This window comes from Gopherus evgoodei, chromosome 6 (genome assembly GCF_007399415.2).
Source record: "Gopherus evgoodei ecotype Sinaloan lineage chromosome 6, rGopEvg1_v1.p, whole genome shotgun sequence".
Classification (NCBI taxonomy): domain Eukaryota; kingdom Metazoa; phylum Chordata; order Testudines; family Testudinidae; genus Gopherus; species Gopherus evgoodei.
Window position 1 is genome coordinate 44,168,170 of NC_044327.1, and position 111,456 is coordinate 44,279,625.

The 111,456-nt window shown below is 42.0% G+C and overlaps 3 protein-coding genes across 5 annotated transcripts; 1 reads left to right on the top strand and 2 right to left on the bottom strand.

Moving 5' to 3' along the window:
- Positions 1–1,102: 1,102 nt before the first annotated feature.
- SPATA6L (spermatogenesis associated 6 like) lies at positions 1,103–38,002 on the bottom strand. 3 transcript variants are annotated; one of them, XM_030567490.1, is made up of 13 exons: positions 37,813–38,002; positions 35,686–35,823; positions 32,966–33,014; positions 32,756–32,797; positions 28,405–28,475; positions 22,389–22,466; positions 20,803–21,078; positions 17,913–18,024; positions 14,983–15,026; positions 11,167–11,360; positions 6,380–6,473; positions 6,111–6,227; positions 1,103–1,632 (listed from the first exon to the last, which is right to left on the bottom strand). In XM_030567490.1, the coding sequence occupies exons 1-12, from the start codon at positions 37,849–37,851 to the stop codon at positions 6,129–6,131; spliced, it is 1,236 nt and encodes a 411-aa protein (XP_030423350.1). In that variant the 5' UTR covers positions 37,852–38,002; the 3' UTR covers positions 1,103–1,632; positions 6,111–6,128. The 3 variants fall into 3 exon arrangements, with proteins under 3 accessions (XP_030423350.1, XP_030423349.1, XP_030423348.1); XM_030567489.1 differs by having other exon boundaries at positions 20,803–21,075; positions 28,405–28,529; XM_030567488.1 differs by having other exon boundaries at positions 28,405–28,529.
- A 7,862-nt stretch (positions 38,003–45,864) lies between these two features.
- On the top strand, positions 45,865–61,132 carry CDC37L1 (cell division cycle 37 like 1). The gene is made up of 7 exons (XM_030566028.1): positions 45,865–45,995; positions 47,680–47,961; positions 48,860–48,953; positions 52,939–53,054; positions 53,411–53,533; positions 55,475–55,639; positions 57,589–61,132. Exons 1-7 carry the CDS (start codon positions 45,903–45,905, stop codon positions 57,688–57,690), a joined length of 975 nt encoding a protein of 324 aa, XP_030421888.1. The 5' UTR covers positions 45,865–45,902; the 3' UTR covers positions 57,691–61,132.
- AK3 (adenylate kinase 3) lies at positions 60,235–81,600 on the bottom strand. The gene is made up of 5 exons (XM_030566029.1): positions 81,479–81,600; positions 68,758–68,877; positions 65,807–65,997; positions 64,521–64,639; positions 60,235–62,912 (listed from the first exon to the last, which is right to left on the bottom strand). Exons 2-5 carry the CDS (start codon positions 68,816–68,818, stop codon positions 62,789–62,791), a joined length of 495 nt encoding a protein of 164 aa, XP_030421889.1. The 5' UTR covers positions 68,819–68,877; positions 81,479–81,600; the 3' UTR covers positions 60,235–62,788.
- Positions 81,601–111,456: the final 29,856 nt, after the last annotated feature.

Sequence of the window (111,456 nt, forward strand, 5' to 3'; positions counted from 1 at the left end):
ACAGAGGTTCTTCAAAGGGCAAATTTACCAAAATGTGACAGCCCTGCTCAAGCAAAGATGACTGCGCTGGCTGGGCTATCTGAGTAGGTTGGAATACGGACGTGTATCCAAGGACATGCTATACGGGGAGCTATCAGAGGGAACAAGAACAACAGGACGTCCCAAGCTTTGCTATAAAGACACATGCAAGTGAGATATGAAGGAATTTGGAATTGATCCTGACCAATGGGAAATCTTGGCAAGCGATCGTAACAAGTCGTGCCATCGTCTCCATCAGGGTATCAAAGTCCATGACAGGAGCTGGCTCCTACAGCTTGAAGAGAAAAGAGCCTGTAGGAAGCAAGGCGCTCCCAACAAAGATACATACATTTGCAATAACTGCCAAAGATCATGCAAATCTTGGATTAGACTATTCAGTCACATGAGACATTGCAAACCATCTACATCATAGGCTGCAATTCCCACCGTCTCTTACAGATGAAAGGATGCCAACAACCAACCACCTGCATGAGTAAGATTGGTTCATTTAAGGGTTAGCTGGAGGTCAGACTAGATGATCATGATGGTCCCTTCCCTTAAAGTCTATAAGTCTATGAGGACAGTTGGACTCACAGTCTTTAGTTAGACTCTCATCCTGCAAAGACAGAGCATGTGCTTAGCTTTACACACTGTGAGCAGTCCCATTCACCGCAAAAAGCTAACCATATGCATAGATCTTGGTAGGATCAAGGCACTGGAAGGGATGATGCCACTGTTTTCATTCTGACTCTCTCCAATGCATTTTAGTGGGGCTACAGCAGAACCTCTAGTTTCCCTCCAAAGATCTCTTATAATTCCTTTCTAATGTTTGCATCTATGACTTTCTCTTATTTCTCTGTACCCTGTGTGGTTTGTTTGTACTTGGTAAGCCTTTGACAATAATTCTCTTGTATTATTATGAATAATAACTTAGCATAACACCATAAATGATGCTTCACCAGACAAGCCTACAGTTAAACGTGCAGAAAAAGGTTCTAGATGCTATCTTAATAATTTTATTACAAATTCCTTTTAAATAAAATTATTTTATTTAATGCAATTATTTGAAATATTTTATTAAAAGAAATGTTTCAAGAAAGGATACACATTTAACATAAGTTCATTTTAACTGGTTGTCTGAAAAAATATATGTCAAACTGTAATTCAGTATTCAAAGGGTCTTGTTTCCTCTCTCTGTGCAAGTGCACCAACGAGAATGATGTGCATATATTGAGAAGAGACCTGACTTCTGAAAAAAGCAACTCATTCTAGACAGTCAGTTCTAATGCTGGAATAGTCGCAGGTAAGGTAATTCCAAATGTGATACTTGCAGAAAATTCTGCCAACAACCAAAGCCCAAAGATCTGCAGCACCATTATTATTATTTTTAGTCCTTAATGAGCTAATATACGTACACTCTTATGAAAATGATATCTGAGCCACACACTGAAATCATTTAATCAGCCGTGCTTATCCAGCACAGTACAGAGTCTCACTTTAAGAAAGAGATTAGACATAACGCCACACAGAAAATGAACCCCTGATCAACTCTGAGATGGAAATGTCCGTCTCAACTCTTCAAATTGGAGTCCAGCAGTCATTGAGTTGTCCCTGCTAAAGGAGTTAGAGTGTATATTACAAAATAGCTCCAAGAATTTTTGTTTAAAAAATTATTTCTGAAGTCTGTTTTCCAGGCAAGTAGTTTTTTAGGTAATTGTAAATTGTAATCTCAGAGAAATATGCTTTTGAAAAACTATTTGAAGTTACAGGACACAAAATTAAGTCCTCTTAATGAACTTATTAATTCACCTCCAGTTAACAATGTTTCCCATACCCAAAGGATAAGCAAAGAGAGCCTAATCTTGCACTCCTAATTTGGGTGAAAATCCCGCCCAATCTAATGTGACTTTTGCCTGAGTCAGGTCTGCAGGATTTGGACCAGGATTATTATCCTTTTGTGCAGATCTTACCTTGCTTCCAAAGAAGGGGATTCAGTCACTCTGTGGCACCACCCCAATTCTCTGTTTCTTTAGTAAGCCACATATGGAGAGGGGCAGATGGGACAGTGTGCTATGCACATTATCCCCTTCAAAACTGTACAGAGTCAATTGAAAAGATGAGAGCCTAAGGCTTTATTACTTTTTCTGTAGCTTGTTTTTGTGCCATTGACCTCAAAATCCCTGGAAGGGATGTTCAAGAGGGAGTGGCCTGGGAGAGCCTCCATTACAGCTGTACTGCCTGCTAAGGAGCTTGCTAGGGCACCCAGGGCCCTGGAGTCAATGTAGGGGAATAGACCATCTTGGTTTCCTATGGATCAACTCTTAGGAGTTTTGGGGCTGAACCCTCTGCACACACTGTGCCCTTCCTATCTCCCCCAAAATGATCTGGGAAAAATCTGAGGGAAACCTCCCGTTTCTCTGGCTCCCACTAATCTTCCATGGAAATGGTCGATCTGGTCTATAGTAATTACCACCAGTCCTGTCATGAGGATTTTCTGTTGTAAAATGTAATCACTACGCAATTAAGGAAATGAAATTTACCAACTAAGTACTCACTATATAACCCTTCGATTTTAAGTCTGAACTTGTAATTCTACCAGCCAAAATAAGTCTTTAGTGCAACTTTACATTTCTCAAGCAGAAACTGTTACTTGCACTATCAGTGTTCTGTGAAACTTCTCACTGAGAGAAGCACCTCTGGTCACATACAGCCTCAGAGATGGATTCCTGTTAAAAATGAGATGGATTTAAATAAGCTATAGGAGAATTTGGTTAGGGTGGAGACTGAAGTAGTTCGTTAATCCATCAACCTGATACAGAATAATCAGTAGCAGTGCAAGTGTCACCACAAAGCTCCCCCATATGACTCCAATTTGATCTAGAGGGAACACTTGCAGATTGTGAGAGAGCTGTTCAGTTTCCATGCCCATTCAGCCTTTAGCCTCTCAGGGCTTGTCTACATCACAAAGTTGCAGCGCTGGTGAGGGGGTTACAGCGCTGCAACTTAGGAGGTGTACACATCTGCAGGGCATCACCAGCGCTGCAACTCCCTGTTTGCAGCGCTGGCTGTACTCCCGTTTTGTCTCGGGTGTAGAGGATCCAGCTGGTAATCAAGTGTAGACACTTACCAGCGCTTTTCCTGACCTCCGTGGAATAAGCAGGTATCCCAGCATACCTGAGGAAGCCTCTGGTAATCAAGCAGGTCTCCTTCCCCGGTTTGCTCTCGCGTTCCCCGAACCCCCGAGCAAGCAGGTCTCCTTCCCTGCGGTTTGCAGGGGGGTTCGGGGAACGCGAGAGCAAACCGCGGCGAAGCTGGTCTCCTTCCCCGGTTTGCTCTCGCGTTCCCCGAACCCCCGTGCAAGCAGGTCTCCTTCCCTGCAGTTTGCTCTCGCGTTCCCCGAATCCCCGAGCAAGCAGGTCTCCTTCCCTGCGGTTTGCTCTCGCGTTCCCCGAATCCCCGAGCAAGCAGGTCTCCTTCCCTGCGGTTTGCAGGAGGGTTCGGGGAACACGAGAGCAAACCGCGGCGAAGCTGGTCTCCTTCCCCGGTTTGCTCTCGCGTTCCCCGAACCCCCGTGCAAGCAGGTCTCCTTCCCTGCGGTTTGCTCTCGCGTTCCCCGAATCCCCAAGCAAGCAGGTCTCCTTCCCTGCGGTTCGCAGGGGGGTTCGGGGAACGCTAGAGCAAACCGCGGCGAAGCTGGTCTCCTTCCCCGGTTTGCTCTCGCGTTCCCCGAACCCCCCTTGAAGCCGCCCAACAGCACTGCAGTGTGGCCACATCTAACACCACTTGCAGCGCTGGTTGCTGTAAGTGTGGCCACTCTGCAGCGCTGGCCCTATACAGCTGTACTAATGCAGCTGTAACAACCAGCGCTGCAAAATTGTAGATGTAGACATACCCTCAGTTCAGGCAATAAGAAAACCAGTTACTGTCATCTGTGAAAATTACATTTTAAATTATACTTGGCATTTCAGAGACAGTTATAAGCAGCATCCAGTTCAAGAGTGTCATCACTTGTGACAGCAGCCATACAGAACAGGATCTACATAACTTTTCTTAAAGTCACTGAAGAGAACGTAGTGCTAAGCTGAGGAGCAGCTGCATGACTAGAACCCATGTTCCTCTATAAATAATCACATAGGCTAACTCAGTGCAAATTAAGCAAGTAGGGAATTTCCACCTTTCCTGTCACCCTTTATGTTCACCTTAGTCTTGCCAGCACTGGTGGCTGCTCACGCGAATGCCAGTATAGCAAAGGAGAAAGAACTACAGTGGCCGCTGTCTGCAATTTTACCATGTTAGGAGGTGATCTTGTCAGATGTTAGAAGCTAAGAGTGAGACCTTCTCAATATTTGGATAGGAAACTCCCAGCAATGCCCTTATTGCAGCAGGAAGTATTGCCGGTGAAAAGTGGTGCACTTCTTTTTGAGGCCTTACTAAACATATGTCCTTGTATAGTGTTGGGGACACTGTGCTATGGGAGAGGACAGCTTTCAAATGAGACATGAAAGATAGGTCCTGGCTGCAGGGTGGTAATCAAAGATACTCTGGCTCCTTTTGCAAGAATGTGATTGTTGTTAATCCTGGTGTCCCAATCAAATTCCCATTTGAATTACAATAAAACCCTGATTATCCAAAACCTAGTTAAGTAAAACAAGGAGGGTGAGGTAATATCTTTTATTGGACCAATTCCATTATCCAAGGGTTGGAACTATCCGTTTTGTTGTATTGCATCCTCAGCTGCAGAGAAAGGTAGAGAAAGGTGCTCCCTAAGGGCTTGTCTAAATGAATACTTCCTGAAACAGCTTTTTTGCAGTAGCTGCTCCAGGCTTGTCCTCCTTGTAGGTAAGCCCTCAATAATACGTGTGCCACTCAACTAAAGTTAACAGGGTTGAATTTGTGCATGATTAACTGACAGAAGAATTTTGCCCAGTTTTCCATTAATAAAAAATGTTAATATCCCATCCAAATGAGTGACATTTAGATAAAAAAATAAAAAAAAAAGGAAGCGTGTGACGGAGAAGAAAATATTTAACATACTCTTCGGGGATATGGTGACAGGTGTGTTTACTCACAGGATTTGTCCTTTAAAATCCAAATGAACTAAATCACTGTGGGCCAAATTCTGAAGTCCTTAATTGGGCAAAGTTCCCCTGGACTTAAATGGGATTTCACTCAATGTAAGCATGATAGAATCTGGCCCTTCATTTGCTGGCTGAGAAATGAAATCACAGACTGTTGTTTCACTCAGAGTCAATGGATGAAAAATTAGATCTCCAGTGAAGAAAAATGTTTGAGAAATAGAAACATATTAAAGTGTAGTTATGGTCAGAAAAGAGGCTGTGTAAAAATGCCATCTTCTTACTCACCAAATCTGCTCCCTGTATGTATCCTAGCCATGTCACCATACACTAGAGACCTCAGTAATTTTTCCTAATTTTAATAATTGACCAGTTTTTTACTCCTGCTAATAATGTAGGGGTAACAAATCTAGGAAGAATGAGCTGGATTCCTGTTCTCGCTTATAACAGTGGCTGAGATTTGCACAAGAGCCTGAGATTGTTAGCCACCCAAATCCCACTGAAATTCAATGGAAGTTGGGCACCTTAACTTGCCTAGACTCCTTTGAAAAACCTAACAAGAACTGTTAAACAAAGTTCCAGCTACAGAATCTTTGCTGTCAGTGCTGATGTACTAACCAGAAAGAACCCAGCATGACTTTCAGATCCCACTATGATGTTTGCAGCGTTGGCAATTGGTAAACAAAAAGAAAGAGAGAAAGAGAAAGAAATGTTTTTCATGTAAACTAATGAAATGGTATCCTACAGAGACGACAAACAAGGAAATCCATGATGCCACTTTTAGAGTCACTTTTTTTAGTATAATGGCTCTTAAAGTGACTGAGAGTTTAAGAACACAAAAATATAGCTTATTTTGGCAATTATAAGTAAATTGCAGTTGTATAGTCAGGAAATAGGGCTGCTTAACATACTTTTACAACAGATTTTCCTGCAGGAATACTAGAAATTTATAAACTTCCTGGATCTGACATAATTCCAGTAAATCTAAAAGTGAAAAGAAGCATTTAAGCAGCTTACCTTTCTGATGACAACTACTTAGTAATATCTTTGCTCCAGCGAGTCATCCTGAGGGGAACTCCTCAAAGAGATGGACCTTCTTTCAAGGACATCATCAATTTCAGAATCAGTGGCTCCCTGAAAAAGCCTATCTGATTAATTTCATTGTTCATCTTCATAAGCACTGTTAATGTACTTAGCCAAAAGCAAACCTATCATCTGTTTCCAGGGGAGTTAAAACATTGTCATATTGGCACCAGCTGCTCTCAAGTTGTAATATTAATACTCACAAAGGAAAGTCTCTGCTTTGCCTGGTTTGAGGTTAGGAGATTCTGCACTCTCTTGTGGATCTTTTCCCAACTGAAATGAGGATTGGAGTATAACCTGCAAAAATGTATCAAAACAGTCACATCCCAAATTCTCCTCTGTCATAAAGACTTTTTTTTTTTGCCCAGTACCTTATTCATAATGTCCTTTTTCACACACTGGCCCATTAAATCTGGAGATGGCAGGTATAGCCAGTTCAAGAAAAAGCAAGAAAATTTCAAGAAGTGTTTGGCCCTCTTGAAACACAAAATAGGTCATGTCATTGAGAATATGACCCACTATTTAAAGGACCTACTTAAGATGGGACTCATCAATCTTTTGGCTGTGTTCTTCTTACATGGATGTGTTAGTACTGTACAAATGAAGAGGAGAGGAGAAACTAACATATTCTAATAATGTATCTTAACAGATATTAGTAGCCAAAGCCATGGTTCAGTAGGCATGTGATTTCCATTGATTTCAACTCACATATTTAAAGTTACATATTTAAGTCTCTCGCTGATCTAAAGCGCAATAGGTATTTTCTTCCTTCTTCTCCTTCTTTCCCTTTTCTGATCTTTCACCCCATCTTTGCCCTTCTGTATCTTTATGAACCTTTTCCTCTCACATTTTCATTTTTGTCTCCCTCACACTCATTATTCTCAAACGTGCAATAGTTTTACCAGCAGCTGGTTTCTCACTGAACACCCACCTACCCCTTCACGCTATTTTTCTTTTATTCTGCCATTTCCTTCAGCTTTTTATTATCTCCATTCATCTCTTGCTCACTCACCTTCTATCCCTGCTCACATTTGGTGATACTTACTGCTCATTCCCATTCCTTCACTTGAATTAAGTTTCATTTTCCTTTTGCTGACATTTTCTCCTTTCTCCCCCACACCAGGTTCCCCAGCTCATTCTTCCCCTCATGCTCTCCCCATTTTTCCTAACCTTTCCCCCTGTCTCCTCAAATATTTTCCTTTTCCCCACCATTCTCTTTCTCTCCCCTTTGATGCTGTCTTCTGCTCTCTTGCACCATCCCTCCTCCCCCCGCTGCATACAGCAAAATAATCCAAAAAAGTCTTCCCCTCCCCTGCTGGCAGCATTCCCTCCCCTGCACAGAATGCCATCAATCAACTATAACACCTTTAAAAGGCTGCATTAAAGATGGTTCTGCCATGTAACTAAATGCACAAATTAACCTTATCACTGAAGCCTCCAGGCAATTTGGACATTCGGTTTAAGTCGTGCCTAGTATGTTCTGCAGTGCAGGATTTGTATTCTCTAGAGCAGGACCAGTGCATTGATAACAAGTAGGAAATGAATAAGCAAAATAAAATATGCAGGCAATGCCACCTGCTGGTTAGAACAAAAGGCCAAACCTCTGGGTTCTAGCCTGCTCTCCCACTCCCTTACTTTAAGGTGAAGACATTACCCACTGTATGCCTCAGGTAACCACTTGGTAAAATGGCCTAATGCTGTTTTCCTAACTTACAGAAGAGGTGTGAGGATTAATCAATGTGCATTAACAATAATATTATTGAGAAGTAGTGCAGCTACACCTGCTTTGATTGTTATAAGCAAAGGCAAGACTGCTCCTTTATTCCTTGAAAGATAAAGTCCAGGATAGAGATGATTTTTTCTTTTGTCCAAAAGCTCACATTAAAGTAAAGGAACATGAAAAAGCACCAGAATGATTCTTCTTATAGTCAATAAACATCAACCACCAAGGAACAACACATATTCGTCAACAAAGTGCAGCGCTCAGCACCATACTTCCATTATGCGCAGCAATTCAGCGAGTAACTATGCTTTGCAACTCCAGTAAAAGAAAACAGTGTTTTACAGAGCTGATCCGCAAAGTGCAGAGCCAACATATTGTTCGCACATAATGATAATGAACAGAAAGAATCCAGTTCTTTAAGTGCAGTCCTGGTGATCTCCAGCATTACTCTGATATTATCTCAGTTTAGCCCTGCAGTATATTGCACCACAAAACTATCTCCACAAGCTGCCATTTCATAAATTGCTAGAAAATCACAACTTTCCAACAACAACAAAAAACACCCTTAGGTTTAATGAGTTAAACTGCTCAAAATCCTACTCTGCAAAAGCCGCCTATTTGTTTGCTCACAGAGATAACCAATCTTGATAAAACTCTGACACAAACCAAATGTGTACCAATAACGTTCACACTGCTGTGTATAATGGGACAAGTTTTCAAAACACAGCCTCTACACACACAATTTTTTTTTTGCACATTAGTATTTGTAAGTGATCTCCTAATGGAAGCTCTGTCTCCATGTGCAAAATGGGCATAAAATACACTTAAATTGGATTTGAACATATAAATGATATCACTTGACACAGCCAAGAGATCTTGCACACAAAAATCACAGGGGCAGGCAACTGTGTGCACAAAAAGAGGCTACTTTGAAAATTTGGCCCCACAAGTTCATCCTACCCTTGTGGCCATAATCAAGAGTTTCATGCGAGATTTGGAGATTTGGACTTTGCTGAATTGGTGAAGATGGCCTCTTCCACAGAACAATCATGCTACTATATCTGTGAAATAAGAGACTGCCATTTTTCCAAGTTCCATCCCAACCCGGCTGCCCTGAAGGTATCAATGATTTCAGCCATTTAGTCTACCCAGAAAGAGAGGTTAGGATAGGAGGCTTGAGCAGAGATCTGGTCGTGCCAGAAAACCACTGGAGCAGCATAAAGGAAGGAAAGCTCTTTATTAAAGAATAGCATGTAAAAGGATGCTTTATTAATCAGAAAACACCACAGCTACTTCCGTACCTGTTGGGTCGTATAAGTAAAGGAACTGGATACTTAACTTTTTGAACTTTAGGCATCTGAATATGAAAGTTTAGTCCTAATCACCCATTTATATTATAGTTAAAATTGTTTGAGCACCTAATCACAACGCTTTGCAATACAATTTGTCCCATCTACACAGACAAACATATTAGAAGAATCCTCTTACAACCCTGTATTTTTTCTGTTCTTGATGATCTCTTGAAGATAAAGAGTCACCAGTGCTTTATTTTCACATGGCACGCAATGGAGGGGAATTTAGCCAAATTAAGTCATCTTTTTTCACACAGAAGCACCTATTTTCCCATCCAGTACACAGACCTATAAACAGAAAGTAAATGGAACATTATCTTTCTGGACTCTTCAGCCTACATATTACATAGAACCTAGCAGTTAGCGAATCAGTGCAAACCGGACAAGGAATAATCAGCAACAAGCCATTCCTAACAAAGACCCTGATCCAGAAAATCACTTAAGCATGTGCTTAACTATAAGCATATGAGTATTCCCAGTGACTTTATTGTAGCAAAACTGGGACTACTCACATAGTTACGTTAACTACATGCTTAAGTGCTTTGCTGGATCGATGCCTAATGGGAAAATGATTTAAAAGTTATTTTGACTGATATCCAAAATACTCTGTGTATGGAGGGCTGTGGAAGGATGGGAGAAAGGTGGGATTAATGATTATTCTGAAAGACCCAAGCAGAGACACAACTGTTCCTTAGATTTTCAGAATTTGGGGCAGGGACTGTTTTTTGTTCTATGTTTGTACAGCACCTAGCACAACAGGGTTTTGGTTCAATACAAATAAACAAACAATAATATATGTTCTTGACCATTTTTCTCAGAAAAAAACCATTTTTTCTGCCCTATTAAGTTTCCCATGTGCTCTCTAAAGTGTAGAGCTTTTTCCATTTCTACTGCAAAACATACTGAACTAGCTGCAGCCTCCCCCCCCCCCATTGCAACACGTAGCTGCCAAAAAACTGTTCTAATCTCTGACCTGCATGTTCTGCAATGCAGGACCAATGGACACCAGATAAATTATTCTTCTTGTACTTTTGGCAACAAATTTCCCCATTCAGCCGAGTCAATCAACAGCCCTTAACATATTTCAGGGTGATAGGCGGACTGAACTCAGCAATGATATCAGCCTTAACTTCTGGTTAAAGTAAGACTCTGGCCATATTTATAGATAGATACATTAAAGGAAGATTGAAAAGATTGGGACTGTTCAGTTTTAGAAGTCAAATATCTTGGGACATGATATGGATAAAGACTAATGAATGGTGCAGAGAAGACAAATTCTAGCTATTCTTTCTCACAATATAAGAGCAGGGTGGGCAGTCAGTGAAGCTTAAAGGCAACAGATTTAAAGCTGATGAAAGAAATACATTTGTTGTCGTTTTTCACACAATGGATCAGTTGTGTGTGGAACTAATTGTTACTAGATATTATTTAGGCCAAGAGCACATTTTTATGGCTAGTAAGAACATCCAGTTAGATAAAGTATGATTTAAAAGATCTTTACAGTACATAAACCTCACATATCAGAACAGAAGCCATTAACCATTAATTGACTGGGGTTAGGAAGAAACTTCTTCTATGAATGTATTTTTCCTCAATTGTTCACAATGGGGTTCTTGTACCTTCCTCTCAAGCATCTGGTATTAGTCACTGTCTGAGACAGGATATACTAGACTAGAAGAACCACTGGTTTGTTGCTGTATTGCTATTCCTATGTTCCCATTTATGTTCTCACAGATCTATATCTTTCAATAATAACTCTCTGAGTACTGTTAAAATGATCCACAGAAATATATCTGAGAGTCACAAACCCAACACCCTTAGAAAGTAGCTTGAATGTTTTTGGTCATTCAACATCACTGCTCCTACTTACAGCATCATGTCACTCAATTACAGATTTTTATACAGGATCAATAACCTTTGTTGCAGAGGAGAGTGACTCCGAACAGGACTAGGCGATCTGTAATGTGGGGAGGTTGCAAATGATGCTGTGCGGTGAAATGTCAAATCTCCTTGAGTAGGAGAACTGCCCGGGTAATTTACAAGTTTATCCGTTTCAAGAGATGATGAATCATGTTCAGATGTGGCCTGTTCATCCCGTTCCCTGATAACCTGAGGAACAAAGAAACATTTTTCTTTAGTTAGAAAGGATACAGGGGGAAGGGAATGGGGAGGGGGAGGGAGAGAGACTGACAGAGGGGAAGGGAGGAAATAGGGTCAGTCTGCAGTATTTTGTTGCAATGAAGGGGAGGTGGGAATATCAGGCTGAAGTTGAAAACTCATAATGCCATATCTATAAATGGACTGTTTTAAGTATCAGCAAACCCCAGATCTGGGCAGGTAAATGGGAGCACTTCAAAAATCTGGACCAAGCGGAAGCTCTTAGTTGTGAGCCACATTTTCTAATAATAAACAGAATCTATCACACTGCTGGACAGCTAACCATTAATCACTCACAAAAGCTAATAAAAGTCAACATTTCAGCCAGTCAGAAACAAGTTTATTTGTGAAAATGCAGTGTAGCGTAGGAACAGATAAGCAAGCAATTTCTACCGTAATGCTCTAAACCTTAATTGTGCTGTAATAGAATGAAGCTCCTTCCCACACAGTCAGTCATCTTGACTTTTGATGTTGCAAGGGATTAAGTAGAAAAACAACACAAAGAAGGGCAGTGAAAAAGGCCTATAAAAAAGCCCGCACCTGCCAGTTGGGAGTTTGCCAACTGGGAGTTTTTTGGAATATTGACTTCAAGGTGCTTGTGATAGGAAAACAAAGAGGTCTGTCTACAGAGCTTATAATTAAATATAGAGCCAGAGCTTGTGCAACAATGTCACTCCAAGCAAATAAGTCCATTCTCTCAGTCCCTTAAGCAATCCAACTTTGGATACTGCTCTTCAGTTCTCTGGCTAAAACCCAAGAGCAACCTTGTAGAATCCAAACCTGTTGCAAAGCTGTGTGTCAAATTCTGTCCCAGTTACACCTATCTTATCCACCTCACTGGAGTTAATGACACTGCTGGGTAAAAAGGAGAGCAGAATTTGGCACACTTTCTTTAGAAGAGCCACTTGGGGCAAAAGTACCTCATTCCATTGTTTGCCACAAAAATATACCTGTAAGACACTTTCCCATTTACCATTCAAATCAGTCAGTGAGGAAGCAGTGTAACACAGTTCAACAAGAGACAGGGTGACTTCCAAATAATCTCACTCATCAGATATTCTGCTATGGAGAAAGACTCAAGGGCACTGTAAAAGGACGAGACTTTTACTTCACTCATAATGCAGCACAAGCACAATGGAATTTGGTCCAAACTCACCCCATTCCTGGTATTTGCATTTATTCTTAACTAATGCAAGGGCTGAGGCAAATCTTAGCCCGAGCTCCTTCCTGAGCAACCTATGCCTCAGGATCCTCCCTGTAATAGCTCTGGTCAACCCATGTGACTCTGTCTTGGCTCAGAGAACTCCTCTTTAGACTTTTACATTCCTGGGGTCAAGCTAATGAGCTCCTCCTAGCCTAGCTACCAGGGCGAGTCAGCTCAGTCGCTTTGCTCCCCTGCACATGGTCCTGTGTGCTGACACCTGGTCATAGATGCTGATGGATAAGCCAGTCTCTGATCACAGTCTTTTTTATTCTATGTATGGACTGTAGTGCCAGGAACGAACACTGATAGTGCTATCTTGATTAAGCCAGGTAAGTGTGGTGCAACTTTCCACAATACACCTCAATCCTGATCCAAAATACCCATATCTATTTCAATCCCGTACATCTCTTTTGAGCCAAGACTTCTGACTGTGGAAGACAGCCTTGTTTTATGGGCAGATGGGAACCAGTGTGAGAACAACAAACTCCTTTCCACTAGTAATCTAAAGCAGGATTTAAAGCTCTCTCTTCAGAGATGAAGGACACATACAACTAATCCCCTGGACACCTCTCCCTCCCCCCCTTTAGTACAACAGGCAAATTCTCTAAGCTAGCCAGAACACAGCTAGAGTGCAGCACACTAGTACAACTATCTGTGGCAGAACTATCCAATAGCTAAAATAATTACATTTATACCAGTCACTTGGGACAATAGAAATAAAATCACTATAACAGAACAATGTCATAGGATCAGCATCTCCTTTTCTGGAAATAAATGATTTGTCCATGCCTCAACATTCATCTAATAGCACCAGATGGTTATCCTTTCACTATGTTCTATTCCATTCATATTCTCTATCGATGGTTCTATAAGAACAGGAATGGCTCTGGGTTAGGGATTTTGCAGAATCTTAACCTTCAGCTGCATCATATTTTATCTATACAAAGTCATTTTGGATCAATGGAGAGCAAGGGAGTGAGGAAGGGTTCTTTGGTCTAATATCTGTTATACATCATTAATTATGAGGTTGATATTTAGGTAGAAAAACAACCAGCATTTATTAACAGTAGTAGGACAGGATTTGAAAATTTGCTGCAATTTCTTTGAGACACCTCCACAGATATTTTCCCAAATCCACACTTTATTCATGTCATATATCATTTTTCAAGAGCCATTTTATTTAGAGAAAAGTGTAAAAAGTGAACATTGGAGGGCACTTTTTGACTCCTAGCCTAGGCCTGGTAATACGATATGGAACTTTCCACCTCTAGGTCAATCTGGCTAGCTTGGTGATGACTGACAGTTGTCACTGTCTGATGGCTCTTTGATGGTCTGTGTGACATGATTTGGTCTGATCTTTTGTAAACTAGTGTCAAAATCAGAAAAAACAATATAATCACAATTGGCGCTAACACATCTACTACAGTGGCCAATGATTGAATGGGAATGGAGAATGGGCAACCTTTTTCCTCCAATGTGGTCTTAGATTTTTGCACATTGATAGGATTTAAATATTTCAAAGTGAATTTAGTACTGGTGAAAGATGGTACATTGAAAGCACCGGAGATGGAGATGTGTACTGCAGAACAGTAATGCAAACCCTCTGATGCTATCCTATCGATGTGCCTGAACCCAGATGTGTACAGACCGTGTAGAAGTGAGATCGTTCACATTTATTTCTTGGCCTTTCTGCTAAAGTTGCTGAGAAGGATATCAATCAGAGTGGCAGCGGATTTTTTTATGTGAATACCAGTCCAAACTGAGACTATTAACTAATTTCACAGAGACATACAGTATCTTACCAAACAGTTGTCAGATAGTAATGACTTCCTGTTAATACTGCTCTGAGACTGAATTGAAGTGATGACTTCAAGGCAAATGGCGCCATATTCCATTAAAACTGTATGTTTGTCTAGGCCATGATTTCTATTATAACAGATTTCCATGTAGGTTTGTCACAGCCTTAATATCTAAAGTCCTGGGTCTTCATCACCCTGGCCAGATCTCTAGTGAGCTAGATTCTTCTAAGGAGTTTTACAAATTTGGCTCTGTAGCTGTCCAGTGTAATGAAGTATGGATAACTGGCCTGATTTTTAAATGGTTTCAACCTATTTTTATGGCAAAATAAAGAATTTTTGCTGAAAACAATATGACCTGCAACTTTTTGACATTGCGTTCTACATATTTGTGAGGTTTTTTCCCCCCATAACCAGAGCAGGACTTTTCTCATAATTTCCCATTACAGATAACCAGACTTAGCCATTACTATCCCCTGAGCCATCAAATCCCCTCATTTAATTCTCTTTTTAAAATACGTAGATTAAACTACTAACAGAAGAGATGGAATTTTACAGTTATTTTTTAAATTACCTTAACTGAGGAATTTGATGCATCACAGCTATCAAAAGATAAAACTAAAAGAAAAAAGACATTTCAATGGCTGATTATTAGCATTTACTCTTACATTACTATTTTCACTGTTCATCAATATATCAGCATTGAACTCAAAACATAATCACAAAATGACTAAAAATGTTCCTTGTAGAGTATAGGAATATAAGAGCTGCCATATGGGGTCAGACCATCTTGCCTGGTACCCTATCTTTGACAGTGGCCAGTACCAGAGCTTCAGGGAGAGCGCAGAGGGGCATGGATCAGCGTTCATGTCGCACTCCCCGTCAGTACCCAGCCAGGGCCAGGGAAACCAATGATCCAAACAGCAGACCAAATTTGGTGGATGAATCCTGGTCACATGCCACTTAAAAAATAATAGGAGATATACCTACCTCCTAGAACTAGAAGGGACCTTGAAAGATCATTGAGTCCAGCCCCCTGCTTTCACTAGCAGGACCAAGTACTGATTTTTGCACCAGATCCCTAAGTAGCCCCCTCAAGGATTGAGGTTACAACCCTGGGTTTAGCAGGCTAATGCTCAAACCACTGAGCTATCCCTCCCCCTGTTTGAAGCATGTTGTACATACACTAAGAAGAAGGAGGAGTGTATACAACAGAGCAATTATGGAGTCATGCACACCCTACTTCCGGTAGTCAGAGGTTTGGGTCATGCCAAGCATGGTGTTACATCCCGGACCACCTTGATTCAATAGCCACAGAAGGATCTATCCTCCATGAACTTATCCAGTTATTTTCTGAATCCAATTATTCTTCTGGTCATCACAACATCCCAACGCAACAAATTCCACAGTTTAGCTGTGTGTCATGTGAAAAAGTACTTCATTTTGTTTGCATTAAACCTGCTGCCTATTCATTTCATTGGGTGACCCCTGATTCTTGTATTGTGGTAAAGGAGAAACAACACTTCTCTGTTCACTTTTTTCATACCAGTCATAATTTTATAGACCTCTATCATATCCCCCCTTTGCCGTCTTTTCTAAGATGAGTAGCCCTAATTTTTTTTGTCTCTCCTTAGAGGGAAGCCATTCCATACCCTTGATCATCTTTGTGACCCTTCTCTGAACCTTTTCCAGTTTCACTATATCCTTTCTGAGATGGGTCAGTCAGAACCGGACACAGTATTCAAGGTGGCATTATGGTATTTTCTGGCTTATTTTCTATCTCTTCCTTAATAGCTCCTAACACACTGTCAGCCTTTTTGACTATCGCTGCGCACTGAGTGGAAGTTTTCAGAGAACCACCCATGGGTGACTCCAAGATCTCTTTTGTGGGTGGGAATAGCTCATTTAGAATCCATCATTGTATTTGTATAATTGGGATTATTTCTTTCCAATATGCATTATTTTGTACTTATCAATGTTGAATTTCATCTGCCATTTTGTTGTCCAGCCACCCACCCTGTAACTCACTGCCACTTACAATTTCTACAGCCTGATGTAACAGTCATAATTTAAAACCTCCTGTTGGTCAAAGGAGTTGCAACAGATGATCTAGTCTCTTTAGATCGCCAACTGCAGAAGTAATACATAGTGCAGTGGTTCTCAACCAGGGATCCAGGGATCCCTGGGAGGCTGTGAGCAGGTTTCAGGGGGTCTGCCAAAACAAAGCAGAGAGCAGGGCCAGCGTTAGATTAGCTAGATACCAGAGCAGAAAGCTGAAGCCTGAGTCCTGTCGCCTGGTGCTGAAGCCAAAGCTCAAGCAACTTAGCTTCATGGGACCCCCTGTGGCATGCGGCCCTAGGAAATTGCCCTGCTTGCTACTCACTAACACCAGCTCTGGCTTTTTATCTACTGGATATGAAGAAAAACAGATGGGTGGTGGAGTTTTTATAGCATGTTGGAGGGGCCTCAAAAAGAAAAAGATTGAGAACACCTGACAGTGGATGTGTTGAGGTTAATTCAAATGACGAAGAAACTGAAATATTATGGTCCAGATTCTCTCCTTTGCCAACATCCACTTGGCATAGAGAGGGGGAGCTGTAAGGATCAGAGAGGGGGATCTGAATGTTAGACTTTGTCGTCTCCATCATGTGAATTATTACTAATGAGAAAGGCTCTAGAGGCACTGAAGTTTTGCCAGGTGAAATGCACTGGAGGATCATGTCCTCAGTCCTGCCAGTGATGGCTCTGCAGGGTTAACAGGAGCAAAGAGAACTACAAACATAGCATTGTTAAGAAATGCAACAGATATAAATCTAACTACCCTAAAGGAAATATCTGAGTAAGAAGGTGGCATTTTTACAGTCACTTTTCCGAGTAGAAGTGACCATTTGAAGAACTTCCTCCTTGAGTATATGGCTTTATTTCTTTTCCCAATGTGCTGATTACTTGATGAATATTCAGCTTGTGACAAGGATCAGAACAAAGAATACAAAAAATTATATATCTTCATGACCTCAGGGGGCCTGATCCAAAGCACGTTGAAGGTAATGGGAGTATTTCTACTGACTTCAATGGCCTTTGGATAAGTCCCTTAGAGAAAAGACTTCTTGACTGAGGTAGCACATAACAATGGAGAAGAGGAGGTAATGTTGGTCTGTGGGCAACAACTCTTTCCTTCAAAGGAGCATACTACTAAACAAGAGAGGAATCAGCTCTCATGCTAAACTGTCATATTGTACTGATGTGTACTGTAAAACAGCAGTCATGTTCCTCTATCCCAGCAATGGCTGCAATTCAGCGGTGAGCATATTTTTGCATTTCAGGCCAGATTCTGCCACCCTTACTCACTCCAAGTAATGCTTCAATCCTCAAACAGCCTCTTTGAAACGGGAGTTGAAGAATACAAGCCATAGTTTTCAAACACCTTTAGAATTAGGACAAATGGTGCTATTACTTCTATAATTAGCATTGTTTTATTTTTTATTAAAAACAGATTAAAAGTACCTCGTTTCAACTGAAATTCAAGTGAATTCTTTGCTGAGCTCACATTTTGTTTTGGATTTCGATAAGGTAACTGTGACGAAGTTTTTTCACCAAATGGGTTAGAACTGTCTACCTGAAATGAAAGAGATATGGTATGAGGTAATATCTTCTATTGGACTAACCTCTGCTGGTGGAAGGGACAAGCTTTCGAGCTTCACAGAGTTCTTCTTCAGGTCTGGAGAAGGTTTCCAGAGGTTCAAGCTAAATACAAGGTGGGACTGATTGCTAGGTTCACACATGTTGTAGGAGACCACTTAACATGAAGTGGGCAATTAAAACTTCTGCAGAAGTAGGCCAATGGGGGTTATTAGGCAGCAGGATATGTCAAAAACAGTTGTCATGGGCCATAAAACCAGTGTCTCTACTCATATATTCAGCATGTGACAACAATCAGAAACATCGAAAACAACTTCTAAAATGAAGGAATAATATGAAGCCACATTTTTATTCTGTGAAAACTAGGTCTAGACATGAACATGTTTGCAACTGCTTACAGCTTACAAAGAAAAGAATTAAAAAAATTGTTTCTTCCCTTTCCTCTATTTCTTTCTTTCACAGCTATGAGAGTATACAAAAGAGAACAATATACACAGCACAGTGCAGAGATTTCAGCAAAACCACCTAGTTTAAAAAACACTGGGATTCTGACATTACTGATGTTTTTAGAATAAGGAAATGACAAGTATATAGATACCATCTTGTTATAAAAGAGGTAGCGGATGTTGTGACGGGTTGGATCACAGAAACCCCCTTGGGAGCTGCCACCCGATGTGCCAAGACTACTTCTATCCCTGCCTTCCCTGCCAGCTTGGGGCCTCAGCACCCTGTCCTGCTGAGCCAGACACTTCCATCTACTCCAACAAAGACCCAGGGTCTGAATTACTTGCCCCAAAGCTGCAGGTTTACCTGAAAGGAGCTAACAGAAGTGTTCTTGTCTTTAACACTCAGATGCCCAACCCTCAATGGGGTCTAAACGCAAATAAATAAAGCTTTATACAGGGTAAACTCATAAACTGTTCGCCCTCTATAACACTGACAGAGAGATATGCACAGTTGTTTGCTCCCCCAGGTATTAATACATACTCTGAGTTAATTAATAAGTAAAAGGTGATTTTATTAAATACAGAAAGTAGAATCTAAGTCATTCCAAATAGTAACAGACAGAACAAAGTCTGTCACCAAGCAAAATAAAATAAAATGTGCAAATCTATGTCTAATCAAACTGAATACAGATAAGATCCTCACCAGTTCCAGAATGCTCCCTTTTACAGACTAATCTCCTTTTAGCCTGGGTCCAGCAATTACTCACACCCCTTGCAGTCACTGTCCTTTGTTCCAATTTCTTTCAGGTATCCTAGGGAGGTGGAGAGCCTCCCTCTTTAGCCAGCTGAAGACAAAATGGAGGGGTCTCCCAGGAGTTTAAATAGACCTTCTCTTGTGGGTGGAGACCCCTCCTCACTCCTATGCAAAGTCCAGCTCCAACATGGAGTTTAGACGTCACCTGGGCAATTCACATGTCCATGCATGACTCACAATTTGTACAGGCAGCATCCACTGTTTACATGCTACCTTGAACATCCTCAAGTAGACTTCTTATGTGGATTGGAGCATTCCAAGATCCACTGTCCTTTAAGTGTTTCTTGATTAGGTACTTAATCTCAACATTCCTTTCTCCAGGAACTGATCAAATGCTCTACTAAGGTTATTTAGAAATCAAGCCAGTACACAGCCAAAATTCATAACATTCAAAACTTTGAATACAAAAATGATACATGCATACAAATAGGATTAATACATTCAGTAGATCATAACCTTTGAGATATGTTACATGGCATATGTAGTATAAAACACATTCTAAGCATATTTCCATAAAGCCTTATGGGAGGTACAGTCACAGATGTGGCACTAGAACTTTGAGTTTTCTTTTAAATTTGTGGTTAGGACAGTTTTGAAAAATGCATTCATCTTCACAAAGACTCAAAATATCTTTCATCTTCATGGAACAGCGGACTCAAAAAATGTATGCCCCTCACAGATTGCCACAGGGTATCTATGGAATTTTAAAACATTATAAATGACCATTTAAAATCAAGTAAAACTACAAACTGGGGGAAACGATACATAGATAATTTAGTGGGTTGGCTGGGGTGTTTAGATAGATAAGTAACTAGATATATACACACACACACACCTCACATGGGCACTGTGATACTTAATTAGCTAGTGTTTGTAAATTACTTTGAGATCTTCAGATAAAAGGCCCCATCAGTTCAAAGCCCACTAAAATCAATGGAAGTCTTCCCACTGACTTGAATGTTCTCTAGATTCGCCATTTAAGAAATCCAATGTAGAAAAAAAAATGGGGTTTGTTATATCTTGCTACACTAATGGTCCATCTAGTCCTATGTCCTGTCTCTGAGAGTGACCAGCACTGGATGCTTCAGAGGAAGGCGGAAGAAACCTTATGATGAAACATTAAGGAAAAACCTGTCCCATGAAGACAGCTTCTTCCTAACCCCAGACAGCTAATGGTTTGTTTATGGCCTAAAGAATGAGGGTTCAAGTCTCTTATAATTTTTATCCCATCTAAACGTAACTTTGGATGTCCTTATTAATCATACAAATGTCTAATCTTCTCCTGAATCTGCTAACTAGCTGACCTCAATACTATTTAGTGGCAGTGAGTTCCACAGATCAATTAAGCATTTCTTTTTACATTTACAAATGTGATGCTGGTTAATTTCTCTGGGTCTCATCTTGCTCTTGTTCAGGAAGGATAACCGATGCACCCAATTTACTCTAATATCACAATAACAAAAAAAGAACTTAGTACAGCAATTTTAAGACTTACATGTCTAACAACAAATGGTGGCCTGGTTTCAGCATCCAGTTTGTACCGAAGAGATCCCAGGCTTAGCCTTGATTGCTGCTGTTGGTTTTCTTTGCAGAACTGACATAGGTGCTTTGTAGCATTTGGAGATGGAGAGCGGGATCTTAATAATCTTGTAAGACTCTTACAGATCTTATTATCCTTTTTCTTTATTGTCTTACATCGTGCTGGTGAAATGCTCCTTCGCCTGGGTGATACAGAGGCAGATCTTTGTATCCTCATCGTGTTTCTGCCCTGCTAGATAAATTGTCTCAAAGTAATTATCCAAGCAGAAACATGTACAAGCTATTTGCAAACCTCTGTGTAAAAGACAGTCAGCTAAGCAGTGTTTAAAGTCAATGGGAGGCTCCTACACAACTAAGAGCAGAATATGGCTCTATGTGGCTACAAATTAAAACTGGGGAATCTGTGCCGAGAAGCGACAGAAAGTCAATAACAGAAAGAAGAGCCTCAGGCCTATCTTTTTTATCCATTTTACCTTTGTTTGACAACTTCTTATCCAGGGCTTGATCCTGTGAGATGCTGATTGCCCCCTGTGTGGTGCTAGTAGAGGTCTGTCTCATCTTACGCTGAGGTTATGTTCCACAGTCAGCGCATAAAGTGAAAATCACGTATAGTCAACATTATATTGAGTATAATGGGGGGCGCAATCGCCTGCACTACAGAACCAGTATTTTTTTCTTTGTTGTTGTTTTTTTCTTGTTTTTGCTGAACGCGTAAAGCTGAAATCGCGCATGTTAGATGAGTCTAAGATGCGACGGACCTATAGTACCAACATCTATTGAATTAAACTGGAGTTAAGAGAATCTCTAAAGAAGCATTCAGCAGCTCAAAGGATTGAGACCTAAACTCAAAATCCTGAGTTTATTACTTCAGTGAGAGCTTGCTTGAGTAAGGATCTAAGCATTTGACTCCGAAGCAGCAGTAATTCTGAAGGAGCCAAATTCTGTAACCTTTAATTGAAAAAAACTCCCTTGACCTCAGGGAGAACTTTGTTCCAGAAAGGACTGCAAAATTTGGACCATAAAGAATAATTATCTGGTAATGTACCTAACCTGCTGGTGCAGAGGAACAAATGACACTGGAGATTGTGTCTTGGTTAGTTGGTTATAGCTCAATCCAGAGAAAACTGAAGCTATGTTGGGGGGTTGGGGGAACCAAGCAGAAGAAACAGCAACCAATAGCTTGCAAAAATGAAACACTCACAGCCACAAGCAAACCATTCTCATAAGGGCCCATGGGTCAGGGAAATTCTTCCCACTAGAAATCACAATCAGCCCAAGTCTAGCCTCTTTTAGGAGACAATGCAAGCCCCATTCTTTTGTGTTGGCTTTTCCCAGAATAATCAGCAACATCCTCCTGACAACCACCACCAAATAACAACCCCTCGTCATAGCAGGTGAACTGAGGGAAGAGATTTTGCCTTTCAGTGCAGAATCAGTGTGATTCTTATTGCTGTATGAGGCACTTAAATGCAATAGTGACAGGTCAGATCAAACATTGATGTTTCTGTCCATGTGTGTGTGTCCTTTATTTAAAATACTTACATAAAACTGCTTTCTATATTGAAGTGGAAGCTCAGTGATGGTTGTTCTTGTAGAAAACTCTATTTTTGGTGCAATTCCCTTAAAAATAATAAAGAGGTGAAATCACTAAAAATAATGTCATAGTGCAGGTGTTACAATTTTACAGAGATGAGCAACCGCACCTCTAATTCAGTGACATTTCCTCAAGCTCCTTAATTGTTATTTCAGAATCAGAAGTGACTAGAGGAAGCCAAAACCAAAAAGGGGTAATAACAGATAGCAAAATGAGAATGAACTTGCAATGCAAAATGGCAGCAAAAAGAAGCAAAGTGCTCTTGGGTTGCATATTCAGGTAACACGATATTGAGCAGGGAAGCAATGGACCCTCTTTATGGACCTAATCCTTGTAAAGTGGGGAAAGATGATGGTTGAGGCCAACTATGTAGAAAAATATGTAAGATACTAGCACAATCTCAGAGAAATATTCCATTCCTCAAAGAGTAAGAGCTGGGATGAAATGGGAGAATAATTCTTTTTATAGATTTGAGGGGGCAAACAGCTCTTTCCTGTTTGTGTAACAGCTGTATTTACTAAACACCAGTCTTCCTAATGGGCCCTTCACGCTCCAAACGACATCCTCCAAACAGCTGTGAAAACTGAATCAATATTTCAGTTTTCCTGTCAAGGTAGGTGAAACGGTGACAAATATTGCAGAAAGACAATTATAATCTGTAATTAACAAACACAATCTGTTAACTTGCAATCAGCTTTGCAATTTGTATTTAATGTAGTTCCGATTTCTTTAAAAGCAGTAACTATGAAGTCACCGTAACTGTATGAACATTAAAGGACCAAGTTATACCTGCCTCTACATTTGTGCACTGAGATGGCGAGAGACGGAGCAAGAAGCCATAAACTTTCTGCAGTGTAAAGGGTAGTGCCAGCTAGCAGTGCCTGCGAGGCTCAGAGCCCTAGAGAAAGTGTATCTGCACAGGGAAAAGGCAGGTCAGGGTCCTATCCTGTACACAGGCAGCAACTGTAAGCAAGGGACCTCTGTGGGAAGCACTGGCTATACTTTTATGAGGACTTCTACACACTGTCACTTACATTGGTATAACTAATGTCACTCAGGGGTGTACATAAGCCACTCCCCCTAAGTGACATATGTTACATCGACCTAACCGGTGTGGACAGCGCTACTGCTGCTGATAGGGGCTGAAGTAATTAAGTCGACAGGAGAGCTCTCTCCCATGGGCTTAGAGCATCTGCACTAGCAGCACTGCAGAACAGCTGTAAGCTTTGTAGTGTAGCCAGAGCCAAAATGTAAAGCAGCAAGTCCTGCTGCTCACCACACTTCTCCAAAAGTTTTCCCCCTCTCTCACATCACTCTACCTTCTAAGAGGCACAATTTAGCCCTAAAGGGAGACGTTCAATTTCCAATCTAGTCTGTTTCAAAATTGAGTTATGTTATGTCTTTCCAAATCCATTCAGCCCATCATGACTTTTAGCTTAACTATAATGACTTCAGCTGGATCAGAACAATAAAATTAACAACCAAATGATCAAGTTAGCACAGTGAGAGGCTTCCTTGATTACAAGATACATTCAGGCACATTTTATTCTTAGGTTCAATCTCCAGTCAACGACACTTACTATTAATGGCCAACTGAAAACTGTTTTGAACTCCTTAAGGGTAACAAATTTGAAGGGGCAAGAACTTCTGGGACTGTGTTGCCAATACTGCAGAAAAATCAAATTTATCTGCTTGAAGCTGCTATGGAACATTTGGGTCCCAGCCGCCTCACCAGGCTATAGAAATCAGCATTCCTACAGTTTCAGTGCTTTTATTCCACATAGTGGCTTAGTGACTAAAGAAGAATCAACCCATTATGACAATGTACAAACTGACAATCTGCTAGGCCACTTTACCCAGGTACTGAGTGAGGAGGGAAAGGAGAGGAATGTCAGTTGTCTCTAAAATTACATTTAAATACTATGAAATTTGCAACAAATGACAGAGTGCAGGAACATTTAACAAAGTTTTTAACCAGCAGGCCACCTGCTTTCAGGACATATTGACCTTGATGGAAATTCCGTTTTCATTGTTCAATTGCATTACAGTGAAAGAACATGGGTCTTCGTATGAATTTAACTGAGGAACCAAACAAGTCCAGGCACATAGAGGCAGCAAAGCACATGCCAGGACTTGATGCAGAAACATGTGAATGACTCAGAGTAGAAGACCTTCCAGCCCCATCAGACTATTCTTTTCTGGCTTGACAGGGAACATTTACAGATTCACTCACAGTTACAAAAGGCAGCACCAATGGAGCACTTCACTTGTCCTACTCCATATGAGCCTGAGGTCAAGGTGTCTTTCCATTTATTTCAGTGGGCTTTGGATCAGGCCCTACGGCAGACCTAGATTTCTAGAAGTCCACTTGGACACTTCACATAATATTATTGAGTATTAGAATTTTCTTCTGAGTTTCTAAATGAATTGTTACATATTCTCAGTTCTGACTTATTGTCTCAGACTGGTGGAGGCAGTGGCATTTAAATTTATATTAAAAGAGGGATAAAATAAAACACATAACAGCAAGTGAGAGTCAGACACAGTAAAAATAAGAGAATAAAAATGAGACACTTGGTCACAGCAGCATAAAACTGAACAAGCAGAATGCAGAGAAATGCAATAGACAACCACAGCAGCAACAATATTTAACTTTAATTTACTTAAGAGAAAGAGACAGTCCCACAACTGGATCAACCACTTTTTAGTTGAAAAGCCAGAGCTGAATTTTTAGGTATCAGTGGACAAGCGACTAGAATTTTTGCCCGAGGGGAGGACACTGAAGATGTAATTAATTTCAAGACAATAAACTGGAATCCTACAAAACTAGTGTTTTACAGAGTCACTTTCCACAGTAGAACAGTATTTAAGGTTGAATGTTTGGACTTAAGTTTTGCACTTCCGGATTTGAGGGTTTAACTGTGCAACCTTAGTGCTGCACTAACACAGCTTTACTGCATTTAATCTCTAAATATTACAAATGCTTTATGTTGACTGTAAAACACTGCAAAACAGGTAGTTTTCTTTATTACACAGTCTCACAATCTAGGAGTATCAAACTGTAATATGGTGGCAAGGTTCTTCTGTTGATCCACCCTGTTGGCAGATGATGGACCCCTCAGGGAGATGCTTCTTGATTCCTGCTAAGTCATTGTGGCAGATGTGGCTCATCAACTCTACCCTATATGTAAAGGAGGTGACAGAGGGTTTGCGCATAGGGAGCCTGGGCCTAGGACAGAGAGATCTCTGTAGGGAAACCCTAGGAACAGCTATGCTTAGGAAGATGCTTACATTTACTTGTTGATATTTCAGATGTCAGTAAAGCCACACCTCACAAAGGGGTGGACATGATTCTGCTCCCATTTACAATGCTATAAATCAGAAGTAAATGTGGTGAACTCAATGGATTTACAGCAATGTAACAACAGCCTGACATAAAAATCCCAGTGTCCAAAGATTCTGTTCAGAGAAAGTCCAGGAAAGGACACATTCAGGGCCCAATCCTGCCAGCCTTGCTTGTATTAGTGGCTGCAGTTATTTCAATGTAACTGCTCATATGAGTGAAGTGTTCACATGAATCAACCTGCAGGTTGAGCCCTTAGGTAACCTACAGTATCAATAGAAAATTCAAATGATGTACAAAAATACACTCAAATTATGAACTAAGACTCTCAGTCAGTCAGGATCATAATATGGGATTTAGCAATGTGACTGAAAATTTGGATGGCCCAGCGCATTTAACTTTTGCTTTGCTAGGACACAGAGGGTTTACTCATCCAGTTTTGTAAGTCACCAAACCATCCTGTTAAAAACATAAATGGGAGTGAGAGAAGACCACTGTGTTAGTAGTAAATCATCAGTATAATAGTGAAAATCTAGACTATTGCAGTAAATAAAGTCACAATTAAAGTATGAATGCAATGTACTCCGCAGAGAATTATGAACAGCACAAGACTGGACCTGGAAAATTAAGATAGATAAACTGAAAAAATGTATACGTTGTTAACAGAAACAATCAGACACAGCACATAAGAGTAGTTAGATAAACCTAGAACATCACATGGACTAGAATACTGAAAAAATTAAGGATGACAACAAAAGAGATGAATGTGGTATCAAGAATACAGTAATGTATTATAATAATTAACAGAATTAGTCTTAATAAGACAACATTAATCAAAACCTAGCTATTAGCTGCTATAATCCTAACAGTATTAGTGGAGCCCCATTTTAGATAATTAAATCTAATGCTGCCTTCTATTTTTTGCCCACATTGAAATCTCAGCATGAAGAAATGCAATGGGCTATTTTTACACATTCAATCCTTGCAGTCCAAATACTTCTTTATAAATGAAGTTCCAGCACTGGTCCTACAAGGCAGTTGGGAAGATTTGAAGGGGAGCCGTACGACACCAGTACCAGTACTGAGACAATGATGACATCTAGAAAAAGAGAATCTGCTGCAATAGTGGGCATTGTTAATATTCTAAGTGATGAGTTAGGTAAGTTACCAGGATTTTAGAGTGGATCATAGTTTGACCTTTTCTCCCCTGTGAAAAATATCAGAATGTGCATGGGCAGGTTGGTTAGTAGAAAATAAGTGAGCAGAATTAGCCTTGTTTTGCTGAATTGCATGATTGACGTAGATGTCACTTTTGTCTCTCTCAGACAATTAGAATGAGAAAAAGAACAGAAATAAGCGTGTACAGGAATTTTAACTCTCAATCAAGGCAATGGTAATTTATTTTTTTTAATCTTAATTACAGGGAATATCAGGAAGCTGAGGTTAATAAAGCCATTCAAAGGCTTGTTACCTGAAACACTGACTGACTTAACATTGAGAAATTATTCTTCTCTCATTACTGTGGCAACCAATAAAATATTCAGATTTCCAACACCACATCAAAATACTCAACATGATCATCCCCAGATAATCTGCCCTTGACCTACCTAACACACTAGATAAAATGCTACACATGTGGCTGATATTAATTATATTGTTTTATAATATTCCATCCTCATAAAAGAAAACTGGATTAAATGTACACCAGTAATGAAGGTGTTATAAGTTTATATGGGGCCATTAAAGTATCTCTGTATTAGGCAGAACTTGCCAATGGCGAGTAGAAAAATGTTCCTGGTACGTGTGAAACTAAACCAGCAATTTATGCAGAATTTAAATTTTTATTTAAAACTAATTACATTCCTAGCCCTTACAGTATTGAAAATATTTTTCTAAATGTGAACCAATGCGGCTTTGAGACTCCAGCAGAGTATTGCTGCTTATAGCTTTCCCAAGCAGTAACGGAATGAAATGAACAAAACCTTGGTCAATTTCATTGCTTCTATTGCATAATCCAATCAGTTTCAGTGAAACTGATGAGAATCTTGTCAGTTTTTTTCTTCTGTTTCTGCTTCAGAAAACTAAGAGCATCAGGAAAGACAGACACTGGACACATTTACAAGGACAGAAGACCCCCCCAAAAAAAGACGATTTGGAGAAGAGTAGGGTAAACTAAGAAAGAGAGAGAGAGAGTGTGTGTGTGTGTTAGCATGTATGTATGTGCATGTTTGTGTGTACATGTGTGTAAATGGCTAGGAAAGACTGTGCCCCCTAGCACAGTCAATGAACAGCGCCCTGGAAATTTACCCAGCACCCTGCCCTTTCACAGCAGCTGAGGATGGGAACTTTGAGGCCAGGCCCTCTCACCCATCTTTTACATTGGCCTCTGGCTAGTCGGTTTACTCTTCAGTCAGGTAATGCCTGTTACATTTTTCAGGACAGTACAGAGCCATACAAGGTACTTGAACATGTCTCTCTGCTCAAGAGCAGTCCAAATTCATGTCTCAAACTGAGATCCTCACAAAGTAGCCCACCCTGTTACACTAGCCTGCTGGGCCAGACCTCTCCCACTTTCTTCTTTTCAGGTACCCATGTCAAACACCCATTTGGAGACAACTTACTGGGAAACTAGGAGACGTTTTCATTAGTAACTCTCTCTCCACACCAGGATACACAGGAGTCAGCTTGGGCTCTGGGAAGAGAAAATCTCGAGTATTCTCTTCATAAAAAGCAAGACTGTCCCCCACTGAAAGAGTGAAAAAATGAAAAACTGTTTCCAAGATGGTTAATATTTTTTTAAAAGTCACACGTTCTATAGCAAACCCTTGGCAGAGTGTGCAAGCTCCCCTTGGCTCACTAGGAGACCTGCCTCTCTTTCCACATTAGGAATAACTTAGTCAGAAGTGCATGAGAGCTTTGGGATAGGTGTGCACCAGCAGGAGTGTCACAGGGAATCGCAAAGGGAGGTATCCCCTATGGATCTGCTCTGAGATTGTATGAGGAGGTGCACAAGTCCTTTGGGCCTTGATGTAGGAAGCTTTCAGGACAGCGGCACTTTGCTTCTCTTTGGTATATTGCCCTGCTCCAAATGGTAAATGGGGGACCCTCAGTTTGAGCCCTGAGCAATTAGTGTAATGAAAACAACAGAAACACTGATAATCAGTGAATACTCTGTTCTGTTGTGTGCTCATTTTTAATTTGTGAGAAAGGCTCCAGTAAGGTCATACTTCTAGTCTTAGGGACTGAGAAAATAACTGCTTTTAAATCAAATGACTTGTTAGTCTCATTTCCATTGCTCTGACTACTCTGCTCCTGATTAATGTCTCTATTTTGAAAGTGAAATGAAGGAGGCAGAAGGGAGAGAGTCAATTTACTACTCCATCTGTAATGAAAGATTAGGCTTAGCACAGCAACACTGCAGCCTGATGCCATCTTTAACACTCAGTTTGTCACCAGTGCCCCAAACTATTTTGGGATCGGAATGACTGCATAACCTCAGAGACAAACGATCCACATGTATAGTGGGGAATTTCCAAAGCAGTGAAACTTTGGAGAGCACACCAAATTCAAATCTGTCCTTCGCTTTTATTAGGGCCCAAGCTTAGGAGAGCTGAGCACCATCAATCTCACTGATGTGATTAGGAGAAGAAAGCATTCAAGATTCTGCCTTTACAGAGCATGGCTCTTCCAGAATATGCAGAGTATCTGTCTATCCATACAGGGCCAAATCCTGACCCCATGATGTACACTGGGAGTTTTCTTAATATCCTCATGGCACTAGGATTTAGCTTATTAGCATTTAGAAAGAGCTTTACTTTTTGAAGCACTGGTCGAACTACTAATTAACCTAATTAATTGTCTATTTAAATAAAATCAAACAGGAATGTTTGCAATGGGCTTATAAAAATCATATTTACACTCTTATGTTTGTTCAGTATAGCTATCATCATAAAGTGATTTGCAGTGCTGTTGTGGCCGTTTTGGTCCCAGGATATGAGAAAGAGAAGGTGGGTGAGGCAATATCTTTTACTGGACCAACTTCTGTTGGTGGAAAGGACAAGCTTTCGAGCCATACCAAACTCCTGTAGTCTGGAGCAGGTAACCAGAGCATCTGAGTTTAACACAAGGTGGGGCAGACTGTTAAGCGTAAGTGGGCAATAAAAGGTTAGATTGTTCAGAATAAGGGGTTCACACATGCTGTGGTCCCTTTATCTTAACAATCTAATCCTTTATGACCCGCTTCATTTTAAGGGGTCTCCTATAGCATGTGTGTACCTCTCATGCTTAACAACCTGTCCCATCTTGTGTTTATCTCAGACATTAGGTTCTCTGCTTCAGATCTAAAGAAGAGTGATGTGTAGCTTGAAAGCTTGACCCTTTCACCAGCAGAAGTTGATCCAATAAAAGATATTACTTTATCACAAGTGATGACAGGAAAAATAATAGGGGTTACTTACCAAGGTAACTTTTGTTCTTTGAATGTACTCTCTCCATACAGCAGGAGTCACATACCCAGCCATCCAACCATGGAACCCTTTTGTGTACTGCTGAGTCCAGCATTCAGCTGACTTAGAGTATAAATATCCTCACCTTTCTAACCATCCTGTTGTTGTTCTCTATTTCTAGAAGCCCATGACATTGAGTTCTGAAGCAGAGGGGAGGAGCAGGGTCAGGGGAGGAATAGCTCAGTGGTTTGAGTATTAGCCTACCAAACCCAGGATCATAAGCTCAATCCTTGAGGGGGCCATTTGGGGATTTAGTTGGGGATTGGTCCTGCTTTGAGCAGGGGGTTGGACTAGATGATTTTCTGAGGTCCCTTCCAACCCTGATAAGCTATATATTTAGAGACAAAGACCACTTTGGTAAGCAACTCATTTTTCTCCTTCATCACATTGCTTCCCCAGGATAGGAGACTAACAAGGAGGTGGACCGTAACACACCATTTGCTAAACTGTGACTGAAGCACAGCCTTCCTGAAACCAGCATCTAAACTTGCTGCAGTGTCAAGCAAGCACCAGTTCATGAACCCCAAGTAGCAGCCCTGCAAATTTCTGATAAGAACATGTTCTGAATACCTGCCAGAAAAGTTGCTACTCCCCTGCTTGAATGGGTTCTGTGACATTCAGATACAAGGACCCTGGCTCGCTCATAATGAGACTAAAGGCAAAGCCTTATCTACCTAGAATATATGTCTATACTGCAGTTAGACACCTGCGACTGGCCCTTGCCAGTTGATTTGGGCTCACCAGGCTCAGACTCAGGGGCTGTTGGACATTCAGACTTAGTCTAAGGCCCTCCCACCTTGCAGTGGCCCTAGAGTCTGAATCCCAGCCGGATCCCAAACATCTACATTGCAATTAAGCAGCCCCTTAGCCTGAGCTCTGCGAGCTCAAGTCAACGGGCATGGACCAGCCTCAGGTTTTTAATTGCAGTGGAGACATACCCTTAGACAACCTTTGAACTAAAAAATCCTAAACTTCAGACTTTTCTCCAAAAGCAATGTATGGCCTATTGGTTTTCATAGAAGGCTTTGGGCCAGATTTTCAAAGACCTTAACTCCTAAGTAGGCACATAAATGAAATAGTAACATTTTCAAAGTGTTCAACTTTTTGAATGACCACACTGAGAGGTACTGCGTGCTGTGCAAGTTTTGAAAATCTGGCCTTTACTTCTGTCTAATGAGCAGCTGCCAGTTCTCACCCTCTAGAGTGTGCAATCAGGTTTCTGATGGAAGGTGGTGAAGCTTTGGGAAAAACACAGAGAGATGTATTGCATCAAAAGAAAATCAACTATTTTTGTTCAAAATTTAGGTTGACGGCTACGCTGTAGTTTGTCCTTATGAAAGATGCTGCATATTGTAGCGATGGCATATTAGAGCCTGCAGCTCTGACGCTAGCACAACTAAGAGTAAAAAAGATAGAAAACTACAGTAAAAGGTAATAAAGAGAGCCAGATTCTTAATCCTTCTCAGCTTGATCCTTTATAGCTGGGTCATTTTTAAGGGCTCTCTAGAACTCCCTCTTGGGCCATGTTTACACTAGAAAATAGAAACATGGCAGCAACCAGTTTCACTGCACTGGTGCTGACACTGGTACAAGACAAACTGGAGTCCGTGCTGGTTTCACTATCAAGCATTACATTTGGATTTTTTAAAAGTTGAGCAAAATCCCTTCATCCACTTTTTGAGTGAAAAAAGAGTGAAAAAAATACTAACTTCCCATTGTAAAAAAAAAAAAAAAAAACTACATATTTTTGCAGGGCTACAACAAAAAACGGAGCTCTACGTTATTATTCGTGTTATATTTACATATCATGGATGAACCATAATGGTAACAGAGATGAGAAAATCTGGAAAAAGAAATTAAAGTAATTTGAATACTCCTAACAAAGCAACCGATAATATAAAAATGCATTAAATATATTATATTAGTGGTAGAGCACTACCTATTTTTCAGTAATGAAAACTGCCAATGATTTTACCACACATACAATTGTTCCATATTTGATTACCTTAAAGAGTAGGGTTATTCTGCCACCCTGTGTCCACTTGATTTTTCTAACTCATAAAAACCACAAAAAAAAGTTGTTATAGAGCCAATGCTAATATCTGCTAAATGGAACTCTAAATTATTATTTGTGTTATATTTAAATATCATTGGTGAACAATAATAGTGACAGAGATGAGAAAGAAGTTAGATCAATGACAGGGGAAAGAAATTAGATTAATTTGAATAATTCTAACAAAACAACAAGTAAGTCACTAGTCAGAAAATGTAACTTATTTTCGCTGGTAGATGATCAAAGTGTATGCAGAGTTGGGGTTGGGGACAGCAGATAGTTGAAGCCCCCTAGAAGAGGAGATGGGAAAGAGGAAGAAAGTGGGGAGGCAAGACTCAAAGTTAACATCCACTGGGATGCTCCTTTCAATGTCTATTAAACTGCTATTTTGTAAAATATTTACTAGCCCAATACCTGAAGATATTAGTTGAATTAATCCAAACGTTGTTACATTGCCTAGAAAAACACAAAAAAAATGTCAAGGTGGCTGAGAAATTATAATATGCTACAGGAGTATTTTGAATATAACAATAAAAAATAAGGATGGATAGAAAGATAGATTTGGAGCAACTACACTGTCTTCAGTTATACATGCATTCAGAATGTTCTTTAAATTATACTTACTTTCAAGCATCTCTGTTACAGCAGCCGGGTCTACAGCACTTTCAAATACCTACAGGAAAGTAATACCAAGTATATTCATCCTTTATATTACAAAAAGCATTTTTATAATCTAGCAGTTACATGAACATTTTTATATATTCAACAAATATTTCCCTACACCATGCTGTATTGTCATTAAGCAAAAACAAACAAACCTGGGAAATACTATATATTTTACTGTGTGTTACATGTTTATTAATGTCAGCTGTAAAATACTGTAACAATTTGTTTAAAAAGTTACATAGAATCTTTAAAATCTTAGTTGTTTAAACCTGAAATTTCACACACTGCAGCCTCTGAGTCAGACTTAGAAGTGAGTCTAAAGAGTTTTTCAGGAAATCTCCTACTGTTGCACTAATATTAGTATAGTTCTACTAGTAGAAGCAATGGTGGAAGAGCTAGTGTAGAGGGGACACCTGTTTTTTGTTTTTTTGAGAATACAGGGTTCTTGATCAAACCATGGGCCTCAACCCACAGTGCTGGCTGCCATCAGTGCCCTGAAGGCCTGAAGCACAGGACAAGCCCTATATAGAGTTCAGGCGTCTAAGGCAGTGGTTTCTAAACTTGTTTCACCGCTTGTGCAGGGAAAGCCGCTGGTGGGCCAAGCCAGTTTGTATACCTGCTGCGTCCACGGGTTCAGCCAACTGCGGCTCCCAGTGGCCACGGTTTGCTGCTCCAGGCCAATAGGAGCTGCTGGAAGCGGCACGGGTCGAGGAACATACTGGCCACTGCTTCCAGCAGCTCCCATTGGCCTGGAGCCATGATTGGCCGGACCTGCAGACGCGGCAGGTACACAAACCAGTCCAGCCCGCCAGGGGCTTTCCCTACACAAGCGACGGAACAAGTTTGGGAACCACTGGTCTAAGGTGACAATCCTATTTGTTATTATGTAATTTGCAAAGACTGTACATAAAATCAGAACATTTTATGAATATGAAATAAAAATAAATACATTTTACTTTGCTTAATTTCATCCCATTACTCCTAGCCACAATTTGCTCGTCCACCCTAAAAGAGATTCCTCTGCCTTGGGGTGAAAACATGACATCTTTGAAGTCAATGTGAGTTTGCCATTGACTATAATAGGGCCAGGATTTAACCCTTAGTATTTTGCCTCTTTCAAGCTGCTGTGGTCAGCTATATCTCCACTGAATAATGTTTTAACCCAGCCCTTAAGCATTTTTGTTGCTTTACACAGAACCATAGAAATGTAGGGCTGGAAGGGACCTCAAGAGATTATTTAGCCCATCCCTCTGTGCTGAGATAGGATTAAGGATTTTTTTTGTTTTCCACCCAATTTGTCAACATCTTTCAACCTCTGATAATACTGAAGCTTTCAGGACAGTACTTCAGTGATAGGCTTTTTGGAGGAAGGAAACTCAAAGAGTGCATCTTTGCTAGGAAAAAAGGTATGGTCTTATGTTATGTAAGCTAACACCTGGTAACAAAAATGAGGTACTCTCTTAGTGAAAACATGGCAGTTTGTAGTTTTCAGACACGTTAGCAGGTCACAGTAAAGACTATGTGGGAGCCTAGGATTTATCTTGACCTGCTAACACTTGTTCAAACTATAACTCCCTTGTCTTCACAGGATTTTACTTCATGTTAGTTATTGAGGATTAGCTAACATAAGGTAAGAACACATCTTTTTTCCTAGTGAAGACAAAGCTAATTTCACTCTCAAGTCATCTTCAACTGTCACTGCAGGCCTAGGAAGTGAAAGGCATTTAAACATATTCCTTAGAAAGTGGAATCTTATGAGAGATGTGGTAAAATTTGTGAAAACTGTCACACAGAAAGCTGTATGCAAAAAGCAGAGATTCTCCTAACAGAGCAGAGCAAGAACCATTAGGGAAAGAATAAGGGTAACAGATGTGCTCTGTACTCTTCAAACATTTCTACATGTGTATTAAAACGATGTTACCAGTAGCAGCTTCAACATAGTTTTCTTGTCACTATGGGCAACGCCAAACTGTGCTAAAATCATTTTTAAAAACCATCATCAAGCATAAATCATCATTCATCAACATGATAGCAAATGAGCAGAGAGAGTATTTTTTTTTAAATCTTTTATAAACATTTTAGAGTTAGCCAAACCATTTACTCCCAAGGAAATTCAGGCTGAAGGCTTGTGTTCTTGGTTATTTCAGATTTTAAAATGGTATGTAAAATGTTGGTTAAAATGTTCATCTGTCATTTATTTGAGTCAATATATTTAATTCTATGCCTGCCAGTATCATGAAAATCAGATGATAGTCATCCCATAGTGGAGATGTTATTTTGTTTCCACAGAAATGGGATCACAACCAAATAAATACCAAGCAAGAGAACTAATACACTAATGTCCTTTCTGGGATTATATAGGATTGTTTGCCTGGGAGCAAACTCCAGTTTAACCAGTGAGCCACAACCTTGGGTGTTATTGCCATGAATAAAAATTCAGATAGCAAAATGTTAAATTTTAGAACCTGTTCCCAGTTACAGTCCCTCAAAGATATAAAAGATTTGATTCTTTGCTACCTTGCATGGGAACCAAGTGTAAAATGATACTAAATCAGAATCTTCTACTAACTGTACACTGGTGGTAGCATTTTACACCCATTTTGCACAGGTGTAAATTACTATCAATAGCGGGAGGCAGTAGAGAATCAATCCCAAAGCATGTAATAAGTGAGAATCACCTTTTCAAACCACATCTTCTCATGAAACAAGAGAGGGAAAATTGGAGGAAGGCATTCTGTCTCCTTGTATTGGCCCATGATGCAGACACTGAGGTAAATGTCATGCTTCTCTGGCAGGAACACACCAGGGCAAGTGACCTTATGAAAGAGAGAAAACAATCATGGTGATGAGAATTCTTTTAGGGCAGCCCTCCCCACTTTGTCCCATCAATGTGCCTTATGCACAGTCTGCAGGGACTACCATTATGGTCAAGTAGGTAGTACAATATCCGTGCTCTGGACTTCTCTGTTGACAAGGGTGACAGTTAGGGTCCAGTTCTATCTTCAGTTAGATCAGAGGTGGGCAAACTATGGCCCATGGGCCACATCCGGCCTGCAGGACCCTCCTGCCCAGCCCTTGAGCTCCTATTCTGAAGGCTAGCCCCCGGCCCCTACCCTGCTGTTCCCCCTCCTTCGCAGCCTCAGTTCACTGCATCGCTGGCACAATGCTCTTGGCGGCAGGGCTGCGAGCTCCTGGGGCAGAGCAGCTGCAGAGCCATGGCCTAACCTGGTGCTCTGTGCTGTGCAGTGGCGCGGCTGGCTCCAGCTGGGTGGCACAGCTGCCTGTCCTGGTGCTCTGGGCAGTGCAGCTATAGCGCTGCCAGCCACCAGTACTCCAGGCAGCACAGTAAGGGGCAGAGAGCATGGGGGGTTGGATAGAGGGTAGGGGAGCTCGTGGGGGTGGTCGGGAGTAAGGCTGTGGATAGGGATCGAGGTGGTCAGAGGACAGAGAACAGGGGGGTTGAATGGGTGCAAAGGTCCTGGGGGGGCAGTTAGGAATGAGAGGAGGGGTTGGATGGGGCAGCGGGGGGCAGTCAGGGGACTGGGATCAGGGGTGGAGTAGATGGGGTAGAGGTCATGGGGGTGCCATCAGGGAATGGAGGAGGGGTGGATGGGCCAGGAGTCCCAGGGGGGCCATCAGGGGGCAAGAATCAGGGGTGGTCAGACAGGGGACGGGCCACACTTGGCTGTTTGGGAAGGTACAGCCTCCCCTAACCACCCCTCCATACAATTTCAGAAACCTGATGTGGCCCTCAGGCCAAAAAAAAAGTTTGCCCACCTCCGAGTTACACCAATGGAATTTACAGCTGTATAACTAATGGCAGAATTGAGTTTTTGGAATGAAATTTTCAAAAGTGGCTAAAAGTGTACATTTACACTGCAGAAAAACACCTGTGGCTGGCCTGTGTGAGCTGGCCCAAAATGTTTTCTTTAGTTTTGCTCCTTTTATTTAAAAAAGTGTTAGTGTGTTGTGCATTTGCTGGTTTTATGCTTCCTATATTTGGGACATTCTTTTTTCAATAACTGTATTCATGGTGATGAAATGTCATGGATTTTAACATTTTTCTGAACAGAAACTAAAATATTTTAATCTGATGCCAGAAGAGGAAATTCAAAGGCTAAGAGATGAGAGAAATGTTTAAAAATAACTATTTGCATATCTGATGAAAAGCACTATACAAAAGATAGATTATTATTATCTGCTCTTGCTAGACTCTGAATTGACACAATAATCCCTAAAAAGACTATTAAACAATTAATATTGCACAGTGTTGTAGAGTCCTGACATTTACCTAACCTTTACCATTAAGCCCCTTTCCCCTTGATTTAAATCACACCCTTCTGTGTACTTCCCATTGTTTCCACAGTATAGGCAGCGTACATCGTATATGAAATCAGGGCTGCCATCCATCACGTCCTAGGGCTGAAGGGCGCAGGCCGTGTAAAAGCAATTAGGTCATTTCGGTCTGTTTCACGGAGTGTTTGTTATTTATTTACAAGTTCCCGCATAAAATCCTTTAAACACGCAGTTTCCTTTAAGTGCCCCTGAGAAGGGAGAAGACAGCGCTAACGCCGCTGTGATACACGAAGCACTCCACGCACAGCTCTGGGGACAGGGGCAGCGACATGGTAGCTGTTCAGGGTAGCGGAGTGGTGATGCAGGTCAGGGTCCTGTGCTGTCACGTGTACTTACCAGGGAAGGTTGTATGTGCTGCTCCCGCCCCTTGGAGCCCTGTCCCCTTTCTGCCCTGTCCCTCCCTCCCTCGCTCGCTGCCCTGGCTAGTTCTGGCCCTGCACCCGCCTCACCGCGTGGATCTGCAGCTCCACCACCACCTTCAGCGGCATCCTGGGGCGGGGGGGTTCTCCCCACGTCCGCTCTCAGGCTGGCCGCACCTCCGGGCCCCGCTGTCCCAATCTCCCCGCGGCCGCTGCTGTCCGGAAGGGGAAGCGTCTCGTTGCCGTGGAGACTCAAACGTTCCAACTTTTGTCTTCGGAACGCGGAGGCAGCCGGCGCGCGCCCCCTGGAGCCCGGGGAAGCCAGGCGCACGTCAGGCTGTAGCTAAGACTCCCTGCGAACCGCGAGAAGGGGCGGGTTGGGGGAATGTTCCCCAAGCGACGCTTGAGGGCGGAATGCAGGTGTGCCATGGAGCCTGCCCAGAGCTATGCATGTAACGACTGTGTACAGTCTGGGCTGGGCTATGTGTATAATACATGTCTATAAGATTTGCAACACATGCCTATCTTGTGCGAGTTCTGTAGATGTGGCACGTGTGATGTATGTGACATGCATGCATAAACACAAGGCTGTGTGCATATAATCATAGAAATGTAAGGCTGGAACGGACCTCATAAACCCATAGGATTCCACAACCTCCTTTGATAACCTGTTCCAGCCCTTAACTATCATTATAGTTAACTATCATTACAGTTTGACATTGTAATTCGAATATGTATAGTTGAGTGAGTACATGATGCAATGGGTTTTAGGTAAAAGGTTGTGTGTATAAAGTAATGTGTCTATGCAATGTTTGGTGTAGGACTGTGCATATTAACATCTATGTACAATCATGTGACAGTTTCTCTTATAAAAAGCCCAAATTTTACATACCTCCTACCCCCAACTTTCTGGAAATAGTCTCCCTTCCACTTGACCTTTTACTTGTGCAGCCTCCAGCCAAAGCAGATTATTTTCTGTAAAGGGTAAAGCTAATCAAACAGGTAATTTGTAACATATTGGACTTTGGAAAAACAAACACAAGTTTTTAATCTTTTTAAAAGTCTAAACTTTTGTCCACATACATTACAAAACTACTTTGGTCTAAAAAGAAGTTACCAAATTGGTCAATGGACCGTTGGTGATCCAAGCTGTAATCACTAATGGTCTGGGCAGAACTGGTTGGTCACATGGGGATGTTTTTTCTCCTAAACCCCAATCCCGCAAGCATGTACATATGTGCAGTTTTGCTCAGATGAGTAGACATCACTGGTACTATGCATACAAGTAAAGTTACACATGTGCCTGTTTGTGCAACCCACATACCTCCTGTGGTGCTCTGTTCCATCTAGTGGCACTGAGATGACTTAGAGAAAGATTGAGTCTCTTCTATGGCCTTAGCTAAGAGGCAGATGGCTTTTAATTCATGTGGTAGAGACTCATGCATTTAGTTCCAAAGGTCCCAGATTCGATCCTGCCCACCAGTGTTACATTTACATGATTGGAGACTTTGTTTCCAACTTCTAAATCTCATTAAAATACAATATTGACTAATATCACTTTCCAACTTGGAAATCCAAATCAGAATTTATTTAAATCAGATTTCTTTGACAAAATGCCTTTTGGAGGAAAAACCCTATCTAAAAAGATAGTTTTAATTAAGGTACATTATAGCTCAAAGATATCTCATCATAGAATAGGGATTATAAATTCTATTTCTATAGTATGAGACAATATATTCATGTAATGTTTAAGAAAGGTTTTGTAAATGAGTTCCAGTAGTTCATGGATTAGGGACCCAATCTTATGGGATTCCAGGGACTTCTGTATAGATTATTCAGGTTAATCTTTCTATCTACCCAATGGGACTCAGTGTTCAGTCTAGAACAGAGGTCAGCAACCTCTGGCACATGGCTCACCAGGGTAAGCACCCTGGCGGGCCAGGACAGTTTGTTTACCTGCCACGTCGGCAGGTTCAGCCGATCATGGCTCCCAGTGGCCACAGTTCACCGCTCCAGGCCAATGGGAGTGGCAGGAAGCCACAGCCAGCACATCCCTCAGGGTGGGAGGTACCACTCCATTACCCTCACTTGGTCACTTCCTACCAGAGTCTGCACTGGGTCTCCCATGAGATGTCAGGTCTGTGGTCAACAGGGCCAGTCTCCTCCAATTGCTCCTCCAGTTGCCGGGGTGCAGGTGGGCCGAGGGTGGCTCTGATTCCTGGCACAGTCAGGGTCTGTGGCTGGCCCACTACAGACACTTCCCAAACAAGTCCTTTCCCTGCAGCCTCCAGCCCAGAATGAGCTGGATTCCCTCCCTTTATACTGCTTGAGCATTTGGAGCATGCCCAGTCTCGCCAGGGAGGCGGGATTTCCACTGTCAATAATATGGTCTTAACCCTGTTTCTGCTAGTGCAGGGTAAGCAGACTCCATCACAGTACCCAAGATGAGAAGAAATTTAGAAAAGTCCCAAGCTAATAACATACAGTTGCAGTGCTCATTTGATGAACCTCCTAGCCAAAGACTTCAGTGTTCCAGAAATAAAGGCGAATGTTGTTGAAATTGCAAAATACTTCCATAACAACCACTTTGCAGCAGCTGCTCTAAAAAAGTGGGAGGAACCAAGCTAATTCTCCCACAAGACATGCGATGGAACTCAGTAGTGGACTGTTTTGAGCACTACATCAAGAACTGGCCTAATCTGATGACAGTTTGTGAACAAAATCTTGAAAAAATAGATGGCACTGTCACAGCCAAAGTTCTAAACATTGGCCTTAAGAGAAATGTTGAACACATGCTGAGTACTCTGAAGCCTATTTCTGTAGCTTTGAACAAAATGCAGGGAAATAGCTGTTTTATTGCTGACTGTTGAAATTTGGAAGGAGCTAAGATCTTAAAAAGAGAACTATGCAATGACAGAGTTAAATTACAAGCATTAAAAAAACAAACGGGACAAACACAATCTCCAACTCATTTTCTTGCAAATATTCTCAATAGTCAGTACCAGAGTCAAACCTTAACTGTTGAAGAAGAGGAGTTGGCTATGACATGCAGATCCAGCAATCATCCCTCCATAATGCCAACTATAATAAACTTCAGACCTAAGGGTGAACTATTCAAGAAATATATGTTTGCTGATGATGTTTTAAAGAAAGTCACACCATGAGCTGGTGGAAGTTACTTAAGCGCTTGGATTCAGAGACTGTTGAAGTGATAATCTCACTTATAACAGCAGTAGCTTCTTCTGCTGGTGTAGAAAGAATATTTTCTTCCTTTGGACTAATTCATTCCAAACTGAGAAATCATTTGGGACCTGAAAAAACAGGAAAGCTGGTTTTTCTTTTCCAGATTATGAACAAACAGGAAAATGAAGGTGAAGATGACTGAGTTAACTGCAGAAGCCATTATTTTAAGTTTCTCATGTTGACCTGGCTGACATAGTCGATTTAATTTTTTTTAAATATTTAATTTAACTATTTTAGTTAAAAACAATTTTAAAAGACTGGAAAGTTTAACTAAATTCAAAAATTGATGTGCTTGTTTTGTTAAAGTTTTATATAGTTGCTCTTGAAGAAAAAAAATCCAGAATACATAACGTTGTTGTTTTAGTTAAATAAAACAATTTAAATGTCTGTCTGGTGATGTTCTCCTCCTAATACAGCATGGCAAGAAAATCCTCCAAATATTAATGATTAACCTGTTGAATTGGAGATAGTTCACCTCCCAATTACTTCATAAATATCTGCTTCAATTACCTTTGGTAAATGAAATAAACAAACAATAATTCATTTTCTGATATAGCTGTAAAACTAATCTGAAAAGTTTTCAAAATAAATCACTTAAAAAATTTATAGTGTGTACCTTCTAAAAATTAAATCTACATCTCTGTCTCTGAGTTGTGAAGAACAGGTATGTATTAAGGTTATACCAACCAACTAAAATGCACTTTTATGTAGAAATCCATGATTAAATTGAGTCTTTCTGACTAGTGATTAAATCATGATTTAAATCAATTTGATATAAATCAAATCCACCCTGACTTGTATGCTCTGAAATTTTACATTGTTTAGTTTTTGAGTGCAGTTATGTAACAAATAAAATCTATATTTATAAATTGCAGTTTACCGACAAAGAGATTGCACTACAGTACTTGTGTGAGGTGAATTGAAAAATACTATTTATTTGGTTTATTTTTACAGTGCAAATTTTTGTAATAAAAAATAATATACACTTTGATTTCAATTACAACACAGAATACAGTATCTATGAAAATGTGGAAAAACATAAAAATATTTAATAGATTTCAATTTGTATTCTATTGTTTAACAGTGTAATTAAAACTGTGATTAATCATGATAATTTTTTTAATCACAATTAATTTTTGAGTTAATTGTGTGAGTTAACTGCAATTAATCAACAGCCCTAGAGAAAATATATTATTTTGCCCATGTTAAAACATTTTTTCAACTGTTTCATTGAGAAGCCCTAGCATGTTTGGTACAGGGACTTGAAATTTGGCAAAGGGGTTCGTGCTCCTGTCTCAGGGATATGTCTTTTTGCCACCCTCATGAAAATCTGCCAAAATTCAGCCAAGTTACAAGTTTTCTCAGTTTACATATGCTCAGTACAGTCTTGTTAGAATTTTTCAGCTAAATTCTCTGAAGATTCCATCTGTGCTGAGCATGCTCCAGCGTTGGGCTATAGGATATTAGCAGGACTCTCCTGGCAAGTGCTCTTTTTCTCAGCTGGGGGCTGCTGTGGGGCCAGATACAGGAACTGAGAGCAGGAAAAGTCTCTTCTGTGTTCTCAAGGCTCCCTCTACTTGTAGCACTTAGGATAAGAAGAACTCAGCCTGACTGGAATGCAGAAAGGGGTGGAGAAGGAGAAGCAGAGACAATTTGTGCTGGGGAAGAATAGGCGCACAGTGCAGATAGAGATAGATTGTGGGGATAGAGCCAAAGAAAAGTGTGTGGGAATAGGGACAAAGAGTGGAAGCCGAGATAGGCTGCACAGAGGGATAGATGTGGAGGGGGCAGACGTAGGCTGGAGGGATAGGAACAGTGAGGACAGAAAGCCTACGAGAGAGGATAGGGCAGTGGTCCCCAACGTGGTGCCTGAGGGCGCTTTATGTGCACCCACCTAGTGCACTCGTCTGACAGGGACAGAGAACTCAGGGTGCGGGCGCAGTGTTCTCTGTTCCCAACAGGTATGGGACCCACCTATTGCCCAGCAGGGGAGAGAAGCCGTGGCCCTGCACCTGCCAGGGACAGAGAACTCTGGGGCTGCAGGTGCTGGTGTTCTCTGTCCCCGGCAGGTATGGGGCCTGCCTAGTCCCCAGCAGGGGAGAGAAGCTGGGGCCCCACGCCTGCTGGGGACAGAGTACTCCAGGGCTGCGGGCGCCAGCTTCTCTCTGAATTCATATATTATGTAATATTAAATATGATGTTTTTTGTATTATTTAATGTACAAATACAAAATAAGCCTTGAAAAATTGCTGGTGCCTGCCACACTCTTCTGAAAACATGAATGTGCTATTGGCCACAAAAAGGTTGGGGACCACTGGGATAGGGCTAGAGACAAGTTATGGGGGGATGGGGCAGAGGGGGCAGCATAGACAAGATACAGTGGCAGAAGTTGTGAGGGTGAATAGTGCGCAATGTGGGGAGGAGATACAGACTGTAGCATCATAGAAGCACAAATAGGCAGTAGGGGTGGATACAGGGCTGACTTCAGCTTTTCTGCCACCCCAAGTGGCAAAAAAAAAAAAAAAAGACGAGTGGCAGCACTTCGGTGGCAGCTCAACCGTGTTGCTTCTTCTGCGGCAGTTCGGCGTCGAGTCCTCCCTCTCTTCCTCTTTGGCAGCAATTCAGCAGCAGCTCAGAGGGGAACAGAGAGAATGAGGGATCTGCTGCAGAATTTCCACTGAAGACCCGGATGTGCCGCCCCTTTAAATTGGCCGCCCCAAGCACCTGCTTGCTACGCTGGTGCCTGGAGCTGGCCCTAGGTGGATAGAAGCAGAGAGGGGAAAAGAAACAGGCTGCGTGGGTACATGCTAGGCAAGGGTAAGCAACCTATGGCATGGGTGCCGAAGGCGGCATGCAAGCTGATTTTCAGTGGCACTCCCACTGCCTGGGTCCTGGCCACCGGTCTGGGGGGCTCTGCATTTTCATTTAATTTTAAATGAAGCTTCTTAAACATTTTGAAACCTTATTTACTTTACAATAGTTATGTACTAAAAAATAGTTTAGTTATATATTATAGACTTATAGAAAAGACCTTCTAAAAACATTTAAATGTATTACTGGCATGCAAGACCTTAAATTAAAGTGAATAAATGAAGACTTGGCACACCACTTCTGAAAGGTTGCCGACTCCTGAGCTATGCTACAGTTTGAACCCATTGCCTCTTGTCCTGCCCTCTGTGGCAAGAGGGAATAACTTTTCTCCATCTTTCTTATGACAGCCTTTCAAGTATTTGAGGACTGTTCTCATGTCCCCTCTTAATCTCCCTTTTTTTGCAAACTAAACATATCCAGTGCCTTCAGCCTTTGCTCATAAGGCTTGCATTCCATCCTTTTTATCATCTTTGTTGCTCACCTCTGAATCCTTTCATTTTTCCACATCCATTCTATACATTAAAGTATCAGAGGGGTAGCCGTGTTAGTCTAGATCTGTAAAAGCAGCCCGACGAAGTGGATATTCACCCCCAAAAGCTCATGCTCCAATACGTCTGTTAGTCTATAAGATGCCACAGGATTCTTTGCTGCTATTCTATACATTGGTGACCAAAACTGGACACAGTACTTCAGCCGAAGCCTAACCTAAACTAGCACCAAGTAGAGCTGTACTATCACCTTCTGTGATATACAAATAAACTATGTTAAAATAAAATTAAGAGTGCAGTTAACTTCAAAAGTTAAAAAATGATAGAATTCAGGCTGCCTGTGCAACTTTAGTTTGGACCCCTTTGTATATGCATTAAGATAGTCTTTTATTACATGATCATTTTATTTTTTTCCACAGAATCCCTCCCCATTCAGTGCACAGGGTGGATAATTAAAGAGAGGGGAATGAGATATTTTCAAAGTGCTGAGAACAGTGATTTTACCTAAAAAATTACCAAAAAATGATAGTCTAGAACAAGAAACTGTAGACCAGAATTTAATGATTCTGACCTACAGTTCAGGGATGTGACTGCCACTGTTTTAGAGAGACAAGGTGGGCAAGGTTGTATCTGTTATTGAACCAACTTCTGTGGTGAAAGAGATAAGCTCTTCAGGATATAAGCTTTAAAGCTTCTCTCTCTGACCAACAGAAGTTGGTCCAATACAAGATATTACCTCCCCCTACTTGTCTCTCTAATATCCTGGGACCAACGTGACTACAACTCCTCTGCATACATTATCTTAATTCTGGCATTTCCTAACTTTTGACTTTACAGCTATAACTTTATTTTAACGCAGGATTATTTTGGCACATCTATCTGTCAGATTAAAATGCTCAAATCGGTATGTTCTGCTATGACAAAGGTGTTAATAAAAATAATGTAATTAATTATGGATTACAATAACCTTGCAAACAGTTGCCTGTTTGTACGCACTGATACACTAGTGGAGATAGCTGCAAACTATCCCAAGTTTAATTTGTGGACTGTGATTATTAGAAGCCCATTCTAAAGCTGTATTTGGCTGCTATGAGGTACACACATCCCTGCTGGCTGGGCAGACAATCGGAAGAAGGAGATCAGATTGTTCATGGGACTTTTGCTATGAATTCTAACGACATCAAGAGCAGTCACATAACATTTATCTTAGTGGGGTTTCCGTTGGCCAATTTCCTCCTTTTTTCAAACGCTGCTCACCCAGATGTACGCGGGGCTTCTTCAGCCTCGCACAGAGGCGGCATCGCACCACCCTACTCCCTTTCCCAACGAGGCTTAAAAAACACACGTGGCCCCGCCCCCCCACGCTCCTCCAGCACGAGCTGGCCGGGAACCTCCCCCTTCCGGTGGCTCTCAGCGGCCGGTGGCGTGCGCAGTGACGTCACACTGGCGCCCCACCCTCCGCCTGTTTCCGGAAGTGACGCTTGGCCTAATTTCCGGCCAGGCTGGTAACGGTAACGGGCCTGCGTGAGGGGAGGGGCTGGAGGAGGCCGAGGCGGTGGCGCGCGTCTTTGCGCTGGGATGGCGCTGTGGCCACCGCGCTCCCGGGGTCTCCGCGCGGGGGAGGGGCAGGAGCCGGACCCGCCCTGCGCGCCCCGCCCGCCGGACCCGCAGGTACGTCCACCACTCCCGGGATCTGGCCCTGCGCTGGGCTCGCTGCCCTCTCGCGTGGCCGTGACTCCGGCTGTCCCGCCGGCCCGCTCCTACCAGCACGACGCCAAACCGCTCGCCTGCCCTCGGGCGGCTCTTTCAGCGGGGGTCGCGGAGCTGCTGCGGGTCTGGGCCTGTTAGAGCTGCTCCCTCCTCAGCGTGGAGCCGTGGGCCCCGCTCGGCTCCTCCAGCCCCAGCTACGCCCGCCTGGGGTTGAGCGGAGCCCCGAGGCGCTTGGTAACCCATCCCCCATTAGATTCTGCCCGGCGGCCCACCCCGGCTGCCGTTTGCCCCGTTCGCCCCCGGTGGAGGCGAGTAGGGTGATCAGATGTCCCGATTTTATAGGGACAGTCCCGATTTTTGGGTCTTTTTCTTATATAGGCTCCCCACCTCCCACCCCCGCTCCCGATTGTTCACACTTGCCGTCTGGTCACCCTAGCGGCAAGTGTGACGTGAAGCTCCTGACGGGAGCCAAGTGTGAAGTCTCTGCAGTGAAGTGATGCTGAAGGAGGCCCAGTGTTTCCTGCAGGGAGAGGTGGCTGCAGCGTGCGCCTAGCCTCATGCCAGTGTGTGCCCCCCAATCACTCAGTTAGCGCTGAGTTTGTCGGCGGTCGCCAGGCCAGCACTTGAGTATTTCGCTGCCTTTTCCCATTTTCCGTCGCACTGCTGGGTGTGACTGACAAAATGAAGTATGTGCAGCAGAGTTGCGTAAACACTTATTCAATCACCGTTCTGTTGAAAAAGTCAATGTACAGATATATGGGGCTCCTTTTTGAAAGGTAACAGTCTGGGTTTGGAACAAGCAGTGACTGGAAATCCTAGAGAGGCCGCATAGTTAACTCTTTGAAATACTATATATCTCATTTCTTTCAAGACATTCTCTTCACCTTTGATTCTAGGGTAAGTTTGAGCAAGCAGCAACTTGTCTCCTTTTGTTAAAAGGAAATCTACCGTGTTTCGAAGCCCAGAGTAAGCATGAGAAACTGCAGATTGTTATATAGGAATTCATACTCTTACTTTTTTCTGGGTGTCTGAAGTGGGGTTTATTTCTACTAAAAATCCCTCCTATGTTTATGTGAGAACTAAGTAAAATAGGTTATTTTTCTACATATCTGTCCTTTGTACAAGGTGTTTCAAGCGAAGAATATTAATCTGCTTGGCATTTAAGCAATACTCAAAGTCCAGTTATGGTCAGAAACTGTAAAAATGCCACTTTCTTATTACAGATTATATGTATTTAGAGTTAATTCTGGTGTTTTGGCTATTGTTAGCACTGCAGAACCAGAACAGCTAAGAGAGAGCCAGCTGGATCCTATTTTCACCCATGCTTCATCATAAAAATTGTTTTCTGCAGTTTGGTTGGAGAAGCTTTGTTACTGCTGATACATGATCCCTGAGTTTGCAAGTCTGGGAGTTATTAAAATGTATTTTATGTGTAAACTGAGCTAATTTAATGTGGAAATCATATAAGTAAACATCCAACTGTATAATATCAATTTTAGTCGCTGTTCAGAATTTAACCTCACTTTTCACAAATTTGCCATCTCAAGAATTCTGTTCTGCAACTAACCTTACCTGTTTGCTTGCTATCTAAATTCTCTCCACTTTTCCAAATGAACAAATCTGATTTTTTTTTCCCCCCATACAGATATATGGCCATGGGATTGAATTGGCTTGCCAAAAACAAAAGGAGTTTGTGAAGAGCTCTGTGGAATGCAAATGGAATTTAGCAGAAGCCCAGCAGAAACTTGGTAGTTTAGCACTGCATAACTCTGAGTCCCTGGATCAGGAACATGCCAAAGCACAGACTGATGCTTCAGAATTGAGACAGAGGGAGGAAGAATGGAGACAGAAAGAAGAGGCCCTAATACAGAGGGAAACACAAAATCTGTGGAACACAGATTCTGTTAGCAAGGACGTATTTAATAAGGTACGAACCATATCAACATGCATAAAAGCAGGTAAAAACAAGGGATAGAACTGTTAGGTAAATCAAGTTATTTATATGGCACTTGTCACTGTAATATTGTGAGTGTCGTTTGTATCCAGAACTGTCCATATGACAAGATTAAGTGCTGAATGAGTATCCTTTCATTTATTTTGTTAAAATCCACCAAAAAGTACGTCCTGCTCTGATATCAAAACGTAAGAAATGTTTTTGTACTACTAGCAGGCATCTCACATTGCATTGATCCAAAACAGCAGTTGTCTCCAAATGATAAAGTTAGCATCAAATCCTACCTTCTTCATATTAATACTTCAATATTAAATTTACAAATACACCTTTACCTCGATATAACACGACCCTATATAACACAAATTCGGATATAACCTGGTAAAGCAGTGCTCTGGAGGACTGCGCAGTCCAGTGGATCAAAGCAAGTTAGATATAACACGGTTTCACCTATAACGTGGTGAGTTTTTTTGGCTCCTGAGGACAGCATTATATCGACGTAGAGGTGTAGTAAGGGGAAAAAAAAGTTAGGCATTTCTTGAGTTTTAAAGACTCAGTGCCTTGCTACCTGCTGTGTTAAATACTTTAGTACATGACAATGCTATTCCAAGCAATAATCCAGGACCAGACGTTAGAAAGAGTCATTTTTTTAATGCTGGTGTTAATTGTCAAAAAGCCCAGTTTCCCAGACACCACCTCATGTACGTTAAATTAAGTATATGCATCAGTGTGTTTGCAGGTTTTGGGCCTACAACTAGAAGCATTACTTTTTAAATGGAAATTCAATAAAATGGTGTTCCCATAATGACCTAGTTTAAAATAGCGTAACAAAGGATTCTATAATTAAGCTCCCTCCCTCTCTGTCTCACCACAGAGTTTTATTAATCAAAAGAAAAGAAAAGAAATAGAAGAGGAAGACAAATCCAAATCATTCCTGCAGAAACATGAACAAAAAATTAGATATTTTGGTAAGTACCTCTCTTTTCCAACTTTTTGTAGTTTTAGCTTTACGCATTGTGTTTAGATAGGTTCTATTGTTTTATAAAATGGACACTTTGAAATGAAGCATCTGGCTAGCAAAATGAAGCGTCAGGTTTCTGGTCTATCAGGGTTTGGGATTTTCTTTGATAATCATTACAAAATAGTCCTTTCCAAGTAAGAGGCTGCATGCTGCAGAAGTTTATTGAATCCTACAGTCAATAATGCTTTTTAGATAAACACTATTTTAGTGCTCAGCGTAACTGACATCCTTGCAAAAGAGAGGGTTCTGTCTACTTTATCTGACACTGCATGAAAAGTGATACTAGAACAGTGGTATTGTAAATTCTGAAGCGTTTTTCTTTTAAAGGGAAGCATTTTTTCCCTCAGTATTTATCAAAAGTGTATCCTTCCATGGAAATGGCAGCTAAGTAGCTAAATTTCTATTTTAGTTCAGTTATTAGAATCTCTTGTAAACTACAGCTGTGTTTGCTGGTTGAACACAAAGAACCTACAGGTCCAAGAAAGTTTCAGCTTTGTGGGAAAAGACCTTTTAAAAAAAATACTGTTGAGAGCACTAATCTTAGTTGCAAACAAACAAAAGATGGAAGGAGCACCACTGCTTGGACGGAAGATGAAGATTTCTCTTCCACAGTAAAGCTACTTAGTTGCAGCTGGGGCATCAGGGGTTCTGGTATGCTCCTCCTAACCTCTTCTAGAATCCTTTCTGTGACTAGCTCTAGTGCAGGGATGGGCAAACTTTTTGGGCCGAGGGCCACATCTGGGTGGAGAAATTGTATGTGGGGCTGGGGCAGGGAGTGCAGGGTGTGGGAGGGAGCTCAGGGCAGGGGTACGGACTGCGGGAGGGGGCTCAGGGCAGGGGGTTGGGATGCAGGAGGGGTGCGAAGTGCAGGAGAGGGCTCAGGGCAGGGGTGCGGACTGCGGGAGGGGACTCAGGGCAGGGGGTTGGGGTGGGAGGTTTATGAGGGGGCTCAGGGCGAGGAGTTAGGGTGCATGGTGCAGGCAGGGGTCTTAGGGAGTTGGGGGCCAGGATGCAGGAGGGGTTTGGGCTCCAGGGTAGCAGTGGCACACACCGGGGGCAGGGCAGGCTCCCTACATGCCTTCCCTGTCCCTAGCCCTGCGCCACTCCGGGAAGGGGAGGGAGCGGCAGAGAGCTCTGCGTGCATTGCCCTTGCTGCGCCTCCAGGTATCTCCCCGAAGCTTCCATTGGCCATGGTTCCCCACCAATGGGAGCTGCAGGGGGTGGTTCCTGGAGGCAAGGGCTGCAGGGATGTTGGCCCGGCTGCTGCTGAGAGTGGCGTGAGGCTTGTGACGCCACTGGGTGCAATCCTGTGGGCTGAATCCAAAGCCCTGAGAGGCCGGATCCGGCTCGCGGGCCATAGTTCACCCACCCCTGCTCTAGTGCCTGCCTTGGCTGCTGCTTGCAGCTTTCACCAAGCAAGAACATAATGAGCAACTCTTGTTTGCTGCTTGGGGAAAGAGATAAGCAGCATTAGCAATGATGGCCTTACGTGCAGAATCAGAAAGAAAGCACTGCATTAGCTTAAAATCTGCGGAAATTGATGAGTACTTCTCAAACCTCCTTACTGCCAGACCCTCTGCATGTACATGTGCTTCAGAGCAAACACTACTGGGCATTGGGTGGATTTTTCAAGTCCTGTGTGTAAAGGTGTTAAGTATTTAATACACATCTTTGCCATGTAAGCCACAAGAGGAATAGCTTTAATACACATGATGGATTTACTACTAAAAATAACTTTTTAGTCAAATAAGCATCTATTAATAGTAACTCAGGTGCAGAGTACTTTATCCAAGTATATCAGACCACCTACTAGGTGTCACTTTAATTCTGTAATTGAAATGTGATCAAAAACATTGTACTCAAATGCCCTTTGGCATGTAGTGTTCTGAAATTTTGATGAATATCTTGACTGTCTCCCATTGTTCTGAGTCTTTGATTGGTTCCTGTATGTGTAGGGACATACCTGTATTGGGGCTGTTGATTACCTGATGGAAATCATCCCTCCAACCAGGGATGGGGTTGAGTTGGCACTTGGTATGCCATACTGGCTTTTCTTTGTGGTGGTATATTTTTAAAAACAAAAATGGTTTCTAGTCTTCTTAGTTTCAGAACAGACCTTGCAAATGTGAAGTGATGCATGAGGCTGTCTCAGTATATGCCAACAGATGCGATTGGCCTGCCTCCTTGTCACTGAAATAACTTTGAAGTCCAAGGATGACCGCACAAGGAACAATGTTAACTGTTCACCCACTAATCATTTTAGCAGAAATATCTTCTTACTAGCTTTCTGGGTGGAATGCAAAGTACCAAATCTGTGTTTAGACTGACCTCTACTAGGACTCAAATACTTACTTGTTTTGTAATCTCATAATTTCTTAATATGATGAATGAAATAAGGTAAATATGTAAAACCTTGCGGAATTCATGAGAATCTAAACTTCTTTTTTTTAGTATTCTGACTTTACTAGTGGTTTTGGTTTTAAAGGTTTTTAATATAACTTTTTTCCACTTTGTTTAAGACAGTCGCAAGCAATACACCTTGATGATTTCTCCTCCTGGTTCATACCATTTTACACTTTGGTCTGTTTGTATTTGGTCTCTGCATTTTAACATTCTACCTATAAATCAGAAGTAGATTAATTACTTTGTCTAATAATACCTTTTTCCACTTCTGACTTCAAACCTGGATTAGTCTCTTAAAAGTTGAGAAATTGCCTACTGTGTAGTATTCTATAATTGATCCCATACCGTGTAGCTCAGTCGCCTTGGACAGAAATTCATAAAACCTAATATTCCTTTATTGATGCTCTTGTGTTCTAAAGAAAAGTTCTAAATAAATGAGAAATTCTAAATGCTAAACTCACTTTTAATTTTTACGTATAGGAGACATCTAACGTGCAGATAGATCCAGAAATATTTTCCACAGTTTCCTCTATCAGGACTTCTTAAACTTTTTTTTTATCGTATGAAATTTTTAATAGCCAGCAACATATGCTTAGCCAGCTAGCTCTCTGCAGCCCGCCAAGAAGTGTTCCACAGGTATCCAGTGGTGTAAGGCCTGTAGTTTGACAACTGATGCACTAGATAACATGGAATATCCTGGTTTTCTAGTGTTGCAGAAGTTCAGTTAATGAGCCTCTTTTTGTCTCATATCTTTGGATCATGTTGAGTTTAGTTGAACTATGTGCATTATACAGGAAAATTTATAGAGGAAATTTATTTTGTTCTTTCTGTCTTCATTCTTCTGCTATATTGGTAGTTGAGAAGCTGAAGTACTCTAGCCACTGAAGAGATACAGAAGAGGCAGTGCAAGCTTCTCCAGCCATCTAACCTCAGTCCTGTTATAGAGACCACATTTTACAAGTGAAAGTGTCAGTCAGTCTTTAATGGACTCTTAACATGGCCTTTCTGCTGAAACTAGCAAAAAAGGTGTCAATCGTTATTTTGGTCACATGTCAATTAGGAGTTGGAATGAGACTAGCTCACTTAGGCTTAGTCTTCTGTGTCACTCTTCTGATGGCAGGTTGAGCATTCATTGAGTGGTAATGAATTTGTCATTATGCTATGTCTACACTGGAACGTTTGGCAGTAAAACTTTTGTTGGTCAGGGTGTAAAAAATAAATAAATAAAATAACACACACCCCGACAAACAAAAGCACCAGTGGGGACAGCACTGTGCTGCCAGCCTAGCTACTGCTGCTCGTTGGGGTGGTTTAATTATGTTGGTGGAAGAGTGGTTATACGGGAGATCTTACAGCGGTGCAGCTGCAGCAGTACAACTGTGCAACTATAAGGTCTGCAGTGTAAAAATAGCCTAAAACTCTCTATCATATGGAGTCAAGTAATGACTATCTGGTCTCTACTGCCGTTCAAATACCATAAGCAGTGTACTTTTATGGTAACACTTGGTTTTCTAATTTCTTTTCACCAGGCATGCTAAGCAGATGGGATGATAGCCAGAGATTTTTGTCTGACCATCCATACCTTGTATGTGAAGATACAGCTAAATATCTCATCTTATGGTGTTTTCACCTGGAAGCAGAACAGGTATTAGGCAAATCTTAAATTGGTTTGAATCTGGGAAAAGGTATACATTTTTCCTGCTTATGCTATAGAAGACTATCTACATAGATCACATTAAATGATTTATCTTTTCCCCCTTACCCCCCCCACCATGTTTCCAGTTATCTTACTGAAGGGAACCTCGATAATACCTTGCATTATGTCTGTTCTTCAGTAGTTCTGTCTCCATTCCCTCCTACCTTTCCCCCCACCGTGCATCCCCACTTTCAGTTTGATCTTGTAAGATGAGAACTGGTGATCATGAAAGTAAAACACATTTGAAATCTTAGTTACATGCTTACAATCTCTTTAGAAATGTAACTTTTAACTTTTGTTTCCAGAAAAGAGCTCTCATGGAACAAGTAGCACACCAAGCAGTTGTTATGCAGTTTATTATAGAAATGGCCAAAAGTTGTAATGTGGATCCCAGAGGCTGTTTTCGTCTATTTTTCCAAAGAGCAAAAGTAAGTCATGATTTCATTTTAATGCTAGAGAAGCTCTTGCAGCATCTGAGAGGGATCAGTGTTCAAGAGCAGCTGAGATTTCTTCCTGACAGCTGCAAGCTAAATATGTGCTAAGGGAATAGCCCCGGGCTGTAGGGGAAAGGTTGAGTTGTTGGCAGCCCTTTGTGCAGTAATGGTCAGTGTAGCCATGAAAATGGAAGCTCTGTGGGTGTTGTCATGCTGTTATGAGTGTCTAAAAGAACAGAACATAAAATCAGTGTGTACTTCATTTATAATCATACAATAAATGTAACATTCTTTCATGCACAAGTAATATAGAATGGTGAAAACTGTCTCCCATTTCCTCTAGACCCTCACTCTTTGAAAGAGTAGAGTTCCTGCAGAATCAATATTTTGTGCTCTAAAAACTGTAGAAGATGATATATAGACACTGGACAGGAGGTGTCTCCATTGCACTGCTTAACCAGAGAGATAGGATTCAGGACTAGATTAACTTCTCAAGCAGCTGGGCTCATGGTGTGCCATGGAGACTTCATGCGCCTTCTTAAGGAAAGGGCACATTTTTATGCCTCTGTAATGACCAAGTATAGCCATCCAGAAGCAATAGTATCAGGCTCCAGAGAGCTATGACTTGAAGGCATGTTAAAATCTTGGGATGGAGGCAAAGAGAGGGCATTCCACAAGACCTATCTATTGCAGTGCCCATTTGCCCCCATCACCACACTCCCAAATAAAAATGCTATTCTGGAAGAATTGCATGAGCAGTGTGGTCAGCAACTTTCTTCAGAAACTGGTCTCAGTTGAATAAACTAGCATTTGGTCTGGCAACTATTCCATCACAGTAGTTCAAAATTAATTTGTAATACATTTAATTAAAATTTAGTACAGAACTGCTTAATCATAGTTAAAAGTATTTTTGCTGAACAGTGTGTGCAGTTCACAGCTCCAAAGTGCTTCACAAATATTAAATGAAGTGTTCTAGAATACTAATGAAAGATAGAGTTCTTGAAATATGAATTGATGTTGGAACACACCCTAACTTCATTGTAAGAATTCAGGAACTCCATATTTCATCATACATTTGAAATCAGTGAAGTTTAACTGCAAAATCCACTTTTGTCCAAGTAAGTTTTAAATTGTACACTCTAGCAAAAAAGCCCATCTAAGCTGATGATGTCAGGATTTAATTGTAAACAGGAGTTAGAGATGCTAAGCAGGCAAAGTGATTTCTAAGTCACAACTAATAAAAAAGCATTTTTAAGGACTTGGTGTCCCTGTTAGCTTGTTATCAAGGACTCCATTGTTTACCCTGACTTGGGTCAGTGTTTGCCACAGCCTTCCACTGAACAGCATTTTTGTATCACTGTAGTGCACCTCTCTGTACCCATTTCTGCAGTTTGTACTTTTCCTGTCTGGATTGCTGCAAATCAAAGGATGTCTTTAAAGTGCTCATGGGGCTGAATTTGTGCACCGCTATGAAAATTTCAAGTACTTAGTCTGACTTTTCATACTGGCAGATTCACTTGGGAGGGGGAAGTGCCCTGTCAGTTAATGGGGGGGCCCCAGCTTTAACTAGTGTTGACTTGCTTCTGAAAAGTCCAGTACTGAGTATCCCCTCCTTTCAGCTTCTAGGATGGGATGAGGAATGGCTTAAAATTAGGATCTATTCACCGCTCCTCAGTTGCAAGAAAATAGCCTTTTATCATTATCCCAGCCAAAAATATTAAAAACACACTTTTTAAAAAAAAAATCAAGAAACCTAGCTGACTTTTCATAAAGCTGCTACTGGTTTCTCTCCAAGACTTTCATCTAAAGTTTAGGGTGGTGTTGTTTTCCCTTTTCTGTGCTTCATTGTGTAGCTTTTTTATTTTTCCAGTAATGTATATACTTATAGTTTTGAGTTTAGGGCAATACTTAATTGACAATCTTTTCTTTCTACAGGCAGAAGAAGAAGGTTATTTTGAGGCTTTTAAAAATGAACTCGAAGGATTTAAATCAAGAGTGAAAATCTCTTCACAATCACAAAGTTTTCAGGCTATGTCAGTTCAGAATCCCATTGCCCATACTGGTCTCAGTTCCTTAGGTGTGCTGGAGTTTTTGCCACAGGTAGGTTTTTAATTAATCCATTTACAGAAATCATGTAATTGTTTTAGGGCCAGAATCTTCCATCTTTGCTCATGTGAAGTAGTACCTTTGATTTCAAATAGGACTACTTATGGAGTAAGGTACTAGCTGGGACTAAAGTTAAATATTCTGTACAGAAACTATTTGCCCTCCATATAGATACTGAAAAAGCTACTGTTTTGTCTCCTAGACCCCAAATATCATCCAAGTACAAATCCAAATGCACTTTATAACCTGATAATTCAGCCCTAATGCATTAAATATTTATATACTTAACCTACTCGCAAGTAATTTTATCTGCCACAAGTATGCTGGAGCAAACACTTATTATAAAACTGATTCTGTAGTTAAATTTCAAATTTTATATTGTAGGTGAAAATGAGTTTCCAAGTAAAAATGAGCATAATGTTCTCATTAATGGAAACTTACAAGTAATCAAACCTAAGAAAAATGCAGCCTGTGATAAGAGAATGGGAACTGCAAGATACCTTTATTAAAACACTGAGGTTTCAATATAGGTGGCTTTGGATTACAAAGCATGATTTAAATGTTAGTTTAATGGTTATCCCACAGACATAAAAGAAACTGAAGGGTTTTTCCCTGCTTGGAGGGTTGAATGGGGTCAAAATTAAGACATCCTTTCGATCAAGATATTTATTTACACGGGTTCACTTGCATCTGAGGTAACTTAGAATAGGATTACAGTAGCTCCTCGCTTAATGCTGTAGTTATGTTTCTGAACAATGCTACTTAAGAATTAATGTAAATAGGGGATGTTAGGTTCTAGGGACTTTTTTGCCAGACAAAAGACTATATATATACACACCATATAAGTTTTAAACAATTTAATACTGTACACAGCAATGATGATTGTGAAGCTTGATTGAGGTGGTGGAATCAGATGGTGGGATATTTCCCAGGGAATGCCTTGCTTCTAAATGATGAACTAGCACTCGGCTGAGCTCTCAAGGGTTAACGCAGTTGTTAATGTAGCCTCACACTCTACAAGGCAGCAGGGATGGTGGGAGGGGATACAGCATGGCAGAGAGACACACTGTGTGTGAGAGAAGGAGGTACATTGCCCTGTAAATACACTGACCCCACTCTAAGTACACTGCTTTTTTAAGCAGATCAGCAAGTTGACAGCAGCTGCTGCCATCAAGCTCCCTCCCTCATCCTGAGTCTTGTCATCTTGAGCCCTATCATGTCCCCCACTGCTCTGTGGAGATAGGGGGCAGGAGTGGGGGAGGGGGACAACCTGACATTAGCGCCCTCCCCCCCCCTGCTCCCCCGGCACAGCAAGCAGGAGTCTCCTGGGAGCAGCTCCAAGGCAGAGGGCAGGAGCAGCACACTGCAGTGCGGGGAGGGACAGCTGAACTGCCTGGCAATTGATAGCCTGCTGGGTGGCTGCTGCACGTGGAACTTAGGGGAGCAGGGAGCTGATGGGGGGCTGTCGTACACCCTGGTTGCAAGCCCACCAGCTAGCTCCAATGGGCTGCTCTTTCTGCAAGCACTTGACAAAGCAGGTGGCTGCCAAACAACATTATAAGGTAGCATTGCACAACTTTAAACACTCATGTTCTTTAATTCATCAGCAATGTAGCAAAGAAACAATGTTAACCTGGACAATTTTAAGTGAGGAGTTACTGTATGTATATTTCTCTTTAGGCTCTCTTTCCATACAAGATGAGTAAAAGCTTAGTACAGTCAAAAGATTTCCTAAATTTCAAGGGAATACATTTTTAATAAGATAAATTACCATTACTATTAGTTACTGGCAAATCCTTATGCATCACATTCAAACTTGCCTCCTGAGTGTGAGATGCAGACCATTAAAGGGAGCTAGGCAATTGACCGTGAAAGCACAAGGTGAAAAATTAGAATCTCAGTATTTACTTGTGTAGAATTAATGTTGTTTTCTCCTGTTGCAGACTGCAGACTCTCTTCAAAGCTGCGTAAACACAGGTCTCTTTAATTTAAACTCGTTGGTACACCGAGATGATGAGGAACCCAAAATGATGGACACAATATAGTACTGTTAAGACTGAGGCCAAGTACTTTTATTACAAAGAAAAGAATGTGGCTCTTTTCTTGATACTTACTTTTCTGGGTGCTGCACTTTATTTTTTGTGTTTTGATTTTTGGAAGGAGGGTAATCCAGAAACACACTTGTCATTTTGTTTCAAAATGTGCTGCTAGATTTTTGGTTCTCTTTTAGAAGAGGGGTTCTCATATGTTACCGAATGTGAAACTGGATGTTGTTTCTGCTACTTAAACTTGCCTTTATTCTTAATTTTAGGAATCAAAGTATGACAAACAAATCTGCACAAACACAATGTTTACGAGAAGTGGTTGATTCTAGTTGGAATCTGCTATAATCTTTTATTATGGACATGGACGTGTCTTGCTCTATGAATACTAAAGATCACCATTGTACTCATGCTGTACTGCTGACATAGTAAGCGCTCACATCCAATTTTATCATATTAATAGCAATAAATCAAAAGCTGATATCAGCTTGGAGGCTCAGATTAAAGCAGTGTTTTTTTTTATCTCTACTGTAGAGATTAAAATTTTACTTTGCTTTCAGACAAAGGACTTATTTCTGATTGTCAAGTTATGTACATTTTAGAGACAAAGTGTATAATTGCTTAGTGGGTTTTGAGCCACATTTCTAGCAGCATGGTCACTGAGAAGCTGATTCGTCTGTCTAACATTTAGTGTTAACTTAAAATATTAAGGTTGCATTACAAAGTTCCAGTGTGAATAAATATTTTGAGTAAGGGAGATTGAGGGTGGGGGAAACAACTTCAGGATAAGATTGTACTGCAGCCAGGCTCTCTCCTTCATACCAGTAACAACAAAAGCCTGACTGCCAAAGACTGAGTGAACAGTATTGATTTACAATTCAGATTTGTTACGGTATTTCAAGCTTTCCTCAGTTTAAAAGGAAGAGAGTTCTGTTTCAATATCAGCTGTATGATTGAGGCCAAGTGTTTAACTGCTGAGAGTAACAATATATAGGGCAGTATCTTAAGAGCCCTCTGCTTTAGAGCTCTGTAAAGGTCAAACTCTGTAATATTTTCAGAATTTTGACAGAACAGTCTTTGCAATCCAAAACTGCTGCTTTTGCTGTAAAATGAGAAAATATCTAGGCATTTGTACTGTGGTATCAGGGAGGGTCAGTCCTACACTGAAACAGCCCAGATACATAGAGGCCGTGAACACAGGTGAAAAAACTATTGAAAACATTTAGGAAAGCTTAATAGCAATGTATTAGTTTATATATACTTCTTGAGTCACATTCTCTACTGCTTACTAACCCTTTTGCATTGCTTAAGTGGCATAAAGAGACTGGAAAGCAGCCAGATTTCCTCAGCCTACAGAATACCTAGGCTGGTGCATAACTAGCATTGCTGGTCAGCTTCCTCTGCAATCCTTCTGTAGCCACAAGTGAAGGGAGCAAGTTTGAAGAACTACTATGATTTGGCTTTTCTTTGTTGGTGGGTGGCCACAGGCGGTAGTTGTACCTTGGAGTGGCCCCTAGTCTGTCCTAAGGCATGCAGGAGCCAGTGGTGGCACAGAACCAGTGTCAGAAACAGAACTACTTCTCTGGTCCCCTTCTTCCCTCCCCATGGCCAGCACAATCAGGCCTTTGCCTCCATGTTCTGTGAGGAGCAGGCCAGTCACATGCTTGGTTATAGAGAACCATAAGAGCATTTCTTCTTTTAAGTACTACAGAAGCCTTATGGATGGGAATTTTGGGGTGAGAACAGTAAAGCTTCAAAAACGTTTGCTGGGCCTTCATTGAAATGTCTGTCAGCTACTAGCATGAGGGGGCTGATCTGTGTTTCTGATATGGTTGAGATACAGAAACAACTTTAGTGGCACATTCTAATTTTAGGTCTCCAGTACACCAGCCGAAACACTTGTGATCTCTCTAGCAGACCCTTACTGAGAGAGGATAACAGCTCTGAGTGGGCTCTAGACAAAAGCTGCAGAAAACACAAGTATATTCTCCAATGCTATAAAACCTGTTTAGCTGAGTAGTGTCAGTGAAACACAGTGAGGGAAAGATTGCAAAAGGGCATGTCATTTCTCTTATCACTAACTTCCCCAGTATGAGAAGTGACCTAGCTATGCTGTAGTTCATCTCCTAAACACAGTTAATCATGTATCCTACAGAAAGAACTGAAGTTCCATCTGCAGGTGCCTGTTGCTCTGGTATCTAAGCCCTGAGGTTGTTGCAGGCATGTGAAGAACAGAACACACTTCTGCTAAAAATCTCAGGGCCATCTTGGAGAAAGGGCAGCCAATATCCTGTTCTTATGGAAAGTGAAGAAATGTGTATTTAGGCTAGTGCAAAGGTGGGAAGAGCTGTTGCTTTTTGTCTGGAAATGGTCCTGAAACCCCAGTAATGCTGGTGTCAAATGGAAGTATAGAACAAATCAAGGTTTTGTATGGGAATGCTAAGGCAACTGTCCAAAGGAATCTAGTCTTTAAGGAACATGTGTATGTCTAGAGGTGTCTCAAATGACATAAAGGCTGGTGGCTGCAAAATTTCATTTTTTTCTTTGTTAAGAAAAGGACCCAAACTGAACAGTACCTACCTCAACAGCCTTACACTTACCACAAATGAAAAGCTTTCCAAATTCCTCAGATGCTTTTCTTGGAATGTGTCAATACTGGTGATGTTAATACTTTGGAGTAAAAATCCTACTGTAAAGTATTTTAACTGTGTTGGTACTACTAGTAGATGACCTGTTTGATAGATCAATACCAGAGAGGAGTGATGCTCTCAGCAGCATGGTCTGCTGCCAGTTACACCAGTTTCATAAAGTTTAACTATCTGGATGTGATGATTACATTGATTTCTGTTCCTAGAGCTTGCTGACCAGTTTCTGAAGAAGTGGGATTGAGGGAAATGAAATCAACAGAGTCTGTAAAGCTGAAAAAATGGGTATGAGAGTTCCTTGTAAAGACTAGCAGTAGCTACAAAAATCTGGACTGCTTGGTATTTGAAAGAGCCAAGCTTACAGAGGGCTGTTGACCTCAGTCCAGTGTCAAATGGGAATGAGGCTGGTTCCCTACCACCAAAATATGCAATGTACGCATCTCTATTAATCTTACGGGAGAGACTATTACCCTATTGTTTTAATCTCTGCTCTATAACCTCATTAACTGAGGATTAAAGTTACACTCTACCACACCAAATGTGGTTTTGTTTCCAGTGGGACTCTTCTAGGTGCAACTAGATAGTCAGAATTTTGTTAATGTTGTAACTTAGTGGAGTGAAATAGCAAAAAGGTAAGTTTTGTAACTTTTAAATGTGGATAAATAAAGGCTTCAAGATAGCTATGATTTGTCAAGCTAACATGTTTAATCAAAGAACCTTGAATACCCTTGTGGCAGGATTCTCCCCCACTGCTTTGGAAATGAGACTTTAATTTTCTGTAATAAAACATTTTTATTGTAGTGCTGCGTGTGACTGAAATTTTAAGATGACCAGAGCCTCTTATTGACTATTGTATAGTGTCAATATTCCGGATTCACTGTATTCATGAAAATAAGATCTCTAATCCATTTTATTTAGCATGCTTTCTAGTGCTTTTTCTAATCAAGCTTCTCAAATAAGGGTGGCTTCTTACGTTAAGTAAGAGGCCAGGCTATAGCCTCATTGATCTTAGGAGCAAATTTTTCATTCTAAACTTGACTCTTCTGAATTACATTCCATTACTCCTAGGAGTACAAGCCCAAATGATTAATCTTCCTTCAGGCAAGTAGATCTACATGCTGCTACTGCTGGAGTAGTCCAACTAGATGTGTAAAATCTAGGGCCAGCCCCAGAAAGGCACTGCTACTCTTAATTTCCATTGATTTCAGTGGAAGTCAGGAGCCCATGTGCCTTTGTGGATCTGGCCCTACTTTCTTCCCTTGTAATTCAGTAGCTCTCCTGAACTCTCATTTTACCTCTCTGCTAATAAAGGGAACAGATCCTTACAGAGAATTATCTCCTTGTGGGCTAGGAATGTAGCCAAAGTTATCTTGGCCTTTTTCTTGACCTCATATTGCAAATTCATGGCTTTGAATATTAAGTCTGGTATGCTCTGCACTCATGTGCCTCAATCTCATACAGCTGTCAAGTTTTTTTTTCCCTTTCATTGAATGGGTTTTTGGATTAAGTTTTCCAGATGAATTTTCTGCACTGTTCAAAGTGACTGGTCACAATTTGCCTAAGCCATTTTGTGAAAGCTCACCAGGTGAGGTACAAGATCCTTACCATGATCATAAGCAAGGTTTCAGTTTTCCATTGCCTGTTGAATTAATTCCATGGGGGCAGAACGGTGGATTAGGTTACTGTTACTGGTGAAACAACTGATACTGGGATCTTCAGATTTTATCAGTGTGTGATTTACCTTGTGACAATGATCCAGTTTGGAAGAGTGGGGCTATCAAGACAACCTAATCCTACGAACAAGTACAAGAGTTTGAACCGTAACCAGCTCTCAGTGAGAAAGTTCATTGTTTTCCTTACTCAACCTCCAGCTGCACCACTTTCGCTACATGACTTTGGTATCCACAGTATCTAGCTAAAGGCATCTTTTCTACAGTATAGTAAGTACAGTATAAATATGCATTGTTCTACATTTGCTGAAAGATGCTTGGTAAGCATGAGCAGTTGTGACACTTGCTGTAATGTGAATTTTGAACACTTCTGCTCATGAGTTTTTATAAGCTATCTTGCTTAATGTATGTTGAAAGAAATGTGCGTGCCTTTACTCAAATTCATTTTTCTAAAAATCCACCTAAGCATTTCAGAAAAAGGATGCTGACTTTTGTTTTTGGCAAATGCAGACATAACTTTAGTTGCTTTTATTACAATTGGTCACTATTTTACAAGAATTAGGTAAATTTAATATAAAAATACAGCTTTAAAATTAGTAGAGAAGCGAAATCTGAATGCACAAAGTTGAAAAGCTGAGGTGACGATTTGAAATTAGGTCTTAGCTACTGATCCATTTGGCATGTAAAACAAAACCATGATTTTTTGCAAGTTTCTAACATTCTGGACAGAATCACTCTGAAAATGGAGACAGCCGGTAGCTTGTGCTTATCAAAAAAGATCCAACTTCATCTGTGTGGGGGAGCTTCCTCCTGGCTCACTTCTGGTAATTTGGTTTGTAGGAAAGCATGCACCATTGGCCAGATATTGTTGGTTTCTGTTCCAGAGAAAGATTCCAGTACACCTTTCTTCCTAAAGGGGAGACAAAAGAACAAGTGTAGACAAATCAGTTTTGTCCATTCTATCAGGATCTCCACTTCAGAGTTGAAAGATACTTCAAAGGCTGTCCTGGTGGAGGAGTATTAGCAACATTGTTGACATGTAAGAGTTCAGCCCCAAGAGCAACCTTCTGTTTTCTAAAAGATGAAACTACGTATGTCAAAGGTTTCATGCCTTGTTTCTGGAGTGGTATGCATGGAAGGGAGAGTGAAGTTAGTGACCATATCAGATCTGGTCTATTCCAAAAGGACAAAAAGCACTCTGACATAGTCACTACAGAACTATGAAGAAAATGGAAACAAAGAATGAAGGTTTCAGAGTGGTAGCCCTGTTAGTCTTTACCAGCAAAAAGAACATAACAAGAGTACTTGTACTTAGAGACTAACAAATTTATTTGAGCATGAGCTTTTGTGGACTAATGAAGGGTTGGTCCTAAGGTAAGCAAATACTACATCATCATTGCCGAACATAAAATGACATTGCATTAGTATTTGATAGCCCTAAAACAAGGCTTTTAGAGGCAATCTATTTCATTGTTATATATAGCCCAGTGGGCAAAATACTAAATTTTAAAGTTATTCCATGTAAAACAGAGTAAAGCTGTAACTAGAATGTGCCTTGGGAGTGACTGGTTAGTTGACAAAGATGTTCTGTCAATGGCATTTTTACATAGAGTACACTGTCATTGTACTATGACCCGATGAAATACACCTGTGCCCTCAAGGAAGTCCACTGAAGTCAGCAAAACCATTGCTGACCTAAAAGTACCCTGTCCAACCTCTTCTCTCCAGAGAAAGCACTCCCTCCCTGTCCAAGACATGCAGGGAAATTACTGGAAGGCTTCGGACTATTTGAGTGACAGTCAATTTAGTATTTGGATAAATGTCTTAACATCTAAATCCATTATTATCCCAATGGTATTCATAAAATATCTGCACATTAACTAGAGCACCTTTGCTTAGAGACAGTTTTGGAAAAACCCATCAACTATTCCAAAGCTTGAGTACTTTTCTCTCCCCATTTTCCCCCTGCAGTGCAGCGTACCATGTTCACATCACACTCTTGTTTTTAAAGTATCTGACTCAAATTTTGTATTTATTCACAAGTTTTTCTACCCATTCTCATGTTACTGATTTTAGCCCATTATCCCCTAGCAACTTTTACTACCCTAAGTCCTTAACCAGCCAGTGAGGTAAAAACAATTGGCAGACATTTGATACAATGAAAATTCCGGTAAGAAAATACCTACTGAGACAGAGCTCCACAGTTGTGGAACCTGCCCTTGCTTTTGAAGTGTTGGCCATTTTGATTGTTACTGTAAAGCTTCCTATGACTGCAGTAAAAGGTGCTATATATGACTGTACCTTTTAGTTCCTGAAGTACTATTGGAAAAAAGGTTTTAAATAAGTAAATAGCGGGGGGGATCTACCAGTAATATAACATATGCCATTATGAGAGGGAAAGTGACTTAGCATTTAAGTAGTTATTCACCAATGTGGTATTTGTGCATTTTAAGAGAAAAACAGGTGTTCCTGTTCATCCTAATGTGGTGAGAAGTATTTTCGTTTATTTACTACTTACCGATAATAGTCCAGAACAGGCTTTGTCTGTGCCTCATAAGCCTTCAGTCTCTTGGTAACAGTCTCTGGCTTATCATCATCACGCTGAACAAGTGGCTCTCTGGTAATATCATCAAGGCCCTAATTGTGGTTAAGAGCAAAATGGCTTTATATTTCTGTTTAAGTGGACTTTGTGCTATTCTGTTAGTATCAATTTCTAGTTAGTCAAAGAAAAAACAGCTCTCAGCTAAACTGGAGGACAAGCTACCATCCATATCTTATCTGGTGAGATGTTTACTTTCAGCAGTTTACAAAACATACTTCCTCAAACACCAGATGCATGGAGTAGCTGTGGTTTTCAGATTGTAGTAGAGGAGCACAAGTCAGTGAAGTCACATGTGCTACACGCAGGAACCTATGCATAGTGACCCTTGATGTATGTGGAGCAGAATGGATGTCTAGAATTGTTTCAGTAAGCTCCTTAGAGAACTGGCAGAACTAAAAGGCAGATATGATTTATGGCCTCTGAGAACAGATTGTAAAAGGTGAAGAGCAGCATGGCCATATGACTGGAAGTTAGAATATGGAAAAGATGTTACAATGATTAGTGTACAGCAGACAGCATAAAAACCAACAGCAGAACATTTGCAGGAATGACCAAACAGAACATGGGCCTAAATAGCAGGTTTTTACCTGAACCTCACTTTGCACTTTCAACTTCTTTTGGAGGCACTTTACATCTTAAAATAGTGAGGCTGAGTGAGTGATTTAAAACAGCACTAAAGTCTTCTCAGGCTGCTGCTAACAAGTGGAAGTCATTAGAACTTAATCTTACATGATATAGGGCCAAGTTTTGCCCTCACTTATACACATGCAACACTTTAAGTCATTTTTGTGTATATCAGAGGACAGAATTTGGACCAAAGTATGAGGGATACTGAAACAGCATTCTCTTAACAGTTTTGACTAACCATTTATAAGCTGATTTGACCTGTGAGTTATACTAGCAAGTAGTTTTGGAATTGTTTTAAAAATATTTTCAACAAATTGCACTGGTAGCATTCTGTGATAAGCATATCAAAAGTCAGTAATGAAAAAACATCATGCTCTTATAAGGACTCTGTTGCATTTCAACCATTCAAGAATCCATTTCTTGATTTCACTTCCAAACTATTTCAATGCACCACACTATGCATATAATAATTCCACGACCTCTGCTTGAAGTGGGGAAAGAATGGGTTCCAGGTTCATTAGATAAGTACAATCACAACTCACACTTAGCTTTACATCTTACGACTTAACACTTACAACATCTTTGGGAGGATTGAATTCAAGATTGTAGACTCTGCCACTACCAGGATGGATCCAGCGTGCAGTGAGCCGTTGTTTAATGGTCTCAAATGGCACATCCAAGTTAATCACAGTATCTATCTGACATGTTTCATCCAGAGCCTCTGCCTGTGGAACTGTTCTGGGAAAACCTTTAAGGAAAACTAAAACTAGTAGGAGAGCAAAGGCACAGTTACATTATTTAACACATAGTAAATGGCCTGGATCCAATGTAAAAGAAACTGGTAGTCAGACAGCACAACAATCTCTACTCTGGAGTATCACTTAACTTAGGATTACCTCACCCCCTTTAGTTTTTCTGGATATTGTCCCAGAGTGTCTCCAACTTCCCTTTGCTAGTCCTCTCCTACCCTCTTTCCTCATTTCACTTGCCAGCTACCTCCAAGACAAAGTAAAAATCCATAGCTGCTTTTATTTCCTGTTTCCTCCCATTCATCTTTGTTCCATCACTGGGCACTTTGACTGGACATCAGATTTTGAAAAGTTCTCCACAAAATCCATTCTGAGCAGCCTGGGTGATCTCAACATTCATTACAAAACCGATTTATTTCCAAAGTACTGCAGAAGTCAGGACTAAGTAGGGAAGTAACTGGTAGTAATCATAAAGGGTCAAATTCATCCTTTGTGTCACCATTGAAGTTTACTGGAGATGTTCCAGGGATTATGTCGCTTAAAAGGAAACTAACAACAGGCCTTGTCCTAAACTATCTAGTGTCCAAAGTTCTACTAAAGAACAAGGTCAGTAAAAATAGTTACTTAGATTGTATAGGAGTCTGTGGCATCATTAACAAAAACTAGAAATATACTGATTTTTTTGCCTTTTCAACCATACTTTTGAATCAAGACAGTAGTTAATCAAATTATTTCAGATTAATAACAGATCTGAGCAATGGAGTATCTTTAAGATAACATCTTCGTTACTGAATAAACCTAATCTACCTTGAGAGAAAGAGAACCAATGTCTCTACACAAGGAGTTTAAGCACCTATTTCTAAAGCCTTGTTTATATGGGGCAATTGACCAGCAGAAGCAACTATTCCACTATTGCTATTATTCTAGAATAAAAGTTACTTTTCTGGAATGGTGTCCATAGGGTGAGTTATTCCAGAATATTTAATTCTGTTTTAGCTATGGCAGTAAATTTCCCCAAGCTCTAGCAGGTTTAAACTGAAGAAAGCCCTTTGTGTGTACTATTAGGAAATGGCAATTACCGCCCTATCACCAGAGTAAGGACAAATAAGGCAAATGAGCCTTACAACAAAGCACATATTGAAAAATCTGAGAAGGCCTTACAGCTAGTATTTCATCTTAATGACATGCCCACAAACTGAGGAACTGGTTCACTTATGCCAAGTACTTCACTTTGTCTGTATATGTTACAGTCCTTCGGATCCCATTTGTGTTACAATTTCCATTTCCGAGATGACCTGTAGATGAGGGGAGGTGTCTAAAAAATTAGATGTGAGAGAGTTGGGACTTGCAGTTCTATTGCTGACTCACTTTGTGACTTTGTCACTCAGCCATGCTGTGCCTCTGTTTACTCAACTGGAAAACAGGTTTTACACTTCACAGGGTTGTTATGAGAGCTGAAGTGCTTCAAGACACTTGGATGAAAGGTGCAGTAAGTACCATTTCAGTGAAATCATATTTGACCTACTGCTATATCAAAAAAGGTATGTATACAAACCCCAAAGAGTATATGCAGAGGTACAGTGAACAATGGATATAGTTTGAGTGCAGAGGAAAAGCATTTACAGCTCTTCAAAAAGAAACCTTACTCTAAAAAGGTCACTTCAGTGCCTATAAGTCTCTCCATCTGTAGTGGTTCAGTAAAAGCCAATAAACTGTTTTCAGCCTATGGAAACTCATACTTTGCCATATTAGCAGCTCAGTAAGCAACTCTGTCTGCCCTGGAGCTATCCATGATGAATTGCAGTTACAGAACTAAGGATTTTCAGATGAACATGTTTAGTAGACCAATATTATTTATATAGCATATAAACTCTATTGAATGCCACTGAATTACACTAACAATGATTTTGGCCTAAAGTCCCTGTCCCAAAGTGTTTCCAATCTAAACCGAGAGAGGACATGGGGACAGCATGTTTCACCTGTGGAGCCTTGCTTCATTCTGTCCAATGAGGGCCAAAAATGCTGTCAGCTATACGGCTGCACATTCAGATTCACACTGTTGCAATTGACATCAAATGTGTCTAAAAGTAAGGTATTTCTGCCCCCATTCACTTACAGGATTAAACCTATGTATTCTAACAAGATAGAGATCCTGCTGGGGAAAAAGACAAGCCAGTACATGAACATGTAATTACAGACTGCATACATATAAGAGGGCACAGCTGAATCTGTGAGTGTAATCTCAGTTTTGGAATTTTGTGGCTTGACTGTTTCACTTTGTAACTTTACCAAAAAATGGTTATACCCTGAAAGAATAAGGATTTAAAAAAAAAACAAAAAAAAAACTTCTAGAACAAAATTCTGTTATTTGTGTTACACCATACGACCTAGGAGCCTCAGTCATGGACGAGTTCCCCATTGTAATAGGCCCTGTATGAACTAATACTATTTTCATCTTTTGCCTTCCATTCAAGAATCACAAAACCCTTTGTTAACATTAATTAAGCTTCACACTATCCCTGTAAAGTAGAATACATACTATTATCCACATTTTATGTATGGGGAAACTGAGGCAGAGAGGCTGTGATTTGCCCAAGGTCACATAGCAGGTTAATGGAAGAGTCAGAAGCAGAATTTTGATTTTCTGACTCTCAAGACTCTGGCATAATTACTAAGTGTCCACTAATTGTCATAGAAGTATATTGGAAAGACTTTGTCTCTTTCACATTTTCTGTTTTTCCCCCACACAAATGATTTCTCCCTGTATCTTAATTTACCATCCAGCAGCCAGTGGTACCGGTGTAGATTTTTCAGCTCATTCAACATCAGCCGTGTCATGAGGTCATCTGGAATAAGCTGCCCTTGATCAATGTAGGTCTTGGCAATGACACCGACCTCTATGGAAGCAAAACAAACATATACCAATGTAGCAATACCCCTCGCAGCCCAGAAATCTACAAATAACTTTAGGTCAGAAGCCTGAGGGTGAAAGGGTTGCAAATTATCAGTCACTGACACATGGTATCTTTTAAAAATCTAAAAAAAAAAAGTTTCCCCTCATTTTCACTACACCTTAAAGCAGATGCCAGTGAAGCTATTCACACTGAGTAAAGTTACTCGTGTGTGTTTGCAGGATCAGGTCCTAAGACTGAAAACAGGAGAGTCATCAGTGGAGCCTCTTTTAAAAGGTAGAAGAAATCAGGAAAACAAATGCACTGGGTCCAGTAAGAATGGAAGGGCCTAACTCTGCCCCATATTTCCCGTTCAAAAAGTTAAGGTCCTATTGACTATTTTTCTGCATGTAGTTTAGCATTAAGTTCTACAGTCTGGTGAATGTTAATGTCTTTTACAGATGGATGATGTTTTCACTAAAAGACAAAATCTACATTCCAACTAGATGCCTCCTTGAGTATTTAAGAAAGCAACATGTGTCTGAAACACTATAGGTAGAGAATGTTATTTCTTTCAATTTATCCAGATTTACAAGGAAGTGTTTATATAAGTGATATCTGCTTTCATAAATCGTTTGTGGACACTATTGTATTCACATGGTATTGACTAACATTTAGTACCAGCACTCCCTCATTGGTTTGGTTAGATGGCAACCATTTATTATGGCTGATTTCTTCAAAAAACACGAAGTACACAAAACATGCCCTCTCACATTGCTATGTAAATATGCTATAGCTTAAGCAGAAGTTAGGGGTCTGATGCAGACATTATTTGATGAGGTCCTTTGGCTGATGTTATCCTGGTCAACTAGATCATTGGTTCTCAACCAGGGGTATGGGTACTCCTGGAGGTAAAAAGAGATCTTCCAGGGGGTACATCAGCTTATCTAGATATTTGCCTAGTTTTACAACAGGCTACATAAAAAGCACTTGCAAAGTCAGTACAAACTAAAATTTCATAGAGACAATGGCTTGTTTATACTGCTCTATATACTATATGCTGAAATGAAAGTATATTTATATTCCAATTGATTTATTTTATATTATATGGTAAAAATGAAAAAGTGAACAATTTTTCAGTAATGTGCTGTGACACATTTTTAAGTGAAGTGAAACTTGGCAATACGCAAGACAAGTCAGCCTCCTGAAAGGTACATTAGTCTGGAAAGGTTGAGAGCCACAGAACTAGAGGATCATAATAGTCCCTTCCGTCCTTTAGGACCCAGTCCTTGCACCGTAGAACATGATTGATTTTATACATGGGAGATTTGCAGAACTGAACCATTACTGTTAATTCAGAGACTTTCTTCTTGAGCTAGCTACAGGACCCCAAACAGGAGAGTTGTATGGGGATGGGAAGACACCAAAAAACTGCAAGTGCCAAAACCTTACCATTTTTAAGTTCTTGGCTGCAGTTCGTCTAATTACTGTTTTCTGTATGCTTAAAGACCTAGGAGAAGGCACTCAAGTACTATGGTGACAATGGCAGTAAGCAAACCTGAAGAGAAACAGAAGTTTCCATTTACAGAGTATTACTAGCTCCTTCCTTAGCAAGTCTCACATGCCTGGCAACTGATGCACTCAAGCACTGGAAAAAGTGGCCTTCAGGTTTTGTTTGCTTTTAAAGCAGCAATAGAAGGTCAGGAACATATTCCTTAATTAAAGGCAAAGTGTCATATTCACAATTAGGCTTTGAAATAACACTGTCTCTTAGAGATGGACATCAGCCACACCAATCTGGTCCAGATTTCAAATATCCCAAGTCTAGGAACAATCAAATTCAAAGTTATGGCAGTTTTAAAATCAAAACAACTTGAATCCAGACACTTCTATTTCTTTGTGCCCATGCTACTCCTTTCCTAGTCCCAGGATGTGCTCTTGGCCCATCCTTCTCCAAAAGGCCCGGCTTTCCTTACTCTGCCTACATTGCGGAAAGATTTCCCTCACCATGATCAGCACTACACAGAAGGAAGAAGGCATGGAAACCTGGCCTTCACGAGTTTAGTCTTGGTGACCTAGATACAGTTACATGGGGTGGAAGAACTTCATAAAAATGGAAGGCGAGCCTTTCTCTGCCACCGAATGGAGCTCCTAGGACCCCATATATTCCCCTCTGCTGGGGTCCTGAGGTTTTGGTGGCAGGGGAACAGAAAGCAGGAGATTACACTCCTCTGCAGACCCACCAGTTCCCACACAACAGCATGTGGGGCAATTTAAGTTTTAGTTATATAAACTCACTCTACTTGATCTCCACTGTAGTTGCCCCAGAGCAGCCATAGGGCAGGAACTCAATCAATGGCACTACAGTTCCTCAGGAAAAAGAACTCTCATACATTGAAATTCCAAGTCTTTATCAAACAGTATTTGCTCCAGCCACCCAAAAGCGAACTGCAGAGGAGCCAGGATCTAAAAACCTCTCATGCAGGCAAAAAGTGATCACTTTACTAATGGGGCCAGAGATGAAGGAGGGGTCAGGAGCAGAGTATCTACAACTGAAAGCATTAATCTGCCAACTACTCTACCAATCAGGCTAGTAATATATTTTTATATTGTCCACATCATCCTATATACACACATTTTGCAGAGACTATAAATCTTTGCAGAGCATATAAACAGTAGCTGTTCACAACATCCTATTTTGCAGAGACTATAAACCTTTGACTCAAATACCTAGTATCCTGTAAAGTTTCTCATTCAAGGGGTGTTATACTAGGGAAATGTAGCTGAGTTAAAACTGGTTCTGAGTGTCTTATCCTGGAGGCAACTGTCACACATTTTAGAAATCCAAATATTCAATCTTCTCTATTCCTCTCCTTTTATGCAAGTTCAAGTAATTTAGTAAACAGTGTCTACCACCACAATATCATGAAACCAGCTCTCAGTGCTAACATCGTGCTCTCATCTTGCATATGCCTAGCTTAACCTGCTTTATTAGCATTACTGAGAGCTCCCCACCCTTGTTACCATTTCCATTGCCCCAACTGGCACGGATCCCATACCCACCTAGTTCTGGGTGTGGCTAGGGAAAAAGGGCAAGGACAACATACATTGCCCTACTGCAACTGCCAAGCAAGTAGTTGCTTCAAGACAGATTAAAAGTGTATTTTAAAATAACTTTTAAAGCATGTCAACTCTCCACCTGCTGCCATACTACTATAGTCTCGGGTGCTCTAGCAGTAAGGAGTGCAGGGAATTCCCATTAATGACATTGCAGGCACACACTACAGACCCATGCACGGAGAGCTGGATTCATCGCTCTAGTGCAAGTTTAGCTATTTTCATTTAGCAATGAAACAAAGCAATTTGGCCTGGGTTTTCTTTTTTTTTTCCCTTTGGGGAGGAGCAGGAAGGGAAATGTCCATACTGTGAGCAAAATCTTGCTAGTTTAAACCCTGTTGTAACATTGCAGCGGTGTCAGGAACACCAGGGTTGTCCTAGTGTTTCAAAATTTGGAATGTTTTGCAAACAGGAAAGAGGGTGAGGGGAAGGAATTGGCTCTATTCTTTTATATACCTTATTTCTTTGCTGCAGCAGAGAACCATTGGCCTCATCTACACATGCAAATTGTACCTCTTATACTGGTACAACTAAAGTGGTACACCCAGTAAGTGCAGACAGGGAAGGGGAATAAACTTATTATTCCTGGGGAGATTCTGTGCCAAAAAGATTCAGAATTCTGCATATTTTATTTGTCAAAATAATGCAATATAATCACATCAGTTTCAATTGTTTTGGTAATTTGTTTAAACTACAACACAGAAAAAAGAAATCACAATAGCTATTCAGCATTTCCTAAACACATGAAAGTTAAGTTACAAACACTTGGTAACCTAATACCCAGCATTCCAGTTATAATCTGAATTTTCATTTAAGTTACACTACAGAACTCCAAACAGGGGAGGGGAAAAAAGTAAAATGTCATTTTAAATTGCTCAGACTTTCACACATGAAAGTCATACAGTTTTGCTAATCATTGTCCTGGACCTGGCTGAGTACTATGGGAAGTGCTTGGTTCTGATTGTCCTGATATTTTATTGACTGCTTGTTAAAAGTTTTATTTGCCCTCAAAGTCTTTTTTTCTCCATGCCCCCTCTCTAAATGGGTAAGTAAAATAAATCCTGAGCTATTCTATTGTGCCACTCTAGCACAGGAAAAAAGTGAAGAAGATCTGTGTGCTTTCTATCTGAGGATTCTCTTACTGTCATTTATAATAAGGCTCTTTTACATAACTCTGGCAATGTAGGGGCCTTAAAACTTTCACAGATTTTATGCTCCTAGGAGAATTGACTGAGAATGGGAACAGTTAACTAACAATAGGAACATTAACAATGTTACTATGTAGGCAGGCTGCTACATTTTTGCTTCAGAGAATGAGATCAATTAACTCAGGCAGGCTGCTACATTTCTGCCTCTAGTCTGCCTCGTGCATAATAAAAAGCCCTACCCTTCCACGCCAGTAAAGTGACCAGACAGCAAGTGTGAAAAATCAGGACAGGGCTGGGGGGTAATAGGAGCCTATATAAGAAAAAGACCCATAAATTGGGACTGTCCCTATAAAAATCAGGACATCTGGTCACCAACACGTCAGTGAGCTGCAGTTGTCTCCCCTTCCCAAGCCCTGCCTCCCCCATGCCCACAGTGATCAATCACCCAGGTTCACACACCCAGAACCCACCCCATCTCTGAGTCTGCTCCATTTGCATTTTTCTGAACGGGGAGGAACAGAAAAATGTGGGCCATATGAATTCTGTCAGGAGTAACTTCCACCTGTATAAGGCTCTTTATGCCAGTATAACTACATCCACCCTAAGGTCATGCTAACTGAAGTAGTTATACTGGTACAAAACCTGCATGCATACGAGGCCATACATTTTTACAGAAATCTGGGCCCTGAAAATAATGTAGGACATGATCTGGTGAACTGTGGACCTAGAACCATTGTAATTCTCGGTTCCTACCAAAAGCATAAAATGGATGTCTATTTAGAAAACTTCTGCAATAGCTTAGGGTGTCCTTGTGGGAAGTTACTGCACAGAGCCAACAAACTTCGACCATGTTCAGGCAACAGGTTGCTTAGCAACAGAGAAGGGATCACAAAATCTCCTCTCCAAAGCAGGAAAGCATGATAATAAATGCAGACTGCTCAGGACCCTCAAGAACATGCATTCAATAGGATTCTTCTTTTCAACAACTGAACCCTTGCCAAAGTTTTTAACAGGGTGGCAGATGCTGAAAAGGCAAAGTCTAACTCTAGTTAACCCTCTATGGATTAGTAAACAGTTGTAAATCTTTTCGCTTTTCAAAATAAGACCTGCTACAGAATTGAGAAATGTGGGTTTTTTCTACTATCTTCAAAACTCACAACATTTATTTCTTTGTGAAAAACAAGCTTGTTACCCCCAGTCTTCCTACACAGTAATGTTAAAACTTTGAGAGGCATTTCCAAATAGCCTCCCATCCATCCCCTTCTTCCCAGTTACCACCAAACTTCTTGAGTGTGCCATCTACACCCACTCGCTCAGCTTCTGTCTTGATACTCACTCAAGATCACTTCTGTTCTCCTCAAGGTCACCAATGACCTCCCAGTGAACAAAATATCAGGGATCCAGAACTTGCTGTATAACGCCTTCCAAAGGTCTCTTCTCTATTCTCCTTCTCAATTTCTCCATTCCATTTCTCTGACTCTTTCTTCCTGGTATTTCCATAACTTGGTGTTCCCTTGGTTCTCCTCCTCCCAAGCTGGCTACTCCTTCAGTTGTGTCTTTGACAACTCCTATTTCTGCTCCCAATCCTTCTGTGTTGGTACTGCTTGGTGTTTTAGCCTCATTTTCCCAAATCTATGCTCACTCCCTCTCATGGCTTCAGCTAGCACCTTTATATCCCACAAACCTACCTCCCTGGCCCTGATTTCTCCCATTCTGTTTAGTTTTGCATCTCCAACATCTTATCTAGATGTTTAGCAGCCTTCTCAAAATACTTCCCCATTTCTTAAGCACCTAGGAGCGCCATTCCAGGACCCCACTGTGGTAGGTGCTGTACAAATATAACCTCAAAGAGCTTACAATCTAAACACAGAAAAACAAAACAGATAACTACAGACAAGACTGATGCAGGAATACAAGGAAACAATGAGACAAAATTGGTCAGCATGATAGGCAGTGATCGCATGATAGCACAAGAGCAGCCTAACCACTTTTCAGTTAGTTATAGGCATCATAGCAAATAGGAATTTTTAAGAAGGAATTTAAATAAAGAAGTAGCTTTGCAGATGTTTACAGGGACCTACCTAGTGTGAGAAGTAGCACAGGAGAAAGAACAGTAGTGCTCGTCTGAAAATTTAACAAGGGAGCAACAGTGTTTGGGATCATATGCCAATCGGAGGTGGGAGTCAACACCTCAATTAGAGATAATAGGGGTGGGAGGAGGTGGGGAGAATAGGCCATGCAGGGCCTTGAAAGTAAAGACAAGTAGCTTATGTTTGATGCAAAAGAAAAAGGAGAGCCAGTGAAGGGACCGACATAGTCAAAGCAACAGGGGCTGAAATAGTCAAAGCAACAGGTAAGGAAAATGATCTTTGCAGCTGAATGTATATGAGCAGGGCAAATTAAAACCAACCAATTGATTTCATATGAGAAAGAGAGAGAGAGAGAGAGAGAGAATATGATTTTTTTTAAACTATACAACTAATTTTTAATCTATAGAACAAAATAGCTTCAGAAAATTTTTAGGTAATTGTGAAAGGTGCTAGATTAACTGCTCTAGTGACTGAAATCTTTTAGTTACCTCAATAGGTATAGCATCAGTAGTGCAAGAATACATCATACTTAAGTAACTCATTATAGTGTCAAAGTGCTGAACATCAACATTACCTATACACTCCCATATAAACTGAAATTGTTCTGCCAAGATAACTGAAGAGAAGGTTTATATGCAAGTCAAAGAATGCTTAGAGTGTCCTGCCCACACTACAATCACTGTCAATGTTAGGAATGTTTAGCTTGTCTTAAAAGACAACCGTGTACTAATCTAAGGCCTTGTCTACACTGCCACTTTACAGCGCTGAAACTTTCTTGCTCAAGGGTGTGAAAAAACACAACCCTGAGTGATGCAAGTTTCAGTGCTGTAAAGTGGCAGCATAGACAGTGCACCAGCACTGGGAGCTACTGCTCTTGTGGGAGTAGGAGTTTTACAGCGCTGTCTCCCAGCACTGGTGCCTCGACTACACAGCCACATTAAAGCCACCATGGCAGCACTTTAACATTGGTAGTGAAGACATACCATCAGACTCTGATGGGGGTAAGACTATCAGTGACATCACTATTATCATTAGACTGTATCCACACACAGCGTAGCTACGTTTAAACCCAACTACTTACAAACAATTAAAATGTTAGTATAGACAATACCCACATTTGAAAATTCTGCCCATTGTTTTTTAAACAGTCACTGCTGACAGTTACAACAGCTACTTGTAAACAGGGTAATATTAGGGGTTTGGTCATTTTTTGTTTGTTTGTTTTTAAAGACACAAGACTAAGGCAACATTTTGAAAAGCAATTACTGATTTCAGGCTCCTCATTTTCTGGTAGGTGAACCTGAGACATCTTAAAAGAGGCCTGATTTTGAAAGAAAGTACTTAGCACTTTCTGAAAAGGCAGACTTCTTAAAATCATAGAATATCAGGGTTGGAAGGGACCTTGGGAGGTCATCTAGTCTAACCCCCTGCTCAAAGCAAGGCCAATCCCCAGATAGGTTTTTGCCCCAGATCCCTAAATGGCCCCCTCAAGGATTGAACTCACAACCCTGGGTTTAGCAGGCCAAGGCTCAAACCACTGAGCTATCACTCCCCCCATCTGAGTTTGGGCAGCCAATATTTGAGACACCTCAAAATCACTAGATACTTCTGAAAATCTTGGCCTATGTCACTAAAAAGTCAAATAATGTTTGGCTAATAAGGGGTGGGGGGCAGGGCCAGCTCCGGGCACTAGCCCAGCAAGCAGGTGCTTGGGGCAGCCACAGGGAAGGAGTGGCATGTCCAGCTCTTCGGCGACGGGTCCCTCGGTCCTTTTTGGGGCGAAGGACCTGCCGCCGAATACTGAAGCGGCAACAGTAGAGCTCCCACAGGTTGCGATCACATATTTTGTTTGTTTGTTTGTTTTTTGCTGCTTGGGGTGGCAAAAACCCTGGAGCCGGCCCTGGTTCAGGGGAAGCTACAACCCATCTATGCTTACAAATACAACCATGACAGCAGTGAGCACCTTTAAATATTCCCTAATTTAAGGGGTCATCTCAACTCTTTTTGACTTTCATGGGTGTTAGGACTTGGCCCACAGGAAACAATGCAGTATAGATGGAATCTCACTGTGTGCTTATGAGACTTTTTATGCCTTTTCCAGGGACAACATCTAAGAGTCTAGGTTTAAGATACCATTTAATGTTAAAACCACTAGAACTAAACACTGAGCAATATGCTGTACTTTTACTGAGCACTCACTTCAAGCATGATTTTGCTGAACACTGCTTTACATCCAAGAGCTTTCAAGACATTAAAATCCTCTTATATAAATATTCCACAGATATATTCGTGCATTATATGAGTTTCATGCCAGCTGCCAAAGCAAATACATAAAAAACCCTCTGCAGATGGATAACACTGTAAGAAAAATTAAGGAGAATGCTTTAACCTATACTGCATGTAGAGTCCAGCCACACTCTACGCTTCATCTATTTTTAACAAAACATTAGAAAGAGGTGAAACACAGATGACCATTTTATAAATGTGCACAATTAATATTAACCCCATTTCTGCTGGTTCCTGATAAAGCTCTCTGCTTTAAAACTCCCAGCATTCCATCTGTGGTGTCAGGACTGTATCTTACCCCACCTACCAAATGCAATAAAATGGTTAAACCACAGTTCATCCAAGTGTGGTCCATGGACTACAGGGATGGGGGGAGGGTGTCCTGTGGATAACTAGCTAATTGCATGATACTGTCTAGGAAAGGGAATTAAGGAACAGCTAAAAATGCTTCTAATAATACCACCATTATTCTTCCCTGTAAACTGTGACTGTAGTTGCCACAGGAATGTTATGTGATCAAGAATAAGAAGGGACATGTTTCACAAGACAATTTCTCTATTAAGATATGGTTCATATGAGAAAAAGTATGACAGCCCTGAATTCAACAAAAAGCCTTAAATCATCAGTATCACTGCCAAGAAGCAGTGTTTCACTGTTATGAAATGTGACTGCTTAACCAGTTATTTGGGACACTAAATCTACCCCCTTACCTCCAGATGATTGTGTTTCTATTTAACTGTATGTACATATCAGATTTGTTTCTCAGCACCTCAACACTTTTTAAGTATGATATTTAATTTAAACACATGACCAAAAAGGCCCGCCTGCATTTCACCAGTTCAGCTCTCCCAATCTGTGTCCCCTAACCAAACTCCCCTCTTACCAACCTTTGGAATCTCTGAAAGGAGGAGCTGTTGTCTCCTTCTGGACTCACTCTCTCCCTCCCAGTTGGTCTTATTAATCATATCACGCATTTATGTAGCGCCTTCTGACCCAAAAGAACCCAATGCACTTTACAACTATAACCCAAGTCTTCAGAAGTCCCCCTGCTAATTGTGATGTCATGCCATAATGAGGGCAAGGCGAGTGAGGCACTTGCCTCAGGCGCACAAAGCTGAAGGGCATAGAAACCAGTGGAGATATTTATAACTTGAGTGATCTCCCCCACCACTACCAGCCCCACCTGCCATGCTCCGCACCTCCCCTGAGTGTCTCTGGGCCCCAACATGCTCCCCAGCCCCACCTTCCCAGTCCCGGAGCAAAGAGTCCTGTCTTTCCCCTGCAGCTCCATGCCGCCTCCCTGCAGCAACTGTTGCCGCAAGGTCCTAGTGCCCCCCATCTCTATTGCCAAGGCAGACTGACTCTGAGCCTGTCCTTCCACCTCAGACCCTTCCCTTTTCCAGTGGAACCCTCCACCAGCACAGGGGGCCCCCCACCCACAGTCACCAATCCTGCCCCATCTCTCACCCCCAGTGAGGCTACAGTCAGGGGCAACAGCAGGGGAGGAGGTGCACGCAACACCCAATGGCACCCACTATGGGGGAAGCAAAGGAGATTCCTGGACCTGAGAGGGGCCCCAGGAGCACATGCAGTGACAGTGGTAGGGGTGAATGTGCTGCTGGGGGGGCAGAGAAGGGGAGCTCCTCCCCCAGAGCTTGCTGCTGCCAGCAGGGAAAGGGCTGGGGGGAGTCCTCCTCTCTGTCCCCTGTCCCAGAGCAGCCTGCCTGCACCCCAAACTCATCCCCAGCCCTGCCCCATCCGAGCCCACACTGCCAGACAGCTTTCACACCCCCACCACACCATCAACCCTCTACCCTAGCCCTGAGCTCCTCTAGCACCCCAAACACCTTATCCTCAGTCCCAGGCAGAGCGCTCATCCACCCGGACCCTCTGCCCGAGCCCTGAGCCCCTTCAGCACCCCAAACACTCATCCCCAGTCTCAGACAGAGCCCTCACCCCCCACACTCCTACTTTCACCCTGAGCCCCTCCCACACCCCAAATCTCCCAGCCCCAGACAGAGCCCTCACCCAGACTCTGGCCCTGAGCCCCTCCCACACTCCAAAAACCTCATCTGCAGTCACAACCCAGTCCACTCCTCACCCCTGCCCCCATCCCTCTGCATCTCTCCCAGCCCCAAACTCCCTCCCAGAATCTACACCCCCTCCCATTCCTAAACTCCGTCCCAGAGCCTGCACCTCAATCTCCTGCCCCAGCCCAGGACCTGCAGCCCAGACCTCCTCCCTCACCCAAACTCCCTCCCAGAGCCTTAGGCAGGTGGGGGGGCAGAGTTTGGGCAAGGGCAGGTTCTGGGCACCACCAAAATTTCTACAAACCTGCCACGCCTGATCCTGCCCTGCAGACCTGAACTCTCAGCATTCTCAGGACACATGCTGATACCTAGTGGCCACTGCTGATATCCACAGCACCTCCCTCCTCTTAACCTGTGAGTCCCTCTCTGGATTAGAACTGGACTGGAACCAAAGACCATCTTGGAAGCCCAAGCAGCCAAAAATCATGAGTTAGATCCCCCAAACCTCCCTTTACTGCCACACTTCATTCATTCTTCGGTGGCAATTCGGCAGCAGGCCCTTCCCTCAGAGAGGGACTGAGGGACCCACCGCCAAAGAGCCGGCCCTGGGGGAGGGCACAATTTTATATTCTTGCCTTGGGCGCAAAAATACCTAGTTACAGCTCTGTTCCAAAGTCAGTAACCTGGGCCCTGGTTTTCAGAGCAGCTAAAACTTTGACTGAAGTCCATCAGAGATGTGAGCACTCGGTACCTCTCGAGGAAAGATATGCCAGGCATCTCAAACTGTGGAGATTTGTTAACAAGCATGCAACTGTTTCACCACTGAAGTGTAAACAGCTGGCAGCAGGAATGGGTGGACCAGTGGCATGCAACCTGAGCAAGGGAGTTATGGCCAAGGACACCCAGGCAAACTCTTCACTGAGTGCGGTGAACAGAATGGCCAAGGACACATTCCGCAGCCACCACAGGCCATTTTGATTTACCGATCTCAGAAGGACAAAGGGCCCACACAGTCCCCGAAGGGAATTCAAGTTCAGCTCTAGACAAGGGAGCAGGAGACAGCAGGATCCCCATTACCCAAACACCTGTGGCTACAGCCAGTTCATTCGGGCGTAAGGAGCTGGGCTGTCACTACACAGGGCAGCTCCTAGCACTCCCGTTCCTTGGCGACAGGATAAATGCCACAGCCAGGGGTGGGTAGGCTGGGTACACAGGGTCTTACTGGACTTCGGATCCTCCCTGTGCCAGCTGCACCATCTCCCCTTTCAGGATCACTTCACCAGCCAGCCTCAGGCTCTGTAGGGCCCGCAGCCTCTGGGAGGAGACACGGCTGCTCCCGCTGCCTGTGCCCCCTACCAGCCCGCCCCTACCTGTCCTTCTCTGCAGGTTGTCCCGGAGCAGGTCCCCGCTGGAGAGGTGCTTCAGGGCGAAGTGCTTGACTATGCGGGAGGACACGGTGCCCTTGCCGGAGCCCGGCGGGCCCATGATCACGGCCCGCAGCAGCTGCTGCGCCACCATGCCGAGCCGCCGCGCTAGGGTGCGAGGAAGGAACCGTTCCGCGGGCCGGCGCCCCGGGAGCCTCAGCTGGGGCTGCAGCAGGGCAAGTGCCGCGGGTGCGGGCACAGCGGGAGGCAGCTGCTGCGGGACCGCGCTGCACTCGCGGGGCCAGGAAGTGATAGCGCTGCCTAGAAAGCCCAGCCCGGCCCAGCCCCTCCTCCCCGCCTTCAGCCTTCCCTTCCCCGCTGCAGCAGGGCCCCCCCCCCCCCCCCGTCTCTACCCCTACCCCACCAGCAGCTCGAGCTCCCTCCGAGCCCACACTCCCTACAGCAGGCGGCCCCGGCTCTTCCCCGCTGCGCTGGGCCGGCGGGGCGGAGGCGCTGGTAGGAGCAAGTGGTGCTGATTATAAAAGGCTCCTCATCCTTCATCGAACACTCACGCGGCAGCCGAGTGCAGAGCAGCCTCTAGCTTCGCTGCTGGCCCTGGGTCGGGCTCCCTGGGCTGGTTGGGTGACAGGAGGGAAAGAAGAAAAGTCGGAGGGGAAGAGACAGAGGCAGAAAGGAAAGGGGGAAGATACAGAAGGAAAGAAAGAAGATACTGACAGGGCAGGAAAGCGGGCAGCTGTAGAGGTGCCCTGCGCTCGTCATGAATCAGTGGCACAGTTCAAAAGGACTTGCCAGGTTCTGAGTGGGAATTAACAGAGGAGATGAAGTAGGGGATTCCTGGTTAATTTCATATCAACCCTATAACACTGCCCCCAGAGTGAAAGTTTTAGCACTGCTCTAGTCATCTCCTTGAAGGCCTTGGCTGGGACATCATGCCTGGCAAACAAGTCCAATATTCCAGCTAAGCCAATGAAGCACTGCTATACAACAGTTCACAGGCTGCAAGACAGCTCTGTGTCCAGTAGTTCCTCAGAGAACTAAGCGTAGCAGCTCAAGATGCAAATAATCAAAGATGAAACTTTTCAAGACAATAATTCTGGCACAGAGACAAAAAAGGCTGAAGAGGTTGCTATCAGTCCGATATTGGATGTCTATACCATGTGGCAAATGGTCTTGGGTTAATATTTTCAAAGCTACTATAAAAATGCAGAAAAGGGTGGGTGCCAGTGCACAGGGCCGATGGGGGTGGGGGTAGCCGGTACAAATTACAGGGGCCCGGTGGTCCAGAAGGGAGCCCAGGGCCCGGCTTCATCGGCCCTGTTTAGCCAGTCCGCCCTTGCTGGGGGGCCCAAAAGAAAATTTCACCAGGGCTCGAACCCACTCTTGGCCCTGTCAGTACACAGTTTTACACCAGTTCAGATGGCAAAGGGCTCAGGAGGTAGAGCCACTGCACGGAATCGAGGCAGTCATCTGGTCGTGGGCTATAAAATAGGGGTAAATATATTACAAAAATCAGCTCTGTAGTAAAAAACATCATTGACTCCTCCACAGGCCAGCTCCTTGTTCTAGTCGGGTTTCATCATAGCTGCAACATAGAAGGATAGAGAGGAGGCAAACTCACATAGGATTTGTTGTAGTGCAGTACATCATTGGTCCATCAAAGTCTAAATTAATTTATCTAAGTAATTGTGCAATCCTGTATGTAGAAGAAAAGTATTTTTCCTGACACCAGCATGTGCCTGAAGCATGAGATTTGATTACCCTTATCTTAACATGCTAAGTAACCATTAACTAAAGTTTAACTTGGTTATGTGCTGAATGCCCTTCTCACTGCTACTGGGCCTGCTCTTTACTCATGTGTAAAACTAAAAGCTATAGGACCAGGACTCTTCTTCAGAGCATTCATTACTGTTGTGGCTTTTGCTCTTTACACAATAGCATAATATAAAGAAACCACATGGGCATGGGGAATCCATATAACCATGCTTGTTATACAGACACAACATGTAAGGCCAGCTATACTTCTGCTTTGGCTGGGTTCAGAGGTCTTCTAGAACACAGAACACAACGAGAACCACTAAAAAGCTCATAAACTATTTAAAGAAATAGGATATTCTACATTAATATAGCCCCACAGCTAGGTCATTCTTGGAATATGCAAAGGTCACCTTTAAAACCTTTTTGACCAAGTGGTTCCTAGATTTACAACTTCCATTGGCAGTACATTTACAATTTGCAGTTAAAGGTTCCTATCAAATATTCTGTCTGAATCCACACATTTTAATAACTAATGCTTTTACATATCTTTGAAAACAGAGTATAACATAAAATAATATATAATTTTAATGCAAAAAATAAGTTATAAAGCTTCACTTCACACTCTGTATAAATACACTTGCAGATAACAAACAAGATTTAATGGCCGAGTTGTTATTTTTCTTGACATGGGGGGGGCTCTGTCACACTGAGAGAAAGAAAGCCCTCCTAAGAATTTTCTTAATTAGCTTGAATATTTCAAATAATTAAACAACCAACCAAAACATAAGCATGTAAGCTGTCGTTCTTCAAGCATCATGTTTCTGAAAATAATAGTATCTCTTAAAAAATCAGTAAAGGTAACTTTGTAATAACCTAGTATTCTAAGAATAAATTATATTAACAATTTTGTAATCTACATTGAGGTCTACCTGCTATGTCCCTTACCCTCTCCTAGGCCTCCGAATGTCAGTCAGAGATGAGGGAATGGGACAACCCTCAGAGCCACTTTCCTCTGTAGATCCAAGCATCCCTGAACTCCTGGTCCCAAGCACCAGTGGGGTGCCAGCCAGGGGAAGGAGGATACATCTTTTGTTGCATAAATATAGCAATACATTCATATAGCATCTGTTCCTTTCGTCACATACACTTGCCAGCTGAGCTGTATTCTGCAGCCTTCTTGCCAGGGAGCATCTTATCATGATTTCTGACACCAGGATACCCTGGCTGCCAGCAGAGTGAGTCAGTTGTGGGACATGCTAGTGTCCTAAAATAGTAGTCTGGAAAGACAGCAAATTATATGGCTGCACATGGAACTGACACTAGGGATTTGTATAACAAATGACAGTGAGAAGGCCTTGGAGGGTAACAGACAGCATGGGATGAGACAGAAAGGGCCGCAAAGAGGCAATGTATACATGGGGGGGGGGGGGGGAAGAGAAAGAAAAGAGAAAGAACACAAAGGAACAGAGTAGAAATAAGTGAAAGAGGAAAGCCGGGAATATTCTATGCAAATCAAGATTTGTGAGATATAGATTTTCTTAGGATTGTGTAGTTGGAAACATCTGTGACCCAGCTGGAAACATCTGAAGCTCATTTATGCAGTTGTTCCATATGAGCAATTCTTATTGAATTCAATGGGAGTCTGTCTATCTTAACAGAAGGTTAAGTGACTTGATTACAGTCTACAAGTACCTACACAGGGAGCAAATATTTAATAGTGGTCTCTTCAGTCTAACTGAGAAAGATATAACATAATCCAATGGCTGGAAATTGAAGCTAGACTGGAAATGAAATGAAAATTTTAACAGTAATTAATTATCAATTGGAACAATTTACCAAGGGTCATGGTGGATTCTCTATCACGGACAGTTTTTTAATGAAGACTGGATGTTTTCTAAAAGATATGCTCTAAGAATTATTTTGGGGAAATTCTGTGGCTTGTGTTCTACAGAAGATCAGACCAGATGACACAATGTTCCATTCTGGAATCTATCATCTCTTTTCTTATACCAATCATTTTTTTAGCCACCAGTACCTATATAATTAGTGTCCTATTGTTCTGCAAAAAAAAGTAGTGAATATAGCTCAGATGAAAAATAGAAAACTGTCAGTACATCAGACTTCTTCCTCATTAAGTACAGTCTAGAATTCAGCATTATATGATTTGGAGTTTCCACAACCACACATTTCTGAAATGCAAAGGAAACATGCAGAGTTTTGGCTTAACTTCTTTAGCTGGAAGCCTGGAAGCAATTGTTGCTTTGTCAAGAATTTGTTAACTAACATGCTTGGCAGTATCATGTGCTTAAGAATTCATACACATATAAAGCTACATTGCTTTAGATCCTCAGAAACATGATATCAGAGCACTTAAATTCTAATCTCTCTATAAAGATATATTTGTGTAATTGGAGGAGTTCCCGTATTTCACTTGTCTTAGGCATTGTGTACTATAGCTAAGAGTGAATTAAGTCCCAGTAAAGTCCCAGGCAGACTGCAAAGAGCTACAAGGGGATCTCTCAGAACTGGGTGATTGGGCAACAAAATGGCAGATGAAATTCAATGTTGATAAATGCAAAGTAATGCACATTGGAAAATATAATCTCAACTATACATATAGAAGGATGGAATCTAAATTACCTGTTATCACTCAAGAAAGAGATCTTGCAGTCATTGTGGATAGTTCTCTGAAAACATCCACTCCATGTGCAGCGGCAGTCAAAAAAGAAAAAAGAATGTTGGGAATCATTAAGAAAGGGATAGATAACAAGACAGAAAATATAATATTGTCTCTCTATATAAATCCATGGCACATCCACATCTTGAATACTGCGTGCAGATGTGGTCGCCCCATATTAAAAAACATATACTGGAATTGGTTCAGACAAGGGCAACACAATTATTAGGGGTATGGAATGGCTGCCATATGAGGATAGATTAATAAGACTGGGACTTTTCAGCCTGAAAAGAGATGGCTAAGGGAGGATATGATAGAAGTCTATAAAATCATGAGTGCTGTGGAAAAAGTAAATAAGGAAGTGTTAATTACTCCTTCTCATAAAACAAGAACTAGGGGTCACCAAATGAAATTAATAGGCAGCAGGTTTAAAACAAACAAAGGGAACTATTTTTTCACACAATGCACAGTCAACCTGTGGAACTCCTTGCCAGAGGATATTGTGAAGGCCAAGACTACAACAAGGTTCAAAAAAGAACTAGATAAATTCATGGAGGATAGGTCCATCAATGGCTATTAGCAAGGATGACCAGGGATGGAGTCCCTAGCCTCTGTTTGCCAGAAGCTGGGAATGGGCAACAGGATAGATCACTTGATGATAGGGTGACCAGACAGCAAATGTGAAAAACTGAGACAGAGGGTAGAGGGTAATAGGAGCCTATATAAGAAAAAGACTCAAAAATCAGGACTGTCCCTATAAAATCGGGATATCTGGTCACCCTACTTGATGATTACCTGTTCTGTTCATTCCCTCTGAGACACCTGGCACTGGCCAGTGTTGGAAGACATTACAATGAACTAGACAGACCTTTGGTCTGACCCAGTATGGCCACTGTTATGTTCTTATGTTCTAATTCCAGCTTCCATTCTGAGACCCCTTTCTCAAACATTTCTCAAACCACATTTAAGTGAAATTTTCCATGCTTTATCTCTGCTCAGAGATTATATCATTTGGGGAAAGTTTGAGCCAAAATCAGGCCAGCGTTTTTGATGTACTGGGTGCTTAAAAACACCCTTTTCCCCATGTGTGCAGAAATGTTCTCCATAGATAACAAAAGAATGGCTTGGGAGGATGCAGGGGAGGAGGGAACTAAGGGCCTGGAAGTCAATGGGAATCTTTCCACTGATTTCCATCAGGTTTGGATTAGACCCTTAGTTTGTCTGTTGATCATAGTTTTGTAGATGCTTGGAAAATCATAAGTATAAGCCAGGCTTGAAGAAAATTGGTCCAGTGCATTTTAAGGATGAATGTTTAAAGTGGGAGATTTCACACTAACAAGGTAGAATTTGCTGAGAGTGGTTTTGCTTGTTTATCATCCTAAAAAGTTTGAGCAGCAAATGTGAAAAATCGAGATGAGGGTGGGGGGTAATAGAAGCCTATATAAGAAAAAGACCCAAAAATCGGGACTGTCCCTATAAAATCAGGACATCTGGTCACCCTGTTTAAGGTTGATCATCCATTCAAAGCCTGTCAAGCCCAAGAGCTCCAGATCAAGACAATTATATGCGCTATTTGGCATTCTTACTCTGTTTAAAAACAAGGACATTCCTTGTAGATAGGAGTGTCAGCTCAACATCCAGGTTGAGAAATCAAACCACCACTCCAAAGACAGGAAACGCAGACTAATGAACCACCTTACACTTGTTTCTTTGTTCTTATGCCTTGAATATAGCAGAATGAAAAGGGGTTACACCACCGTCTCCTATGGATCAAAGAGAACCAAGCTGCTCTCAGGAGATCACCTTCATAGAGAGTGTCTTAATTTCTTAGGGCATGATGGACTGTGTGAGGAGTAAGGACTTGTCTACATGTGGAGTTATTCTGGAATAGCTATTGCTCTTTAAATTCACACTCTACCTTACTCCAAATTAATTTTAAAGCATAGACAAGCCTTCAGGGGATTTGAACCTGGACCCCAGCAAAGTTCTCACAAATACTATAGAGTTCAATTCCTTCTGGCACTGATTCAATCTCAGTAGAGGATCTGAAACAAAACTATGCTTTCTCTTACCCTTCCATTTTCAGAAGGTCACCTATTGCATGTAAATTTAATTCTCCAATATCTGAACTATTATAAAGAGGGGGACAACAAAGGAATGTTTGAATGGTATATTGAACTCCAACGGGGAAAGGCAAGGACATTCAGGGTTAAAGGTGATCCTCAGTTCTACACATAATAAACAGACACAGTGTGATCTGAAGTATCACAAGTGTTGTGATACTCAGGAGCAACAAAGTTCAGAAGGGACTGATTTTTACCTTTATCTTTGCATAACTTGGTCTTTGTAGGATTCAGTCAAACCCAAAGAACATATCAATGATTTTTGCATGCAAGTTACCTCAATTCAAGATGAAAAATTGCCCCTTAATGAAATGTAAATAAATCTTTAACATAGATGTCAACAACATTTTGGTCAATAGGTGTCGCTAATACTATATTTAAAAATGCAGTTGCTCGTGGGCATTTTCGGAGGCTTTGATAACCATAAAATTATTTGACACAAGCCTTGTTTCTTCTATTTTCCGGCCTTTCTTCTTGTATCAAAGTTCTATGTGGTACCAGGTTATCCACCCCATTAGATGTTTTAGGTGGACTGCCAGATAATATTTCACAAAGTGAGAAAATCCAGTCCCACAGATTATTTATCTTGCAGGTAATTTTACTTGATTCTGCTCCTCCTCCCTTCCCAAGTGAACCATGTAAACATGTGAGTTCACAGCTAACCAGTTAGGAGTATCAGGGTCAGGTACTGAACAAGAAAGAGGAGTTGTAGGAGGACATTCATTTCAATAGTTCCTACTCTGCCTGCTAGAAATAGAACTGACTATTTTGTTCAAATAGTGTGAGACAGTGTTTCGCAAAACTAGATCCTCAATTGGGATAAATTGGTGCAGTTTCGGTTGAGATATACCAGTTTACCCCAGCCAAGCATCTGACCCCTACAGTACAGGAAGCTTGGGTGAAAGTGATCATGAAATCATAGAATTTGCAATTCTAAGGAAGGGTAGAAGGCAGTACAGCAGAATAGAGACAATGGATTTCAGGAAGGCGGATTTTGGTAAGCTCAGAGAGCTGATAGGTAAGGTCCCATGGGAATTAAGACTGAGGGGAAAAACAACTGAGGAAAGTTGGCAGTTTTTCAAAGGGACACTATTAAGGGCCCAAAAGCAAGTTATTCCGATGGTTAGGAAAGACAGAAAATGTGGCAAAAGACCACCTTGGCTTACCCTTGAGATCTTGCATGACCTACAAAATAAAAAGGCGTTATATAAAAAATGGAAACTAGGTCAGATTACAAAGGATGAATATAGGCAAATAACACAGGAATGCAGAGGAAAGATTAGAAAAGCAAAGGCACAAAATGAACTCAAACTAGCTATGGGAATAAAGGGAAACAAGAAGACTTTTTATCAATACATTAGAAGCAAGAGGAAGACTAAGAACAGGGTAGGCCCACTGCTCAATGAGGAGGGGGAAACAGTAACGGGAGACTTGGAAATGGCAAAGATGCTTAATGACTTCTTTGTTTCAGTCTTCACTGAGAAGTCTGAAGGAATGTCTAGTATAGTGAATGCTTATGGGAAGAGGGTAGGTTTAGAAGAGAAAATAAGAAAAGAGCAAGTAAAAAATCACTTAGAAAAGTTAGATGCCTGCAAGTCACTAGGGCCTGATGAAATGCATCCTAGAATACTCAAGGAGTTAATAGAAGAGGTATCTGAGCCTCTAGCTATTATCTTTGGGAAATCATGGGAGACGGGGGAGATTCCAGAAGACTGGAAGGGGGCAAATATAGTGCCCATCTATAAAAAGGGAAATAAAAACAACCCAGGAGACTACAGACCAGTTAGTTTAACTTCTGTGCCAGGGAAGATAATGGAGCAGGTAATCAAAGAAATCATCTGCAAACACTTGGAAGGTGGTAAGGTGATAGGGAATAGCCAGCATGGATTTGTAAAGAACAAATCGTGTCAAACTAATCTGATAGCGTTCTTTGATAGGATAACGAGCCTTGTGGATAAGGGAGAAGCGGTGGATGTGATATACCTAGACTTTAGTAAGGCATTTGATACGGTCTCGCATGATATTCTTATAGATAAACTAGGAAAGTACAATTTAGATGGGGCTACTATAAGGTGGGTGCATAACTGGCTGGATAACCGTACTCAGAGAGTAGTTGTTAATGGCTCCCAATCCTGCTGGAAAGGTATAACAAGTGGGGTTCCGCAGGGGTCTGTTTTGGGACCAGTTCTGTTCAATATCTTCATCAACGATTTAGATGTTGGCATAGAAAGTACGCTTATTAAGTTTGCGGACGATACCAAACTGGGAGGGATTGCAACTGCTTTGGAGGACAGGGTCAAAATTCAAAATGATCTGGAAAAATTGGAGAAATGGTCTGAGGTAAACAGGATGAAGTTCAATAAAGATAAATGCAAAGTGCTCCACCTAGGAAGGAACAATCAGTTTCACACATACAAAATGGGAAGAGACTGTCTAGGAAGGAGTACGGAAGAAAGAGATCTAGGGGTCATAGGAGACCACAAGCTTAATATGAGTCAACAGTGTGATACTGTTGCAAAAAAAGCAAACATGATTCTGGGATGCATTAACAGGTGTGTTGTAAACAAGACATGAGAAGTCATTCTTCCGCTTTACTCTGCGCTGGTTAGGCCTCAAGTGGAGTATTGTGTCCAGTTCTGGGCACCGCATTTCAAGAAAGATGTGGAGAAATTGGAGAGGGTCCAGAGAAGAGCAACAAGAATGATTAAAGGTCTTGAGAACATGACCTATGAAGGAAGGCTGAAGGAATTGGGTTTGTTTAGTTTGGAAAAGAGAAGACTGAGAGGAGACATGATAGCAGTTTTCAGGTATCTAAAAGGGTGTCATCAGGACGAGGGAGAAAACTTGTTCACCTTAGCCTCCAATGATAGAACAAGAGGCAATGGGCTTAAACTGCAGCAAGGGAGATTTAGGTTGGACATTAGGAAAAAGTTCCTAACTGTCAGGGTAGTTAAACACTGGAATAGATTGCCTAGGGAAGTTGTGGAAACTCCATCTCTGGAGATATTTAAGAGTAGGTTAGATAAATGTCTATTAGGGATGGTCTAGACAGTATTTGGTCCTGCCATGAGGGCAGGGGACTGAACTCGATGACCTCTCGAGGTCCCTTCCAGTCCTAGAGTCTATAAGTCTATGAGTCTTTATATTCAAGTGGTTTACTGCCAAGGTATCAATAGCCCTCTTTATTCCATTCCATGGTGCCATGTTTCCAAGGGTAGATGTTCTCTTAGCATCATTCCTATCTTAGATATGTTTATTCTGAATACATACTGAAATTATGCTGGATTCCTGTATTAGGCTAAAAATTATGGGCAATGATGTGGGAAAGATGGTTTTGAGGCAACATGCATATGGAGGAGAGGATTCAGTAGCTTTAAGGGGGGCAGAAATACTGTAGATGGAACAGTGCAAGAGAAGGAGCAAAACCTGTGGTGAGCAGGGAGCCAATACCAGAATGAATGGGCAGGCTGTAGGTGCTATGCAGTCAGAGTTGGTGTGGGACAGGCCTTTGCAAAGATCTGAAAAGCAGAATAGCAGTTTGGAACTGGATTTGTTTTTAACTGAGATTCTACTTCATGACTAAAATAAAAAGTAATTTTGACTGGATTTTAGCTTAAATGCCATTGTCTTTCCTCCTAATAGTGTTGAATATTCTTCATGACAGCTTCAGTCTTTGCATCCTGTGTTTGTTATTTTGTTTTTAAATTCAGCTTTTGATGTTTGGGAGTTCTTACTATTTCAAATTATTGTAAATAACAATCTAAAGTGAGAAAATATGCATTCCTTTTCCCATTTCATGTCAACAAGCCCCAGCACAGAATTTGCCATGGGCAAGCTGATCCATAATGTGTTTCCTTTTGTTCTCCTGGCTGCTTCTTACAAAAATATCACCCCCTGCGCTCATCGGTCACCTTTTTCAGTTCCCACACACTCTAGAGCAGTTGTAGTAACTTATGTTTCCTTTCTCTCAGAGCTATCACTCAGGCTGTTTTCAGAATACCCGGTAGCAGCTGAGTCAGCTAATTAGAAGTTCCACATACACCCAACACCTAGTATAAAAAGGACCCTTGGCCCTCTCCACTCTCCAAACCTCCACCCCAACGCATAAGAGGAGCTCCAGATCCTTTCACCGACTTCAACTCCCAATCTCTTTCTTCTTCCCTTTCCCACATCTCCTTATCCTCAAGGCAAATAAAGGAGCTCCAGGTCCCTTGGTCCCACCCACTTTCTAGGGCAAAAGGAATGAAAGTTCCCTTTGCCTCCCCCATTATCTCCAGGGGAAAAGCACCCTCAGAGGTTCCTGTTCTCTCTTGTCCCAGCCCATGACTCCCCAGTCTGACCCAGAGGAAAAAAAGGCCATTTCAAATAATAAAGTCCAGAGAGCCTTAGAATGAAATTCTGCACTGAATAGAAATTCTATTCACTTCATTTCAGCTTGTATATTTCTTCTAGTGCTGTTTATTTGGCAACTTCACTGTTATCTATCTTGTACCTCCCATTTTTGAGGCAGAAGAGTGAAAGGGAACCAGATCTGCTTGTTGGCTACAAAGAATAGGAGGAGAAGGGCAATTGAGTGAAGAGGAGTGGTCAGCAGGGGGAGTGGAGTTGAGAACCAAAGAGGGATAAAATAAAAATTCTTGTTTTATTTAAAATGACTCAGAAATTACACAAATAGTCACCTAAAGACTTTATTAGTGATTCCATATGGGTTGAGAGGGGAAATGTTACATATCTTTCTGGTAAGTGTTCTTTGAGATGTGTTGCTTACAGCCATTTATTTCCACTCCCTCTATAATATAGCAGTACTTTCTGTATTCTCAAACGTAAAGATTTGATTTCTATCTGTCAGCATGCCACTGGAAACTCTACTTTAGACAATGTGGCAAATTCTAGTTTGTTGCATCTTTTGGGGAACTTAGGCATCACTTCCTCTGGGGATATAACACAATATGTATTCTATAGGACTAAGTAGCGCCTAGTTATGTTGGTGTGTCCTTTTTTGTTTTGGCCCCAATTCCAGCCACCGGTGCAGCTTTGTAACTGCAAGCCCCTTATAAAAGAGAGACAAAGCTTCTACTTGCATTGATGGTGCTTACCCCGATTTCCAGCCAAAGTAACTTCCCTTGGTGCAAATAGAAGTTTATTATAGAGATTGCATTAATGTAGGTATGCAGGTGGCTAACTGGTCACTGTCAGCTGGAATCAGGCAAATCCAGTGTAGACAAGGCCTTAGATACAAAAGTTTCTAGCATAAATAGAAGTCTTCAGCACAGGCATTAGAAATAGAATGACCTTCTCATTGAAACATGCATGGTGGTGCTACATACACGTCAGTAGTTTTATACTCAAGGTTATTCTTTTATTAATAGAGGGGTTTAAATGAAACTTATAGGCCAGTAAAAGCAGCTAAGAGTCCTGTGGCACCTTATAGACTAACAGACGTTTTGGAGCATAAGCTTTCGTGGGTGAATGCTCACTTCGTCAGTCTATAAGGTGCCACAGGACTCTTTGCTGCTTTTACAGATCCAGACTAATACGGCTACCCCTCTGATACCTTATAGACCAGTGGTTCTCAACCAGGAGTCCACGTATCCCTGGGAGTACGCAGCAGTTTTCCAGGGCATTAGTCAACTCATCTAGATCAGTGTTTCTCAACCTGGGGGGTCACAACCCCCAGGGAAGTCACAGGACAGGTTTTGGGGGGGGGGGTCACAAGTGCAGAACTGGCAATAGAGGATGGCAAGCAAGGCAATCCCCTGGGGCTCCATGCCACAGGGGCCCCGAAAGTTAAGTTATATGCTTGAGCCCCAGTCAGCAGGGCTTGGGCGTCAAGTCTCAGGCTTCAGACTCCTGAAAGGGGTACTGTAATCCGGAAAGGTCGAGAACCACTGAGCTAGACAAATGACAACCTTGATTTAATTATGTGTATATGTATATATGTGAAACGGAGCTTTCTATTTTTGTATATTATGACACAATCGTGTATAAGAGAGAATGTCATTCTGTTCTTTATTCCCCCTTAAAAAATGGAGTACAAGGATTTGTGTGAGAGTCTATCTTTGTCCAGCTATCTGGAAGGGAAGGACTGTTGTCCCTTTAAGGGCTTTCTTCAGTGGGGAGTGGATGGCGAGGTGGTGAAGGGATGGACAGAAAGAACAGGAAGACTTGGAAGCACTTTTTTTTTTAAACTATAGTAATTAAAATGTGTATTTTAGATAAGGGAGGTCTTTTGAAGGATTTATTTAAAAAACTGTGTGAAGATCCACACATTTAAGGCTAAAGATGATTGTGCATCTAAAACTCTATGCAAGCATTTTTTAGAAATGTGATTTTATAATCTTCACCAGCTCACTAATGAAATATTTTAAAGCAAATTTTAAACTAAGGTCCTGTAGACTGACATGTTCTGTGTAAATATTACATTAATGCACAACTGTTTGTCAGTAGTCAGAAACTGACAGTATAAAAATTTATTTGGGCATAAGCTTTCGTGGACATCTGATGAAATGGGTTCTAGTCCACAAAAGCTTATGCCCAAATAATTTGTTAGTCTTTGAGGTGACACAAGGACTCGTCCTTGTTTTTGCTGATACAGACTGACAGGACTACCACTAAACCTGTCAGTATATACCTTGGGGTTGGCAAATGCCTGTTATATGGCTTTATTACCCCTTGAATGGCTCTTTAACAGTTTCAATGTTGTGCTAATAGGTCTGGCAGGCTGGAGGTTTTTTCACTTTTAACTACTAGATTCCCTTCCAAGGAAGACTCACCAGGCTAGAGCAGCCATCTGTGGGAGCCTGCAGGAAGGGTCAAAACAGGGATAGGAAAACAAGAGGGTGGACACTAAGACCCAGTGGTGCCCCAAATTTTCAGGTGCCCTACGCAGCTGCCTATGTTGCCTATGCCTAAGGACGGCCCTGCTTCTCAGTTCAGTAACAAAGTATGACTGAACAGGTGAAAATGATTCTGAGCAGGAGCCAGCATACAGAGGGGAAAGGAAAGATTAACTCTGCAGAAATCTCACTTCAAACTTTTCATGAGCTTTCATCCAGCAAAGTGGATGAGGGGAAAACAGAGTTGGGGTTAGGCTGATCACAAGCCACTCAGAAAGTTTATGATTTGTAAGGATACTAAACCTACATTTTGGAACCAAAGTGAGAAAAATTAAATATGTAAGAAAAAGCATTATGCTGTTACAATATATGAGTGTCTTTTAAAAGCATCATAATGTATTTATAGAGTTATGTTCATATAAACAGTTTATGTTTCATATATAGAAATTAGATTAAAAACATAAAATAATCTTGCCGGACAGTTGCACCCAACACTAATTTTTTAGAATTCAGAACCCTAACACACAAGAACCCCAAAACAGAGAGAGAAAAAGCAGGCTGCACCCTAAAACAGAAAGGCACAATTCATCCTACCTTGTGTAGGCTAACTCTTTCCACACTTATTGCACAAGACCCAGATTACACAGGCTTCCTTACAGAGCCCAGCGTACAGAAGGACCAAGAAACCCCTTCAAATTACAAGCTCTCACTTTAAGTGAGACAGTTTTCAATACACCACAGCAGTAAAGTCTACAATGCTTGATATGCATAGACTGCAGGCCTCAATAATCATCCTATTCCAACAGCCATTATAGGCTGTTCCTTTCCACGTCATGGTTGTAACTCTGGTGCACTGCTTACACCGCTGTTGTTATCAGGGTTTCTTTAGAAGTTACAGTAGTTTCCTTGATTAGTGGGGACCAGGATTCTATCCTGAGAACCATATTGTCAAATTATGTTATCCCTAGAGGTAGCTTACAGGGTGGCTTTGTAACAAAAAAATATGTATGTAGTATGCACACTAATCAAAGAAGCTGTACTAACAGTGAGTCCTAATCACAACTTTGCAAATGCAGTTTTAACTCTAATGTTGATAAGTCCTGTCAGTTTCAGTATGTGGGAGAGCACTCTTGTGGAAACATTCCATGGAATTTAATGGAGAATAATGGGGCCAATACTGTCCCTCACTCTGTACCCTATACATGCTTCTCTAAAAGCGTTTAGGGGCAATTCCTCTGGTATAGAAGCAGTATACAGCCACCATATGCAGCCCTATGCTGTGCCTTCCTCCGCCCCTTCCCACAGCATAGACTGGGACATCCCAGCAGTGAGATGGGGATGGAATGGGGTGAGTCAGGAGGAGGAGGAGAGACCACTGCAGTGCTCTGCACACCAGAGAGTCTGAGCTGCTCCAGACTGTGAAGCGGCCAGTAGAAGATCCTCAAAAAGCCACTGTAAATTAGAGAAGCCACCAGGGCTGTTCTAATTTATGTTAGGGCCCACTCTGGCTTCCAGGCAGCCCAGAGTCCAGATGGTGCAAAGATGGTTTAATGCTTCCTGTTCCCCTCCCTGTGGGGCTGTATTGTCTATGATGCTAAATACTCCTGTAGGACTGTTAAAGACAGACATATGGAGAAGATATTCTCTATTAAATTCTGTAGGTGTTTATAGTAATTTCTCTAGACTCTTATTACATTTGTATAGAACTTAAATTCTATAGGACTTCCCCATAAAGAAATAAATTAACATTGGTCACAGTGGAGAGAATGAGAGAGCAGTCCCATCTACAGCAGAAACTGAATCATATTAGACATCAGTCCCCTTGATGAACACAGCATAGCTACAGATGTGGATAGGGTCAAACTTTAGTCAGTATCTAGTGTGATCATCCCTGCTCATAGGCACCGACTTCCCCTCTTTCCCAGGGTTGCTCAACCCCCATCTCTGCCACCACTCCACCCCTTCCCCGCCCCCATTCCAACTCCTTCCCAAAATCCCTGCCTCGGTCCCACCTCTTCCCCTCCTACTCCCCTGAGTGCACCATGTTCCCGCTCTTCCCACCTCCCCGAAGCATGCTAATGCCATCAAACTGCTGTTTGATGGTGGCCAGATGGGAAGCACTGGGAGGTAGGTGGAGGAGTGGGAACACAGCACGCTCAGAGGGGAGGAGAAGGTGGGGCAGTGAGGAGGGGAACTTAGCTGCCGGTGGGTGCAGAGCACCCACTAATTTTTCCCTGTGGGTGCTGCAGCCCTGGAGCACCCACGGAGTCAGCGCCTATGTCCCTGCTAGAATGAGGAACTACCATGCTCTCTACATTAGGTGTGGAATTTGTCTTGACCTTATCTAAAACAGCATTAAAATTGTGTTCAACCATGTCTGAGAAGGATCATTGGTATGACAGTGGATGTCAGATATAGATCCATTTCCAGTTTAGATAAAGCCAGAGCATGTGTGTGTGTGAGAGACAGAAAGTGTACCACATGTATGTAGAGAATGGGGTGAGTGAAAGGAAAGGAGTGGAGGAAAGGAAGCATGAATGAACCTTCTTAATAAAATAGTAGCACATTTTACAACAGTGGTCCAAAACACTCCACATCACAATTGAGTTATTTCATTGTTTTAGATCATTTATTGTAGAACACTGGTCTCGTTGTAAAGATGTGTGCAGCTAAACAAGTTGTAAAGACACATAGGTTGCTACTGCCCATTCTGAAAATGCAGAACAGTTCTGATTTCGAACACTTATGTTGCATTCAAATCTTCTGTACAGCACAACAATTAATGCGAAAAGGATAATTAAAATGTTTAAAGCTGCTATAGTATACATTTGTTTATATTCAAGACATCTATCTATATATACACATATACACATTCAAAAACTAAGGTCAAGAGTTTTAAAACTGGGTGCCTAAAATAAGGCTGCTAAATCCACATTGAGCCACCTAAATAAGTTTACTTCTGGGGAAATTTTGCACCTCTGCGCATGCGCAGAATTCATGTCCCCCACAGATTACTTTCTGATGGCAAAGCAAAGGGAAGCCGCAAGAGTAGTCATGCACCGCTCCCCAGCAGTGTGGGTGCATAATTTCAGGTGCCAGGAGCAGCCAGCAGAAAGGTAAATCACTGGGGGGAAGGGCCGGGGACGCCCTGGCCAGTGGCTTCTACCCAGCTGCTAGTCCCAGCTAGGCTGGAAGGACGGGACTCTCTCTTCCCCTGCAAGGAGCATGCAGGGCTAGGTCAGATCCACCCCCAGAAATCTCTCCAGCTGCAGGAAGCTCCGCACCCTTACGCTTCCTGCCTCCATCGCTCCTCAGCTGTGGTGGGAAAGGTCACTGTATGGGGAGCTACTCCCTCGTCTGCCCAACCCCCGTTCATCTGGACCTGCCTCATAACCAGATCACCCCATCAAACCTCACCCCCTGCACCAAACCCCTGCACCTGAACCCACACTCTGACAAGACTCACCCTCTGCATCTGGAGCCCCTCTGAACCCAGAACCCCCACTGAGCCCCACCTCCCTGCATCCAGACCCCACTGCTGCACCCAGACTGCCCCCTACAACTGATTCCCCATCCCAACAAGCCCACCCAACCTGCACCTGGACCACTCCAACAAGCCCCTCACACCCAGACCCACACCCCACTGAACCACACCAATCCAGCACCCAGACACACACCCCACAAAGCCAGCACCCGGACCCCCCTGCTGAGCCCTCCACACCCAGACTCCCCCAATGAGCCCCAACCATCTTCACCTGGACCCCCTTGCAGAGTCTCATTGCCCCTGCACCTGGAAATCCCGCCCCCACAACGAGCCCCTGTTCATCCGGATCCCTCCGGCACCGAGATTGCTCCACCCAGAAACACACCTGGATCTCCCCACACTAAGCCCCTCCACACTTGGATCCTGATGGTCTGAACCTGCCTGCCTACATCCAGTGTGCTTGGCATGTACTGCAATACAACTAATAAATAATAAATCATTATTATATTAAGTGATTATATAATCATTATTATATTATAATATTGGTTTCGTTACATAGTTCATAGATTCTTCCCAACTTCTATAATGTAAAGCCATTTTATAGCATATCATCTCCAGGAGTAACTTTTCTACCTAAATAAATATAGACAGTGAATGATAAATTACAATTATAAATATAGATAGCCTCATAATTCAGTTCAAGAAGTTCTGGTGACTGCACCGACCAATTAAGCTTCACTCTTGTGATTTATGATATCACTAGCACCCTTTGGAAATAATTACAGTACAGTAAAATTAGTTCATCTTTTTATTTGTCTGAATACACCGCTTCTTCTCCTCCTCCCACCCTACCACTCCTGTTTCTGCACCACCCTTCTCCTCACACTGCAGCTTCACCTCCTCTGCTCCATACGGACAAAGCTTCTTTACATCTTGCTCTGGTAGCATTATTTTCCCTGCTGAAAATATTGCCAGCCCTAAGCATTCACAAATCATGAATCAGGCTTAAAAACAACAAAACAAAAGACCACCACAAGGCTGGCTTTATATATATATATATATATACACACGCGTAGGGAACTTTCTATTTACCTTCTGGTTTCTGACTTTCTAGATTAAACTCAGCTTCTCTCCAGAGCCACAGCAGGTTGAAACTTATTTTTGAAAATGAAAGCTAAGATTTTCACCTAATCAGTTGATTCCAGGAGCTGGGGCTTTAAGAAACACACCAGATATCATGAGACTTGCAATAAAATCATAAGCGTTGGCAACACTACTTCATTAATTTTTTACTCCACACCACTGAAGCAATAAGAAGCTTCTTCTCTAGCAGTGGTGATTGGCTTGGTTTCTAGGCGAGATATTGTGCCCGCAAATCTGATTGGAGAGCTGTGTAACATATTTCTAAGGTTCCTAGTTCCATACTGCACTCATAAGTGGAGCCAGCTGGGCTGCAGGCAGTCATGCCTAGTGGTAGAAACAAGAGTTCAGCATACTAATTGGAGCTGGGTTCAAGGGGGGTGTAAGCCGGTCACGTCGGGGCTCGTCCCTATCAGGCGCGGCAGGGAGCCAGGGCGCCTCCTAGCCCGCCGCAGTCCGGGTAGGCTTAGCCCCTCCGCAGGTGTTGAGGGGGGTACAGGGTCTGCAAACAGGGTAGAGCCCCGGCCCTCCAGCCGGGGTCGGGCTCTCAAAGTAAATAAGCCCCAGCCCTTGGGCAGGGCGGGGCAGTAGCAGTTCAAGCTCAGGCCTCTAGCAGGGGCCGAGCAACACAGTATCAGCCCCAGCCCTTGGCAGGGCGGGCAGTAAAAGTTCTAGTTAGCCCTGGCCCTTTGGATCAGGGCAGAGCAGTGACAATAGGCGGGAAGAGGGGGAGTCTGCCACCCGGTTACAGGTGGCAGGGGGAACGCAGGCCCTCCCACTCCACTGCGTTCCAGCCCGGGGCCCTAGCAGCGGTCAAGACCCGCTACGGTCAGTGGGGATCCTGGCCGCAACACACTGACATGGGTTCAGGCTCTTCAGGAGCCAAACCAGGGTCGGCTACCCCGGGGCCACTTCCAACCTCCCCCTCTCTGGGTACCTGGTCCTTGCCAGCATCATCTGGGGGGTCCCAGACCATGGGCTCCTCCGGGTACCGGTCGTGGGGAAGCTCAGGCCACTCCTCGGGGCATCAGGTACATGGCAGGTCAGGCCGACGTTCCTCCGGGTACCAGGTCTGAGGCAAGTCCAGCCAGCGCTCCTCTGGGTAGTGGGCACGGGGCAGGTCCAGCCAGCGCTCCTCTGGATAGTGGGCGCGGGGCAGGTCCGGCCAGCGCTCCTCTGGATAGTGGGCGCGGGGCAGGCTGGGCCCAGCAGGAGCCCAGGCACCAGCATCTGTCCTCTCCGGCAGCCTGCACCCAACTGAGCGCTGGGGCCGGGCTTTTATACTTCCTGTCCCGCCCCTTGACTTCCGGCAGTGCTGACTCCACCCACTGAGGCACCTGCTCTGGCTTGTCCCTCTCAGGCGCAGCGGGGAGCCAGGGCGCCTCCTTACAGGGGGTAAAGTCCAGGAACAAGCCAACAGTCAGTACCAGAGACAGAAGCCAAATGCCAGAGCGTCAGCCAGTCATAAGCCACAGGCAGAGCTAGGGATTGAAGCCAGAGGGAGCTGGAGACAGAAACAAGGTGCACATTGAGCAACCACTGATGTGTAACAGGGGCCAGGCTTATAAATAGAGCGGCTAAACCAGCAGCGAGGCAGTGTTCTGTGGCCATTGGCTATCAATTCCAAGGCAGTGCAACTGGGCTCATTGCTTGCCTAGAAATCAGGGAGCAGTCCAGCAGCTAGTCCTAGCTGTGCTGGCCCCCGACAATGAGTGAGGAGAGGTGACTGGAGGGTTGTTTGTTATTTTTGTACATGAATCACAGCAATCCATGTATTATTCTACATTGTAAGTATTGCTTCAACTGCTTCCTTCTTCCTGCAAAAAGTTGGCAGCATGAGTCCTGAAGTTTGATTTGCAGTGAACATAGTGTCCTCAAGAGATGCACGATCTTATGCTTCCTTGCACACCATATAATAACACATTGATATAAGCATTTTAAAAGTGACCATGTACTGAAAAGCAGCTGGGGAAAATAAAGATACTGTTCACTTTTACAGCATCTTTCACCTGAATTTCTGAAAGCACTTTTAAATAAGCCTCACAATACTCCTATAAAATAGGTAAGTCTGTGGGGCCACTATGCCAGCAGAGATCATCTGAAACCCACTCAAGATGACTGTCCCTAGATTTAAACATCTGGAGGCTGGTACGGTTCATTCTCAGTGGACAGTACTGCTCTTTCTGTGCTGGTCTGATAAAGCCAAGAGCTCTGAGCTGGGGCTGGTGTAACTGAGAAAAGAAATTGTCCCCAGGACTAGGAATCGTAAATGGCTCTCCCACAGTGAAGTTGGTGGAGCAGCAGCACAAAGTGACTACAACACAACCAAGAACCAATTCCTCAGCATTACCATTCAGTGCATGGTCCAAGTCACATCTCTTTCCTCAAGCATTTGCCTAGTGTGAGGTGTATGTGCTGGGGGATAGTTTATTTGTCTTTCCATTTCTGCTGGTTAACTGTAGCAAAAATTGTATGCAGTTCTTAGTTATGGAGATGCAACCTGAGACTTGAGAAGTGGACACATTTTATACTTACGATGCACATAGAAATGCCCATTTTAATTCATAATAAATAAAATCAGTAAATAATCTGTCCATTTAAGAGGCAAAACACACAGAGGCTGAATAACTAGCCCATGGTCATGCAGCAAATCAATGCAGAGCTGAGAATTGTACACCAAAGTGCAGACTCCCTGGCCACAGCTTTGTTGGAACTCTAAGGGTCCTCCTCCATTTTACCCCACTTGGTACACCTCGTCCTCTGGGCCCTACATTGCCATTAATGCCCTTCAGGTTATGACTTTTCTTCAAAGGAGCTCAGTATTGCTCTTTGATTAGTAACAGGCTTGCTTTTGTGTGATTCAAGAAACTACTTTCTCTAAACTCAAGCACACACCACAGATTGACCCTGTTATCTCTACAGTATTCCATGCTCTGATCAACGCAGACCAGAAGACCAGGGGCCAACTTCTGCTCTCAGTAACATCAGAAAGTGGACCTGCATCACCAAAGCAATTAACTGCAGGACCAGGAATCAGACTAGGCTCCCAAACCAGGCTGGCTTTTCTGCTTTAATTTTCCTTCAATTGACAGGATATTTCAGCAGAGCAAGGCAGCCGATGATAAATTACTAAAAAAATAGCGCTGCCTGAAGGAAAATGCCATCCAGAAGCAGATTTAGTCTTGTCTTGGGACAGTATCCAGTTCCTTATACCGCATTTCACTCTAGGATTTGAATTATTTACATGCCAATAAATACAGAGCTGAAGGGTTTCAGAGAAATGAAATCACTCAGTGAAACAGCATAACATAACAGTGCTACTAAGGACTGTTAACATCTATGGCCATATACCATACAAATACCACATTTGCAAACCAAACACATACATATGAAGTCAGATATAGAATTAAGAGTTAGTAATTAGTATACACAGTGATTTTCATCTACAGGATACTTACAAACATTAATAAATTTTTATAGCATTCCTGCATCATAAGGATTATTATCTCCATTTTATGGATAGTTGTAGTTAGTTATTATTAATAATATTATCCCTCTGTATTATATCATAGGGATTTTTTGAACAAATAGCCTTCACAACATACAAAATCTTTAAGCATAAAAGGAGAAAGCTACTGTCTAAAATTTATCCCCCATGATCATGAACTGACTTCATAGGTTTGGGTAGAAAAACCCTCTGCAGAATTCCTGCTTTTTATGTGCTCAAATGCACTCATTCTCCTTTGATTTTCCTTAAAATTCTCACAGTGCCTAAGAGTGCTGTCCTCTGAGAGTCACTGATTGTGATGTCTTGCACTCCTAACGTGTTCCTGAGCTGCTTATTTATACCCATAGGGATAGTTCCAAGTACTCCAATAATCACTGGGATCATCTTTGTTCCAGTTTTCCATAATCATTCCTCTTCATGATAGAGTTCTTCATACTTTGCCATTTTCTCTTCTTGTTTCTTTTTTTATGTTTCTGTCTGCTGGTATGGCAATACCAATTACCATGGTCTCGTTTGTCTTCTTTTCTATAATAACTATGTCTGGCCTGTTTTCCTGCACTGTTCAGTCTGTAACAATTGCCAGATCCTTTAAAATCTTAGCCTCTTCATTCTCTAGAGTACTTTCAATTTGGTGGCTGTAATACTGCATCATTCGTTTAACTCCATACTGCCACGGAGGTTCCAATGCAGATGCTTGGCAATCTCATTGTGTCTGTTCATATATTCTCTCCTAGCCAGGCTCTTTCAGAGAGTCAACACATGCTGCACCAACTCTTTCTTTTTGAAACACATCTTGCAGTTTGAGGAGCAGTTCTGTTGGTCAGTTTTGTTTGGAATGTCATTAAGTCTTAAGGGCTGCTTTTGTATACTCATGAGGCTCTGTCTCTCTTTTGATGTATCCTTCTACAAGCCATGAGTTTGTTAAATGCTTGTATAATAGTATTGAGAATCCTAAAGTACCTTACAAATATTAATTAATTTAGCTTCACAAGACTCATGAGATGTGGGTAAGTATTATTATCCGGACTTTGCCTTGTCTGTTGCTCATTCTTTGGCTGCTGCTTTTTCTTCGTTTTGAGGAGTTGGTTTGAGAGTTTGAGGTTGGCAGATTCAATAACTCAAGAGGAAACTTTTGGTGGTGGGCAAGGAACTATTTGAAGAGCAAGTAACAAATCAGTATCTATAAAGATGGTCATTATATTTTTAGAAAATAAACTTTTTGATATGTTATTGTCATGCTGGGAATTGGGTGAAACCTCACTGAAAGTGGTGGGTGTAAACAGCTGCCCTTCAAAATATAAGAAACAATTACTCACACTTCTTGTCAACTGTTAGAAATGGTCCATCCTGATTATCACTACGAAAGTTTTTTTTCTCTTGCTGATAATAGCCCACCTTAATTGATTACTCTTGTTACAGTTGGTACGGCAACACCCATTTTTTCATGTTCTCTGTGTATATATATCTTCCTGCTGTATTTTCCACTGCATGCATCTGATGAAGTGGGTTTTAGCCCACGAGAGCTTATGCTCAAATAAATTTGTTAGTCTCTAAGGTGCCACAAGTACTCCTCATTCTTTCTGGAATGAGATAGCTGACACAATAGAAGCTACTGTTCAAAACACATTTAACACTGTTCAGCAGTCCAACTCCAAGCTATATGAGCAGAGGGGGTTGAGTATTGCTGAGGTGGAACTATGCATGTGTGTGCAAAGAGAAACAGCAGAAACTCCCAGAGAAACTGACAGAGAAGCAGCAGAAATCCAAGGAGACAGCCAGGCCAAGCACTGGGAGCATGGTCCTCAAAAAAAGTAGCTTAGAAAGAGATTTTTTATAGTAAAGTGCTGGCTGAAAGAGGCTTGGAACTGTCAGCAAAGAAACTGTCTCCTGCTCTCTGATTCCTGCTGTACTCAGGGCAACAGGACTTTATGTACATTGTTTGTAAATAAACAGGAGTGCATCAAAGAAATAGCTGACTCTGTCACCAATTTTTCCTACTGCAAAAAGCCTTCAAGATATTGGCTAACTGCTTGGGTCAATAGGATCATGTAGAAGCCACAAGTCAACTATTGACATCCACTCCTCTAGCCTTACTCCATATTGGGAATGGTGTGAATTAAAATCACCACAGTAGACTGAAAGTCCTGAGAAGGTGGACAGAAGAGGAGTTGGTCAGTTGGCAGATGGAGGTTTATAGACGCCAATAAGAGTAATGTCTTTCACTTTTATAGCCTGCCTTGCAGTTACATATTTAGACCAAATGATTAAACTGAAGTTGCTTGAATACATTTCCTGATGTAGGATACCATCCTATGTTGCCTATGATGGAGATGAGACACAACAGCAAAACCAGGAACTGATAGCTGAGTGTCAGTAGTAGAGTGTGTTTCCTGATGTAAGATGACGTGTGCTTCATGTTCTATAACCAACTGTAGGAGGATATACCTCTTGGCCACTGAGATTCCCTTAATATTGAGGTGCAACACCTTGAAAGCTGACCCAGTGCTAGGGTTTGTGATGTTGGCCCTGAAAAGAACCTCTTTAGAGGACTCCTTCTGGCTGTATTTGTCTTTCACTTTTTATAATGAGAACTTGAGATCCTGTTTGTTTTGCATTTCGTCTACTTTAGCTTAGTTTTTTGCTGTTAATAGGGAGTTCCATATGAAGACAGTATACTCGCTCCCCTATATTGTTATCAAAATGTTGGGTCTGCCTAGCTGAGAGCCAATAACAGCCTGACAGGGATAAGGAAAAGATGCTTTATTTTGCAGAAGAAAGGAGAGCCTTGCACCTTGTTACAAAGACTTTGTCTTATACAAATTTTACAAATTTTATATACATATTTAGACAAAGACCCTTGCCATGTTAACACTTGATTGGTGGTTGTTAGACCCCGTGCTTTTGTTATTTGGTCAGTGAAAACCAGTTTGGAGCTAGTTTCTTCTGCTTTAAGGCAGAAGAGAGAAGACAGTTCAAAAGTTTAGGTTATTGTGTATGTGAGGCTTTCGCTTTTTTTTAATGGCTGAACTGTTAGTTGTTGAGGGAGGTTACAAGTAACTTTTACAGTCCTCCTACAAGTAACTTTTACAGTCCTCCCTTTGGGCCTGACAAGCCCAAATTGTCAGGCCCGCTACGCAATTTGCGATTAAGCTGGAGGGATAGATATTGGGCTTTTGTATGGGCAGCAGAGTTTTTAGTCACAGCATTACAGAGACATTTTGCGCATTGCATTATTATTTAAACAATACATAGGAAGAAAAGAAGGAAAATAATTTACTTTACAATTGTTTGGAAGACTTTTGTAAACCAGGACTCAAGGTCTGGGAGAAGGTTTTTAAAACTAAAGGTGTGATTAAGGGATACAGCATGGAAAACAACAGCAGCATTTTTAATAGCTTGTAAATTTTTTTTAATTAAGCCAGAGTGATTAATATAAAAAGAGCATTTTTTTAATGCGAGCACAAGCCCCCCTCTATTTTGGCATTTATGGCCTTTAGCATATATTTATTTTGCAAAGCTACTTTTGCTACTTTATTAATTTTTTGTTGCAGTTTTTGAAAAGCGTTTATTGATGCATTAGCTGTTTTTTTAAGCTTTGCAGAAATATTTACAACTGCTTTTTTGAGCTCAGCTACCCCCAACCCAGGAATGAGCGCACAAACAAAGGAATGGAATCCTGTTTGTTCGACAACGAAGGGATTCTCGGCATGCTTGGTTTTAGTCCTTATGGAGGGGGTGAAAAGCTTGTGAGAATAGCTTTCCAGGTTGAGGATTTGACTGGAATTTAATGTGTTGTTGATTTGGACATTAGGTAACACCCGGGCCACACCACACCGACCCTGCCAGCCAGGAGGGAGAGCTTTGTAGGCGCTATGGCCATTAATAAAATACAAGCCGGGGGGGTTTAAATAGAGGGTGAGGGTATTACCCGCAACTTGGTGGCGCCAGGCCACTGACACATTCCACTGCTTGGGGTTACCTAGTATGCGGTCCTGGCACCTTTAATGGGAGATTTTAAGCATTTTAGGGCATGGGTAGCATTTAGGATGCTTCCACAATACATAACAGCAAACAAATTAGCTGTAAAAACTTGCAAGTGATTTTATGGGCTGTGGGCATTCAGACATTTTTTTAAGGGATGGGTGAGGTAACACAACGCTAGAGTAAATATTTATATAAAACATATGTGTGTTATTTATGGGGCCCAACAGGAGGAACGAGGGGAATCATTTCCCTTGATAAAGAATGCCTGTTGATTTTACAGTAAAGGCCCTGTGTAGGAGGCAAGGGGGTTTCTGGGCATTTTTAGAGGCATTCAAAGGGGAAAAGGTTCCGGTTTCAATATTAAACTGAAAGGTTTGGTCACAGGCCTTAAGGGGAAAGTAGCCTCCTTTTTTTAAAATTTTTTAGCATTTTTTAAGCAAAGGGGCAGGTTATATTCAATTCTAAGGATATTAAAAAGAGGAAACCCCCTTAGCCGCCCAGTAATAGTGCCAAACTTTAGACATCTTTTTGTATTTATTATACTGGTATTTTTTTACCCATGCCCATTTAGTTTTTTGCACTACCTGTAAAGAAAATACTTTGGAGAGATTTGCAGGAACAGCCCACAACACTATTTTTTTTTTTTAGAACAAGTTTGGTGGCACAGCCAGCAATTAGACAGGTGTCCCAATGTGGCCAGTCGTTGTAAGGATTTAACCGCTGGGTGGGGATTGGCATGTACAAAGGGCAAACTGAAAGCAAATAACCATTGTACCATTACCCAGAAATTTATAGTTTGTAAAGTTTTAGGACTTACTTCATTGGAACAGGAGCTTTAGTCCTTTGAGAGGCTCGGCCTTCCAGGTATTGTCTGCTTCATGCTCTTCCGAGTTGCGGTGGGAAGAGCTGGTGGGGCTTCCTCGAGGTCCGGAGTCATTTGCTTTTGGCCCCGGCCTAGGGGCTAGCTTGACTCGGGTGTGATGAATTCAAGTGTTTTGCTTTTTTACGCAAATTGCAGTGTGGGAAGTAAGAAGGACTTGGAAAGGGTCCGTCCACCAGGGTTGGAGAGGCTCGTGTTTTTACTTTTTTACATAGACCCAGGTTTTTGGAGTGATTCGATGGGCAGGGACATTAGTGGGTAGGGACTGAAATTGAGCTGCGTACCTGTGGAGAGTGGTGAGAGTAGTTTGGAGGGAAACAACATGTCCTTGTGGTAGCCGAGTCCAGGTTAGCTGTTTTGCCCTTCTGGTCTTTGGATTCGTCCATGTAAATGCAAAGATATTTCAGCTGTTTTGATTTAGGAGAATACTGAAAAAGGCATTACACAAGTTTATTATCGAATAGCAAGCAGTACCTGCTGAAATGGCAGTCAGGATAGTGTGAGGATTAGGTACTACATTGTGTCTAGCCTGGACGACTTTATTTACTGCAAGCAAGTTTTGGACAAATCGGTATACTGTTGTTTTTTTTTGATTCAGGTCAGGTGTTTTAACAGGCAGAATGGGGGTGTTGAAAGGGGACTTAGTGCGAACCAAGACTCCCAACCGCAGGAATGTGTTGATAAGATTCTGGAGGCCCAGCAGAGCTTCTTGGGGGATGGGATACTGACGAATTCGAGGAATGTCAATTTTTGGCTTCAAGGTTATTTATACCGGCTTTGTCCGGAGACTGCCCAAGTCTGCCTTTGAAGTGCCCCACAGGGTGGCTTGTACCTTTCATCTGAGTTGTTTAGGCAGGTCCATTGGGCTCACAGGCAGAATTGGGTCCTTGGCAGCCAGGGTTAATGCGGCACATAGCTGAGGGAGTTGATTTTGAGGCAACCGGAGGATGATTTTGTTATTTGAAAAGAAAATTTGAGCATGTAATTTACACAGCAGGTCTTTGCCCAGAAGGTTAACTGGAGAGTTAGGAGCTAGCAAAAATGCATGGGAGGCTGAGACACCAGAGACTGTTATGGCAGCCTCCTGCAATACAGGACAGTCAAATGGCTTTCCACCTATACCCATTACCGGAATGCTTTTATCTGTGAGGTTTTCTTTTTTTGGCTTGGCAGTAACAGTAGAGAGGGCAGCCCCTGAGTCCAAAAGACAAGAATAAGAGGTTCCTGCCAAAGTTAAACGGACCTGGGGGTCTGTGGAGGAACAAACATAGTGGTAAAATTTTTTGGATAGGTAACAAGTGGACCCCCGAGTCGCCATTATTTTTTACTATTGACAGCGTCTGTTTTTTTTACAGCCATCTGGTGTTGAGGTCAGGGCTGTCGTCTGGTCCATCGGTTTGGGCACTTTTTTTTTTTAGTGATTAAGTTGTTTACAATAATTACATATGTCATTAGCACGACTTGGGGCCTTCCCGTGGTCCGTTTTTGGCTGCCACTTGGGGGAGTCCCCGTTTTCCTTTTTGTTTTTTACTTTTAGTGTTTACAAGGGCTGCTAGAATTCTTACCTGTTTGGTTTTTTGAACTTTATTTTTTGTGTGATACACAGGGTGGCCACACTTACCAGTTCTTTTAGGGATTTTCCCTCAGCGCCCTCGAGCCGCTGCAACCGCTTTTTGATGTCCGGGACTGACTGAGAAATAAAAATAAGCCTGACCGTGGACTGTGTGTCCGCAGCCTTGGGGTCTATGTTAGTATAAGTACAAAATGCTTTACAAAGTTTTTTATAAAAGTCAGAGGGTTGTTTTTTTTTGTACAGTATTATGGACCTTAGACCAATTTAGAGGGGTTTTTTTTTGCTTGTTTTATACCTGTTAAAACATAGTTTAGGAATTTTTTTAGATTTGCCTGGTGGTTAAATTATTTGCATTTCATTGGGTAGGGTTGGCGAGAGTTATAAAATCGTGCCCATCACTGGCAGTCTCCGCAGCCTCCCGGGCCCCCCTTAGGACCCACTTTTATTTTTCCATGTGCAGTAGACAATTTAAAAGTTGGCCTACGTTTTGCCAATCAGAATTATGAGCTGAAAAATGGCATGGAATCGCCTATGAACGACGTCCGGGTCGTCTCTGAGGCGAGGCGTAGTGGTTTGCCAGTTCATAAGATCTGCAGTAGTAAATCTGCCATGGACATAACGGTCTACAACACTTTCATCCGTAGTGGGTACTGGGATGGTCTGAAGGGTGCCTGGATATCCTCCGTATAAACTGCTCCCTGTCTCGTACGAGACGGACTAAGGATGGTGGACAGAGAAGAGGTGTACCCACTGCCGGTCGCTTCACTAGTTGATTTACTAACTTGAATTGTGGCTTCCTTAGTTTTTGGTGGCGGGTCCTGTCTCGATGCAGCCACTGTCTCGGGCCCTGTAAAGGAGGGAACCAGGTCCGCCACAGCCGGTGGCATTACTGCCGGGGATGGCCGCGGTCTAGAACAATATATGGGAGAGGTATCCTCCCAACAATCGGCTTCGTGAAGGGCAGAGGCTTTCAGGAATAGAGAGGCCTGGATTTGTACCTTCTTTAAGCGACGATGAGCCTCATCATCCCACAAAAAACAATAGTCCATTTGCCCTGGCGCTTGATTCTCCAATATCAGGTGCAAAGGGATTAAATAAGTTGGAATATTAAAGGAGCCAAACTCGGGCCATGCAGTCCCCAGGGCTGGCCAATCCTGGGTGCAAAGTTGTAAAAACCACTTTCTTGACATTCCTTTCTGAACACCGGGCAGGGGCCATTTACTTAGCATATGATTCAAAGAGCTATTTTTAGAGGGTTTTCTCTGAGACCTACCCATCTGTCTTCTGACACTTAAACAGAGAATTAAACAGAAAGCAGAGGGAATTATGGTCTAATCCAGGATTTTTTACTTTTATTACACTGACCGGTACAGGGGATGGGACAGAGGGATCTCAATTTGACCTCTGAGCTTCATTGCACGCTATGGCTTCCACCCTGAGGAATTATGAATGAGAGGTTCAGTTCCGCCCACACACCTAATGCCCAAATGTATACAGCAGAAAAACATTAACCGGTTAACCAAAACAGAATAGAACCAGAACCAGAACCAGATAGCGTTTCCTTATGTTATTAGGGCTCATCTTATCGGAGCACAAACCCCAGGGCCATGGTGAAGTGAGGAAGAAGGGCTAAACGCCCCGGTGGTGCCACTCCTAGTTCGCTGCAGCCGTCCAAAGTCCGATGTCCGAGCTAGAAGAGTCCCATCTGGGTCGCCAGAAACTGTCACCGAAATGTTGGGTCTGCCTAGCTGAGAGCCAATAACAGCCTGACAGGGATAAGGAAGAGATGCTTTATTCTGCAGAAGAAAGGAGAGCCTTGCACCTTGGTACAAAGACTCTGTCTTATACAAATTTTATATACATATTTAGACAAAGACTCTTGCCGTGTTAACATTTGATTGGTGGTTGTCAGACCCCATACTTCTGTTATTTGGTCAGTGAAAACCGGTTTGGAGCTAGTTTCTTCTGCTTTAACGCACAAGAGAGAAGACAGTTCAAAAGTTCAGGTTACTGTGTACGTGAGGCTTCTGCTTTTCCCTAATGGCTGAACTGTTAGTTGTTGAGGGGAGTTACCAGTAACTTTTACGATGTTAATGATAGATGCATGAGAAGACTCATGTTACTATTAAGGGTCTTGATACTGCAACTTTTACTCATGTGAGCAATACCTTCCTGGACACATAGTTCCACTGAAGACCATCTTTGTCATGATTACTATTAAAAATACAGTCATGAGTGTAATTCAAGCAAGCGACATTAGCCGTTCCCTCCCAGTATCTTAACCTTAGTGCCTTATAAGCTTAGTACCCAAATTCAGATCTATGCAGCCATTAGATAATTTTTTAATAGCGTTAGATTGTGCCACAAGGACAGCTGCAAATAAGGGGTGGTGAATGCTGCACCGCTCCAGGAGCATTCCGGGAAAGGAACCATAGTTCAGGCACCACAATCCCTTCTGCTCAGCCTCTTGTTCAAGGAGATAGTAGTTTGCTGCTGGCCATCCCAGCAGCCTATGTTATTAAAATGAATGTTAGAATTATATAAAGCACAGGTTGAGAAAAGAGTGTCT

Excerpts from the sequence above, each read along its gene's own strand:
- SPATA6L (XM_030567488.1), bottom strand. The coding sequence starts at position 37,851 with ATGCCGCTGAAGGTGGTGGTGGAGCTGCAGATCCACGCG. Across the intron at positions 11,361-14,982 it reads CATCAAATTCCTCAGTTAAG|GTTATCAGGGAACGGGATGA; the intron begins GTAATTTAAAAA and ends TTTGTTCCTCAG. Across the intron at positions 6,228-6,379 it reads CAAAGCAGAGACTTTCCTTT|GGAGCCACTGATTCTGAAAT; the intron begins GTGAGTATTAAT and ends AGGCTTTTTCAG.
- CDC37L1 (XM_030566028.1), top strand. The coding sequence starts at position 45,903 with ATGGCGCTGTGGCCACCGCGCTCCCGGGGTCTCCGCGCGGGGGAGGGG. Across the intron at positions 53,055-53,410 it reads TTCACCTGGAAGCAGAACAG|AAAAGAGCTCTCATGGAACA; the intron begins GTATTAGGCAAA and ends TTTTGTTTCCAG. Across the intron at positions 53,534-55,474 it reads TATTTTTCCAAAGAGCAAAA|GCAGAAGAAGAAGGTTATTT; the intron begins GTAAGTCATGAT and ends TTCTTTCTACAG.
- AK3 (XM_030566029.1), bottom strand. The coding sequence starts at position 68,818 with ATGACACGGCTGATGTTGAATGAGCTGAAAAATCTACACCGGTACCAC. Across the intron at positions 65,998-68,757 it reads GTACCACTGGCTGCTGGATG|TTTTAGTTTTCCTTAAAGGT; the intron begins GTAAATTAAGAT and ends CTCTCCTACTAG. Across the intron at positions 62,913-64,520 it reads CCTGTTCTGGACTATTATCG|GAAGAAAGGTGTACTGGAAT; the intron begins GTAAGTAGTAAA and ends TCTCCCCTTTAG.